The sequence below is a fragment of the Ipomoea nil genome, unplaced genomic scaffold (genome assembly GCF_001879475.1).
Source record: "Ipomoea nil cultivar Tokyo-kokei standard unplaced genomic scaffold, Asagao_1.1 scaffold0684, whole genome shotgun sequence".
Classification (NCBI taxonomy): Eukaryota; Viridiplantae; Streptophyta; class Magnoliopsida; order Solanales; family Convolvulaceae; genus Ipomoea; species Ipomoea nil.
Window position 1 is genome coordinate 1,280,821 of NW_017617112.1, and position 129,333 is coordinate 1,410,153.

Sequence of the window (129,333 nt, forward strand, 5' to 3'; positions counted from 1 at the left end):
AAATAAAATGAGAAAATTGCAATTTACATCCATAAGTTAAAGGTAATTGTATAATTTGTCCCTATTTGTTAGTCGTGTTCACTCTTCGTTCTTAAGCTAAAACAAACATTACAAGTTTCATCCTTTTTTCTAACAAACATTATGAACGAATTTGCAACGTCAGTTATAACTTAGGGACGATAAGTGAGCACGTCCGATTAGAAAAATGACAAAATTTACAACGATAATTATAGTTTAGGGACGATAAGTGAGCACGACCAACAAATAGTAACGATTAAATCCTAAAATTATCATATAACTTAGGAACGAAAAATGCAATTTTTTCAAATAAAATTTAAAAACACCATGCAAAACTAGTCGCATCAGGGAAAAAAAAACTTGTGTTATTTTTGTAGGAGTAGAAATATCATTAAAATCCTATATATAAAGAGGGAGGGATGGGTTATATCTTTAAGCATTTGATCCTTAAAGAAAAAAAAAAAAAAGAAAAGAAAAAAAAACTAAGCATTTGACCCCGAAATCCTTCCTTTATGATCAAACTGAATCTCCACAAACTTACCAAATCGATTGCAATTTTAAACTTTTGTTTTAAAAAATAAATTTATAATTACTCAAAAAAATGTAGAAGGAATGACAGCTAGAAAGTGCTATAAGAACGCAATACATGAAAATTTTAAATAATTCATTCTATTTAGTGTTTTTTTTTTTTAAATTGTCAAATGCTTAGTAGGATAATAATAATAATAAAAGTAAAATTAAAATATACACATGGCATCCTAATAAGCAAAAACTTGTTGGTAACCTACTAAAAATGCTAATTGCACTTTTTTTCTCTAAGTTCATGAATCAATTTGGAGCTTATTCGAGTTCGATCGATGGTTTAATTGCTATTCTCCAAATAGTTCAATGGCCTATTTGTACATTTTCCCTACTTTTTAATCCAAATTGCTTGTATATTATACTTTATTATGTAAGGCCCGACCGCATGAGAACAAACATTCATGTGAGAAGTGTGAATAAATGCTAATTATCGATCTAGTAGATATAACAATTGAAAAATAAATACAAATAAGAAAAAAAAATCGGGTCAATTTAATAAATATTACACACTTTCAGAGTTTGTAATATTTATGAAATTGATCCCGTTTTCTAGCTATTGATTAGCCTAAATGGACGGATCAAAATAGTTAACATTTTTCACACGAAGCCTAATTTTCATTTCATCCTAATTGTGTGGTGTGTATAGATACACACACTTTGCCTTGGATTGAATGGTCTGTGTGGGTAAATGTTGCAAGCTTCTAGTGCATTCATTTATAACCTTTGTAATCATGCTATGAATGCCAAGTTGATGCAATTTAGGTTCAAGTTGGTCCAACTAGCTTAATTATTATTACTCCCCAGTCCCGGGCCTATGTCATTTATTTTTCCTTATCTTTGTGGCACTGACATTAGTCTGTCCCATTTCAATAATAGTTAATGATAAATTCATCTTTTATCATTTTCTTTACATGATTCGAATGACACCAGAATAATTAAACGTACAAACGAGGTAATTGAATTTTAATTCAATAATAAGGTGTAAAACTCATTAACGTGCATATTAGTCTTCTTAATTTGAATTAGTGTGCATATTAGTCTTCTTGATTTGAATCAATCAGCTATAAGCAACCTAGTCTGATTTACGTCTTTGTGATCTTTTAGTAAATATGGTCATAGTGTGAGTTTACCTAATGCACACCTTCAAATAGTATTGTGAGTTTTCTCTCGTTACTTAAAAAAAAAAAAAAAAAAAAAAAACTCATTATTAACTAACGTAACCAAATACCCCTTAGTTTTATTGAATCAGTACCATTCAAATGCGATGACACCAGACTAACATTGATGAATATAGTGGAGCTCTTCAAGCCGCAGGGTGGGATTCGAACTTTAACATAGACAATCTGGAGATGAGCTCCACCTATTTGGTCTAGGATTGGTTGCATTTCTTGTGCATAGAAGGGTACAATTTGGTGTGGGGTTTAAAATTAGATATGCTTGATTGACGTCTTTATAGGCTTGTGAATGAATTCATCATAAGGTCTAAAATATAGTCGGATGAAGTTAGAAACCTGCATTAAAAAAAAAAGTGGAGCATATCTTTATAGAGAATATTTTGAAGGTACAAGTTAGAGTGTATCCAAAATCAGCGATGAGAGGTAACAAAATCCATCCTCTATTATGGTCATTGGTAGGCAGCCGCCAATGTTGAAATTTGAAGCCTCTCATGCTACCTCTACATCTTCAATTATTCACTTCGGCCAAGGAACTTACCTCCTTCCACTACAATCAATACTCATTTGAGTAGCTCGGGGCTTAGCGTAGTTAATCTGTCGCTTGATTTAAAAGATTATGACTGGAAATGATAGTGTGGGATTCAAATTCCATTGGAAGTATATATGGAAAAAATTCTAATAATAATAGAAAGTTTGAATTTGATCTCTTGTGCACACATGAAGACGGTAAATTATTCTGTGGACCCGAATCCACCTTGTACCGGGTCCAAAAATACACAATTTACATACTGAATATTTACAATTTATATTGTGAACATTCAGTATGTAAATTGTGTATTTTGGACCGGTGGATTGATTACGCGACTCACAATATATATATGAAGTGGCTTTGATCTAGAGGGCAAATTATGCTGTGCATCCGTATGCACCATGCATGGTGTGCATACGGATGCAAAAACGACGTCGTTTTGTTAAAAACGCGCGTCTCCCTTTAAAAAAAAAAATCAGGTTTGATGCCCAGCAACAACATATGAACTAAAATTCCAAAATCGATGAACTATAATTCCATAATCGGTGAACTATAATTCCATAATCGATGAACTATAATTCCATAATCTATGAACTAAAATTCCAGAATCTAATCTATAAACTAAAAATTTCAGAATGAATGAACTAAAATTCTAGAATCTATGAACTACAATTCCAGAATCGATGAACTACAATTCCAGAATTGATTAACTACAATTCCAGAATCGATGAACTATAATTCCAGAATGAATGAACAACATAATGTTGTTGCTGGGAATCGAACTTGAATTTTATTTTTTAAGGAAAAACGCGCATTTTTAATAAAACGACGTCGTTTTTGCATCCGTATGCACCATGCATGGTGCATACGGATGCACAGCATAACTACTCGATCTAGAGCAGGGTCCTGTGGGGCTGTGGGCTTAGTATCATTAAGTTTTTTTTTTTTTTTTTTTTTTTTTTTTAAATACTGATTTTGAGTATTACTATTCCTACACGGCAATGCAAGTGCTTTCCTAGCGTGAAGTATGGTAGTTGGTTGTTTAATTAACAATTCTCGTAATTTAAGAATTAATCAATTATTGACTAGGTAAAAGTATGGTAAGCTGCTACTTAGTTTAGTAATATTTGTTTCAACTTTGTTAAATGTTCTAAGCATAGTGTTGTCCACACTCTTGTTAGAATGGTAGTTTTTTTATTCGTATGAAGTGACATGTCACTTCTCTTCATTTTATTATTGAATGTTTGACTGTTATTACTTAATGAAAATTTTGTTTTTCTTTAAAAAAATATATAATAAACAGTCATATTATGTGGAATTTTATCATCGAGGATAATATTATTATTATTTTTTTATTTATTTACAAGAGTCATATTATATTATAAGTACTTGTACGATTTTTTGATGATTATTTAACCGTTTAATTAAAGAATTTTGTAATTTAAAAATTATTTTTTAAAGCAACACTTTAAATGAAAGGACAATTAACCTCTCTAAATGTAATTAGCAATTTTTGTTTTTTTTTTTTTTGTTTTTTTGTTTTTTTTTTGAGTACTATTGACTCTATTACAAGGTAGTATCTGTTCTATATATTTTCTCTATTTAATAGAGCTCAAAAAGTCAATATCCCATCACCGGAGTTCGATCGTGTGACCTTCCTTCAAGGGGAGCCACATAGGTGTCATGTGAGCATAAGATGCTTGTCAATTAGCAATTGAACCTAAGATTTTAGATTTGTTATATGCTACACATTAATTAAGGTGACACTGCTCCCGTGACATGCTCAGTTTGAAGACCACATCAATACAACATTCTTGCTTTCAGCGGCAGTATAAGAATTTTACTCTCATTGGGAACCTGAGGCTCAATGGAGGAGCTAACCAATCAGTAATTATTATTTATAAGTAATTATATTTTATTTAAAAGTAATTATTATTTATAATATAAATATATTTTATTTAAAATTATAGACACACTTTGCCTGGGACTGAAAGGTTTGTGTGGGTTAATAAATGAAAATAACTAATGTAAAACTCAAATCGCGTACATATTATGATTTTATTTGTCAAAATAAAATAATAACTAACTTTTAAAAATGAATAAGAATATATCTGTTAGACTAAATATATCACATGCATCATATAATATGTGATAACAGAACTGACTAACCTCCCGCCATAGTTCTTGAGACGGTTGAGCGGTCCGGACTGCTGCAGAAATAACGAGTATTTTGTCTCTCCCTTTACTCAGCTCTCTCTGTGTATGAGGTATGTAATGTGAGCAGTGAGAGGACTAGTGACCTTATATAATCACTGGCCAATGGCCATCATTGTGGTTGTATGTCTTTAGGTCTCTTAAACCCTAACCAGACTCCTAATCATAATGGTAGTCTAGTTATTAGGTTATTAGTGTTGCACCACATATCAAATACTGAATATTATCATAACTTATCCTAATGTTATAATAATAGTAACGGATAAAACGTTACAGTATCATGTTAACTAAAAAAAAAAAAAAGGTTTAGTCGGAGTAACTTAAATGATCGACCAATCAATGTTTAGTCTTGTCAATGAAGACTTTGACCAATCAGGAGTGATGAAAATCACTTTATGCATTGTCTTAAAAAAAACCTCTTTATGCATAAAAGTATATAGATAGGAAAGTAATATGAAATTACTTAAGTAACTTGAAATTTATAATAATTTAGTAAAATTGAAAAACCTATGTTAGGATATCCACACCTTTACAATTTTCTCTCACCTTCAAAATGTCATATCATTAAATTTGTACAATATTATATTCATTAAATATCTTCACATGGCACTCAAAAGTCAAAATATGTCAGTTTTCACATTGTGGATGCTTTGCACAGGACATAAAAATGATTGGACCATTAGTACAATGAAATTGGGTGCAATCAGTTTTCGTCTATACATACAATAAATGTAGCCCATAAAAAATTTTTGCTTGCTCGAAGCTTTAGCATTATTGGGGGAAGAAGTTGTCAAAGTTGGATAAGATCTACTCAGAAGCAGGATAAGGGCATCCACATTATATAGGATAAGGGCATCTACATTATAAGCTCTGCACACTTGGCAGTTGGCAAGTCACCACCACCACCCTTATATAGAAGGTATATATATATATATATATATATATATATATATATATATATATATATATATATATATATATATGATTTAATAGAATTGGATAATATATTATTATTATATAGAATTAATTTTATTTATTGTCATAAATTTTATAGGTATTATTTTGCTTTTATATTAGTTTTTTTTTTCATAACACTCTTTTTTGGTTCTAGTATTATTGTAATATGGTCATTTTTGGTATTCCGTCAACACTTGTTTAAATGACGTTAAAACGATGACATTTCGATCGTTTTTAATACAAAGTGGGTTAACCCGTTATATATATATAAAAGCGCTCATATGTGGTCATGTCATTAGGTGTGGGAAGGGTATGCGCCGAGGAAATGGGCGAGAACGGGCACTAAACCGGCAGGCCGCTTTCGGTGTAGTCGTATCTGTGTCGTTGAATTAGTTTAATCTAACGGCAGTGGCTAATTCTGAGAATTTGAAGATTTTCGCGTGTTTTGGTAAGTGGGGGTGTTATGGTAATTACAATGGCCATTTATAGCGGCTGAGTTCCAGAATACACCAACAATGTTGACAACATGCGCCAATAGTGTAATAAAACACACTAATAATGTATTTCCGAACACTGTAAGGTGTATTTATTCATATCTAATGGTGCGTTTTTGGTGATGCATACATAATTTGTGTATGTTTTTTGCTGTGCATTTCATAACATGGATGGTGTATATTTTTGTATAACAATTGGTGCGGCCGCACTGACCACACGGGAAGGCGTTGCCGCACCTGAACTTGGCACCAATGGGAATCTACAAATACATCAGGGTAAGACTAATAATGCACCAATTACACAAATAAAACACACAACAATGTGATTTCCCCTATTCCGGTGCCCTATGACGAGTTTACCCTTGCAGTTTGCTGGGTAGGAGAACGTGCGCGAAAATACTGGAAGAATCTTGATTAATGTGATTCATTGGATCTATCTAATCTAATGGCCTATATTGACCATATGACCACACCTAACAACATGGCTGCACTTGATATATATATATATATATATATATATATATATATATATATATATATATATATATATATATATATATATATATATATATATATATATATATATATATATATATATATATATATATAAATATATAAAGGGGTTCCTGTGCGGGTGAGGGTGCTAGGTGCGGTTGTGCGGTGAAAGAAGAACCATTGATTTTGCTTAAATCAACGTTTAGATTACCAAAATTAAATAAAAAATGCGGTGGTATTTTTGTAATTTTTGCATCTAGGTAAATTTAAGGTGTTTGGGTTTGAACTTAATGTGCGTGAGTTTTGTGGTTAATATGCGTGTGATTTGTGCTTAAGGTGCGTGTGGTTTGTGTTTAAGGTGCGTGAGGGTTGTGCATAAAGTGCGTGAGGTTAGTGATTAATGTCAATAGTTGTTGAAACTTAAGGTGCGTGAGGTTTGTGCTTAAGGTGCATGTGGTTTGTGCTTAAGGTGCGTGGGGTTAGTGATTAATGTCAGTAGTTGTTGAAACTTAAGGTGTGTGAGTTTTATATACATAATAAGCGTGAGTTTTGCGGTTAAGGTGCGTCTGTTGTGTGCTTAAAGTGCTTGAGTTCTGTGCTTAATGTGCGTGAGTTTGTACTTAATGTGAATCATTTTAAAATCTTAGGTGCGTGTGTTTTGTGTTTAATGTGCTTTGTTCTGTGCTTAAAATGCGTGGTTTATGTGCTTAAGGTGAGTGATTTGTGTTCTTAAGGTGCTTTGTTTGTGTGCTTAAGATGCGTGGTGATTTGTGTATTTAAAGTGCGCCATGTTAATGCTTAAGGTGCGTCCAACCGCACAACCGCACGGGAAGCATCACACGCACCTGAACCCTTCCATATATATATATATATATATATATATATATATATATATATATATATATATATATATATATATATATATATATATATATATATAGAGAGAGAGAGAGAGAGAGAGAGAGGAGTGATCACATGTGGTCATGTTGTTAGGTGCGGTCATATGGTCAATTATAGGCCATTAGATTAGATAGATCCAATGAATCATATTAATCAAGATTTTTTCAGTATTTTCGCGCACATTCTCTTACCCAGCGAACTGCAAGGGTAAACTCGTCATAAAACACCAGAATAGGGGAAATCACATGTTTGTGTGTTTTATTACACTATTGGTGCATGTTGTCAACACTGTTGGTGTATTCTGGAAGCCGGCCGCTATAAATGGCCATTGTAATTACCATAACAGGGGAATACACCATTGGTGTGTTTCACTGTGGTGTGTTTTATTACACTATTGGTGTAAGTTGTCAACACTGTTGGTGTATTCTGGAACCCGCCCGCTATAAATGGCCACTGTAATTACCATAACACCCCCACTTACCAAAATGCGCGAAAATTCTCAGAATTACCACTGTCGTTAGATTAAACTGATTCAACGACACAGATACGACCACACGACCACACCTAATGACATGACCACATATGAGCGTTTATATATATATATATATATATATATATATATATATATATATATATATATATATATATATATATATATATATATATATAATTGCACTCAGGTGTGAATGCTTCGCCCAGGAGCGAAATAGGAATAGATTCTGTCCGTCCACGTGTCCAGATCTAATGGATGAGAAACACTGATTTTTTAAAAAAGCGCGATGGCATTTTCGTAAATAAATGAACATCGAAATGCAAGTAAAATGTATTACAAGTGCATGTAAAATGTATTATAGGTGCAAGTAAAAATTTACACTGAGCATCAATACTAAGTACACATATAGTTATAAGTAGTTGCACCTATAGTTCTAAGTAGTTGAACACATAGTTATAAGTAGTTGCACCTAGGTGCATAAATGTTTGCGGGTGGTTTTCAGGGGTATTACTACACGCTGAACTCAGATCAATGAATGTTAACAAGGCAAAATTACATGCACTTATAGCTGAAAGTAGGTGCACCTATAGTTATAAGTAGTTGCACACATAGTTATAAATAGTTGCACATATAGTTATAAACACACCCAGGTGCATGAATGTTTGCGGGAAGTGAATGCTAACAAGGCAAAATTACATGCACTTATAGGTGAAAGTATGTGCACTTGTAAGTGATTTTACTTGCACTTCAATGTTCAATTATTTACGAAAATGTCACCGCGTTTTTTTAAGCTATTAGATCTGGACACGTGTCGCGCGCTGATTCGTTCGCATATTCCTTCCTGGACACTTATTCGCACCTGAGTGCATCCCTATATATATATATATATATATATATATATATATATATATATATATATATATATATATATATTCTACGACTATGAGATTAAAAAAAAAACAATTATATATATACTACTTTAAAAAAAAAAATTTCAATATAACTAAGATTATAACATTGAATATTAATATTAGATATCTATTGTTACGCATCCGAATAAAAAAGAGTATTATATGTGTGTTTGAGAGAGAGAAACTTGAAAAATGAGAGTAAATTTTTTAAAATTTTTTTCCTTCTTCATTTCCATTTCAAAAAAAAAAAAAAAAAGAGTAAAATTTCATAAGAGAATGACTTTTTTAATACCTTTATGATTTGAATCGCAATCCAAGACATAAAAATAAGAGTTAATAACAAAAATGGTCCCTTGACTATGTTTTAATTACTAATTTGGTACTTGACTATCATTCTTATCCAATTAAGTCTTTAACTATGTAATTTTTACCCAATTTAGTCTTTTGTTAATTTGATTGTTTGTTGACTATCAAAAGTGGAGGATAAAATTGTAATTTTACAAGCTTTCTCTTTACTCCCCATTTAGCAGTGCCAAACCATGCAGCAAATACGCTTCGATCGGCTTCCGACCGTCAAAACATCATTGGAAATCAAATCCTTGGGCTCTCCAATGCACAACCACTGCTTCGACACTGATAGGTTTGGAAGCCGATCGAAACTTATTGTTGCATGGTTTGGTGCTGCTAAATGAGGAGGAAGGAGAAAGCTTGTCAAATTACAACTTTATCCCCACTTTTGACAGTCAACAAACAGTCAAATTAACAGAGGACTAAATTGGATAATTACGGCATAGTCAAGGGATCATTTTGGTTATTAACTCTAAAAATAGTGAAACAAGCTTGATAAATGAATTTAAATCTAATGAGATGTTTGGTTGGCATGAATTGTAATTCAATTACAATGAAATTCAGTAGAGGTGGAAACTATAGTGTATGGTTGGAACCGAATTGCAATTCCCTCAATTCAACGTAACGAATTGCAATTCAGCATGTAAAGGAAAGGAAAAAAAAAGACTAAAAAGACCTTTTTGCCCTTGATACTACTACTACTAAGATTAAAATGACCTAGTTCACTATTTGGGCTATATCTTGTACTCTGTATTATTTATTATTTGGGTCGTCGTTTTGGACTAGTATCTCGGACTTTGTATGTATTATTTTAGGCCTAGAGCTTTGAACAATAATAATGTCTGATCCTGACAAAATCATCAATTATTATTATTATTATTATTATTATTATTATTATTATTAAACAATGGTATTTACCAAAGTACCAAACACTTTCTATGGGCTAAACATGCGCTTGCACAAGTTCGTGGGACGACGATGATTGACCAACCAGTGGATGATGGGTGGTGGGTCGGGAGCTAAGTTGTTCGGATACTTGTAAAATATATATAGTTGTAATGAGTAGTTTTGTAACAAAGGAACCAAATTAAATATATTAAAAATAATTTCAAAGATAAAAATAGCGAGTTTGGGCCCAGAGTTATAATGGTAGTGACGACTCAGTCCCTGAGTTATGACTGTATCCATTTTTAGTCCTTCAGTTATGAGTGAAGTGACGCATTTGGTCCCTGACCGTTAAAACTGGTGGAAAAATTAAAAATATTTAAAATTTGAAGGGTAAAGTAGAAAATTCACATTTCATTCATTTTCTTATATTGAAACCACTTACTAGCATTCTATTTCAAGGTTCTTCAATTCCAAAAGTAATTCAATAATCTTCGTATGACTTGTTAGTAACCTAAGTCTCGTATAAGGAACCTGTGACTCAGTACAAACAAGAGAACATTTGATCATTATCTTCAAGCATGTAAAACACACCGTCCTAAAAGTTTCTGATTTCCCTTACTAAACATAATGGTAATAAAACCATAACTTTTGAAATACAAGAAGATATCAAATTTCTCAGTTATTTTTATGACAAATTCACGGAAGTAACTTGAGATTTTTAGTACGTAAAATTCTTTTGTAAGCTCTGTAGTAACTTAATCAAGAATCGTATATCTTGACAGTATATGAAAATTATATTTATATATATATATATATATATATATATATATATATATATATATATATATATATATATATATATATCCATCACCTCCTCTGTCTTCTTAAAAACTAGAGTAATGGATGAGGAACCTAAGACTCAGTTATGAAAATTATATTCTAAAAACGTTTGTAACTTCTAAAAACGATTATTGACTGTTGCATATGAAGAATTTTTACATACTAAAAATCTCAAGTTATTCCGTTGGTGAATTTATCATAAAAGCAACCTGAGAAATTTGATATCATTTTGTATCTCAAAAGTTCTAGTTTGATTATCTTTGTTGCTTAGTAAAGAAAATTGAAAATTGATAGGATAGTGTGTTTCACACGTCTGAAGATAATGATAAAGTGTTTCTTTGTTTGTGCTAAGTCTTAAGTTTGTTATACGAGAGCCAGGTTCCTAACAAGTCATACTAAAGTTATTGAAATGATTTTAGAATTGAAAAATCTTGAAATAAGAGGCTGAGAAGTGAAAAATAATGTTGTGGAAGTGATTTTGATATAAGAATGAGAATAAAATGTGAATTTTCTACTTTACCCCTTAAATTTTAAATATTTTTAAATTTTTTCGTCAGTTTTAACAGTCGGGAACCAAATACGCTACTTCGTTCATAACCGAGGGACTAAAAATGGATACGATTATAACTCAGAAACTAAGTCAGAACTTGAATATAACTCAGGGACTAAAGATACAATTTTCCCTATAATATAAGAACTGAACTAATGTATTATCAAAAATAAATCTGAACAAAGTATCGGAGTATTAATTTATGCTAAATATTTCTCATTAAATTCTGGACCCACAATTCATCCATTTGTACATTTAATTGTTATACAATGGATCAAGGTTGATATCGTATTGTGAATCCTGGTCCAAAAATTATGTGTCTGTAGTTAACACATTCTGTATCTGTAATTAACAATTCTTGTACCTATAAACAAGTTGAAGACACATAACATGGTAATTACATACACATAACATACATGATAATTACAAACACATAAACTGTTCCCTGGTACAAAATATGTTAACTATAGATACATAATATGTTGGTTAATTAAGATGTGTCTACTTGATATTAATGAACATGGTCACATTGTCAATGCACGTGCCCACAATTAATTTTAGCGTCCTTTTCATATAATGCAACAAGTTTACTTAAAAATGACATGTAACGTGGCAATTTGGATATGAACTCCCAAGTCCAAGTAGCAATTTTAATTTTGGAGATCATTTATCAGACAATAGTATTCCAGAAGATTTATCATTTGACTAAATGCATTTTTTTTAATAAATTCAACGGAAAATAATAAATGTGAATTTTATATTTTATTATTTATTTGGTGACTTGGTAAAAATAAATTAATAGAACTAATTAATATAACAATTCAAATGTTCCCCACACAATAAAAATATGTAAGAATAATATTATCTTAAAATAAACTCAAAAAGTTTGAATTGGTGTGCACCTGCTACCAATGCTTAATATATATGTTAAGCAAAATGTAAATGTGAGTGTCGCGTCTTGAATTAATTTTTAAAATAGTTTGTATTAAAATTTCCTACAGACCATTGTACAATAAGAATCTCTCAGAGTCTACTCTGTTTGGTAGATCTTATTTTAGGGTTTAGAGCTTATTTTAAGGTATACATATAAGTTATAATCTCTGTTTGGTAAACTATGAGGAGCTTAAAATAATAGCTTATTTTGAAACATTAACCCATATTGTATTTCAAATTAAGCTTATGACTTTTTAATTTTTTTTCTTTATTAATTTACAAAAATGACATCATTTACTTTTTATGTCTTTAACACTTATAAGTTAATTCAACAATTAATTTTACCAAAGAGTTAATTCCAGCAATGGTCCTCCGACTATATTGATTTTCCAAAATTAGTCCTTGACTTTTAATTTGGACACTTTAGGTCCCTTGACTTTTAATTTCTTTCCAATTGAGGTCCTTTCGTCAGAATATGGTTAATTGAATTTTAAATGAAGGGGTAAACTCGTCATTTCACATGCCTATGTATTATTCTTAGTATTTCTCCATTGTATACGCGATATATATGAAGATAATCTTAGTCGAAACTCTAAAATGTTCCTCGTCGTTCCCCATTTGCTGACTACTTGCGTGTGCGTTCCTTTATTATTGAGATGCTTACAAGGTATAACAGCGAAATACGAAGGGAGAAATACGAAGAATAATACATAAGCAGGTGAAAGGACGAGTTTACCCCTTCATTTAAAGTCTAATAAACCGTATTCTAACGAAAGGACCTCAATTGGAAAGAAATTGAAAGTCAAGGGACCTAAAGTGTCCAAATTAAAAGTCGAGGACTAATTTTGGAAAATCACTATAGTCGGAGGACCATTGTTGGAATTAACTCTTTTACCAAACATTCTAATTTTAAGTAGTTAACCTATTAACTACTAGCTTTCAGCTAAGCATGCCAAACATCACTACCGACTCGATCCCGTGTGCCACTTAGATTGCATGAATTTCATTTTTGTGGCATGGACGTAACAAATTTCTTTTTTATGTTATAATATTCTCTAATATCTTCAAAATGTGTTTAGTGTTTTTAGTGATATGATTGATGATTGATGACAACTCAAGGGCAAAAGTTCATTAACAAGATAAGCTAGCTAGACGAACTGTCCATGAGAAAATAGTAAGAGAGTGTTTGACAAGTAATTGATGTGTTAACTATTTTGAGAGAACAATTTATCACTTGGTAGAACAATTTTTGCCTTAATTACTCCTAGATCAAATATGTATAATAATTTTTATTATATTAATAATAAAATATATAATTATAATATTTTAATTTATGATCTTATGATTTATAAATTATAATAATTTAATTTAAAAATCACTGTTACTTTTATTATCATAATTTATTGTGCAGGGCATATTGATCTTTATAATTTTTATTTTTCTTACAATTTTAAACCAACAAAACAATGGGATCAATACTTCTAGTAATTTCAATTCTACCAACCAAACAATAGAATCAATCTTCCAAGTAATTTCTTTACATGAAAATTCCCTTCCTCAAATATTTTTTTGGTTTTTCGCGAACCAAATCGGATGTTAGTTGAGTATATGTAAAATGACATAGGCTATGGCTATGTTTGGCAAACCTAGCTGAAAAGGTAGCTGAAAGCTTAAAAGGAGTTGAAAGCCGAAAAGCTATAAACTAGGAGATGAAAATTGAAGAGCTGTTAAGCTAGCTGTAATGCTTGAAAGTATTTGGTAAAATTAGTTTTTTGATAAGCTGATAAATGTAAAAAGACAAAAAAAAAAAAAACATCTTCATAAAATTTAAATTAGTTTGTTTACATATTAAAATTTAACATTTTGACTTAAAAAAATATTAACATTTTGAAATAAAATTATTAGCATAAGCATGATCTAGCATCACATAATGAAGTAGCAATAGTGTTGCGAATCTCCTTCATCTCATAATAATAATAATAATAATAATAATAATAATAATAATAATAATAATAATAATAATAATAATAATAATAATAATAATAATAATAACAATAACAATAACAATAACAATAACAATAACAATAACAATAACAATAACAATAACAATAACAATAATTATAATAATAATAATAATAATAATAATAATAATAATTGCGATAAAAGTTGCGAATAAAGGAGAAAATAAAAAAAAAATTAATTAGGAAGGGTAAAGGATGTCATTTCTTTAAAATAATAAGGACAAAGATGGAAATAAAGTTAGGAAGCTCCTAGATAGCTTATTTTGAAACGCTACCTAAATTAGCGTTCCAAAATAAGCTCTTATTTTAAGCTACGAGCTTATTTTGGGAAAATTATCAAACTGAACTTATAGCTTATTAGTAGCTTAAAATAAGCTATAAGCTCCTAAATAAGCTCTGCTAAACAAAGTCTATAGGCTCTGTTTGGCAAACCTAGCTGAAAAGCTATAAGCTAGGAGCTGAAAACTGAAAAGGAGTTGAAAGCTGAAAAGCTATAAGCTCGGAGCTGAAAACTGAAGAGCTGTTATGCTTGAAAGTGTTCGGTAAAATTAACTTTTTAATAAGCTGATAAATGTAAAAAGACTAAAAAGAACATCTTCATAAAATTTAAATTAGTTTGTTTACATATTAAAATTTAACATTTTGTCTTTAAAAAAAATTAACATTTTGAAATAAAATATTAGCATAATCATGATCTAGCATCTCATAATGAAGTAGCAATATTGTTGCAAATCTCATAATAATAATAATAATAATAATAATAATAATAATAATAATAATAATAATAATAATAATAATAATAATAATAATAATAATAATAATAATTATTATTATTATTATTATTATTATCATTATTATTATTATTATTATTATTATGGTGAAAGTGAGAAAAAGGTTTTAATTGGGAATGGTAAATTATGTCATTTCTTTAAAATAATAAGGATAAAGATGGAAAAAAAAGTTAGGAAGGTGGAAAAAAAACTAGTAGCTTAAAATAAGCTATAGGCTCTGTTTGGCAACGCTAAGCTAGGAGCTTATAGCTTATTTTAAGCTACTAATAAGCTATAAGCTCTGTTTGGTAATGTTCCCAAAATAAGCTCCTTGCTTAAAATAAGAGCTTATTTTGGAACGCTACTTTAGGTAGCGTTTCAAAATAAGCTACTAGCTTCCTAACTTTTTTTTTTTCATATTTACCGTTATTATTTTAATAAAGTAATGACATATTTTAACCTTATGAATTAAAACATTTTCTCTTCCCCTATCCCAACTTTTACATCAATCCCTTCATCTTTAGCTTCTTATTATTATTATTATTATTATTATTATTATTATTATTATTATTATTATTATTATTATTATTATTATTATTATTATTATTATTATTATTATTATTATTATTATTATTATTATTATTATTATTATTATTTTATTATTATTATTATTATTATTATTATTATTATTATTATTATTATTATTATTATTATTATTATTATTATTATTATTATTATTATTATTATTATTATTATTATTATTATTATTATTATTATTATTATTATTATTATTATTATTATTATTATTATTATTATTATTATTATTATTATTATTATTATTATTATTATTATTATTATTATTATTATTATTATTATTATTATTATTATTATTATTATTATATTATTATTATTATTATTATTATTATTATTATTATTATTATTATTATTATTATTTTATTATTATTATTATTATTATTATTATTATTATTATTATTATTATTATTATTATTATTATTATTATTATTATTATTATTATTATTATTATTATTATTATTATTATTATTATTATTATTATTATTATTATTATTATTATTATTATTTATTATTATTATTATTATTATTATTATTATTATTATTATTATTATTATTATTATTATTATTATTATTAGTAATATGGCTTCAACCAATGACAATATTGCTACTTCATTATGGGATGCTAGATCATGATCATGCTAATAGTTTTATTTTAAAAAATGTTTACTTTTTTTTGGAAGATGAACTGTTAAATTTTAATATGTAAACAAACTAATTTAAATTTTATGAAGATGTCTTTTTTAGTCTTTTTACATTTATCAGCTTATCAAAAAGCTAATTTTACCAAACACTTTCAATCATAACAGCTAGCTTAACAGCTCTTCAATTTTCAGCTCCGAGCTTATAGCTTTTCAGCTTTCAGCTCCTTTTCAGCTATCAGCTCCTAGCTTATAGCTTTTCAGCTAGGTTTACCAAACAGAGCCATAAGCTCCTAAATTATGTTTAGCAAACCTAGCTGAAAGCTGAAAAGTAGCTGGAAGTTAAAAATTGAAGAGCGGTTAAGTTAGCTGATTATTCTTAAGTATCATCGTTGTTGTTGTTGTTTAATTTTTAACTATTTTTTTTATTTTATTATTAATAATTTTATAATTATAATAAAATACTCCATAGTTATAATAATTTAATATTCAAAATATAAATTCAAATAAAAATAGAATAAACATAAGCTGTTAATAATAATTCAACATAACGACTAACAAAATTATATAAAAGAAAGTATCTTAGGCCGAGAGTTAATTAATATGTTGGACTGTATGCCAGTTTTGATCATATTAAAAATATGAATTTTAATAAAATTGAATAAATATAAATATTACAATGTGAGTGTTTTGAAAATGGTTATCAGCCAAAGTCCAGCTTGTTTGACCATTTTTAGATGTTTGACTGGTCAAACAACTAATATGAATGTTTAGTAAACAACTTTTTGACTTAGCTTATTGGTCCCAACAAACTTAAAATGAAAAAAATTATTTTAAGTAGCTTATTGATATTAACTTAGTGCATTTACGTTTTAAATGTCTAATTTACACTTAATAGTCTTTGGTTATTGTAGTGTTTATATTTATTTAATTTTTATTCAAATTTACATTTTAATATCAGCAAAACCACCTAAAGCCTGACATATAAACATATACATACATACATATTTTTAAGTTGGAATATTTCTTTATAATTATAATATTATTATTAATAAAACAAAAAACAGTAGTTAAAATATAAATAATAATAACACAACGATGACAATAAATTGTAAAAGTATTGTAAGAGTTAAGTAAATAGTAAAATATACGTATGACATAATTATTGTCAATAACTTATGTTTATTATATTTTTATTTGAAATTATATTTTTAATATTGAATTATTATTGGCTAATGACTATTGTTAAAAAAAATTACAGCATTATTAAATATTCGCAATAGAAAATTTTGTTGCCATTTTTCGTCGCCATTGCTCGCGACGGATTATTTCCGTCGCGAAATGAAATACGACAAGTCCGGAGGCTACAGAATGAATTCTGTCGCAAAACACGATTTGCAACGGAATTTCACGTTTTCGCGACAGTTTTTTTTTTTTTTTTTTTTTTTTTTTTTTTTTTGTCGTGAATCGCGATTTTTCTTGTAGTGATATAACATTAACCTCGCAGTCATCAGACGATGCTAATTCTGCAAAGATGCAAGATGAGATTGAGAATTTGAAGGCTTTTGTGGTTCTTATGCAGCAAAGATTATGCTATTGAGAGTGAGAGAGCTGGTACTTCATCATCACCGTCATCACAACCAAATTCACGTTGATATTGATTTTTCTTTTATGAATTACTATATTGTTATTTAGACATGAATTTGGTATTAAGTACAACATTCAATTTTTTTGTATCCATAAAGTAGTATTACTTTTATATTACAAATTATATAGTATTTTAGTTTGCATATTAACATTTTAAATACAAATATTAGAACTTTAACAAAATATTAAAACAAAAATTTAGCAAAATCACGATGAAAATATGATTTTAGGAATAGAATATTCATTAGAATTATGACGACGAAATTGGTGACGGAAAGATTTCCGTTGCCCAAAACACGACGGAATCACGACAATGATTAGTTCCGTAATTTTTTACGATGAAATTTTGTGACTGAAAACAAACTTTGCGATGGAATATCTAGCGATGGAATTACTACGAAATTTGTTCCTTCGTTTTTTACGATGAAATTATCTAACGGAAGACGAAATTTGTAATGAAATCACGACCACAATTTGTTCCATCATTTTTGTTTAAGCTAAACAGAATTTTGTGACAGAATACAAAATTTGTAACGGAAAAGTTAGCGACGGAATCACAACAATAATTATTTCCGTCGTTATATTTCACAACAGAAATATGCAACGAAATATTAGTTTCGCGACGAAATGTTCTTTCACGCGATGGCGGCAGAAAGAAACATTTCGATTGCCAAAACCGCGACTAAATGATTTCTTTCGCCTACTTTGCGATGGAAAATTCCATCACCATTTTCCGTCGCCACCGCTCGCAACTGATTATTTCCATCGCGAAATGGGATATGACAACCCATGACACTACAGAATGGGTTTCGTCGTGAAAATGTAAAATTTCGTCGCAAAACGTGATTCACGGCAGAATTTCACGTTTTGATGATGAAATTTTTCCATCGCGATTTTCTTGTAGTGAATAAAAAAACAAACAATAGTTGCGATGATAATATATTGTAAAAGTGTTTTAAGAGTTAAGTAAATTTCGTAAAATATTTATGTCCTTATTATAGGTCATTTTATATGTAATAAGCTATCAACTAACAACTAATTTTACAAGCACAATTTACAACCCGCAAATATTATTAATTGATCAAACCAATTAACCTGATCAGTTAACAATTACCGGCTATATATATATATATATATATATATATATATATATATATATATATATATATATATATATATATATATATATATATATATGTATATATATATATATAGGGAAGGGATCAGGTGCATTTGTTGCTTTCCGTGCGGTTGTGCGGTGGATTAATGTGCGTGAGGTTTATACTTAATGTGCGTGAGTGTTATGCTCAATATGCTTGAGATTTGTACTTAATGTGCGTCATGTTAATATGCGTGAGTTTTGTACTTAATGTGCCAGATATTGTGCTTAATATGCATGAGATTTGTGCTTAATGTGCGTGAGTAATAAGAGAATTTTCAACAATCTGGAAACATTAATCCGAGGAACCTCTTGCAGACCAATCACCAGTAGATCAAAATTCTCTGTTTTTTTCCACTAGTTTTTCTATGTCCTCCATACTCACCTTCACCATAGCAGAATAAATCAATTAATAAATAAATAAATAAACAAATTGGAATTGAAGCAAACAACAAGTTCCAGATTCTCGCACCAAGATCGGTCTGCATAGACCATTAATAAGGATAGAATTTGTGTATTCACTTTGGGAAGTTTTTATTTCATTGTAAACATCAGTAAAGCAGAGCAACACACTATTCACTTTGGGAAGCAGTGCTGGGATGGGGAAGAAGCTGATAACCATATTTTCTGCTGCATTTTACACATTCACGCACATTAAGTACAAATCTCAGGCACATTAGACACAACACTCACGCACATTGAGTACAAATCTCACGCACATTAATAACCGCACAACCGCACGGGAACCTTTCAATATATATATATATATATATATATATATATATATATATATATATATATATATATATATATATATATATATATATATATATCAGCTAACATGTATTTGCCAAACACCACAATAACTAACAACTATTAAGAGTAATAAATTAGACTTTTAAACGCAAAAAATGTAATAAGCTAATATCAATAAACTATTTAAAATAACTTTTTCATTTTTAGATTATTGACATCAATAAGCCAAGTCAAAAAATTATTTACCAAATAATCATTTTAACTATTTGACTAGGTTAAAGAACTAAAATTGGTCCGTGCAAGTTTTTAACAATATTATATTAGAAGAAAATTGATGTTCAGCTCAATTAAATTTAAAGGGCGCGACAGTAAATTTTCCGTCATTAAAAGTCTTTTATGATGGTTTATAATTTTTTAGCAATAATTTTACTTCTCACGAATGAACAATTTTGTTGTAGCGTAGGTTCTTTTTTTCATTATGATTACTATTTCTTGTAGTGTATGTTCTTTTTTTTTTTTTTTTTTTTTTTTTTTTTTTTTTCATTATGATTACTCTTATTATTGTTATTGTTATTATTATTATTAAACTTCATTCACGTCTAATCTCTATTTTTTAGTTTTTAATTTATTTTTCTCTATTACATTATAGTATCTGTTAATCTATACTTTCTCAATCTGTTGAAGCACAATGAGTCAACACCATTTTTACTAAAACTCGATCTCATGACCTCCTATATGGAAGAATCACTACATGCCATCTCTTTCTATTAGTTTTTCTTTCTATACTTTCTACTGTTGATACTTCAGTGCGGAGGCTTCGTCAAAATCAACTCTCTATTTTTCGACCAAATTGAAAATAATTCCAATTTTTTCTCAAACTTCAAAATATTTTTGAAACATTATATTCTCTAATATTCAATTCTCTCCGAGATGTTTACCCTAACCAAATTATCTTTTATTAATTTCACTAGCAAGTAGCAACTGAACGCGCAGTGTGTGAAATCTAATACCAATACTAAAAAAGTTGTACCTTAAAATTATTTGAATTGTATTTTTAAAAACTAGTTTTTTTTTTTTTTTTTTTTAATACGCGCAATGGGAGGATAATGCCCCATATTTAAGTATATTAAAGCAAGATTATGTTGGAGTTGTTCATGCATAGATAATTGAATGGTGAATTTACGTATTTAAATAGGTAATTCTAAGTTTACAAATGCAAGATAATATAATCAAGATTGATTATAATTGTTAATAAAATAATTGTATGAGTATGGTTGAATCCAAATACGGGACAACAAATAAAGATTATGGCATAAGATATTAAATATATACTAATATAGTTTGAGAGGATTGTGACAGAAGGTTGAGTTTGAGGGGGTGCTGGCAATCTGGCATATTGCATCAACAATTTGTTTATTTACCTGCAGAATTCCCAGTTGATGTTGTGCCTGATCATCAGACTAAGTCTTAACACATAATTCTCCATTGATGTTATGTTGCATAATAATTTAGGTTTGTAATGAGAACCCCCAGCAAACCACATAACCATGCACCTTCAAATATCTATTCCTCCAAGAGAGAACCTTCAAGGTTCCCATCTCTTATTATGTTAAGGTGAATATCAATTAATAGATCCTATATTTCATTAGATTGTACCTTAAAAACCATTGTAAACTGTTTCTTCAACTTGCCAATTCATAGCTTTTTGGTCGCCTTCGTTTCATTTGGTGGAATAGCAATATTCGGGTTCTTAATGTTCGGCGAAGTTACAAAATCACAGTTCACTTTGAACCTACCAGAGGCACATTTAGCTTCAAAAATTGCAAAATTGACGGTGGTACATACACATACTGCCATCTCTATTTCTTTATTCAATTCTTCGTTCTCTTTCTTTTTGCGTGGTGTAGTTATAATTCTATATTAGAATTAGACTAATGGTGAGTTATAATTCTATAAGGATTTGTGGGTTAGAGTTCTATTAAGATTTTAATATTATAATTCTATAAGGATTTGTGTGCTTTTCTTTTGAACGGTGAATTAATGAAAATTAACGGAGAAGATAATATTTAAGAGAAAAGTTAATGGATAATCATATAATTAAAAATAAATTAAGAAATCTCAAGAAAAAATTAAAATTTGAACAATCTGAACCATTCATTTGATTTAATAATTTGACGGTCATTTTTCCTATTCATTATATGCTTAACTTTCTTTGGCTCTTATTAATATATACTAGTATTTTATATGCGCCATGCGCAAAAAAATATGCCCAATATTAAAAATAAATATTAAAATCTTAGTTATATTATTTTTTTTAAAATAATAGTGTGTGTGTGTGTGTGTGTATATATATATATATATATATATATATATATATATATATAATTGTATAATTCGTATTAATATTTTTGAGCTAAAAATTATAGAATGATAAATTACTATATATAACTATGGTAACATTTTAATTAAAACCTAAATGAATTAAAACTTACCATTGAAGGATGTAAGAAAAAATTATTGTGTATGCACACATAGTAATAATAGTGTGGAAAGATAACAGAAGTTATAACGGCAGGGATATTTTTGTCCAAAAAATTATGTAGTACAACTTTTATAGCATAAGGTACAAAAAAATTTAACAGAAAAAAGGGACAAAAATCAAGAGTATAACCTGGATTGAAACTTATTATATATATATATATATATATATATATATATATATATATATATATACACTGTAGTAGATGGTAGATTTGAATTAAGTCTAATAATTTCTCATAGTATAATGTTTTAAACAAAATATCAGATGCATTAAATAAAAGGAACATAATTAATAAATTAATGAAGAAGGGGATAGATTATGAGCAATCGTTACACTACCGTGGACTAGGGTCTGACGCAGTTTTGAACTTTAATTTTAACAGCGTTCGTTTGTTGTTCAGTTCGTGTTACAGAAGTTTTTTTCTTTTAATTTTTTTTTTAATAAAGTATGTGTATGTATCTCGTGTTATGTGTTTTTGTACATCATGTTATGCAATTCTGTACATTAAGCATATTTTGAAATTGATTAGTAGTTGTATAACACAAAACATATTGTGTCTCTTATTTTACGAATTTATGTCTTGTATTATGAAATTATATGTCTATAGGACATAAATTATTTACATAAATCAAAGAGTTAATGAACGATTTGGTCCTTCAATTATTAGCGAACTGTCAATGTAGTCCCTTAATTTCTTATTCATCGATTTGGTCCCCGAAAATAATTATTTTTAGTCGATTTAGTCCCTCAGGCCGTCTTCCGTCGACGGCCAGAGGGACTAAATCAACTAAAAATAATTGTTTTCGAGGACCAAATCGACGACCGGAGGGACTAAATCGACTTAAAATAATTATTTTCGGGGACCAAATCGATTAATAAGCAATTGAGTGAATACATTGACAGTTCACTAATAATTGAGGGACCAAATTGTTGATTAACTCTAAATCAGATATGAGCATAAGTAAAATAGAAAACATGTGTATGTATCTCGTAGTAAAATTGAAATCATGTGTATGTATCTCGTGTTATGCGTTTCTGTACATCATTTTATGCAATTTTGTACATTATGCAAGGATTCTGTACCTGAAGTTGATTAGTAGTTGTATAACACAACATATTGTGTCTTATTTTGCAAATTTATGTCTTGTATTATGAAATTATGTGCATATATGACATAAATTATTTACACAAATCAGATTTGAGAATAAGTAAAATAGAAAACATATGCATTTTCAAAAAAAAAAAAAAATAGAAAACATATGCATATATCTTGTTATGTGTTTCTGTACATCATGTTATACAATTCTATACATTAAGCGTAAGGCAAGGTGGACCTGGTCCATGGTATAACAACTCCACTTTCTCCCACATTTTATGTATAGTTAGATATTATTATAAGTAGAATTTCCATTATTCCCGTCCTAGATATATTTTTTGCCAAACAAGGACTCCACATGAATAGGAAATATTATACGGAGTACAATTTTTTTTCTTCTTAATTTCCCGCACGTCCTATAAATACACTCGTGAGTTCTTCATTTTTCTTCATCCTTCAACTATCAATCTTACATAGTAAAAAACATAAAATGAGTTCAAAGGTTGTTGTTCTCCTCGGCCTTTCTTTGGTCGTGTCTCTCATGATCGCTTCCGAGGTTACGGCCAGGGAAATGGCCGAGACGACTACTACTTCATTTAATCGTAAGTTTAACATAATTCACATACGCTACAAGCTAGTCTACAACTTAAATTTCTTTTTTTTTTTTTTTTTTTTTTTTTTTTTCTTCTTTTTAGCTTCGAGTAGCAATCTCAAACATTTTAGTATCCAAAATCTAAGATCAGAATGCAATTCATTTTAATTTTTCAACACTCATACTATAAAAATGACATTCGAACTTCTAGTTGGCTTTTGCGTGCGTCGGTGACTAGGTGTTGGTGTTTTATATATTATTTTTATATTGGCCATATTTGATAACATAGTTAACTTATCTGTCAATTTTTGTTTATTTGACTATAATTAACTGTTTGACTTAATTAAATAGTCAATGTAAGTGTTTGATTAATTAGTTTTTATGTAATTGCGTATTACTCCAAAATGTTACAATTAAAAAAGTTAATCAAATCAGCTTTTTGAAAAAGTTACATTGTATGTAATCTATCCGCTAACAACTAATTTACCAAAGATCTTTCTACAATCAGCTAATGCTATCAACTAGTCAAACTCACTAACCCAATCAGCTAACAACTATTTACTAAACACTCAAATTGTAAAAATTAGCTAAAATAACATTTTTTTTGAATCACTTAAATTAGCTAAAATGATATTTAAGTGACTATTTGGATGTATAATTATAAGTGGCGGGGGTCTATTTTTGATTTACAAGGTAGTAAATAAATGTTCTATATTTATCCTACCACTGGGGTTTGATCGAACTTGTGGCTAGCCATTTAGAATGGTAACAGATGTGACATCACATTACATATATAGTAGTTGGATGTATTTATATTAGTATAAAACCCCGTATGTGGAACATATATGAATCATGAGCCTTTAAAAAAAAAAAAAAAAAAGACTTTCCCTTAATTCTATGGGAATATACAATTTTTGAACCTTAATTTTATGAAATTTGATTAACTAATTATACCCATCTATATGTTGGCGGTGCAGCAACAAAAGCTGAGAAAGCAAATGGGGTTGTCGGAGATGACAAGCACCACCACGGCGGTGGAGGGTGCGAACACGGTTGCTGCGGCCATGGCCACCACCACGGCGGCTGCAGTATGTGCTGCTCATACAAGGGGCAGGCCATGGAAGCAGCCAAGCCTTAAGCTAAGCCTCACCGCTAATGCGTGAGGAGTACGGTGTGGTGTACCTCTACTATATTGCCATCCGTACCTGCGTGTGAAATCTCTTAGAAATTGTCGCAATCTGTAAAATAGTATAATGCATGTAGTGAAGTGTATCACCTACGCATTATCTTTATCATAAATAAAACATCAGGTTGCCATACACTTATTTCCGTTTCTTTAACCTTTGCGTTCACTTCATATATAACCCAATTGAAAGTTGGTCTTTAGTGTGAGTTTTAGTGAGTGTCGTTCTCTAGGAATGACTATAAGGAAATTGAGTAGAGAGGGGTTAAACATAAGATTATTGAGTGTTTAAAGCTAATACTACTGGAAATTATGAAATTTCCGACCACCTGAAAGTGATCTTAAATCAAGTTGAAAGCCTTGTTCCGATCACTTTTGGTATCCGGAAAAACCTTTGTTGCTATTTCCGACCACTTTTTGGTATCAACTTGATTTAAGATCACTTCAGGTGGTCGGAAATTCCATAATTTCCAGTAGTTAATTGCTATTTTATGCTAAAAATTCTAACAATTTATTCGCCTTCTCATATGGGGGGTTTGAAATGTATTAATTCTCCGCCTATACTGCTTGCGCTCATCTTGTTCTATGTTCTATGAGAAATTTATTTATCCCAATTTGAATTTTTTTCTACTGTAGTAAACTAAAAAGAAATATTTATTCGCATAGAGAACAAGTTTAAGATAAAGAAATGAATCAAGTAAAAGACAATATTGAAAGAAAGGATTTAGATAAAACCACTTTGCATAAATGAGAATAATGTCCTAAGTTTCTAAGTCAAGCAAAGATCAAGAATGAAAGTGAGGGAGCTTAGCAAGTACCAATGTCATTCTCATGGTCATTGGGTTATCACCTAAATTCTAATCACATTATCATGGCAACTAGACTAGGTGAGGCAATTAAACAAATACCTTGTGTGCTCTTTCCTTTCCAACTCCCCTTTCTCAAGAGTGAGTTAGAAATGTGATATGTTTGGCTATGGTGAATCCCTACTCACATAAGTGAGACACCAAATCCAAAATCCTCATGCAAAGTTGGGCCCTAACCATACAAGAGTCAAAACAATTCACCAAATTTATAATCAAATTCATTCTAAAGATATTGCAAGCCCTATGTTTTCCAATTTAATTCATATTGACATTCATACAAAGCAATTCAATCTAAATCCCTAATTAGTTTCATTACTCATAATGGAATTTACAAACTAAAAGCAATTGAAATAATCCAAAATGAATTCAAACTACAAATTATGTGAAATGGAAAAGTAAGAATTGAGAACTTAACTTGATAGAACTTGTACGTAGTATGTAATTTAAAATTGAAGTAGAAATTGTGATTACAAATGATAAACTTCATCTAAATCTTCCAAATGTTGATGGATTACAATGGATTCTACCCTAAGATGGTTTGCGGTGAAAGAAAATGTAGAGGGAGACTTTTTAAATTGAAAAGATAACTTAAAAATAAAGCCTAATCCTATTTATACTACTGCTCTTGCACCAAATAAACCGCTTATTCTAGAATGCCTAGTCACGATGGCGGTCACGGCGTGAACCCCAACTTCAGAAATGATGTCTGCTCGTCACGATTGGGGTCATGCCGTGAACCCCATCGTGACGGGCAGAACAACAAACATCGGTGTCACGTTTTTTTTTTTTTTTTTTTTTTTTTTTTTTTTGCTTCTCCTTCGCTTTGATGCTCCGTTGATCATTGCTATGATTTTGCCCTTCCATTTTTTTGAACCACTTTGCCTTAATATCATCTTGATTTTTCCTCATTTTAAGCTCCTGCATGCCCAAGTCTACATTTCCTTTCCTCAACCTATAAACACCTAAAATAAGCTTCATTCTTGCACAATCACCTAGCATTCACTCAAAAATTTGTACAAACGGAGCATAATTATGAGCTAATTCAAGACTTATCACCAATCTAAGATGGTTCCAATGAGAAGCAGCTAGACTTTTTGGATTTCACCCGGCCTCCTTTTATATATATATATATATATATATATATATATATATATATATATATATATATATATATATATAACCTTCGCATTCACATCTTCTAAACAATTTTTGTTCCTTGAAGTTCTAAAATACGTTTTACCATCTTCTTAAAATTGATAGATATATTGGGAATGAGTTCGACGCAAATCAACCCGAGGAGACAAGTCAAAGGAACTTGAGCCAATCTCTAGGTTGGCCCCGAGGCCCACCCCAGCGGTCGCGGCCCCGTGTATCGAAGGCTGACCATTGTAACCGGCCTTTTGGCCCCAAAATAGGGGCCCAAGGCCGGCTCAACGCTTGTCTTGGAGTGGCCAAGGCCAAGCTCGGTGTTTGGCCTAAAATGGCCAAGGCTGCTCAGCCTTGAGCGGTCAAGGCCGCGGTGTTTGACCTCAAGCGGCTAAGACCTGGGTGGGCGTGGACGAGATGGGCATGCTTGGTCAAAGGGCTCTAATCACCCACACTTTTCTCGGGGCGGTTACGGGTTAAAAATAACACACACACACACACACACACACACATATATATATATATATATATATATATATATATATATATATATATATATATATATATATATATATATATATATATACATATATATATATATATACATATATATATATATACATATATATATATATATATATATATATATATATATATATATATATATATATATATATATATATATATTTCCCCTTTGCCTTTGTTAGGACAACACAATTCACATTGAAATATACAAAACTTTGGTCCCTTAAGCTCATCAATACTTTTATCTTTATTCCATTAATAATTGGTTTTAATCAATTTAGGCTACACGGGTTAATTAATTCCACCATTGGTGCTTTCATTGAGAGCTTGACATACAACCCTTGCGAGGCCAAGGTTCAATTCTTGCAACCCTTGCGATTTTCTCAACACCTATGTCACCAAGAGCGGAAATGGCCTCAACAGGGCTGTAACTCGCTAAACACTCATCGTGAGGTTGGTACGAGACTTGAGGAGCTCGAGTTGATAGGGAGGTCAACTCGCCCTGACTGTTAGATAGGCGAGGAGGAGGTGGTACTACTCTGAAGGAATAATGTTCTCCCGAAGAGCCTAGACCACGCCGAAGGGCCTCATTCACTCCGGATGGTCAACCTCAATTCCATGAGAAGGGAGACGGGCTCGAGTTAGCATTAATTTGGCTCATACCCGACCTCAATTTGATTGAACCCTACTTTTGTCGAGCACACATTGAGGGACTCGTCTTGTACCGAGTGGACATGCTCATGATTTTCTGAGCTCACGCCGAAGGGCTCGTCCTTCTCCCGTCTTCCAAGAAGCCAAGCTTGTGTTGAAGAACATTCCTTGCCTTGCGAAGTTGAGGTCATGATTTGTTGAACCCATGCGAATGCCTCGTTTCGGGAAGTCGGGCTCGTGACTTATCGAGCTCATGGTGAAGGATTTAACTCACTCCGAGATGCCAAGCTCATGGCTTGCCGAACTCATCGAGTGACTCCCATTCTCCTAAGCCGCTGAGCGCACACCTAAGGACTCGACCTATAACGGATGGCCAACCTCATGAGATCACATTGAAAAGCTCGTCTTGCCCCTGAGCGGTCAAGATCATGATTTGTCAAGTCCCACTGAAGCGTTATATAGCTCAAAGGGGGCCCGATCCTATATGTCGACCTCGGAGCCCGACCAAGAATGATTTTGGGATCAATTTGCCTAGTGCGATCCCATATGTCGACCTCAATCCCTCGAGAGAGGAGAGAGGTCCTAGCTCACCCCACTAAGCTCATGGTTCTATGGTGACGAGCTCACCTTACCTTAGCTTGTGGCTAAGCTCAACTTGTGCCCGACTCAAGATGGTTGGGGTCGGGTCTAAGAACTAGTCTCTATCCACAAATCCAAGGTCATGACTTTTCGACCTCATGCCGAAAGGATTACCTTACTCTAAGAGGTTCAAGTTGCGATTTTATGACGAAGAGCTCACATTTCTTTGACTTGTGGCCAAGCTCGACTTACTTGCGACGAAATTGAGGTCATGGTTTTATGATCTCATGCTAAATGGCTTGGCCCATTCTAAGAAACCGAAGTCATGAGTTACCAAACTCGCACTAAGGGATTCATCTTGTGGGGCCCGAGCTCAAGCCGAATAGCCAAGCCGACGTCGAGGTTAATTAGATCAAGGTCAGCCAACCCCAAAGTCATTCTCTAGGCATATTGGACCGCGACGAGGAAGGTTATAGGGGAACCCCTTCTCACTATGCTAGGGGTTTGAGGCACGAGCACCAAGCGAGGTGGTTATACCCTCTAGGAGAATCAAAGAATACAATCCCGACTACAACACGGAGAGATTGCCATAGTCCGAGCTGAGAACTACCAACACCAAACCAAGGCTCATCATGAAAAAAGGGTTTGACCTCGTTACTCCAAGGTTCACGACTACTGGAGGCGTGAGGCAAGCCAACCCCTAGCCAGGGGTAAGTTCGCCTAGAATTGGAAAGGTTCATACATCGTGGCAGCCATGGTCTGACCCGACAGCTAAAGTTCAAGACCATGAAGGGGAAGTTGGTAGATAAGTTTTGGAACCGCGAGCATCAACTCAAATTCTCCCAGCGATACATTTTGTAAGGTGGTCCAACCACGGTAAATATAGCAAAATTTCGTCGTGGCACTCATTTTACTACATGAAAGGGGGAGGCGGGGGAGGACGCCGACCTCTAAGGTTCCCTAAGAAACCCTTAACCAACCTTACTGTCTCACACTAACACCCTAGGGGCAGTATTGAGTTCGACCTCGCCTATCACTAAATAGAAGACCCACTTTGGTTGAGCTCAAGCCTCGACCAAGATAACTAATGCCCTAGGGGTGATATGAGGCTCGGCTTCACCTATCACCAAGCGGAAGAGCCATTTTGTTCAAGCTTTCCTTGGCCAATATGACTAGTGACCTAGGGGTGATACGAGATCCCCGACCTCGCCTATTGCCGAACGGAAGAGCTGTTTTAGCCGCGCGAGCTCAAGCCTACGCCAAGATGACTAATGCACTAAGGGCTATACGAGGCTTGACCCCGCCTATCGTCGAACGAAAGAGCTATTTTGGGTCGACCTCACACCTTGCCCAAAATGATTGACGCCCTAGGGGTGATACAAGGCCTGACCTTGCCTATCACCGAACAGAAGAGCCTTCTGGTCGAGTTCACACCTTGGCCAAAAAGACTAACCTAAAAACACAAATCATAAATGAGTCCATGACACAATCACATACTTTAGAAGCAACCCGACCTCAATGTCAAAGGTGGAACCAAGGTCTTGTATTTCGGAGAAAATGGCCTCAAAAAAGTGTTACACCGGGCCAAGCAATAGCTCAGCAATCTAAATGGCCCAAAGTCCAAACCCGGGGGGCTGAAGGTTGAGCCACAGGCCCCATAGAGAGCTCGTAACCAAGCTCGAAAAAGCTAAGGTCGAGCCCCAAGCCGACCTCGAGGTCGATCGCTGTTACGAAGAAAATGAATGAAATTTAAGCAGGAACGAATGGGGCCTCGACAAGGCGATGAGGCACCACAGAGCCCGTGTAGGCAAGAGAGGCATCGACCTCAATCCATGAGGCACCCCAAAGTCAAGAGAAATGATCAAAGAGGTGAGAATCAACCAAGACCTCGAGTCTCGAGGACGGGCTGAGCACCATGACCACAAGGCATGAAGCCAAGCCGAGCAACAGTCGACCCCAACAAGGTTCAAGGCCGACCCCGAGGTCGGTCAAGGAGGAAAATCGAGAGCTTAGCATATGGGTCACCTTCGAGTTGCGCCCAAGAGGAGAACCGTGTGACGATTCGATGAGCTAAGTCCAAAAAAAACGCCTTGGCGGTGCTCGAAATAGCACTCAAGCCGACCATCGAGAGAGTAAGAAACACCAATGAGCATGAACAAAGGGGAAAACATAAAGGCAAAGGATAGGAGGGTAATTAATCAATCAAGTGGGATGTTATTCAAGTTCAGCTAACGACCTAACAACATAAAGCAAAAGATCAAGTCTACACCTCTGGGATGTCGATCGTGGGCGAGCACCTTGTTACCGTGACTGTCAGAGCAAGGTCACAATGGATCGTAACTCAGGAAGTTACTCTCTCTCTCTCTCTCTCTCTCTCTCTCTCTCTCTCTCTCTCTCTCTCTCGCTGGCAATTTCTCACAACTCAAAGAGTGTGGGGCTGATGATGGATATATTGTGAACAAGTTCGAGGCAAACCAACCCAAAGAGACAAGTCAAAGAAACCCGAGCCAATGCCCGAGATTAGGACCAAGGCTGACCTAAGCGGTCGCATCCTCATGCACCAAAGGCTGATCCTCGAGGCTCTGAAGTTGCGCTCGGCCTAAATGTTAAAAGCTGAGCTTAGCACTCGACCTGGAGTGGCCAAGGCCGAGCTCAGCACTCTACCTCGAGCGGCCAAGGCCGAGCTCGGTGCTCAGCCTCGAGCGGCCAAAGCCAAGCTCAGTGCTCGTCCTAGAGCATCCATGGCCGAGCTCGGTGCTCGAGTACAGGCAAGATGAGCAAGCTTGGTTAAATGGCTCTAACTGTCCACCCACTTCTTGGGGTCGGTCACGGTTTAAGTAGCATATATATATTTTCGTTTTGTCTTTTGGCCAAGTACTCATATCGAAAAAACATTGCATGACATTTCTAAACTTTATTAAAAAGAAAAACTAAGTTAAAAAATTGATACTCATTTTTTTTTTTGAATTAACCAGAACATATCATATTAATAGAAAATAAAAGTGTAATTTATACTATTAATAAAAACAAAATCCTACTTTTACAACTTTCTGCCTAAACTACCTCTCGAGCTAGTACTATATATCTATCTATACTACTAATAAAACCAAAATCCTACTTTTTAACTTCCAGCCAAAACTACCTCACAAACTATTACTATATAAAATCTAATAATTATTATGGTAATTGCTATTACTATATGAAATCTAATAATTATTATGGCAATTAAGCTAATAATTATATGAATATTAGTATAATTGACTAATAATTATTGTGTTAATTAAGCTAATAATTACCATAATAATAATAATAATAATAATAATAATAATAATAATAATAATAATAATAATAATAATAATAATAATAATATAATTACAATTAAATATGAGTTCTTGATTTTTTTAATAATTATTACGTTAATAATTACCGTATTAATAATAATAATAATAATAATAATAATAATAATAATAATAATAATAATAATTAATAATAATAATAATAATAATAATAATAATAATAATAATAATATAATTACAATTAAATATGAGTTCTTGAATTTTTTTTTATAATTATTATAATTAATTTTTGAATGTGTGCGTGTGTTCTCTGAAGGTATAAAAGTATAATTGCACAATATTAGTATAATTACCTAATAATTATATATTATGATAATTAAAGAATTAATTACACAAATATTAGTTTTATTGACTAATAATTATTATATTAATGTAATTAAGGAATTAATTATTATGTTAATTAAATTAAAATTACATGGATATTAGTATAATTACAATTAAACATTGGTTGTTGATATTTTTAATTATTAATTACAATTAGTATATGATGAAAAGTATAATTGCACAGATATTAGTATAATTATCTAATAATAATTGACTAATAATTATTATGGTAATTAAACTAAACTTAAGGTATAAAATTATAATTGCACAAATATTAGTATAATTACCTAATAATAATTGACTAATAATTATAATGGCAATTAAGCTAAACATGGGTCGTTGAATTTCTACTATACTAATAAGAGCCCAAGAGAGTTAGGCCTATAATGGGTAGAAAAAATGGCGGTCAAATTTTTTAATCAAATGAATGGCTCAGATTAATCAGATTTTAATTTTTCCTTAAGATTTCCTAATTTATCTTTAATGAATATGATTATCCATTAACTTTTCTGTTAAATATTATCTTTTCCGTTAATTCCGGTTAGTTCACCGTTAACTTACTCATTGATTCCAATAAGAAAGGTCTTAGGTTCGAACCTCATCCCAATCAAAGTTGGTATAAATAATAATTTAGTAGCTACAACAAAAAATAATATATATGCATTTTTTTAATTTAGAATTATGTGTCTACAATGTCTTTATTCAAAAAAATTATTAGTATATATTTAATATTTTATGCCCCGATTTTTATTTGCTCTCTCTTATGTCCCGTATTTGGTTCCCACCATACCTATACAATTATTTTATTGATAATTATAATCAATTTTGACTATATTATCTTGCATTTGTAAACTTAGAATTACCTATTTAAATACGCAAATTCAACATTCAATTATCTATGCATGAACAATTTCAATATAATCTTGCCTTTATATATATATATTTTTTTTGAAAATAATCTTGCCTTTATATACTTTAAAGTACTTATTAAAAAAACATTGGGCATTATCCCAATCGCGCAATGCGCGTAAAAAACTAGTATTTTTATAATAATTACAATTAAATTATTTCTCCTTGTTTTTCATATTTATTTTAGTAATAATATAATTACATAAATCATATTATATATCAATATTTAAGATAGTTGCAGGCAAATGAGTCATATATTATTCAATTAATTGAGTAATACTTTTGCACTAATCTTATAATCAAATAAATGTACACTTTCAAATATTAGAATTGTTTATAATTTATATTTAATTTTATTATCTAAATATATAATACTATTTTTATCCATATCCATCCTTAACCAAAGATCAAGGGTTCGATCTTTGACTTTGGGTATGTAACATCCTTAAATCTACAGGCCAGTTGTCCCACCCAAAAGAGGTGATTACAATTTAGCTAGGGAATTAGTCACTTTGTCTAACGGCGAAAATCCTGGGTACACCAAAAAAAAAAAAAAAAAAAAAAAATATTTGCGCATTGCACATGTAATTAGGCAATTATTTGCTCGAATTCAAGTAAAGATAACATCAGAAAACATAATCGGTCCAGTCCGTTTCATCAATTATTACACTATATAATATCTGTTGTTATAATTTATATAATTGTATATTGGTTTAAATAATTTTAAAATATTATAACAAATTTATTTCGGGAAATGCACGGATGAAACTAGTAGTATAATATAAAAGTAGAATAGTACCGCTCAATATCAAATGAGTATATATTAAAAAAAGGAATATACAGTTCATAGAAATGTTTATTTTAATGGTTGGTTTGTTCTAGATTTTACGTACGTAGATTAATCAATTTACTGTAATATAAATAAATTTTTTTAAAGAGTCGTAAATATGACATGACAAGAAGAGGAAACCCCATTATATTATGGATGAGATTAGACTAAATCAAAAGTTTAAAAAAATTAATTAATTAAAATGTTAGGTCACGGAGCTGGTGAAATCTCAGAATCTTAGTGGCTGAGTGTATGCTTCAATAGTGTCGATTGTGCATTGTCTGAGTCGGTCGAGTTCAGTCTATGTTTAATTCGTAATTTGATATTGTGATTAAATTGTATGTTTATTTATGATTACTTTATTTTAAGAAGGATATGACAATTAAATAACTAAAGAATTCCGTGATAACATTTTGACTTATTATAAGGTGAGTGATTTACTAGGAAGTAAGTGAACAAAGTTTCAGAGTGATATGACTTACGGAAATTATTTTGTGTAGAATATTCTTTAGAACAACAACAATAACAACAACAACAACAACAACAACAACAACAACAATAATAATAATAATAATAATAATAATAATAATAATAATAATGCATGTAGTGAAATATTACCAACGTACATATATGCGTACTTCTCTGCATTATATATATTTGGAATAAGGGTCAAATTAGTCATCGAATGAAACGTGAAAATGTAATTAAACCACTCAACTTTAAAAAAAAAAAGTGTAATTGAACCATTCAACATGATAAAATCATGCAATTTGTCCCAAGTGACCTGTAGTAGCAGGTTACCAACAAGTAATTAAATAAAATTAAAAAATAAATAAAAAGAAGATTAAAAAAAATGTCTCCGATGGGAGACTGACGGTCTTCCCCATCGGAGACCAACAGATAATTATGAAATTGCACCGTAACACTTGAAATATAAAAGCTATGTGTTTTTACTTGTTAATTAGTTATGCACCAATTTAGTTAATTAATTAAACTTGTTTGTGCAAGTATAAATAATAACTGCAGAAAGCAAAAAGTAAATTAAAAACACAAAGAAATTGTTACGCAGTTCGGAGCTCCTTCTCCTACGTCTGCGGGGCAACCCACGTCTGCCCAATCCACTATAGATGTTCACCAAAAGGAGTATTACAAGAGGTAAATGAAGACGGCCTCCAGCCTTTACCACTACCACTCTTTCTAACACCTATCCAGGACTGACACACGAATACCCGAACAATCTTCACAAGTTGCTTCAGCAGTACCACGTACTGATCATGTAGTACAATTTAAATACTCTTAAGAATTAAATCATAAATCACATTAAAACATAAAATAGCTTTGTAAATTCAGGATAGCTCTCGCAATGTGTAAGAATCAAATTGGCAACGTCTTCATTCGAGCAGTGTGCTTTTATAGTGCTTCATGAGCATTTTGTTTTGATCCTCAATTGTAGCCTCTTCCTTAGCCTTCCACTGTTCGAATAAGCCACAACCACTCATTTTGTTCTTTGAAAGCTTCACCGTAGACTCAAATAAACAATCCATTCTGGCCACTAATTATGTATTCACATGGTCCATAAAAGAATTAACACTAACAATACTATTTTAATTTAAATCTAGTAAAGCCAATAAAATAGCCAATAGTGTAAATTTATTTTACACTTACAATCTCCCCCTTTGACATTTTATTTGGAAAACTTGAGTATCAAATACTTTGGGCAAAAATCAATTTAAATTTTATTTATAGCCCTTAGTATAGGTACTTAACATATCATAGACATTTAGAAAACAATTAACAAATTAAATTCTTTTGGACCACTTGTGAATAGAGAATCTAATTGAAAAAATCTTCAATTCTTGAATCACACACAGAAGCATTGAAATCATAGCATACCATATCACCGATTAACTTGTGCATGCGAGATACCAAACCAAAAATATCCATACAGATTGTTAGGAGCATAAACACTACTATTACTCCCCCTAACTAATATAAGTCCATTATTACCATACTGACTAGCAATAACACTTCCAAAAATAGCCCTTCCAAAATAGCCAATAAAACCATACCATAGTAAAAAAAAAAGTAGAATACTCAGAATACTCCCCCTTACTCCTTACTCCTTACTTCCCCTTTTACCAAATAAATGACAAAGGAAGGTGAACATCAAATAGTGGATTAGATTTACCGTGCAAACGGGGTGCCCGAGTCTGAATCATTTTCTTCATCTTCAGAGTCAGAATCCGAGGAAGCAGCTCCAGTGTCAGCTAAAACCCGAGCGTGAATAGCTTCCATGCGAGCGATTTCTTCGAGCTGTGCATCACGAAGCTTTGCAAGGCCAGAGATGGTTGCTTGTTGAGAGGTGACCGATTGTTTTGGGCAATAGAGGCCTCAAGAGTGAGCACAATCTGCCTGCGATCAACCAATGTTGGGGGTTCTTTGGGAACCAGTCTTGAGCCTGGACAAGAAGCTGACGCAGTGTCAGTAGATGAGGCTGGCGCAGAAACCAGTGGCGCTGGAGGTGGAATAGCAGGAAGCTGATCAAGTGAAGCTCGATCATCATAATGACCCCGTTGTGTAAGTCGATCATAAAAAATGTAAGCATTGTCAGGAGTTGTAATCACTTCTTCCTTATAGGGCTTAAAACCATGGTCTTGAATCACCCCATAAATCAAACACGGAAAAGGGAGATGGACTTTGGCTTCTTTCTTCTGCAAAAAAGACATTAAGTGAGAGAAAATAACCATGCCGAGATTGAACGGAAGACGGTTCCTGATTTTGTATATAAGGCCAACTAGATGTTCTGGTACTTGATGGCGACGGACTGCCGAGACCCAATTCGCCGATGCAAGGCGAAGAAACACGGAGTAGACAGTTGTGAGCTTCAAGCTTGAAATTCCATCACTCGGCCATGAAACCATTTTATTATGAGTGAGTGCAGTTGCCAACAAGTGAGGACTAGGATTCGGAGAAGCAGGATGATTTGGTGAGCCCAAATATGCATTAATCTCAGTAGGCCCGAAAGGATACCAAGTGCCACGAATGAAAAATTGATGCAATCGTGCTGAGCCTTCAGTGAATGTGTCCAAGGTCAAATTTGTGTAAAATTCTACTGTCAACCATGTAGAGTAGGGACCAATATGGCGTAGAGAGGCAAGCAAATTTTGATCACGTAACAACGGGATAATATTGCACTTGGCAGCCAAATCCTCTTCATTGATGGATTTTTCGGCGATGAAAACTCGGTTGTCATGAGTTTTCCAAACAACAAATAAATCGAGAGACAGAAGATGCGGTTTGTAGACCTTGCTTGATCCTTTCGATTTGGAGCCAGATGGCGTAGGAACAGCATGTGTGTCAACTTGGGCTCTTGACCGAGTGGTTCTGGGTGGCAATGTGGAACTCCTCCGTTGAAGTTTACGGTCAATTTGAGTTTCAACATCATCCAACTGTGATAATCCTCTCTTTTCTGCAGTACCTGAAACAGAGATTTTATCCTTTCCCTTTCGGGAAGATTTAGCAATAGGAACAGAGATAATGGGAACCGATTCTTGCGTAGATGTAACAGGAATGGGTACAGGATCAGAGTGACTTTTAGACGTAGCAATAGTAATGGGGATAGAAAAGGCCGAACAAGACACGGTTGGAACAGACACATGTTGGGCAACATTTCGAATGGAAAACGCAGATGGCAAGGAATTTACTAAGTCAGATAAAGCAACTAAATTAACATTTTCCCTAGGTAAATTGTGAGACAAAGGATCATAAGGATCACCAGGTACAGGCAGAGTTTGAACATCAAAAACATCATGAGATATGGGAGACACAAATTGATCAGGCAGAGATACATAAAAATCAATTTTTCTAGGTGTGTTTAAGGGCGAAGAAAGGGCAGGGAGTACCACTGTCTGAGATGAGGCAAGAGACGCTGGACCGGGAAGAGTGGAATCTGGGACAGCGGCTGACACAGGTGGAAACGGCCAAGGTGTGGCTGAGATATGGAGAGCTAGAGCAAGCATTTGCCTCTGTTCTTTGTCCGTGAGCCCTTCCAGTAGAAACCCATCTGATTTAATTGTTGCAAGAACCTTATCGGTAGCTTCAGGAGTTAAGGGAAACTCGACATCAATGATTTTTCGAAATAGGTTGGCTCTTTCGGATCAAGTTATGTAGGTGAGAAAAGGATTTTTTATGGGTGTAGATTGTAGTGAGCAACAATAGTGGAAGGTGAAGAGATGAAGATGATGGTGGTGATCTCGGGTTAGAGGGGAAGACCAAGAGAGACAAAAAGTAATGGGTTGATTTGATGTCTAACTTGAAAAGGCGTGAGAGAGTTGATGGCTAGGATAGATATAATGATATACATGGGTTTGTAGATGAGTGGAAAAAGGAGAGTTTGTTGGTGTTTGACTAGAATTAGTCTTCTAGATGCAAGCATGAGACATCCGAAAAAAAAAAAAAAAAAGAGTAAAACACCCCAAGGAAAAAAATAGTAATTCATAAATAGATAAGGAAGACCGGAAATATTAAATTAATCCCAAAAAAATTCGTATTCCTTTGTCCCTGGTAACAGAAACACGCACGTAAAACAATTAATCAGTTAGTTCAAAATAAAATAAAAAATTAAATTAAAAAATACCTGCTGGAGAATTCAGACATTAATCGTACAAACTCCAAGGGCTGCATGAAGTAGTTCAAACCTGGATTTGTCTAATGGTTTCGTAAATAAATCTGCAAGATTTTTGTCAGTAGGAATGTATTCTAACTTAATTTCTTTTTCTTCAACTAGTTCACGGATGAAATGATGACGGATGTCTATGTGCTTCGTCCGGGAGTGTTGGACCGGATTTTTAGATATATTGATCGCACTCGTGTTGTCGCAGAAGAGGACCATATTTTTCTGATCAAACCCGTAATCGGACAGCATTTGACGCATCCAAAGCAGTTGTGTACAACAACTGCCTGCAGCTATGTACTCAGCTTCTGCAGTGCTAAGCGATATTGAATTTTGCTTCTTACTCAGCCAGGCAAACAGATTTTTCCCAATAAAGAAACATCCTCCAGACGTGCTTTTTCTATCATCGGTGTTACCAGCCCAGTCAGCATCACTAAAACCTGTAAGACTAAGATTAGTGTCAGTGGAATACCAAATACCATAATTAATTGTACCTTTAACGTATTTTATAATACGTTTGACTGCCTTCAAGTGCGATTCCTTTGGATCTGCTTGATAGCGTGCACACATACCAACACTTACCATGATGTCAGGTCTACTAGCCGTTAGGTACAATAGACTACCAATCATGCTCCTGTACAATGTGGAGTCAACGGAAGTTCCTTGATTGTCTTTAGATAATTTTGTAGTTGTTGAGACGGGTGTCCTGGCATCTTTCGCAGATTCAAGACCGAATTTTGATATGAGATTTTTCGCATATTTCGCTTGAGAAATAAAGATCCCTTCTTTTGACTGATTGACCTGTGATCCTACAAAATAAGTTAGCTCTTCGATCATACTCATTTCGAACTCTTGTTGCATAACTTTGACCAGTTTGTCCGTTTCACCAGTTTGTGTGGACCCAAACACAATATCATCAACGTAAACTTGAGCAATGGTTATGTGTTTACCTGATCGTTTTATGAACAAGGTTTTGTCCGAACCTCCTCGTTTGTAATTATTCTGAAGTAAATATTGGGCAAGTCTTTCGTACCAGGCCCTTGGAGCTTGTTTTAGCCCGTATAGAGCTTTTTGAAGCTTGTATACATAATCTGGATGTTGCGGGTCTTCAAACCCTTTTGGTTGTGCAACATATATATCCTCTGTGAGATAGCCATTTAGAAAGGCTGTTTTAACATCCATCTGAAAGAGCTTGATCTTTAAAGCACAGGCAATGGAGAGTAGCAATCGGATGGATTCCAGGCGAGCCACTGGAGCAAACGTTTCGTCGTAGTCAATTCCCTCAATTTGGGAATACCCTTGAGCGACTAGTCTTGCTTTATTGCGAGCTATATTGCCAGTTGCGTCAGTCTTGTTTCGAAAAATCCACTTTGTACCTACAACATTTACGTTATTCGGTTTAGGAATTAGAGTCCATACCTTGTTCCTTTCGAATTGCCCCAATTCTTCTTGCATGGCCTTGATCCAGTGTTCGTCGGTTAAGGCTTCTTTGATATTCTTTGGTTCAAACTGCGACGTGTAGCACGAGTATCCAGCTAGTTCAAGATAGTCACGCTTTGGTTTACCTCTAGTTTTTATACCTGAACTGGGATCTCCAATTACATTTTGGATTGGATGATTTTTCTGGATACGAGTTGGAATATCAATGTCATCATGATCATTTTCTGATTCTGTCTCAGGTTCATATTCAGGTTGATTATCTATGGGCAATGAAGTAGGTGACTCATGGTCTGGTTCTGGAGTACCAGCGTCAGGAGTTTTAGGTCGGTCAGTTTCAGGTTCTGTCACTGGGTCGGATTGGATAGGTTCAGTAATTTCACTGGGTTGATCATCAATGATGACATTTGTGGACTCCATGATGGTTTTGGTCGCTTTATTGTATACTCGATAGGCTCTGCTGTTGGTGGAATATCCGAGAAAAATTCCTTCATCGCTTTTTGGTTCAAATTTAGAAGTAGGATTCCTATCTTTCAAAATAAAACAGCGTGAGCCGAAAATGTGAAAATAAGTAATGTTCGGTTTCTTACCTTTCCAAAGCTCGTACGGAGTTTGTATTGTACCCAGACGTAGGTAAACTCTGTTGATGATGTGACACGCGGTGTTTACAGCTTCTGCCCAGAATTTTTGTGGTAGTCCTTTGGCGTTGAGCAATACTCTACCCATCTCCTGGATAGTGTGATTTTTCCTTTCCACAACTCCGTTTTGTTGTGGAGTTTTTGGGGCTGAATACTCGTGTAATCCCTTGTTGATTACAAAAGTCGTCGAACAGCTTGTTCTCGAATTCTCTGTCGTGATCGCTTCGGATTCTACTGATGGATTCATTTCTTTCTTTTTGAAGTTTTAATCCCAGTGTCTTGAATGCCTCAAGTGCCTCGGATTTTTCCCTGAGAAACATAACCCAAGAAAAATGAGAAAAATCATCAACGCATACTAGTATATATTTTTTACCTCCAAAACTTTCTGTCTGAGTTGGTCCAACGAGGTCCATGTGAATCAATTCCAGGCACCGACTTGTGTTTATGGTGTGTTGAGCAGGGTGAGCTGATCTGATTTGTTTCCCAGCTTAGCAGGCACCACAGATAGGTGACTCTACTTTCATCTTTGGTAGCCCACGAACACCTTCTATTTTTACAAGTTTATCGAGAAGTCTATAACTAAGATGACCCATTTTTTGATGCCATAGCTCAGCTTCATTCATGCTGGTCATGCAACTAGCACATTATTTGTTAGGATATAGCAATTATCAGTTGATCGTTTACCTTCCATGACACATTGATTTGTGTTGTCCATCACACTGCAGCTATTTTTAGTAAAACACACTTTCCAGTTTTGGTCGCACAATTGACTTATGCTAATAAGATTAGCGTGAAGTCCACGGACAAGTAACACTTTGTCCAGTTTTGGCAAACCAGTTACATTTAAAGTGCCTACGCCAGTCACTTAACCTTTGACACCGTCACCAAAAGTAACTTCATCGTTACTGGTATTGACGTTGTTCAGGAATTTTACATTCCCTGTCATGTGACGGGAACACCCGCTGTCAAAATACCATTTCTCTTCTCGTTCTGCACTTTTAGTATGAAATGAAACAAAAGATATATAATCAGCCTTTTTGATCCAAATCTGTTTTGTGAACGGGTGAATGTTCTTGTGCCTGAACTTCTCAATCCTTTGATCGTTGTAGAAGTAGTAACATTCAGGTCTGGTATGTCCGCGTAACCTGCAATAGTGGCAAACAGGATTATATAGCTTATAACTCATCTTATGTACGTTTACTTTACCATAGGAGCGTTTCACAGTGCTGCATTCAGGGATGTCGTCTGGATCAGGTCCAGATGCTTTGACAAATACAGTCTTATCTTTGGAGTTACTGCCAGTGAAGCCCAACCAAATTTTCCAGAAGTTTTCCTGCCGGAATCAAGAATCTTATCGAGTGTTGAAGTGGTATCCATCATTTGGATTTGTCGTTTGTAGGTGCTGAGCTCCTGTTTCAAATTCTGAACTTCTTGTTGGAGTTTTACTTCTCGGTCAGCTGCTTCCTTAAGAAGTACCTTTCCGTTTCGTACTTCGTGTTGTAGTCTTTCTTCTCGACCTGCTGCTTCTTTAAGCAAAACATTCCTATCAGCTACTTGATTTTGATATACTTTATTTGCATTCGTTACAATCTCTATTTCACTAGCTAGTTTGCAGTTCATTTTTCTTAATGCTTCCCATTTGGGATACAACTTATTAAATTCACCACCTTCTGAGTCTTCAACAGGTTCTGAACTGTCAGTAAATCGTGCTGTGAATGCAACAAAATTACCCGAAATTTCTTCGACATCTAACCAAGTTAGTTCAACGTCGGGCTCGTCATCGCTCCAGGTAATGGCTGACATAGACTTTTTTGCGTCGAAGATAGGTGGCGCATTCAGCTTGTACATGCCCAAATCCCTCGCATTCATAACACTTGATGCCTTTGTTGTTGGATCTTTCTTTGGACTGTCCTGGACGTGAGACAGATTGCTTGGCGTTTGACGCCCCTGTCCTAGGTGCAGTTTTGAACGACGTTGCTCCCTTTTGTGAATTTCTGTTGCGAGTGTTTTTGGATACCTGTTTCAAAATTTTAGAAAACTGTTTAGTTAAGAACGCAACTGTATCATCACTAATTTCATCTGTATCGGATACAACATTATTTTCTTCATGGCAAAAGCAATATTTTTTTGTTTTTTTGTGTGATCAGTTAAAATCTCCATTTCATATGTTTTAAGATTTCCCATTAGCTGAGTAACAGATTTTTTCTCCCAGCCATCATGCTCTTGGATGGCTGTGACTTTCATTCGAAACCTGGGCGGTAAAGATCTCAGTATCTTCTTAACAAGTTTTTCTTGCGAGAATGGTTCACCAAGGACCATTGCGCGATTCGCCAGTTCCTGTACGCGTGTATGAAAGTTGATGATTGTCTCATCCTCGTTCATGCGCAGTTCTTCGAATTCTGACTGGACCAGTTGCAGCTTTGACTATTTTACCGATGTAGTTCCTTCGTATGTAGACTCAAGAGCCTCCCAAGCACCTTTAGCCGAAGGAATACCTGCAACAATTGAAAACTGGCTTTCATGCATAAGAGAATAAATTGTGTCTAAGGCTTTGTCATTATTTCCTGCATTGGTTATTTCTGTTTGAGTCCACTCAGTCTCTGGTTTAGTGACTTCTGTTCCATCAGCACTGGAACTGGGTTTAGTGGGATGTGTCCATCCTGACACCACAGACCGCCATACAGCTTCCCCTTGAGCCTTTAGATGCGTACGGGTGCGCGCCTTCCGATATGCGTAGTTGTCGCCAGTCAACTGGGGAATGGCTTTAGTTCGATCCATTCTGCAAAACTCAATACCCTGAGATCAAACAAATAAGCAATAAACTTAAAAATAAAAAGAGTCGCTGAAGAGATAAATTCAAGATGCACGGATTCGCCAGATCGATAGACTAATAGATCAAGTCTACAGGCTTTGATACCAATTGAAATTGCACCGAAACACTTGAAATATAAAAGCTATGTGTTTTTACTTGTTAATTAGTTATGCACCAATTTAGTGATCGTCAGGATGACTTGCACCCACAACATCATCCTAGGGAGGCCAGGGTTGACAAACATAGGGGGAATCCTGTCAAGGGAACACTTGTGCCAAAAATTCCACACCCAAGCAGGATCGGGGTAGTTTACGGGGACTAACAGTTAGGTCATGAATGTCACGGGAAAGCCTGCCAGAAACTAGGGGAAGGGCAATCACCCGTGATCACCGTAGATAAAGGATATGAAAAAAGAGCCATTGAGGAAAGGCTCGGAACCCGCCGTAGAGCTAGAAGAGATATGGGTGGGTGTGTGTATGTGGTGTGTAATTGATAGACATATAGGTACAAACCAAACAAGATAATTAATTTGATAAATTAATTGGACAACCATCTTAGCTCAGTGGTAGAGCGCGTGGCTTTTAACCATGTGGTCGTGGGTTTAATCCCCACAGATGGTGAATGAAAGCAATGTTTGGACACTTATGTCAAATTTGTATATTTTGTAATTGGTCAGAATTTTAATTTTCTCTCATAAACACTTGGTTAAATACTTTTCCTTTACATTATCATATAATATTGGCTAAAGTGTCATCCCGCACCATGAACTATACCCGATTATTCATGCCGCACCATAAACTATACCCGATTATTCATGCCACACCCTGAACTTTCATAACATATATTTTGAACCACAAACCAGTAATTTTTTTCCACCTAGAACTTTTAGCAGATTTTCTACAGGTTACCGGTAATATATTGACATAGATTATTTATTATTATTATTATTATTATTATTATTATTATTTGTAAATAGATGCTCATTAGAATGGGTTCGCAATCTCTTTGGTGTGTGGAGACCAACTATGTTCCATGGTCATTATTAGACGCACGATAAATGCCCCGCCAGCTGGAGAAGAAATTGGAACTGATTTGGTCGCCGGAAACTCTGGGTTTGATAGACAGGTGACTGAGAATGGGATGCCGCCAGTGTTTTCTAGTTCACAAGCGGTTGGGGATAACGGGGAAAAATCTCAGCATTGTTGTTCTGGCCAGAATAGTTGCCTGGATCCTATGGTTTCACGTACGCTTGGTTCGGAGGATACTCATTCTGTGGATGAGGAGAATAAAGGTGATGAAGTTGTACAAGGAATAAGATCCTACCTGTAGAAGATGGCCTTTGTACTGTAAAAGATTTTTTTTAAGCACAAACCAGACTGTGAGGCACTCACTTACAAAATTTTCATCTCAAAGTTACACTTTAAAATCAATGCAATCATCAGCCAATCATCCAAGAACACATAGATTATTGTTATATGGTTTTATACCTAGCTGACAATGGACACACAAAAGAACAACAACTATATTCTCCCATCAAGCTGCAGACTGAAACATTTGAACCATTTTTTCCATTTCTTGATTATTTTGTGTAGAATATTCTTTAGAACAACAACAATAACAACAACAACAACAACAACAACAACAATAATAATAATAATAATAATAATAATAATAATAATAATAATAATAATAATAATAATAATAATAATAATAATAATGTATGTAGTGAAATATTACCAACGTACATATATGCGTACTTCTCTGCATTATATATATTTGGAATAAGGGTCAAATTAGTCATCGAACGAAACGTGAAAATGTAATTAAACCACTCAACTTTTAAAAAAAAGTGTAATTGAACCATTCAACATGATAAAATCATGCAATTTGTCCCAAGTGACCTGTAGTAGCAGGTTACCAATAAGTAATTAAATAAAATTAAAAAATAAATAAAAAGAAGATTAAAAAAAATGTCTCCGATGGGAGACTGACGGTCTTCCCCATCGGAGACCAACAGATAATTATGAAATTGCACCGTAACACTTGAAATATAAAAGTTATGTGTTTTTACTTGTTAATTAGTTATGCACCAATTTAGTTAATTAATTAAACTTGTTTGTGCAAGTATAAATAATAACTGCAGAAAGCAAAAAGTAAATTAAAAACACAAAGAAATTGTTACGCAGTTCGGAGCTCCTTCTCCTACGTCTGCGGGGCAACCCACGTCTGCCCAATCCACTATAGATGTTCACCAAAAGGAGTATTACAAGAGGTAAATGAAGACGACCTCCAGCCTTTACCACTATCACTCTTTCTAACACCTATCCAGGACTGACACACGAATACCCGAACAATCTTCACAAGTTGCTTCAGCAGTACCACGTACTGATCATGTAGTACAATTTAAATACTCTTAAGAATTAAATCATAAATCACATTAAAACATAAAATAGCTTTGTAAATTCAGGATAGCTCTCGAAATGTGTAAGAATCAAATTGGCAATGTATTCATTCGAGCAGTGTGCTTTTATAGTGCTTCATGAGCCTTTTGTTTTGATCCTCAATTGTAGCCTCTTCCTTAGCCTTCCACTGTTCGAATAAGCCACAACCACTCATTTTGCTCTTTGAATGCTTCACCGTAGACTCAAATAAACAATCCATGCTGGCCACTAATTATGTACTCACATGGTCCATAAAAGAATTAACACTAACAACACTGTTTAAATTTAAATCTAGTAAAGCCAATAAAATAGCCAATAGTATAAATTTATTTTACACTTACAAATTAGATTAAAAAGAAGAAGAAGAAGAAGAAGAAGCTCGGTCTCATAGACCAACTACAGGTCTCCATGGTTTTGGAGACAAAATAAGGGAAGAGGGCAGCCATGGTGGCTGCTTTCTTCCCTTCAAAACTTTGAAAAAAAATTATGAAGGGATGAAGGCAGCCACTATGGCTGCCTAGTGGCTGCCTTCATCACCTCCGTTTCCAAATCCATGGAGACGAAGGTTTCATCTCCATGGATTTGGACTTCTCCATCCTTCAATTATTTTTAAAGGTTTAAATTGAAGGATGAAGGTAGCCGCCTTTCAATTCCTTGGTCTCCAGAAATATGTGGAGACGGTCTTGTCCCCATGAATTTCTGGAGATCCTTCTTCTCCAGATCTATGGAGTTCCATGGATCTGTTGGTCTCTGATGGACCGCCAGTCTCCCATCGGAGACCTTTTTTTTTTTTTTTTTTTTTAATCTTTTTTTTATTTATTTTTAAATTTTATTTAATTACCTGTTGGTAACCTGCTACTTCAGGTCACTTGGGACAAATTGCATGATTTTACAAGGTTGGATGGTTCAATTGCACTTTTTTTTTTAAAAAAATTGAATGACTTAATTGTATTTTTACATTTCGTTCGATGGTTAATTTGACATTTATTCTTATATATTTTATCATATAAATAAAAAATCAGGTTGCCATACACTTATTCCCGTTTCTTTAATCTTTACGTTCACTTCTTCTAAGTAATTTTTGTTCCATACGTTTCGTCATCTTCTTCCAAAACTTTTTAAGAGTGACTCTTCTGTGAGACTTTCTCACGAATCTTTATCGTAAGACATGTTATGTTATAATAGAAATATAATACTTATATTGGAAAATGTAATACTAATCATGAATAAATGATTTGTTACTTATAAGGAAATGTGTAAGGAAAAATGTAATACCTTCAAATCAAAAATTTATATTTAGGGTTGAATATTTATGAAAAAGAAAATATTAATCATGGATAGATTGTTGAATGGTTACTTATGAGCAATGTTGCAAAACACATTAGGCGCCAAGGGGGCGCCGATTTGTTATTTATTTATTTATTTACTTTTATTTATTTTTTATTTTTTTAAATTAAAAAAAAAATAAAAAATAAAAAATATCAAAATTTACTAATAAAACATAAGGTTCCCATAGTTATTTCTTAGAAACTATTTACGTAAGTGGTTATAAATTTTTTCAAAAGATTGTTTAAACTATCTAAATACATAAAAAAAAACTAAAATTAAGAGCAAAAGAAGCATTTTTTAAAGAAATTAGTTGGTCAAACCGCCTACGGAGTTTGCGGTGGATAGATCTCGAAAAAATACGATATTTGAAAAAAAAAATTTGTCCAAAACGGACAACCGAGTCAAAAGTTATGCCTTCCCGAACTTTTCCAACTTTACAACGCGAAAAAAAAAAAAAACCGGCGGTTTGGTCGGCCGGTCGCGGAGGAGGCCAATTCGGCCTTCCTCGCCGCGGCCGGGAGCCGGCTAGCGCCTAGGCGCGATTTTGCAACACTGCTTATGAGAGAAAGTGTAATACTTATTACAAAAAAAAAATGATTGTTTTGATGAAAATGTATACTTTTTGAAGGTAAAAATATAATATTTATAAATTAAAATGTAATATTAAGAGTTGAAGTGTTACTTATAATAAAAGTTGTAGTATTTATGTAGAAAAATGTAATATTTATGAAAAAAAAAAAATCAACCCTTCTTACAGATGAGAATTCGTGAAATGGTTTCATAAGATCATAATTTGTCTATTATTATTATTATTATTTGGAAAATACGCTTCCCTATACACTATATATATATATATATATATATATATATATATATATATATATATAGGGAAGGGATCACGTGCATTTGTGGCTTCCCGTGCGGTTGTGCAGTAGATTAATGTGCGTGAGTTATATACTTAATGTGCGTGAGTCGCGTGCTTAATGTGCCTGAGATTTATACTTAATGTGCATGAGTGTGTAATGTTAATGTGCGTGAGTTTTGTACTTAATGTGGCTGAGTATTGTGCTTAATGTGCGTGACTTGAGTTCAAAATTACAAGAAGCAGAACAGAAAGAGAAGGTGGGTGAAGCTTTTCTGATTGTGTGTGGATTGATGGATATATGTAAACGCACATATGATTGTTCTGATTTTATGTTAAAAACAAGACAAAATCCATTCATCCACCACTTCGAAACGAAAAAACAAAAAGAAAATGCAGCAGTGGATGCGCATAATTTTTACAGCACTGGATGAAGAACACAGTCACGCACACTAAGCACACAACTCACGCATCTTAGGCACAAGACTCATACACCTTAAGTACAAAACTCACGCACATTAATCAATCGCACAACCGCACGGGAAGCATTCAACTGCACGAGAACCTTACTCTCTCTCTCTCTCTCTCTCTCTTTATATATATATATATATATATATATATATATATATATATATATATATATATATATATAATTATTTTCAAATACAAAACTCTCTTAAAATACAAACTGTGTGCATGTAAGTATGTTAATGTGTGCACGAGCTAATCCCAGATATTATTGTGACAGTGTACCCAGTGTGCATGTAAGTATGTTAATGTGTGCACGAGCTTTGATGGATGGTTGTGATTTTTTCCTTCTACGCGATGTGTGCATGTAAATATGTTAATGTGTGCACGAGCTTTGATAGATGGTTGTGAATTTTCCTCCAACACGTGTGTGCATGTAGGTATGTTAATGTGTGCACGAGCTATTCTCAGAAATTGTTGACAATGCGCCCTGTGTGCATGTAAGTATGTTAATGTGTACACGAGCTCAAGTTTGTATTTTAAGGGTGGTTTGTATTTTAAGAGAGTTTGTATTTGAATGCAACCCTCTCTCTCTCTCTCTATATATATATATATATATATATATATATATATATATATATATATTTGTTGTTGAAAACATAGTTCAATTCAAATTCAAATTTTGCTTATACATCTTTGTGTCTTGTAGTGAATATTGTTGTCTTGCAGTGCACTTCTTTTTGTAGATTAGAAGTGTAGAATTTTATTTAAAGAGCAGTTGATCTTGACTAAATTAATGATTGAGATTTATGTGCATTTTTCACTTGGGAACTCCTTCGTTTTTATTATAAATATTATAGATTCGTTTTACGAATAAGGATCTATGAGACGATCTGTCAAGAGAGTCACCCATATTAGTTTTATATATCTAGGTCGATATAATTTGCCTTGTATTATCCAGTTTAAATTTGAACTAAATTTTATCACGGTAACGTTTTCTACTGAAAATATATTTTCACTAACTAGCAATCCAAAATCAATTTGATCACCGCCACTTAAAATAAATTAAAAAAAAAATGAATTATATAACAAGAAATCTATGAAAATATTAGTACAGAATTATTGCTGTAACCATACGACCAAGTCAATGTAGTAAAGATATATGTGTAGATTTGAAAACCATAAACTCAACCACCAGCAAGACAGTGGTCCCAACACTATTAATGAGCTGTGTCTCTACGTACTAACATGAACACCTTCATCCTCCTATAAATACACACATCATTTCTCCAGTTTTCTTCATCCCTCAACTATCAATCTTACATAGTAAAGAGTTTTAAAATATGGGTTCAAAGGTTGTTGTTCTCCTCGGCCTTTCTTTGGCTGTGTTTCTCTTGATCGCTTCCGAGGTTACGGCCAGGGAAATGGCCGAGACTACTACTACTTCAGTTCAGCGTAAGTTAAACTGTCCTGTTTGGTAACATAGTTAGCTTATTAGTCAGTTTTGGCTTGTTTTAACACTATTAGCTTTGATTAAACAGCCAATGGATATGGGCACGGGGGACATGGCGGCGGTGGTGGGTATGGGCACGGTGGACACGGCGGTGGCGGCTATGGGCACGGTGGACACGGCGGTGGGCACGGAGGCGGATGCCATCACGGTTGCTGTGCCAGCTACCACGGAGGCTGCAACAGGTGCTGCTCATACAAGGGGGAGCCCGTGGATACAGAGCCATAAGCCTCACCGATATATATGGACTCCGTAAATGCATATGAAAATAGTGTGTATTGGCAATCTGTAATATAATAATGCATGTAGTGAAGTAACACTTACAGTTACTTCTCTGCAATATCCTTATCATAAATAAATGAACAGGTTGCCATACAATTGTTTCCATCTGTTTCCTTCTTTATTTTCCTTAAGGTACAGACCACGAGGGTATGCTCTCTCAAAGAGTTCAAATTTAAAATTTTATGATTACTAAACTAACTATTTGATTGAATATAATTACCATTCAATTTAGCATATAGAATTTTTTTCTGGCTATAGTAACATTATCAGGATTGACTCACGACTTTCAAACTTTGTCATCTCGGTCCACGACTTTTGTTTTTTTTTTTACAAAAATGGTCCTTCTGGCCTATTTTTCGTCAATTTTTCGGCCCGTTTTGGTTGGAAATGGTTCTTACTCCGGTGAGAAATTGACGAAAAATAGGCCAGAAAGACTATTTTTGCAAAAAAACAATAGTCGTGGATTGAGATTATTGCAAAATTTGAAAGTCTTGGATCAATCCTAATAGTGTCACTATAGTCGTAGGACCAAAAGTGCGAAAAACTCTTAGCATATATATTCTTATGTTCCAGATAAGATATGATGGTGTTTCAATTGAGTTGGCTAGTCAAACAGTTAGTAGTGGTCAAACAAATCAAAATTGACTGATAAGTTAAGTATGTTACCAAACAGGGCGTCTGCAACAATAAATTATTATGGTGACACAATGCATGTATTAAAAATATAGTGGATAATTTGAGTAATAATTATGTTATTATTAATAGTTGTTAAAGTAAAAATTTTAGATACGATAAATGGTTAAATATAATTTTGGAAACGTTTAATATATACTAGGAAGTTTAACCAAGTAGATAATTTTATATGACAAGAATGATAATATAATATTTGTAGCAGAATGTATAACTCATTAAACATACAAATATTAATGATCCATTTTTTGACGCCAGAGGTGGAGGAACCCTTAACAACATCATATCATTTTTGAGTGAAAATCTTGGATTTAGAATGGTTGGAATGTCAAGTGCTGCCACATTTTGCGCGAACAAAATTAAGTGGGGAATTGGCTGGTGAAGAACCATGGTCGTGGCCTGATTTGACCTTGCTTTATTTTTTTCCGAATGTCGACCTCGCGGCGTGCGTTCATAAGGATTGTATCGGGGCTCCCCATGTCGGCGGCGACTGATTTTTGCTTTTTTTTCACTGGGGCTTCGCGCTTCCCTTCCTGTAAAAAAAACACATACAAATATAGACATATATAAATCATGAATAATAACATTGGTCCACTTTCATAAGTCTTTTTTTTTTTAATTTGAGATATTTATATAATAATAATTGTTGGTTTTCGGACTTTTGGGAGCCCACCGACGGTCCAACACAACCGGGTTTAGTTGGTGAATCATCGGAAAATAGGGAGAAATGATATATAAAAAATAGATATGAAAAGAATGAATGCAATAATTTTTACATGGAAACCGAAAGGTGAAAACCACGAGTCTTTTTGGGCGGTGCCAAGTCAAGAATTGCACTATTTTATAGGTATTTGTACATGTTTGTATATATGGCTATTTTTGTACATAGAGATGGAATCTTCTTCTTGAGAGAATGATGCCTTCCTTGTAAGAAATGAGTCTTCCCGTGGTGATGAGGAAGAGTGATATGGAAAGAGTGATGGAATGGATGGTCCCTTCATATAAGAGTGGAAGAATGATGAGGAAGAGTCATCTCATGTGAAGAAGAAAAAATGTGGGCCCCTTTCTTTTTTTACATAGCCTTTTACAGCACGTTTGGTTCACAAAATGAATTTTGGGGTAATAGGATGTTATTCCATAAGGAATGGAATAGACAAAGAATAGAATAAGAATTGTATTTTATTGTTTGGTTCACGGAAGGAATAGACTTTAGGAATTATATTACAATGTTTGATTGGTTTAAGGAATAGAAGTGAAATATGTTTTAAAAGACATAAATACCCATATAAAAATATGTGGTGGTGGAAATGGTGGTGGTGGTGGTAGTGGTGGTGGCGGCGATGGTGGTGGTAGTGGTGGCGACGATGGTGGTGGTGGTGGTGGTGGAAATGCTGGTGGTGGCGACGGTGGTGAAATAAGAAATAAATTTAATTGGGGGTTAAAATAGGAAATAGAACTTTAGACTATTCCTGAGAACTCAAGAATAACCTAATACCAAGGGGCCCACATGAATCTCTATTCACCTTGCAAGGGGAATAGGTCAATCCCCAGGAATATTGTTCCTAAGAATAGATGTTTTTACCAAACAATGGAATATGTCTGTTACTGGAAATACTATTTCATTCTAGGTCTATTTCGCAAACCAAACGTGCTATTATAGTAGTAGGATTAAGGATTATAAACGTTGGATCATTAGTAGAGAATTCATTAGGATATATGGATAATTATGGGTAATAAATCAGTGGTTTTTAGTGGGGCAATTAATAGCTAATTTACTGAGGCATAAAGGAGGTGGGAGGTTGTAAAGAAGCCAACGGCTAATTTGTTTTGTGGGTAAGGCCGTAAAGGGGAATAATAATGAGGTAATTATTGGGAGTTAAAGGGGTATTTATTTGGGGAATTCTATTTGCACCACCCTAATTGCTATTTGCACCACCTATTTAATAGGTGTGATAACTTTTAGGTGGTGTAAATGAAAAATTGCTATTTGCACCACCTTCATTAATTTTAGTCAAACATTATTTTTTTAACAAATATTTATTATAAATGACACTTTTTCCCCTTAGGTATATGCTTTTAACACTTTTTCCCTCTTAGTTATTCATGTATCCACATTTGCCTCCTAGTTATATTAAAAGTGGCATGTTTTCTTCCTTTTATGTTTGATAGACATTTTTACCATTAAAACTAAATATTTCATTTATTTTTTCTTCTCCAACAAATTATTGTTTATATGTACGGATGGTCACGGTTCAGTTCAAACAATTTTTTTTTTATTTATTATTGTCAGTTCAAAATTTATTTATTGATTATAAATTTTATTTCTTATTTAAAAAATTAATAATTATTTTTTTGTATTTTATTTTTTCGGTTCTGAATCGTAAGCAAAGCCAAAGGGAGTTTGTTTTAATTTGCAATCACACGTGTTATATATTACTCTTCTGAACTTCATTCCAATTAAAAAGGGGGGGGGGGGGGGGAGGGGGGGATATTGATTTCTTAGGCTTTCGCAGTCATATTGAAGTTGACAATCCATTACGTTCCAATGGCATTTTGGAGTGTGATTTTATATCTAAGATTATATTTGATTTCTCTCTTTTTGAGGAATGCACACCTTCATTAAAGGACATATATACTAGTAATCTACAATTACTTTGATTTAACAGCAATTGTTTTTTATATGATTATCTTAATCTTAATTATAATAAAGTCATATGGTCTTGTGAAAATTAAATGTTGATATTAATGGTTAAATGTTGGTATTAACAACATGTAATTTTCATAAGACCATATGGTATGTGTGTGTGTATATATATATATATATATATATATATATATATATATATATATATATATATATATATATATATATATATATATATATATATCTAAAAACATAATAAGTCTCAATCAAAGTTATATCCCTCATTTATGTCCATGTTTTCAATGCTAACCATTTTGTACATTGTGCTTTTAGAGTTGTACTATATAATTTTTTTAACAAAAATACCCTTACCGTTATAACTTCCGTTATCTTTTCCATTACTTTTACCATACACATGCATCCATCATATCTTTTCTTATATTTTTTAGTGATAACAATATTTGTAAAACATTATATATTCATTATATATTGGATTAATATAATAAATAAATTTTATTTCACTTAGATTTTAATTAGTAAATATCTATTAGTTATTTTTAAAATTATAAATATTGGGCATATGTTTTTGCGCATCGCGCATAAAAAAGACTAGTATATAATATATATATATATATATATATATATATATATATATATATATATATATATATATATGAATATGAATTGCAACTATGTTGATATTAGGTTATGTATTTTTTAATAAATAATATTATTATAATGTTGTCCAATATTCATTCCGTGCATCGCATGGGTAGCATACTAGGAGTAAACATACTCAAGATTAAATATGTATACCGCTAGTTGCGATTAATAATATATAGTAACTTTTTCATACTATTTTCAATTATTAAATTAAATATTGTAAATACAATATCATAATTATTTTGTCATATACTTAATAAAAATGTAATTTTAAACAATTAAATTGTGGTTCATGTTTTCTTCTTCTGTACTTCAAATACCATTATTAAAAACATTTTTTTACCTATTCTAACATTACAAACAAATTTTTAATATTTAGTCCATGCATCGCACGGGACAATACTAATTATATATAATATGATTAAGCCAACTATCATGTAATATGATGACATTTCAATTACCATTTCAAATAAATGGTCATAGGTCCGAACCTTGGGAGTGAAGCTTAGATTCTTAGGGTTAAAAATGTTTAAGAAAATATAGAACAAATCTAACTAATTGTGAAGGCACAACACAACTTTATTTTCTTATACTTACGATTCAGAACCGAAAAAATGAAATAAAATAAAATAAAATAATTATTGAATTTATATTATTTTAAAAATAAGAAATAGAATTTATAATAAATAAATAAATAAATAAATTTTGAATTGGCAATAAAATAAAAAATTGTTTCGAACCATAATCATCCGTACATATTAACAATAATTTGTTGGAGAAGAAAAAATAAATGAAATATTTAGTTTTAAGGGTAAAAATGTTCACCTAACATAAAATGTAGAAAATCTGCCACTTTTAATATAATTGAGGGAGCAAATGTGGATGAACAAATAACTGAGAGAAAAAAAATTGATATAATCATATAACTCAGAGGAAAAAAGTGTACAATTTTCCCTTAACCGGAAACTTTTAATTCGATTGCTATAGTGTCCGGTTCAGTTAGAACCGAACCGTGGTCATCCCTACGTATACGCAATAATTTGTTAGAGAAGAAAAATAAATAAAATATTTACTTTAACGGTAAAAATGACAATTTAATATATCGAAGGAGGGGAGGGGGGGGGGGGGGGGGGGGGGGGGGAATCGTCACTTTTAGAATAGTTGAGGGGTTAATATGCTAACATGAATAATTCAGGGGTAAAAAGTACTATAAGTATATAACTTAGGGGAAAAAGGTATCATTTTCTCTTAATTTAATTTTGAATTAAAAAATTATTAATTACACCTCATAAATGAGGTTTGACCAAGGTGGTGTAAATAGCAAAATGAATCCCCATTTGGCTATTTACACCACATATGTAATTATTGAAAATTTTCACATTTTTACAATTTCAAGATACTTTATACCTACTTTTGACCAAAGGGTGGTGCAAATAGCAACACCCATTTATTTTGAGTTTTATGGAGGGGTTTAAATGGTTCGATCGGGTATATGTGATCCAACCAGGTTCCGATACTCGGTATCCAATAATAATAATAATAATATAAAAATTATTTTTATAAATTTGATAATTATATTTTAAAAAATAACTAACTAACCCTTATTAATTACACTCAATGAAATTAAGGGTCCGTTTGGTAAAAAATATCTTATTAAATTTTTAGAAGGTTGACAATTTCTAAATTCTTTATTTATTTATTTTTTTGTCTCTCTTCTTTCTCATTGCTCTTCATGTTAGTTTCTGAATTATTATTCTCAGCACCAACACCACACCACACCACACCACTAATTATTATTATTATTATTATTATTATTATAAATAATATATTCATTTTTTTTTAAAAAAATGAGCCTAAAAAAAAAACATGTAGTAAAGTAACACTTACAGTCTTACAGTTACTTCTCTGCAATATCCTTATCATAAATAAATGAACTGGTTGGCAACTTGGCATACGATTGTTTCGATCAGTTTCTTTCTCTATTTTCCTTCTTTTTTTGTTTTTGTTTTTGTTTTTATTTTTTGTTTTTGTTTGTTTTTTTTTTTTTTTTTTTTTTTTTTTTGAGTGAAGAGGAGACGGGAGACCAATATTCAAAATTTGACAATGTCTGTGTGAAGATTATGCTTAAAGTAGATAGATCCATTATGACACTAACATTTAGCCTTATTTGCTGAATCACTGAATTACCATAATTTACATCTTCTTACTCGGACTAGGATGTGAGCGGCTATTAAGTCAACTTTTGGGGGAAGAAGATAAGACATAGTCTGCAACAATAAATTACTATGGTTATATAATGATGATCAACATAAATATTATTAATTATTAGTTAGGTGGAGACCATTGATACACTTCAACGTAACGTACGCGTATCAGTTTAAAATGTCCGAGAATATATCATTGAAAGATAAATATGTATTCAAGATTGGCCAATGACTTTGTAGTCCAATGATACTAAGTTGCTCCCTCATAAGAGAGGTTGTGAGATTGATCTGTAGTTATATACAGACACTACATTGTAATAAATTAATTTTTCTCTTACAGATAATAAATAAGCAAACGTTTTAATTATTTTGATTTCAAATTTCCATTACAGGTGGAATAAAAAAAAAAAAAAGTATGATATAGTGGCCGAGAGAGATTATTTATAGAGAGATTTTAGATTTTCTCGTATATAATAATACTAGTTTTACATGCATATTGTGTGACTGATTTAATGTCACATGTTTGTATTTAAATAAATAATTCAAGTATATCAATAAAAGATTATATAGAAGAAGTTCATTATATTTGACATTAAAATTAATGTTTAATTTGCACTTTTTTTAAAAAAATAATTATCTAAATACTTATTACAGTTTGTATGGTATTAGGTAATAGATACTATTTTTTGTTGGAATTACTTTAAGTTTTGTTAATTCGCTTTTGGATATGTTTGTCATTGTCTTCGGTTTCATTGATTTCTCGCTTTTTTATTTTTGGTAGTGTTTCATGTGCAATTAGGTTACTGATGCTAGTTTGTAAAAAGAGCATATTTGGTCTAATTAGTTTTGTTACATTAAAGAAATAAAAACAAAAGAAATTTAACATTACCTTTGGTCAATTAATACCATAATGACCTAAATCATTTCCAATAATGCAAAAACATAATTAAAATATTGACTCTTGTTTTAAATAATCTAAAGAAGGTTAATTAAACAAAAAAAAAAAAAAACAAAAAAAAAACATAACCTAGATTTGTTTTTAAAAATGCAAAAAATGATTTTCAAGGCTCTTTATTTGTAATATTTGATGTTCAACTTTGAATGCTATGTATATAGTGTTTGGCTAATTAATTGACAAAAGTTCATACAAAATTTTATATTGCATTTTTTAATATGTCATATTCATATTATATATGTTCAACAATTATCAACTCTAATTGGTCTGGGGTTTGAACGTAAGAGTTTTCTTATGGAAATCAATGAGTAACTTAATAATAAAAAATAGTTAACGAAATATTCCGTTACTAACACTGACAAAATGCGCTATAAATTGTGTATTTTTATTATTGGAATTGTGAACTTCTAAAATATGAATTGTGTTTCTAAGTCAAAACACATAACAGCTGTAGAAAGAAATTTGTGAATACAATACAGAGTCATCAAATCATAATATGTTGTGTGAGTGCAGTATTTCAAAGGAATTTAATTTGTGAATACAAAACAAGATAATCAATTACATATGTATTAACATTGTGTGTTTGTAATATACAAATTGTGAACTATTTAAAAAGTAAATTGTGAATATTTAGTAGGTAAATTGTGAACATTTGAATGTAGACCCGGTTTCACAAAATAATTTGCGGGGAGTGTGAGCAAATTATGCCGTGGAACTGTGTCCACCTTGCAAGGTAGACACGGTTCCAAAATTGTCATAATTGTGAAGAGTAAATTACACTTTTGGTCCTATAACTATTGGGGTCTTGTTAATTTCAATATACAACTTTAAAAACTAACAATTTAGTACTGTGACTATGCAATTTTTAACACATTTGGTCCACCCGTCCAAATTACCGGCCAAATGTCACCCGAAAGTTGTAAATCATTATAATTTGTTTAATCCGAGGGCAATATGGTCATTTCATATTCTTCCTTCTTCTTCCTTCTCATCCCTAATACTTCGTTCTTCTTACTTCATAGAGAGTTGCAGTGAATGAAAGGCACCCTACATTCCTCCATTTTAGCAGCCAATGAAAGGCAGGACATAGATAATTACTTGATTGCGCAATCTTTTTTACCCTATAATTTATTCATTATAACATTAATCAACAATCTCATTCAATAGAAACCAGTAAAATGTCAAATCTCAAGGATAAAAATGAAACCTTGACTTACATCTATGGATCTTCTTGACAGAAATCGATCAAGATATGTTACTGATAAGTTTGTTGTATGTATACTGAACTCAAATAACCCTCAATGGGAAATACCCGCAATTCGAACAAGAAATAATATATCCATTCAGACCATTCCAATTAGGACAACCGTGCATATTGTTCACCACAGCGTGGGCATGGCAGCACAAAGAAAAAGCGAAATCTGAAGATTGTAATAAGTCCATGCAAATGTACAGTACTCCATTTTGGGCAAATGTTCAAATGCCGCAGCAATGCCGTCGGGATCATTCGCATCACTCACAGGCGGTTGGTGCGACGTTGTTGGCAGCGGAGGCGGTGGTCAACTTTTTTTTTTTTTTTTTTTTTTTTTTTTTTTTTTTTTAAAGAAAAAAACATAAAATGACCATTTTGCTCCCATTATTATATAATTTAAAATGATTTATAACTTTCCGGTGACATTTGGCCGGTAATTTGGCCGGCATGGACCAAATGTGTTAAAAATTGCAGTCACAATATTAAATTGTTAGTTTTTAAAGTCGTGTACTGAAATTAACAAGACCCCAATAGTTATAGGACCAAAAGTGTAATTTTCTCTAATTGTGAATATAGAATTCAAAATTATGAACATATATAGAGTTTTATAATTATGAACATAGAGTTCTATAATTGTGAATATAGAGTTTACTAATTGTGAATATGATGTTCAAAAATTATGAACATAGAATTTTATAATTATGAACATAGAGTCAGTAATTATGAACATAGAGTTTTGTAATTGTAATATAGAGTTCAATAATATAATTGTGAATATGAAGTTTAAAAATTATGAATATAGAGTTTTATAATTATAAATATAGAGTTCAGTAATTTATGAACATAGAACCGTGTAAGGTGGACACAGTTCTACCGTATAACAATTGGGGAGTGTGGGTCTGGGCCATTCGGATCAATCATTATTGTGTGGATCATGGTGCACACAAGTTGTGTGTACCATATTTTGTCTACTGTAAAATAATGTACATTTAGTACAAAAATAATGTATATTTAGTATAAAAATAATGTACATTGTGTATTCAGAGGATGTACATTATTTTTGTTCTGAGTGTACATTATATTGTATAATATACATTCAGTACAAAAATAGTGTACATTTAATATATTAAAAATGTATTTTTTGTTATGGTCCACATAACATTGTGTGGACCATGGTCCACACAATAATTTGTCCATTCGGATAGGCAAATTATGTCGTGCATCCGTATGCACCATGCATGGTGCATACGGATGCAAAAACGACGTCGTTTTATTAAAAACGCGCGTCCCACTTAGAAAAAAAAAGATTCAGTTTCGATTCCCAGCAACATCTTTATATTGTGCATAATTTGAACTATATATCCAGAATCAATGAACTAAAAATCCAAAACCAATGAACTAAAAATCCAGAATCTATGAACTAAAATTACAGAATGAATGAACTAAAAATCCATAATGAATGAACTAAATATCCATAATGAATGAACTAAATATCTAGCATGAATGAAAAAAAAATCAGTTTCGATTTACGTCTAAATATCCAGAATCAATGAACGAACTAAAAATCCAGAATCATTGAACTAAAAATCCAGAATCTATGAACAACATAATGCTGTTGAAGGGAATCGAAACTGAATTTTTTTTTAAAGTGGAACGCGCGTTTTTAATAAAACGACATCGTTTCGTATCCGTATGCACCATGTATGGTGCACACGGATGCACAGCATAACGAGCCAGACTTGGTCTTTTATTTTTTAAAATCAACTTTGGACCTGTTTCTTAGTTTTGGGCCTTTCTCCAATAATATTTTAAAAATATTTCATTTAGCCCTTTAAAAAATAATAATTTCTTTTTAATCATTATTTAAATACTATTCAACTTTGGACTTTTCTTAAGCATTAAGTTTGTTGGATTGGGTTTTAATTTTATACTTTGAATACTCATATTAAATTGTTTTAAGTTATGTAATTTATTAGGAAAATGAGTTTATTGTTTAATTTTATGTATGTGTTGTTTGTTCATAGCATATTATATTGTTTTAATTATGTAATTTTATTATGCTATTTGAAATGCGTTATTTAGGAATGAATTTAGTTCCTTGGTAAGTTACACTTTATGTATAAAATTTATTGCTATAGTGCTGGACTTTAATTAAGCATGTTTAGACAGTTCAAATTTAGTTCACCATGTTTAAAACCTTATTCACAAGTGAATCGAGTAGCTACAACACCTTCAATTATTGTAACTTAATAACTTTCAATCACATAAAGTATAGACAAGGACATTGTGATTTTTTTCTTTTGAGTACTATTGACTCTATCACAAGGTAGTATATGTTGGAATTTTTAGCTAAAAATGACATTTTGAGTGATTATTTTGTGGTACAAATATACGTGGGGTCCACTTCCGATTTGGGTCGGGTTAAAGTGGATTCGGGTTCTTCGTAGTGAAACGAAGAATTTGATATAATGTACGCTCAAAATGGATAATAGGTGAATGAGAAATTGATTCTCAAAGTGAACCTATTTGAGAGAAGTCAACAACTTAAACCTATTGTTTAGTGACTAATTAAGATTAGCACTAATCTTGATGCTAATTAGTTAGCATTCACGAAAGAATGCTTGTAATTTAGCTTTGGAAAAGGTTAAGTTGCAACATGGTAATTAAGCTTTTGAAAGCTTGATTAGTGAATTGGGAGTGTACTTTCGTGCTATGCTTTCATGCATGGACGAAAGATGCTGCACGAAACTTGAAAGTTTAATTTTAAGCTTTGGTTTGTGGTGCCTTGATTTTTATTAATCTTTGGCTTAGGCACCTTTCGTGCTATGGATTCGGTGAGCATGAGTCAATGCTATATGCATTGATTCGTGCTGCACCGTTTCGGTGCTTGCGGACCACTCGGATGTGGTTTCCGGTCCCAATTCGTTAAACCTTCGGGTTTGTACGGACTTCTCGGTCACTCAGATATTTTGAAACGGGTCGATATGGTCGGTACGAATTAATCGCGTATTAAGTTCGTGACCGTTGATATTATTTTGATAATAAGTACGACCGTTTCGAACGTTATAATTCAATTATAAAATTGAATTTATGTTGGATTAATGTGCCATTATAAGCTTTTAACTCCACTCTTCCCTACAAATACATGATGTTGGCAGATTGTTGTTTTCATTCTGTTTGAGAAATCAAAAAGCCTTCTTTTCACTTCTCTCTATGCTCATCCTTTGTTTCAAAGAGAAAAGTTTCTGCCAACATCTTCCGTAAAACATCGGAGTGCTCAACTTGTGTTCTAGTTCGCCGGGCTTTGGATTGGAGTGCTCGAACACCAAAGTCGTAGTCCGTTTTATCCTGGGAGACTGATGCCACAACCATCCTAGCACCCTCGGGAGGTGGCGAATCGGTTTTAAGGAGAGTGTGTGTACACACGACTCGGGCTTCCTCTGCTTCTTCTTGTTCCTTCTCGTTGGGTTAAAACCTCAGGTTAGAAACCCGTATCTAGTTTATTTTTTTTGTTCTTGGTTTCGGACTGTTAGTATTATTATTATTATTATTATTATTATTATTATTATTATTATTATTATTATTATTATTATTATTATTATTATTATTATTATTATTGATTAATAATATGATTGTAATTATATGGTGTTAGTTATTGTTGACTTAGTATAGCCTAGTTGTCAGGAGTAGTTTTAGATTATTTCAGATATACTTTTGTAATCGCTATTCGATTGGAATTGAATGATTTGAATTCTCCAATCTGGTATCAGTCAGGATACGATTCTCTCTCCTCCGCATAGCACAATTCTCCCCCACCCCCCTTCCCGTTAACCTCTCCAGCCAAAATATTCCCCCTCCGACCGTGCGCCATGTCGTCCAGTTCCTCCGACCGAACTGCCTCCGCCTCCGGCAACCCGACTCCGGCAGGTGGTAATGGTCTCTCTGGCGCTCACCATTTTGTGAGCATGAAACTAACGCACAGGAATTTCCTGTTTTGGCGCACTCAAATAATACCATTCCTCCGCGATCAAGATTTTCTAGGATTAGTGGACGGGTGTAATCCGTGTCTGCCGGCCACAATTACCGCACCTTCGACAGGGACCTCCGATGATGCGACTGCGTCTGTTATCCCCAATCCGGCGTTCAAAGCCTGGGAGAAGCAGGATCAGTCCATCCTTTCATTATTGGTGTCCTCCATGGCGGATGAAGTCCTCCATCTTGCCGTCGGGAAGGAGACCTCTGCTGCGGTTTGGGCCTCCATTACTTCCGCCCTCGGGTCGTCGAGCCAAGCCAGGTGTCTTAGCCTGTTGGGGAAATTCCAGGTTCTCCGGCAAGGGCACTCCTCCACCGCCGAGTATCTCGGCGTGCGTAGCTGCTCGTGGAGGCCTTGGCTCAGGCCGGCCGGCCGTTGTCCCTTATGGAGCAGAACCTCTACGTCTTTCGGGGGCTGCGTCCGGAACTGAAAGCTATGGCCACGTCCTTGACGGCGACGGGATCTCCAGTCACGCTGGCGCATCTCTCCAATCACCTCCAGGCCCACGAGTTTATACTCGTGGACGATTTTCCAATGGCCGACGACTCCTCCGGAAGCCTCACTACAATGTATGCTAGTTCGGGTAATTCCCAGGGCCGCGGACAGCAAGGTGGAAACAGACACGCAAATAATTCCCAGGGCCGTGGTGGACGCAGTAATCGCGGCGGGCAAAATCGGGGTGGCCGTGGATCTCCAAGATGTCAAATCTGCTGGTCTCACGGTCACACGGCGGTGTACTGCTTCAAACGGTACAACACACAACCGCCGCAAGCCAATGTTGCAATTTCTGGTGATGCACCGTCAACAGCTGCACTATCTGAGGCCTGGTATCCGGATACTGGGGCAACTGCACATGCGACTCCGGATGCGGGCATGATGAGTCAGTCGGACGAATATAACGGATCTGATGTCTTGCGTGTCGGTAATGGTGCAGGTTTGGGGATCTCACGCGTTGGACATGCATCTCTTCCATCTAATTATAAACCTTTGTCCTTATCTAATATATTACACGTACCATCTTTGTCAGTTCCGTTATTACCTGTGCAAAAATTCACCTCAGAAAATAATGTTTTTGTTGAATTTCATGCTACTTGTTTTTTTGTGAAGGATTCCACAACCAAGGCAATTCTTCTTAAGGGTTCCACCACTGGCGGATTATATAAACTCCCGGTGTCTCGGTGTCATGTAGCGTTCGTCAGTTCCAGGGCTACTCCCACGCTGTGGCATCGTCGTCTTGGTCACCCGCATAAACAGCTACTCAATAAAGTGTTGTCCAATTGCCCGGTCATTCCAAATAAAAGTGAATCCGTGGAGTCCTGTGTCGCGTGTCACCTTGGCAAAGCATCGAGATTTAAGTTAGATAAAGTTCCCAATATTAGCATTCAAAAAAAAAAAAAAAGTTCCCAATATTAGTGAAAATGTACTAGATTTAGTATATACAGATATATGGGGACCGTCACCTGTAATGTCTACAAATGGTTTTCGCTACTTTGTACTATTTGTAGACGATTTTTCACGTTTCTATTGGTTTTATCCATTACGTTTTTCAAGTTTGGGTGGAGTTGATTGAAAATTATTTTGATTATTACCCCAATAAAAATTAGGATAGTTTGGCTGAAAATCATTTTGATTATTATCCCAAGAGGGTGGAGGAAGTGCATTTATGGTTGTAGTTGTTTCTTGCGGTTCAAAAATTGGGTTTTCAAAAAGTAATATTTCTTGCGGTTCAAAAATTGGATTTTCGAAAAGTAATATTTCTTTCTTTTTCCTATCAATATGATCGTCTAAAGGCGACTTAGGATATAAAGAACGACGACCCTCCATCAAATAAATAAACAAAATAGCAAAAATAAATATATAAACAACGGAAATAGGGAAAGCAAAAACAAATAGTAAGCTGTTTTTAAATAGACTAATGACTTGAATAAATAGCAATATTAAAAAGGATAATCAAACGACAATAATAATAAAGTGATAGAATTAAAGAATCAAGCACTTAAGGAATGGGAAAAATAAAGAGAATAGTGAAAGTAAAAACAAGTAAAGCAATTTTTAAATGGACAAATGAATTAAATAAAATGCAAGATTAAAAATAAAAGAGAAGACAGTAATGAAGGGATACGCAAAAAAAAAAAAAAATTTAAAAATCAAGCAATTAAAGAAAGAAAAAGAATAGAAGATTAAATTGTAAGTTAAACAATTCCCCGGCAACGGCGCCAAAATTGATGGACAATTTTAAATAGTCCTCGCAAGCGCACGAGTCAGTTGTAGTTTTAGCGTGCTTTTAGCAAGGGTCGATCCCACAGGGAATTGTACGATGCAATTTAATAAATTTAAACAAATAATTAACTTGATAATTGAAAATGCTCTAAACCAATCAACAATCAAAATTGATAAATTGCAGGTAAAAAAACGAGGCAGAAAAGACAATAAAATAACAAAGTGGATAAAAACTAGGTACTCATACGATAATCAACACAATAAAGGAACTGCAATTTATACTCAAATGCACTAATCACTCGGTTTATGTAAAGAATATTAAAAACCATATTTCATATACTAATTACTTGAGCATCAAGCACCGTAACTAAACATAACTATCATCCACAAATACAAAACTTGCATAATGGGAATTGAATAATTTCTAAGAACAAGCATGGAGAATAAATACCAAAATACGAAGCAAGGGAACAAGCTGATGCCGAATGAACAATTCAAAATGCTGCTAATTGATGGGATTGAACTAACTTCACACTAAACTAATACAGATAAGTAATTTAAGAAAGAAAGGGGAAAAAAACCAGAGGGTTCACTGCTGCCCAGAAATTCAGAACGACTGTCCAAAATTGTCCCAGAATTGCCGACCGGAATTACGCGAACCACCGGAAATCTCCGGGGTGAATTCATGATCCTTCCCTCGAACTTGCCTGAATTTTATACTGCTTGAACTGCAACAATTATCCCCCAAGTTCTGCGCTGCTCAATCGGATCTCCCTATTGAATCGGACCTTGCCGAATAATTGCCGCGTCTACGCTGAAGCAGTCTCTCGTTCATCGTCCATCGTTCGATCTATTATTTGGGAATTGGGATCGGCTATCCTATTTCAATAACTAAACAAACATAATAATAATAATAATAATAATAATAATAATAATAATAATAATAATAATAATAATAATAATAATAATAATAATAATAATAATAATAATATTAGAGACCATATATAACTAACCTACATTTATTAAAGTCCTATTGAACATGTACTACTAAAATTATTATTAAACTGAGTTAAGAAATTATTGGACAGGCAAATTTTAATAACAAAATTAATTTAATAACAAAAATAACCCAAAAAGTTAACAATATTTATAAAACTACTTATAGAGATAATAAATGAAAATAGATAAAATCAATTATTACAAATTAACTATAAAAAGATTATTTAAAAATAACACTAAAAATAATGTTTATCAAATTTCCCCACACTTATTTATTTGCTTGTCCTCAAGCAAAGACATTATTAACCTAAAAAGAAATTAAAATAAATTCAAGTATTAGATCAAGCTTTACCCAAATAGACTTTCAAATTTATTGCCACCAATGCAAAGTTAGTGCCAACTCAAAGAATGTAAAAAACATTTGACTAGAAATTAAAAACTTTAACAACTAATATAAATATAAAACGTGTGCTCGTGTGCTGACACCTCTTATATGAGCTATACAAAATCTCAATAAACAAATATGAAAATTTCACCATATTCAACCTAAACCAAATTCAGAAATATTCTATCACTGTGCAGGTGCAAAACATGAAGGAAATAAGGATCAAGACATTTATTAAAATTGAAATGCAATTGCTCATTTCTTCCAAAATTCACTCATTATTTTTCTATTTTGACTTTTTTCAAAGAGAACTTCCCCAAAAACCTCGCCATTTTACGCCAGACTTGTTTGGGTTTTCAATTTTGTGTGTACTCATAAACCAGACCACGACACTTATTTATTTATGGTACATGTGTATAGGTGACTGATTCAGCGGAGTAGAATCTTTTACTTTATTGCAAACAAAATAAATAAATAAATAATACACTCAGTTTTATTTTTTTCATGTTTTTCAAATCTTTTTTTTTTTCACCTCACTTATGCCATAAATATGATCCTTGAACCAACACACTACACCACAATTTATAGCACTCAAAAATAGTTTAAGAATTTGAAAAAGGTAATATAAAGTGAAACCAACATATAAACTATCAAAGAAAATGCATAAAACATATAAGGGTATTTGTGATTTTGCAAATTCTAATTATGCTATCTTTTTGTTTTTGTCTATTTTTGATTTTTTTGGTTTTTTGTTTTTTTTTTTTTTTTTGTTTTTTGACAAAGATATAAAATTAAAGAAATTAACAACTAGTCAAAAGCAATATACACACTTAAGAGTTGACAAAAACATGCATCATTTCTATCAACGAATATTTAAAAGACTTATGGATAAAGCTCAACTAATGCTAGAATTTTAAAATAAGTCGGTTTAAGAAAATAAACATAAGAAAATTAAAAAGTTTGAAATTTTTGATTTTTTTCTGATTTGTGGGTAAAATCCCTTCCCCACACTTATTTTCAACATTGTCCTCAATGTTGTGAGATGAAAGAAAAAAAGACAAAGAGAGTCCTCCTTTAATAGATTTTTTATTTGTAGAATTTCCATTTAACCCTGCAATTTTAGAATAACAGGAAGAAATCGATTTATCAACGCCATTCAAAAGATTTTCTTTTTGGAGTTTTTCAAACCTCAACTTACCATCCTTTGCACAATCCAACCCCTTAACTGCAAAAACTTGGTTAGATTTATCAGAGAAATGCATAGATGTAACAATTGGAAACTCAACAGTTTCATCAAACACATTTTTGATCAATTTATCTGCTTGAGCATCAATAGGTATTGGGAGTAGTTCTTTTTGTAACTCTGCACCTACCTTTTCAGGCACACAACTTTTGAGCCTATTTGGAAACGGAATTGGGGGCACACAAGGCTCGGGTGCTACATAGGGCTCCTCCTCCTCAAAATCTTCATTTTGTACAAGGTTGGTGTTTTCAAAACTTTCATCAACAGGGACTGGGGGCACATAAAGCTCGAGAGGCTCATAACTATTATCAGATTTATGCAATTGAGGCTCATCTTTTTCAACAACAATATCATCAGCATCATTATTCAATTTTTCAATTATTTCAGTTTGTTGACAAATGATATTATCTTTTAACTTGTTTTCATTATTCAGAGCATCCCCAGGTTGATTAGGTAACTTACCTGGCATATGCCCTTGCACAAATTTAGCAATTTGCTCTAAATGTGCTTACAATCTTTTAAAGCAAGCCTCATTTTGTTGCAATCGTTGTTCATCTTCTTCTTGTTGCAATTGGTGCTCATAAGCTTCTTGTTGTAACTGGTGCTCATAAGCTTCTTGTTGCATTTGGTGCTCATAAGCTTCTTGTTGCATCTGGTGCATCTGGAACCATTGATCATGTGCTTCTGATCGCCTATTACACGCCTGTATATAATCATTCAAGGAGTCCTCCAAAGATGGTTTTTCAAGTTTGGGTGGAGTTGATTGAAAATTATTTTGATTATTACCCCAATAAAAATTAGGATAGTTTGGCTGAAAATCATTTTGATTATTATCCCAAGAGGGTGGAGGAAGTGCATTTATGGTTGTAGTTGTTTCTTGCGGTTCAAAAATTGGGTTTTCAAAAAGTAATATTTCTTGCGGTTCAAAAATTGGATTTTCGAAAAGTAATATTTCTTTCTTTTTCCTATCAATATGATCGTCTAAAGGCGACTTAGGATATAAAGAACGACGACCCTCCATCAAATAAATAAACAAAATAGCAAAAATAAATAAATAAACAACGGAAATAGGGAAAGCAAAAACAAATAGTAAGCTGTTTTTAAATAGACTAATGACTTGAATAAATAGCAATATTAAAAAGGATAATCAAACGACAATAATAATAAAGTGATAGAATTAAAGAATCAAGCACTTAAGGAATGGGAAAAATAAAGAGAATAGTGAAAGTAAAAACAAGTAAAGCAATTTTTAAATGGACAAATGAATTAAATAAAATGCAAGATTAAAAATAAAAGAGAAGACAGTAATGAAGGGATACGCAAAAAAAAAAAAAAATTAAAAATCAAGCAATTAAAGAAAGAAAAAGAATAGAAGATTAAATTGCAAGTTAAACAATTCCCCGGCAACGGCGCCAAAATTGATGGACAATTTTAAATAGTCCTCGCAAGCGCACGAGTCAGTTGTAGTTTTAGCGTGCTTTTAGCAAGGGTCGATCCCACAGGGAATTGTACGATGCAATTTAATAAATTTAAACAAATAATTAACTTGATAATTGAAAATGCTCTAAACCAATCAACAATCAAAATTGATAAATTGCAGGTAAAAAAACGAGGCAGAAAAGACAATAAAATAACAAAGTGGATAAAAACTAGGTACTCATACGATAATCAACACAATAAAGGAACTGCAATTTATACTCAAATGCACTAATCACTCGGTTTATGTAAAGAATATTAAAAACCATATTTCATATACTAATTACTTGAGCATCAAGCACCGTAACTAAACATAACTACCATCCACAAATACAAAACTTGCATAATGGGAATTGAATAATTTCTAAGAACAAGCATGGAGAATAAATACCAAAATACGAAGCAAGGGAACAAGCTGATGACGAATGAACAATTCAAAATGCTGCTAATTGATGGGATTGAACTAACTTCACACTAAACTAATACAGATAAGTAATTTAAGAAAGAAAGGGGAAAAAAACCAGAGGGTTCACTGCTGCCCAGAAATTCAGAACGACCGTCCAAAATTGTCCCAGAATTGCCGACCGGAATTACGCGAACCACCGGAAATCTCCGGGGTGAATTCATGATCCTTCCCTCGAACTTGCCTGAATTTTATACTGCTTGAACTGCAACAATTATCCCCCAAGTTCTGCGCTGCTCAATCGGATCTCCCTATTAAATCGGACCTTGCCGAATAATCGCCGCGTCTACGCTGAAGCAGTCTCTCGTTCATCGTCCATCGTTCGATCTATTATTTGGGAATTGGGATCGGCTATCCTATTTCAATAACTAAACAAACATAATAATAATAATAATAATAATAATAATAATAATAATAATAATAATAATAATAATAATAATAATAATATTAGAGACCATATATAACTAACCTACATTTATTAAAGTCCTATTGAACATGTACTACTAAAATTATTATTAAACTGAGTTAAGAAATTATTGGACAGGCAAATTTTAATAACAAAATTAATTTAATAACAAAAATAACCCAAAAAGTTAACAATATTTATAAAACTACTTATAGAGATAATAAATGAAAATAGATATAAATTAATCTATTATTACAAATTAACTATAAAAAGATTATTTAAAAATAACACTAAAAATAATGTTTATCACTGATCTCCTGAGCCGAGCTGGAATGGTTGACTGCAAACCCCTTGCCACACCAGCAGCCGTCACGAAGTCAGTAACACCATCTGAAGAGCCGTTTGACAATCCGACTCAGTACCGGCGTGTGGTTGGCGCCTTACAATACCTAACCATCACACGACCTGACCTCGCATACTCGGTCAATCGGCTGTGTCAATTCATGCATTCTCCGACAACCTAGCACTGGGGGCTCGTCAAACGCGTCTTACGTTACATAAAGGGGACTATGTCGCTAGGGTTACAGTTTTCACCATCATCTACTACTCACATACAGGCCTACTCAGACTCTGATTGGGCAGGCTGCCCTATTGATCGAAAAAGTACAAGTGGTTTTGCTGTCTATCTAGGCTCTAATCTCATTTCCTGGTTATCCAAGAAACAATGCACCGTGGCTCGGTCTTCCACAGAAGCTGAATATAAAGCCCTGGCCGATGTATCCGCCGAAGTTACTTGGGTTGTTTCCTTGCTGCGAGAATTAGGGCTGCATTCCGGCGAACCTGCTTCTTTGTGGTGCGACAATCTAGGAGCAACTTATCTTTGTGCCAACCCGGTTTTTCATGCCCGCACCAAACACGTCGAGATTGACTACCATTTTGTTCGAGACAAGGTGGCATCCGGGGACTTCATAGTTAACTACATCTCTACTACTGATCAACTAGCTGACATTTTCACCAAGCCTCTTCCAGCTCCACGCTTTGCTACTCTACGGGACAAGCTCAATATTGTGCTTCACCAACCATGAGCTTGAGGGGGTGTGTTATTATTATTATTATTATTATTATTATTATTATTATTATTATTATTATTATTATTATTATTATTATTATTATTATTGATTAATAATATGATTGTAATTATATGGTGTTAGTTATTGTTGACTTAGTATAGCCTAGTTGTCAGGAGTAGTTTTAGATTATTTCAGATATACTTTTGTAATCGCTATTCGATTGGAATTGAATGATTTGAATTCTCTAATCCGGACCAAGTGGTGGGTTTAATCTCGGATAGATTAAATCCTTGTACTAGTTTCGTACTAGTTGTGGTGGGATTAATTTCGTGAAAATTAAGTCCCATGTACTAGTTTCGTACTAGTTGTGGTGGGATTATTTTGATAAAATAAATCCCTATTTGGTTAATATATATATTGTATATATATGTAATTTTGGTTTCGTACCAAAATTGGTTGAAATTAATTTTCTATAAATTAAATTCCATTTTTTGGGACAAATATATATTATATATATATTTTGTGTATCGATTTATTCACCATTTCCAACAATCTTAAAACCGACTAATTTTTGGTGATTATAGTCGATGGATTCCATGAGTGGTGGAACCGTGAATGTTGCTCGTGGTGCACATTCAATTGGTCGGATCGGCAACGTAGTTGCACAATCCGAAATCCCGGTGAACTTTGGTTCGGAGACTGGTGGTGGCATCAAAGGGTATATCCCTACGATGAAGGCACATGGGACGGTACCTTGTGGTTTGGTCGAAAGACCATGGAAATTCAAGATGTTGAATTTCGAAGGGTTGCAACTTAAAATGTTGTACAACCTAATGATTCTCGGCATGTCATGGTTCTTGACCGAGATGGTTCCTAGTGGAAAGGAACATGAGTCTAACGCTCAAACCGTTAGCATAGTGAGGATTTGGAAATATTTGGTTTTCCTATACCTAAACTATGTTTTGAATGGTTTGTGTGACTCGTTGTGGGAATCTTTGGACCTAAAGTATAATAGTGATGACGCTAAGGCAAAAATGTTTGTCGTTAGCCAATTACTTGAATACAAGATGGTGGATTCCGGGATCGTCCTAAGTCGAGTTGACGAAGGAACAATCGTGAGTGAAGCCTTTCAAGTGGAACCTAGTATCCATTTGTTGCCTTTGGGCAGAAAGGACTTCAAGAAGCAATTCTACAGAAAATGCTTCAATTGTGGCATTATGGGTCACAAGTGGACTGATTGTAAAGCACTTAAGAGGAAGAATGATTATTCAGAATCTAACATGGTGCGGCTCAATCAGAATGAGTCCAAAATCATCCTCTCGACAATGGTGACCGAGGTAAACCTGGTTGGTTCGAACCAAACGGAATGGTTCATTGATACGGGTGCGACCCGACATATGTATTCCAACCGTAAGTTGTTTACTACCTTTGAGACGACTAATTGTGGGAAGGTATGGATGTGAAACTCTGCTCAGTCTACTGTGGTAGGCATGGACAAAGTAATTCTCAGAATGACCTCTGGGAAAGAGCTGACTCTGAATAACGTCTTGTACGTACCAGAGCTACGAAAGAACTTAGTTTCTGGTTCATTGTTGAACAAGAATGGCTTCCTGTTAGTGTTTGAGTCAGATAAAGTTGTTTTGTCGAAATCAGGAATGTACGTAGGCAAGGGTTATGTGCTAGATGGGCTTTTTAAGCTTGATGCAATAACCGCGATTAATAAAAGTGTTATTAATTCAACCTACTTACTTGAGTCTTCGTGTTTGTGGCACGGTAGACTGGGTCATGTTAATTTTAATTCTATATGTAGATTAATTAACTTGGACCATATTCCTGCATTTCAAGTTGATAAGCACACATGTGAGATTTGTGTTGAGGCAAAACAAACGAAAATTCCTTTTAAATCGATTGAAAGGAAAACGGAACCACTTGAGTTGGTTCATAGCGATGTATGTGATTTTAGATCAATACAATCGCGCAGTGGTAATAAATATTTTCACGTTTATCGATGATAGCACGCGATACTGCTATGTGTATTTGCTTAAGAGCAAAGACGAGGCCGTCGATAAATTCATTCTTTATAAGAATGAAGTGAAAAACCAACTTAATCGGAGGATTAAGAAGGTTAGAAGCAATCGAGGTGGTGAGTACGAAGCACCTATTGGTGACTTCTGTGCAAGTGTAGGTATCATACACGAGCGTACGACACCTTACACACCTCAATCGAACGGTGTCGCCGAACGGAAAAATTGCACATTGAAAGAGATAATGAATGCGATGTTGATAAGTTCGGGCCTACCTCAAAGTATGTGGGGTGAGGCGATTTTGACAAGTAACTACCTTTTAAATAAGGTTTCCCACAAGAAGCTCGATAAGACTCCTTATGAGCTGTGGAACGGTAGGAAACCTTCCTACCAGTACCTGAAAGTGTGGGGGTGTCTTACCAAAGTTTTGGTGCCAACACCTAAGAAAATAAAGATAGGTCCTAAGACGGTGGACTGTATCTTTATTGGTTATGCACATAACAGTAGTGCGTATCAGTTCTTAGTACACGAGTCCCATAATCCGGACGTACATAAGAACACGATAATTGAATCAAGGAATGCATCGTTCTTTGAAGATGTATTTCCGTGTAGGTCCAGTGAGGGACCTAGTACGTCAAAACGAACATTCGACGAGGCTGTGGATAACGGCAGTGGAGGGTCTGAAATAGAACCCGAGCTCGAAGCTAGTCGTAGCAAGCGAGTGAGGATTGAAAAATCTTTTGGTCCAGATTTTCTGACGTACATGTTAGAATGTGATAAGCATATTCTAACTTGTTTACTCGAAAATGGACCTGATTTTCTGACATGTTTGTTAGAAAACGAGCCTCAAACGTATGTAGAAGCTGTGACTTCTACGGAATGACCAATGTGGAAAGAGGCTATAAAGAGTGAAGTGGATTCTATCCTACAGAATCACACTTGGGAACTGGTTGATCTTCCTCCGGGTAGTAAGCCCTTGGGATCCAAGTGGGTCTTTAGACGGAAGCTGAAACCTGATGGTTCCATTGAGAAGTATAAGGCTAGACTTGTAATTAAGGGTTACAGGCAACGCGAGGGCCTTGATTAATTCGACACGTATTCTCCCGTAACGAGAATAAATTCCATAAGGATGATACTTGCCATAGCCGCACTGTGGAATTTGGAAGTACATCAAATGGATGTGAAAACAGCTTTCTTGAATGGCGAGTTAGATGAAGAAATCTATATGGAACAAGCTAAGGGTTTTGCGGTTCCGGGCCAAGAAAAGAAAGTCTGTAAATTGGTTAAATCGTTATATGGTTTAAAACAAGCGCTTAAGCAATGGCACGAGAAGTTTGACCATGCGATGTTAACCAATGGGTTTAATATAAACGAAAGTGACAAGTGTGTCTACGTTAAGGAAACGATATACGGTTATGTCATTCTTTGTTTATATGTGGATGATATACTCATCGTGGGTAGTAACGATCGAATGATCAAATCTACCAAGGACATGTTAAATTCGAGATTTGACATGAAGGATATGGGTTTGGCTGATTTAATCCTTGGGATTAGAATCGTGAGAAGACCTGATGGTCTCGTGTTAAGCCAATCTCATTATGTTGATAAAATCCTTGCAAAGTTTAACAAGGATGATTATCAAGTGGCTAGGACTCCATTAGATACTGACGTTCATCTGTCCAAAAATCGCGGAAAGTGTATCTCTCAAGTAGAATACACTAGGATTATTGGAAGTTTGATGTATCTAATGAGCTGTACCATGCCTGATATTGCCTTTACGGTTAGCAAACTCAGTAGATATATGAGTAACCCCAGTGATGCGCACTGGAAGGCAATAGTGAGAGTTATGAGATACTTGAGGTATACTCGAGACTGGGGACTGCACTATACACGATATCCTGCTGTACTGGAATGGTATAGCGACGCTAACTGGATATCGAATATGAAGGACTCTAAGTCCACGAGTGGCTACGTGTTTACGTTAGCCGGTGCAGCCGTTTCTTGGAAATCCTCGAAACAAACCTTGATAGCTAGATCCACGATGGATCTGAGCTGATAGCCTTAGACAAATGTTGCGAAGAGGCTAAATGGCTATGTCATTTTGTGGAGGATATTCCTTGTTGGGATAGACCTGTACGTCCAATTAGTGTGCATTGTGATAATCAAGCAACAATTGGGAGAGTGCAAAGTCATATGTATAATGGTAAGTCTAGACATATACGTCGAAGACATAATACCATTAAACAACTACTCACAACGGGTGTTGTCTCTGTTGACTATGTGAAGTCAAAGGACAATATAGCGGATCTGCTAACCAAAGGGTTGAGCAAAGATGTTGAGAAGTTGGCACGAGGAATGGGTTTGAAGCCCTTGGAATAAAAGTTCTATAGTGGACACCCAACCTAGCTGGCACCTAGGTTCAGTGGGACAACTAAATTATGGAACGAAGCGTGTCACTGTGGGGGTCTCATACTCCCTACCATTCCTCGTTAGAACAGTGACTCCCGCACGAGGCTGGCATGTTGATGCTTTAATGATTCGAATGTCGGTTGACATGTGTGAGTATGCGGGATACTCGATAAAGAATCACCTATGTTAGAGAGAAGTGGGGTCGCTTCAAAGGAGAATTGATGGGCTCAATTCTTTAGAAACTCTCGCAGAACCAGGAAAGTGACCCATGACCAAAACGGGCACACCCATGAGAACAGAACAAAGGTTGGAAGGTTCCTGTGTGTGATATGTCATCGTCTACACAAACGGCAGTTGGCTCAAAGACATCAAGTTCTACCATACAGCCAGTAGAGTAAACATATTTTCACAAGGTAAGGTTCAAAGGGTAACACCTACCTATGCTATGCAGGGATCGACCGTTGAGCACGTTCGTGTCGTTTTTTTTCCTCCTCCCGAAAATAATTTTTCATTCATGTGGGGGATTGTTGGAATTTTTAGCTAAAAATGGCATTTTGAGTGATTATTTTGTGGTACAAATATATGTGGGGTCCACTTCCGATTTGGATCGGGTTAAAGTGGATTCGGGTTCTTCGTAGTGAGACGAAAAATTTGATATAATGTACGCTCAAAATGGATAATAGGTGATTGAGAAATTGATTCTCAAAGTGAACCTATTTGAGAGAAGTCAACAACTTAAACCTATTATTTAGTGGCTAATTAAGATTAGCACTAATCTTGATGCTAATTACTTAGCATTCACGAAAGAATGCTTGTAATTTAGCTTTGGAAAAGGTTAAGTTGCAACATGGTAATTAAGCTTTTGAAAGCTTGATTAGTGAATTGGGAGTGTACTTTCGTGCTATGCTTTCATGCATAGACGAAAGATGCTGCACGAAACTTGAAAGTTTAATTTTAAGCTTTGGTTTGTGGTGCCTTGATTTTTATTAATCTTTGGCTTAGGCACCTTTCGTGATATGGATTCGGTGAGCATGAGTCAATGCTATATGCATTGATTCGTGCTGCACCGTTTCGGTGCTTGCGGACCACTCGGGTGTGGTTTCCGGTCCCAATTCGTTAAACCTTCGAGTTTGTACGGACTTCTCGGTCACTCAGATATTTTGAAACGGGTCGATATGATCGGTACGAATTAATCGCGTATTAAGTTCGTGACCGTTGATATTATTTCGATAATAAGTACGACCGTTTCGAACGTTATAATTCAATTATAAAATTGAATTTATGTTGGATTAATGTGCCATTATAAGCTTTTAACTCCACTCTTCCCTACAAATACATGATGTTGGCAGATTGTTGTTTTCACTCCGTTTGAGAAATAAAAAAGCCTTCTTTTCACTTCTCTCTATGCTCATCCTTTGTTTCAAAGAGAAAATTTTCTGCCAACATCTTCCGTAAAACATCGGAGTGCTCAACTTGTGTTCTAGTTCGCCGGGCTTTGGGTTGGAGTGCTCGAACGCCAAAGTCGTAGTCCGTTTTATCCTGGGAGAGTGACGCCACAACCATCCTAGCACCCTCGGGAGGTGGCGAATCAGTTTTAAGGAGAGTGTGTGTACACACGACTCGGGCTTCCTCTGCTTCTTCTTGTTCCTTCTCGTTGGGTTAAAACCTCAGGTTAGAAACCCGTATCTAGTTTATTTTTTTTGTTCTTGGTTTCAGACCAAGTGGTGGGTTTAATCTCGAATAGATTAAATCCTTGTACTAGTTTCGTACTAGTTGTGGTGGTTTTCGTGGAAATTAAGTCCAGTGTACTAGTTTCGTACTAGTTGTGGTGGGATTATTTTGATAAAATAAATCCCTATTTGGTTAATATATATATTTTATATATATGTAATTTTGGGTTCGTACCAAAATTGGTTGGAATTAATTTTCTATAAATTAAATTCTATTTTTTGGGACAAATATTATATATATATATATATATATATATATATATATATATATATATATATATATATATATATATATATATATATATATATATATATATATATATATATATATATTTGTGTATCGATTTATTCACCATTTCCAACAGTATATATTCTATACTTTATTTATTTATTGTAGTCCAAAGAGTCAATAGACCACCATCGAGGTTCAATCCTGTGACCTTCCCTCAAGAGGAGCCACAGAGGTGCTATCTGAGCACAAGGTGCTTGACAAGAACATTGTGATTAATTGTACTTATTATAATGAAGTTCAGCCCACATACAATTTTGTTATATTTGTAGGATTAATTAGGATGAAATACTAGGCTATTATAGTTTAGCCCACATGCAATTATATATGTATCGGAATATAGTCTGATAATTATATCATTATGGACAGAAAAATCAAGTTGTTTACTCTATGGTTATTTGTAAATAACTAGTATTTGCACCCGTGCGATGCACGAAATGGATTTGTTATAATATATTAAGAATATATGAATCGATATATAATTATTTAAATTAGAACATCAAATATTATATAGTGTAATTAAATATATGGTTTGGATCGTTTATATATTTTGATGTTATCATTGCTTGAATTTGTGCAAATAATTGCTCAAATTAATACCTAATGTCTAGATGTACACATGCAGTGCTATAAGCCTATAATAACTTTGAAGATTTTATTTATCATTGTTTAGTATTTTCATGAATTAGGCAAATGTGCTTGTTCTCTAACAACTCAGTTATAGAAATGAATTGATATCCATCTTTCCAAACTTCACATCTATGACCAGTTGAGCTGCCCATGCGGGCAATGAATTGCTATCCTTATTCATTTGTATGGAATATACATTTTTTTTTGTCTAGATATATAGCAATTTTTTTCATTTAAAAAAAAACTTAATATTACCGATTATATTTACACATTATTGAAACCTCTTTGTAGAAGACATTGCTAGTGATAACACAATCTTATTCATCTTCGTCTAGAGCTAACACCTTCAATCCATCAGAACAGGTTACTTGGGTGAAAATATGTAATGGTAGAATATCACTCAATTAGTTATCCTTTTATATTTTCAGTTAATTAGTAATATCAGATTCATTTTCACCAATTATGATTAGTATAGTGCATAAGTGTATGTATGTATGTATTTAACATTTTTTATAAATGTTTATATTTTGTTAATTTTATAATTTCATTTCATTAATTATACTTCATATTTTAGTAATTATAATTTAATGAAATTGCCACAAATATTTTCACGAAAGAAATTTTATATTTCTCAATTTCATTAATTATATTTACGAAATATTGTGACAATTACCATAATAATTTCTTTAATTATAATATTTGTTCTCTTTCAATATTTAAATACATTACCATAGTAATTACACGAAAGAAGGCAAGAAAAACTATTAGAATAATTACCATTAATAAAAATTATGAAATTATATTACAAATTAATTATATATTAAGGTAATAATAATTTAGTTTGTGCCAATAATATTATATATTAAGTATAAAAATATATAAGTATATAGATTACCATAATAATTACACCGAAAAGGGTAACAATACATAATTATTAGGCAATAATATTAATAATTAATTATTAAGGCAAGTATAATTTATTTTGCACTAATAATATTATACATTAACTATATTATTATACATTAACTATATACACACACAGATTAAGTTTATATTATATTAATTATAATATTTGTACATTTTGTACTAATAATATTATACATTATTTTGTACTAATAATATTATACATTATTTGTTAGTTTAGATCCGTGACTTAGTCCTCGATCTCTATCCTTAACTTCTGTGTTTTTAGTGTTGAAACCAGGGTTCTGTTTCGTTTTTCCTATACATCTTGTAATTATCTCAGAGGTATAAAGAGAGAAAAAAAAAAAAGAATCACTTCCCGGTTCAGCAAAGCACTTCGTTGCCTGCGAGGAGAAGAAGAGTTTGATTTCTGATAAGAAAAACACTGGCCCTTCCTTGCTGTCGAAAAATTAAAAGATCAACTTTGTAGTCAATGTTACCAGGGTCTCCAGTAACGCCCAATCCGTTGCATCCAGCGGCACTAAAAACGTTTCAAGCTACAATTGCAAAATAATAATAATAATAATAATAATAATAATAATAATAATAATAATAATAATAATAATAATCATCATCATCATCATCTTGAAAAGTGTGAAAAAAGTACTTACATTTTCATGAGTGCAACACCAAGATATGATTCCACATAGAGAACAGGAAGAAGAGGAAAACCGTGCAAAATAAAAAATTATGATTTCCAAACTCACCAATCTATTGTATTTATAGGTAAAAATATATGAGAATTATAAACTTGTATAATTTTTTAAAAAGAAAAAGTGTAATTATGTAATATTATTAATTAATAAATTTTAATTCATTTCCATTTTACATTTGCTTACCAAATAATAATATTTTTGCTAACTAATAATATGTAAAATATTTTTTATTCATAAAATATTATGGACGTGATATACCAAATTGATATAGCAAATTGATTTTTATATGTACGTGATTTCTTTCTTTAATTAATTGCTTTCTTTAATTAATAATTTATTGCTTTCTTTAATTAATTGAATTTGGATATTACTGAAATGTTCCTAAGTTTTGGGGGGAAAACTTGGCTAGAGGATTTTATATATATATATATATATATATATATATATATATATATATATATATATATATATATATATATACAGATACAGATTAGGCAAATGTGCTCATTCTATAACAACTCAGTTATAGCAATGAATTGCTATCTTAATTCATTTGTATATATGGAAGATATATTTTTTTTGTCTAGATATATAGTAATTTTGTTATTTAAAAAAAAACATAATATCACCGATTGTATTTGCACATTATTGAAACCTCTTTGTAGACGACATTGGTAGTGCCAACAGAATTTTGTCCATCCTCGTCTAGAGCTAACACCTTCCGTCCATCAGGACAGGTTACTGAGGTGAAAATATATAATGGTAGAATATCACTCAATTAGTGATCCTTTTATATTTTTAGTCAATTAGTAATATCATATTCATTTTCAGCCAATTTTTCTTTTTTATTTTCAGTCAATTAGAATATCAGATTCATTTTCAGCCAATTATTCTTTTTTATTTGCAGTCAATTAGAATATCAAATGCAGCGATATTTTTACTGAATTTTCGTTCCATTTTTAATTGATGATGTAGATATTATTATTGAAATATTTCCGTTCCATTTTTAATTTACCTTTACTATAGTGTCAAAGTATCACTCAATTAATTAAATAATATATGACTCGTTTGTCTGCAATTATCTTTAAAAAATCAATATATAATATGACTTATGTAATTATATTATTATTAAAATAAATATGGGAAAATGAGAAATAAATTAATTGTACTAAATATACTTTTATACCATGTTTAATTGTAATTATACTAATACTCATATAATTATTAGCTTAATAAGCATAATTTTTTGGAAGAAAGCTTAATATGCATAATAGTTATTAGATTTTATATAGTAATAGTTTTATAATTTATAATAATATTTATGTAATTTATAATTGCATTTTATACTGAAGAAAATAGGTGCGTATAGTAGGGTATTGGAAATGAAATTCACTCACTATTCAATCTTTGATTAACTGGATAAAATGTTGAAGAACCAACAGTTGATTGTAATACCGACTCATTTTCAAAAAAAATATATATATCAATGTTTAAATGATTCTCATAGAGTGACTTGTACTTTAAAGACACAACTATGAATGCATCTCGTAATATAAATTAAATTTTATATATTACTTAGCCCATTTTTATTCATTCGGTCCAATTCCAGCTTTACGCCCACCGATCCCCTCTATCAGCCTTCCAAAATTGTCTAACAAAAGCATTTTCATTTCTATCTAGCCCTCAGTAGGGGTGTAATCAGTTAACCGAAACATTTGAACTGAAGTTTTTAAAGTTTTAACCGTTAACTGAAGCGAAATTTGTATTACCGCTCGGTAAACGGATTAATCGATGATTTTTAAATTAAAGTTTTAAAATTTTAAAATAATAAATATAATAATAAATTCAATTAAAGTAATACCTATAATAATAAGTCCATAACAAAAAATGCAAACACAATACCATATCAAAATTATAAACATAAAACAAAAATTATAAAATCCAAACACACACACACACACAGATATATATATATATATATATATATATATATATATATATATATATATATATATATATATATATATATATATATATATATATATATATATATATAATCGCACTCAGGTGCGAATGCTTCGCCCAGGCGCGAAATAGGAATGAATTCTGTTCGTCCACGTGTCCAGATCTAATGGATGAGAAACACTGATTTTTTAAAAAAACGCGGTGACATTTTCGTAAATAATTGAACATCGAAGTGCAATTAAAATGTATTACAAGTGCATGTAAAATGTATTATAGGTGCAAAAAAAATTTACACTGAGCATCAATACTTAGTTGCACCTATAGTTCTAAGTAGTTGCACCTATAGTTCTAAGTAGTTGCACATATAGTTATAAGTAGTTGCACCTAGGTGGATGAATGTTTGCGAGTGGTTTTCAGGGGTATTACTACCCGCTGAACTCAGATCAATGAATGTTAACAAGGCAAAATTACATGCACTTATAGGTGAAAGTAGGTGTACCTATAGTTATAAGTAGTTGCACCTATAGTTGTAAATAGTTGCACATATAGTTATAAGCACACCCAGGTGCATGAATCGGTGCATGAATGTTTGCGGAAAGTGAATGCTAACAAGGCAAAATTACATGCACTTATAGGTGAAAGTAGGTGCACCTATAGTTATAAGTAGTTGCACCTATAGTTATAAATAGTTGCACACATAGTTATAAGCACACCCAGGTGCATGAATGTTTGCGGAAAGTGAATGCTAACAAGGCAAAATTACATGCACTTATAGGTGAAAGTAGGTGCACTTGTAAGTGATTTTACTTGCACTTCGATGTTCAATTATTTACGAAAATGCCACCGCATTTTTTTTTTTAAGTTATTAGATCTGGACACGTGTTGCGCGCTGATTCGTTCGCATTTCCCTCCTGAGCACTTATTCGCACCTGGGTGCATCCCTATATATATATATATATATATATATATATATATATATATATATGTATGTATGTATGTATGTATGTATATATGTATGTATGTATGTATGTATGTATGTATGTATGTATGTATGTATGTATGTATGTATGTATGTATGTATGTATCATTATTTATATAGATCATTTAAATTTTGGTTAATCGTTTCGTTAATTCGGTTAACCGATAGTTTCGAACTAAATTAACCGTTAACTGAAATTTTACAAATTCTTTAACCATTAATTAAATCGAAGTTTTTCGGTTAAAGAACGGTTAACCGAAATGTTTTGGTTCGACCAGTTAGCCGAACTTTCATTGAAGTTTGCACACCCCTAAATCTCATTGTCTCAAAAGTAGTCATCCCAAAACTACGTCGTATTTGTATTTACAGTAACATACATATACAAATTTTTCTTTATATTTTCAGTAAGTTTACATTTTATAAAATATATAACCGAGATTAATATTCTTTCCATCTCGGCTAAACCTTATAATTACACAATCCTTATATTCTTAGTATAAAATAACATTTGGTGTAAAAATTATTAATTTTCATCTCGATTAATATTCTTTCCATCTCGGCTAAACCTTATCTTTCCATCTCGTATTGCAAAACCTTTTCCATCTTAATTACACAATTTTCCTTATAAATTGTGGATATTAAACAATTGTATTCAATTTTTTCATTTTTAAATATATATATCTTTACATAACTATATTTTCAATAATATATATATACAGATTTTTTTATATATATTTACAGTAACTTTACATTTTATAGGTTAAAGTGTCATCCCGCACCATGAACCATTACTGATTATTCATGCCGTACCATGAACCATTACTGATTATTCATGCCGCACCATGATTTTTAATAAGTGATATTTAGATCCATAAACTATTATTTTTTGTTCGCCTAGAACTTTTTATAGGTTTTTGGTACATGTAAACATTTTTAATTTATAAAAAGAAATTCTTAACGGCAACCCGTCTGTCCTCTCCCACCACCCCGCGATGCTGCCCCCTACTGCATGCCACGCGTGGACAGTCGGCCATTGGAGCTACCACCGTCAGACAGGAAGCAACCATAGCCGCTGGAGAAGGAAGCAGTCCAGTCAGTTCAAGAGGCAGAACTCAAGAAGGCAACCAACAATTTCAAGGTGGAGCTAGGGAGAGGAGGCTCGGGTACAGTTTACAAAGGCGGTTTGGAAGATGGAAGGGCGGTGGCAGTGAAGAGAGAGAAGAATAATTCTGGGTGTAAGTATTTTCCCTAAATACAATATATTATAATATATTGTATTATTGGGTGGTTGTGGTGCAAGTGGAAGATTAAGTCAGTTAGTGACTTAGTCTGTTAGGCAAGTCAGGATATTCAGTCTACATTGATGGCATGTAGGCTTCTAAGCAAAACAGTCCTCCCACAGCTCCCGTGTTCAGCATACACGCACCATCGAGTATACGGGAGAGAAGTGGTAGACAAAACACTTTCTACAGGTTTACCATTCCAGAGGCAATTTCCACAACTATGGCTAGGGATGTTCAAAGGTCCTAAAGCTTCCGTTGTAATGAGTCAGGTTACTCATTTATTTCAGTTTATGTTAGCTTTATTATTATCTAACACTGGGCAGAGATAACCACAATTGGAAAGATCAACCATATGTATCTGGTGAGAATGTGGGGGTTTTGTGCAGAAGAGAAACACCGCATTTTGGTCAATGAATATGTACAAAATGGCGTGGTGATCCTGGAGATGGTGAAGGGTAGTATGCTCTTAAGTTGGGTGGTGGAAGAAATTAAAATCGGTTCCAACAGGAAGCAGATATAAAGAAATTTTTCTGGGGAATGAAGAGGAAAGTTGAATTAAAAGAAGAGAGGTGGGTGGATGAAATGGTGGATAAAAGACTGGAAGGGAAGTTTAGCAGGAAGCAGGCTAAGACACTAATTAATCAAGGATGGGCTTCCATGCATGGAGGAAGACATGAAAATGAGGTTTACAATGGCTTCTGTGGTTCAAATGTTGCTGGAATGTGAAGATTAAATAACAAATGTGAGATGCAGAGTCCAGAGATTCCTTCAGCACTCTTGGTGCAATTCTCCATCTTGCACCTCTTGCCACCACCGTGCCGAATGCACAAGCTAGACTTCCCCCTCGCAACTGATACAAATTTGCAGGAAATGGAAACCAAAAACAGAGAGTCACATGTCTAAATAAATGTTCGCTGATTCCAGTTTCATCATCAACGTCCCCAACATCGAACCTCCATCTTCTTCCACGCCATAGCTTCGTCACCAACAACATACATCATCTTCATCAAAGATCTCTCTCTCTTCTTTACCAGTTCCAAGCAAAAAGAGAACGACAAAAGTCAAGGTGGTGGAGGGTGAGTGTTGCGTTCGGAAGAAAGAAAAAAAATAATTAAAGCTGGGCTTTTTTGTTATTGGTTTGCTGCGGACGTGAGGTAGAGAAGACGATGGTACAGTATCGTTGGTCAGTGAAGATGGCTGGCGGCTGTGTCGCGGTGGTGCGTCTCTGCTGCTATCCTGGCAGTGACGAACTGCTCAGAGTGCATGGGATGAGTGAGCCATTGGGCACGGTGATTTCTCAGATTCTTGAGCTGGTTTGGCTTCATGCAGATAGCCGGAAAAGGAAGCCGTCGTGGAGCTCCCAAGTTCCAAGGACGAAAATATACAGGGAGAAGTGTCAAATAGGCCTATGTACTATAGTTAAGTGCTCAATTCCCAGCATGAACTAAATTAAAGGCTAATTAACCACACTTACCTACTAAATTTGTTCAATTAGCATTGAATTGGTAACCTGTAAAAAAAGGTCAATTACCTGCTAAAAATGCTAATTGAACAAATTTAGTAGGTAAGTGTGGTTAATTGGCCTTTAATTTAGTTCATAGTGGGAATTGAGCACTTGCCAATAGTACATGGGTCTATTTGACACTTCTCCCACGAAAAAATAATAAATTCCATGTCAGCATGAGATTACCTGTAACCTGTAGGAAACTTGTAAAAAGTTCTAGGCCAAAGAAAAATGATGGTTTATGGATCTAAATATCACTTATTAAAGATTATGGTGCGGCATGAATAATCAGGTATGGTTCATGGTGCGGGGTGGTTCATGGTCCATGTACTAAGTCAGTTTGGTAGCATTTTACATTTTCAGTTAATTATTAATAGTTATTTCCTATTTCAGTTGACCTAAATTACGTGTCATTTACCAGGACTATGTGGTCCAATGGTATCCGGGTTGGACTTTCATTTGGAAGATTATAAGTTCGAGCCTCAGTGGAGGCGTTATTGGTTCTTTGTGTTTCAGTAGGTTGAGAAAGTATATGAACAGATACTACAATATAATAGAGCCAGTAACTTGGTTCTTTGTGTTTCAGTAGGTTGAGAAAGTATATGAACAGATACTACAATATAATAGAGCCAGTAACTTTCAAAAAAAAAAAAAAAAAATTACGTGTCATTTTTATTTTCAAGAAATTATTATAATTTTAATAAATATTAATAACATATATATTTTTTATATTTTCAGCAACTTTACATTTTATAAAATATATAACCAAGATTAATATTCTTTCCATCTCGGCTAAACATTGAAATGTAAACTTCATTTTAGATTTTTATTAATACATTTTATAGCTGTAATTTTTATATTTTCAGTAACTTATTAATATTCAAGTAATATTCATTTTCTTTTCTAATTGGCTTAATTTCTTTGAAATTTTTATGTTTCTAGTAACTTATTATTATTATTTTTTTTGAAAAGTCCAGTAACTTATTAATATTCATTTCATTTTAAATTTTTAATAAAGTATTAATATTCATTTAATTCATTGCTATTAGATGTGAATAAGAGAATACATAGACAGAAATAGGTTGGAACCTTACAACTTTACAATTTTTTTTTAGGCAAAAGTGAAAGAAATTTAAAAAGTAAACTTATTCTTTTACCTTGACATTAAGTACATCTAAAGTCAGGTTGAAATCGACATTATAAGGTGAATTGATTTGATATTAAACAGGTTAAGTAGAGATATTAAATAAATATTCCTAAAGAAAGTACATGTTAAGAAGAACAATCAAACCTTATGTTCATATAACCACCATACAATAAAGGATTCTTAGATTACGTACTTTATCTTTTTAGTGTTTGAGGACACAAATCAATTGATAGATAGATGATGTTTGTGTGATCATATTTCCTTCATTAACTTGCACAAATAATTTTTTTTTTTAAAAAAAAAATCAATCGTTATAATGATTAGAGAACAATATTATTCCATGTACCTAAAACTATGCAAGTTCTGAAGATCCATTATTGTTAAATTAATCTTGCAATCACCTACATCTTGCAATCACCTACATTTAAAATAATAGATGATTGAAAAGCCCAATCTTAAAAATTAAAAATTCAGAACAATAATGAAATTTCAAATAAAAATTAAAATGCCATACAGGCACAATTGTCTTGGAACAACAAACAATCACCACAAAACCACAAAATGTCTTAATGACATTACTCATTATCATTAGTCAATTTTTAATATTTCACAACACATTCGGCTTTACGTTTGTAAAGTCCTTCCCACTAACACAATTGCTTGCTAAGCCACCACTCCAACAATTGCTTGGAGCCACAACTCCAACATGGCACTCAACCCAGCTTCATCACTTGACACAAAGCCCTAAAAGTCAATAAAAAATAAAAGTAAATGTCAAATTGACCAAAGATTAACTAAAACCCCATGATTAGCTAGATGAGAAACTTATACCTCATAAAAAATATCCTCATCTTTGAGATATTCCAGATTTGAACTCAGGTTTTTTTCATGACGTAACTATCTAACCGTTCTAAGAATGAATCTCTATTAATTTTCAATTGTGCACCAAACTCCTATTACAAACCACATACGGTAAAAAAGCATAGCATTACAACAATTGTGTTCCCAACTCCTATTACAATCCCCATACGGTAAAAAAACACATCATTATAACAAAAATAAGTAGAATAGAACTGATTTAAATTGCCTTTACTTGTGAATACATGAAGTAGATTATTTGTCTATTTAAATATAATTGAATTATAATATTATATCTTTTTAATATGTTATGCACTCTGAAACACTTCACAAATGATGATGTTAACATCTAATGGTATATATTTTGTGGTACACAGATTTAGAAGAGTAATATAGATGCATCCCTAAGTAGTTGATAGATTTGTGAAATGGTACACAGATTTCATACGAAGGACTATCATCAAAAAATCATAGAAAAAATAATTTGAAAAACTAATAAATCAACATACCTCTTAAAAATTGACCTTGGAAAATTACTACTTCACAGTTGATGGCTTCACTCCCCCTTTTCGTTGTGGGATCTCGTATGTACAAATAACACGTACCTTTTCGTTGTGGGATCTCGTATGTACAAATAACACGTACCTTGATTGCATTTTTGGTATTCAACAGAGATGTAACCGCCAACAATGCATAGGATATACATTACTACTGTAATGTGTATTTTGAAGTCTGTTCTGAGGTTGTATTCAAATCAAACTGATATGATGTATTATTATAGTCGTAGTGTTTGTATGTGAAACAAAGTCATGTATTTATAAGTAGGTTTAGCCATTTAGGGATTACTTGTATATGAATCACTAAGACTTATATATTACCAATTATATTATATATCATATATAATATTATCAATTATGTAATATTATCAATTAATATATTGTAATTAATTTCCATTTTACATTAGCTTACCAAATAAGATTTATTAATTATTTTTTTTTTGAAAACCAAGATTTATTAATTATTTGATCAATAAAATTAAGAATTATATATTACCAATTATATTATATATCATATATAATATTACCAATTATGCAATATTATCAATTAATAGATTTTCATTAATTTCCATTTTACATTTGCTTACCAAATAAGATTTATTAATTATTTGATCAATAAAATATTTAATTAATTGACTACAAAAATTTGGGCGGGAAAATGAGATAGAATGATTTTACTTTTATATAGATAGATATATATATATATATATATATATATATATATATATATATATATATATATATATATATATATATATATATATATATATATATATATATATATAGAGTTAGAGTAAATACCCAAAATGGTCCCTCGACTATAGCTAAATTCACAAATTGGTCCTCGACTTTCAATTTCAACCAATTAAGTCCTTAACTTTGCAATTTTGACACGATTTGATCCTCCATCTATTTGACCATTTGTTGACCGCGATCTTTGAGGATATATATGTAGTTTCACGTGCAAACCTCAAGAGAACGCTCTTGGAGGTGACATCGTTGTTTCGGAGGGGGAAGTGCTTCTGCGCTTGCTGCTTGGGGATCCCGAGCCGGTTCAGCTTGCATACATCGCTTGGAGTCACGACTTTCTCGAAGAGCCACTCTAGGGACTTCGGCGATCTATCTATCAAAAGTTATAATCTCTCCGGCATGGGGTGCAGCGCCGGCAGTGGATTCAAATGTAACAGTGTGGTCTAGAAATGCAACCGGAACCTTAAAAAACTGACGATGGACCATGAAATTACATATATATCCTAAAAAAGCACAGTCAACAAACGGTCAAATAGACAAAGGACCAAATTGTGTTAAAATTGCAAAGTTAAGGACTTAATTGGTTGAAATTAAAAGTCGAGGATCAATTTGTGAATTTAGCTATAGTCGAGGGACCATTTTGGATATTAACTCATATAGATATATAGATTTGTTTTCTATCATAAAGGTTTTTTTTTTTTTCTTTTTTTAATGATCTAAACATTGGACCGTATTTCTTATTTTATCCATAGAGTTTAAGAAAATGAACATGATTTCTTAAATTTTATCATAATTGTTACAATTGAATCGTATTAAATTAAGACTTTGGCCTATAAGCAAATTTTATGTCACTTCATTCTTCAACTCATTCGATAGTTGTTTTGTCATAAAATTTCAGTTGGATCAAATTGATTTAAAATTTAGCTCACAGACAAGTTTTATGTCAATAGGGTCTTCTATTTATTTGATAATCAAGATAAACTATTTTCGTAAGGGTTTAATTGGATTTAATAAGAGTAAAACTTCAGTCCACAATGTCAATAAATTTCTCAACCCATTATATTTATCACAAATTCCTAGAATTTATAAATTTAACACAATTATAATTCTAAAAGGCATTTGTCAAAACATTTATTTAGTCGTTGATTCCCCAAAATTTAGTAACATTAGATAATTGATGCACACAGCTTACTTAATTGGTTACTTGGACTAATTAACTATTGACTCGTTGGGCTTCACTAGGTTGAGAAAGTATATATGAACAGATACTATATGTAACAAGGTTAATAGTACTCAAAAAAAAAAAAGTTAGAGTTTAGCTCAAAGAGTACATTTCTATTTTTGGAATCCAACTTAGTGTTTGAAATTGCGGAGTAATTTTTAGCTTGTACATTGTTTTTAGTGTGTCCAACTATGGTGAAGAATTATATCATCGTTATTATAGTTGGTCAAATTGATTATTAATGTCTATATTATCAAATTCTCTATAGGATAACTCAATCAGTGAGAGTGACCATTTTGAAAAAGTTCATTAAGATGCTCCACTTTAGAGATGATGGATTGTAATTGTTTTCATACATCTTGAGTTGGATACTATGTTGAACAATAAGTCCACAGGTTTCACGAATGGTTAGCCTTGGTTTTGTTCTTCTAAATTCCTTCTTAATTCAATTTATTGAACATTTGGTCGTGCAATATATTTATGAAAATGTTATGACAATATTAAGAAGTTTATTAGAACAAATGCATTGAACTTGTACATAAACCACTATTATCAAAACAAATTCTATATCAAACAATAGATTATGTATTTTCATCATCAAAATTGATCATAGGTGGTTTTGATTTGAAAGACTTATGATAGCAATTACTTGCACTTAGCACCAAATGCTTTGCTACATTCACATGGATGGGGTTTATACCTTCAATCTCATACTTAAAGGACGAGGTGTTGAACCACTACACCAATCATGTTGGTTAATACATTAAAGATAATACTTTCAAGAGTAGATGACATATTGCAATGATTTTTATGTTTCATTCCTTTGTAAGGATAGTGCTAGTACTTGCATCAAGCAAAAGAAGGTAAGATTTTCTTGTATATATATATATATATATATATATATATATATATATATATATATATATATATATATATATATATATATATATATATATATTGTTGGAAAAATAGCATTAAAATGGCATTTAAGTGACTATTTTGTGGTACAATTATCAGTGGGGTCCACTTCCGATTTGGGTCGGGACAAAGTGGATTCGGGTTCTTCGTAGTGAGACGAAGAGATCGATATATTGTACGCTCAAAACGGATAATGGGTGAATGAGATATTGATTCTCAAAGTAGACCCATTTGAGTTGGGAAAATGAAGGGGAAAAGTGAGCTTTTGTCCCACATTGGTTTGGAAAGAGGATTTGACCCCCCCTTTTATACAAGAGCTTTTTTAGAGCTTGTAGAATTGTATAGTATAGAGGCTCTCTCGCGCGGGGCGGAGGGGGGGGGGGGGTGCAAATCAAATTCCAACTAGAGATGAGTTCGAAAAGGCTTGATTCAAGCCCGAGCTCGTGTGCGCCGGCACGAATGTCGTCCGGAAATTGGCTGGCCTTACGGGCTAAGTTATGCCAACTTACGGTATCTTTTCCAACACAATAGCCACTTGGGTTCGGCCAAGACCGAGTTATGCCAACTTACGGTATCTTTTCCAACACAATAGCCACTTGGGTTCGGCCAAGACCGTGGGCAATGTTCGGCAGGGCCGAAAGTTAGCATCAATGTTTCGGCCTGGGGCCGAGACTAAGCCAGTCCAGTTTCGGCCTAGGGCCGAAACTTTGACAGTGCATCCGTAGCTGAAGGCCAACGGACAAAAGTGGGAATAAATTCTCAATTAATTCCAAGTTTAATTTTGAATTTAAATCCCATGAAATGGCTTGCTATTTCAGATGTTACAAAGCCAAGTTTTAATGACTTGCTTAATGCTATTTAGTACACCACTCCCTATATAAGAAGGGAGTAGGACAGCAGAATTTTTGCAATGGAGTGAACAAGCACACAACACACGAAATTTTGTCTTTCAAGCTTCAAAACTCTGCTTCTACTCCTTTCTTTGCCGAAACTGTGCTCATAGCTTTGCTCTAGTTCGCCGGGTTCGCTCGTTTGGGTGCTCAAACGTCGAACCGTTGTACGTTTTATCCTGGGAAACCTAGGCCACAACGCTCCTAGCACTTTTAATTTGGGAGGTGGCAAATAAAGTTTTAAGATTGTTGGTGATAATGAACCAAAAAATCGATTTAATATCGTAAAATAATATTTATATATACACACACGAAGTATATAAAATATTATTCGATATATATATATATATATATATATATATCCGAAATATATATATATTTACACACAAATATATATATAGATCAGACCAGCAAGGTTATATGCATGAATATCTACATAAAAGATATACACATATCAACCAAATGGAATTTATAATACACAGATTATAATTCCAACCAAACTGTAACATAAAAGGAGGATTTTTGCTTAGAAGCATAATCCAAAACCGAAAGAGGGAAAGAGTGGCTTTTGGGAGGTGGCAAATAAAGTTTTAAGGAAAGAAAAGCACCTTGCCTAACTCGTATATTCCTTTCTTCCTTCTCCTTCTTTCTTGTTTTGGATTATGCTCTAAGCAAAAATCCGTTCTTTCTTGTTGTTTTGGAATTATAATCTAAGGATTATATTTTCTTTTTGGTTGATATATATTGGTATATCTTTTTCGTAGATATACATGTATATATAACCGTTGGGTTCGTTTGATATATATTTCTGTGTATATATATATATATTTCGGATATATATCCTATAATATTTCATATATATTTCGTGTGTATATATATAAATATTATTTTACGGATATTAAATCAATTGTGGTTCATTATCACCAACATATATATATATATATATATATATATATATATATATATATATATATATATATATGTATGTATGTATTTATATGCTTTAATTAATTGGTGCAAGTTTAACTAGGCTTATTGAGTTTTGGTCGAACTAAATGACTAGAGGTTGTTGGTTTACCAAATATTAAGTCTATATTGATAGGGATATAGCATATATAGTTTATTGGTACTCTCATTGCTTAGTTAAGACAAAATACGATATTTAAAGTTTTGAGTGAAGTGCGCAACAAATGTATAATCTTTTCTTTGAAGTTCTTCCCGATCGACAAGACAAACAATAACAGGGTGTTTGTTTGGTTGGAATGAGGGAATTACGTGGAAAATGAATTACAATATAATTTTATGGGAGATGAATTATTGGAAATAAAGTGGGAATTTAAATTCCAGTGTTTGGTATACGGGAATAGAATTACTGGAAATTTTAATTCCAATGTTTAGTATACATGGGAATTGATAGGGAATAAGAGTATAAAGTCTAAAATGCCAATTATTGTTGTGGTATTAATTTTAGGTTAAAAAAAGGAGGGATAATTTTGTCTCATCACTAATTTTTTTTCTTCCTAAAATCCCAGGAATTAAAATACCACGGGGGACATGAGATTTTAATTCTATGAAAATGGGGGAATTGCAATTCCATGGAATTACAATTCCTTCCAACCAAACTAAGAAATTTTATGACCTTTGGAATTAAGTGAAAAGAGAATTTAAAATCTCTCCAACCAAACGTCCTGTAAGATATCAACTATTGCAGAGGTATTTCAATCTCTTATTACTTTTGCTGCTACGTGGTTAAATTTCTCAGAATTTAAATTTTATTACATTTATGTTAGATTATATTTAAACGGATAAACTCCCTTTTATAATTTGTTGAGTGGATTTGAATGGCAGGTTTGGACTTTGGAGAGGCATGAATTATATTGTAGTGGTTGACTGGCAGTTTGTTTTGTCAAATGAGCTGTATTGTCATCCTTTCCTTTTTAGGGTCTGATTGTTGATGTATTTGTCATCGAATTGTTGTTGTATCTTTTTCAATTAAATTGAGATTTTAATCAACTTAATTGACGTAAATAATTGTGCATTCTAATATCTTAAAAGAGATTCATGAGAATGTGAAATACTCTTCCTATCATATTTGTCTGCAATTTTATAAATAACTTAAAAATTTGAAAACATAACTTTCTAAAGCGGCGGGATTAATGGATTATGGATAGATGCTAACAATTATAATGAGTTAATGCCAGTTTTGGTCTAGACTTATTGGGGCATTGGCACTTTTCATTCTCCATAATAAAAATTGCCACTTAGTAGCGACTGTTATTGATCGTTGGACAGTTTTGATCCTCCGTCAATGACGCCGTTTGTTGACCGTGACTTAGAAGGGTTTTTCTGTCTTTTTATGTTCTAATCCTTGTATTTCTCCATCCATTGGTCACTGCTACATCCATTTCTTCAAACTGATGATATCCGCTTCAGTCCTTTCTGACATTAAGAAACCATCTTCACCCAACTAACAATCACGAATTTTACATTTGACATCAATCTCAAGATAATGGAAACAAGTGCAGTTGGAATAGAAAGGGCGTTAGTCCATGTCTGTGGAAATTTTGTCGAGCATACAACATAACTAGCAAAGTCAGGAATAATATCACCCCCCCCCCCCCCCCCCCCCCCTCTTTACCTTTCTGCATCAACTGTAATAGGTATGCCCCTACTCTTTGCCTCCTGCACTACAATCAAAGCAGTCTCATGCAGCCTTCCATCTAAGTAGACAATATTTACTCCAAGCGCTGAAGACAATTTTGATTTGGGTATGTAGACCCTCAGATATCATGGGTGGATATCCTGGAGTGAAAATGCACGTGAGAGTTTTTTTTTTTTTTGGTTGTCAACAATGACATATGTGAATGGTGAGTTTCCTCCTTTGGACACCACCATAAAAGATGTATCAACACCATCCCTTTCAAGCTCATCAAGTATTCTTTCGACATGCGAGTCATCAGCAACCTTAGATATGATCCTTGGATTAAGACCAAGACGAATTTTATCATCCGGGTTTTATCAAAGCATTGCCAGTGTTACCACCTCCTTGAACCTCAAAGCTGGTGCTCCGAATTTTATCATCCGGGTTGGGGAATGAAGCTACAGCAGCCAGGAAGTCAACACCGGTCATTCCAACACCTCAGACAATGCGATTTTTGGGGAGCGGCGGATGCCACATTTTCAGCTTGAAACTTCAATTAATTTCAGGTAGAATAACAGAGTTTTTGAGGTTGTGCACCAAGTAGTTGTGGTCAGAGAGAGAGAGAGAGAGAGATGGGAAGGATATTTGTGGTCAATATGGAAGGGAGGACTTACAGGTGCAAATTCTACATCACGCCATCTACACCTACAACTGCTATTTACCATAGGAGGGTTCGCCGACCTGCTGCCCTCTCTGCTTCGCCGGAACCAAAAACCACCGGTGAAGGCCACAACCTCGCCGGATCTGTTGCTGCACCGCCAGATCTGCCTTACTGGTCCGTCGCCGGAAGGAGTTACTGCCTCGTATGCTCGCCACCGTACCCACAACTCGCCGGAGAAGAACCTCGCTGCTAGTCACTACCGACGGTTACTACTTAGCCGCCAAGTCTCACCATCTCGCCTCACAGGAGTCACAGTAGCGCTGGTCTAAACAAGATTAGAAGAATAAGACATAAAAAGGCAGAAAAGCACTTCTAATTCACGGTCAACAAACGGCTTCATTGACGGAGGATCAAAACTGTCCAAACGACCAATAACAGTGTCTACAAAGTGACAATTTTTATTATGGAGGATGAAAAGTGTCAATGCCTCAATAAGTCTAGGACCAAAAATGGCATTAACTCCCATTATAATCAAGTGCACAATAATGATATCTTTGGTTTATGAATTTACTAATGAGAATTAAAATCATAATTATTGTTTGATTGAAACAAAATTATGAGATTTAATTCCCATTTAATTAAAAACCCCATTCTTAATTAAAAACAGGTATCACTTCATTTGATCCTCATCATCTGTCACCTCCCGATTTGTCGCACTCTCACTATATCCCTTAGATTTTTGTTTTGATTTTTTGTCATATTGGTGCTTTGAATGTCTTTATATTAAGATCAATTGCGTTGATTTTTGTTTTAGTATTTTTAAAACATTTATTCCCATTATAAGATCATACATAACCAAACATCAATATTACTAATCATTCTAATTCCACCCTACTTCCAAACATGCAAAATACTTTCACCAAAACCCATTACATAACCAAGTGTTTGATTCCCATTCCAATTCCTATTCTCATGTATGAACCAAACACACCCTAAATAATAAGCTGGATATAATTAGATCGATGATGATTCAGGAAAACAAGCTACGGTGTCATCAAAATGTTGCAGTGAAAGGGTGCGCAGTGGTCCCTGAGCACCCTCGCCTAAAAATGACTACGAAAAGGTAAACCACCTTAAATTATTTATAACTACTAGTTTTTGCCCCGTGCGATGCACGGCATAAAATTTAAGTAACTTTATTATTGATAATATCTTAAAAACAATAAAATAAAATATTAATCATGAAATTAAAACTTATTCTGAAATGTATTTTTCTTTAACAATACTAAATTGGTTGTTATATCGAACATCACATATTGTTAGCATATATTATAAAGAATTGTGTTATAACATACCACATGAGATTTAAAAAGTGTACATTAAAATAATATATATATATATATATATATATATATATATATATATATATATATATATATATATATATATATATATATATATATATTTATACACACACACACACACACATTTTTATAAAAAAAAAAATTTAAAAATTAGGAAATCAAACAATATACAATAAAAAAATTATGAAATTAAATTTTCTTATATATAAAAACATTTATTAATATGATTTGCAATTAAAGCCTATAGTACATATACTTGACAATATATAAATAAAAAATACAGTATCATCATCCTACATTGAAACTAACTAAGAAAATCTTTTCTTAAACATTGCTTAATAATAATAATTATATACGTACAACATATATAAATCTAAACTAAATATGAAATATTTCATGACATGAAAGAAAGAATAAAACCTGCAATGCTAAGCCTAATAAACATTTAATTATCTATCCATATAACCTAGTTACGTTGCATTTCAGCCCAATACCCGAGCCCATTAACCCAATTACAAAACCTCATTACCAAATCCTAATCCATATTTTTTGACGATTGTGCTTCCGTCTACTCTGTTGCGTTCGTCATTCTATCTAAAATGTTCACTGACTTACGCGAACCTTCTCTGTTTCCAGCATCTTGACACACTCGATTTTAAATCATCGCACGTCCAAGTAATCCACTGCTAAAAAACTTTTCAGATAATCTGACCGTAGCTTTTGGCCGTTGTGGAATTGCTTTCTTCCCCAAATGCCGATCTGAAAAATCGGGTGACCGGAGCAAATCTAAAACAAACTAATAAATACAGTATCATCTTCAAGTAAAACTTATTGTTTAAAACGAAATTAAGAAATACATCATATTTTCTAATTACTTAATACCAGTTCAATAATTATTTGTTTAAACTTATTCGTCTCTCCAATATTATTGTTCATGCAACTGATTTAAATTTTAATAAACTTTTTTTTTTTTCAATTTAGTAACTGATTTAGTAACTTTTAAAAAAAAAAAAAAAAAATTCCCTCTCAAAACTATATTAGAATGAACAATTAAATTGTTGTCGATCAACAAAATTGTAAGAATAAAAAAACAGGTTAATCTTATTTTTTAAAATTGGATACTCTAATTTTTTTTTTTCCAATAAACAATAAATTAATTTATATAATAAAATGTTAACTTAAAAATACTGGAATGTATTACCTGCTTCATCATTAAATAACAATAATTGTAGATTAACATGTATTGAAAATAGATAAGTATGATGCATTATATACCTTAAAATGATGTAATTTTATTTAATTGGTATTTAATACCTTAAAATGATGCAATTTCATTTAGGCGGGAAATTGATTGACAAAAAACATTTTGCTATTATATAGAGTAAGATTTGGTTCAAACGAACTGAGAAGGCTACGAAATTATTGCGGTTGTCGTAAAAAAATTATAAATTAAAGCTCTTTTTACATTTGAAACAATCATCATATCAAGGACTGTGGTTCACCTTATAAGATGAATATACTGAATATTCATTTTTAACACATTCAATAATGTTAATTTTTTCAATGTTCATTTTATGTATATTGAACTATATCACCAAAAAATAAACAGTTTTAATATAGGGAAAATGGCACTTTTTCCCCCTGAGTTATATACTTATAGTACTTTTTCCCCTTGAATTATTTAAGTGACTCTTTTTCCCCCTAAAATGTTAAATGGACATATTTACCCTTAAAATACATATTTAAAATAAATAATTCATTTATTTTTCTTCTCCAACAAATTATTACTATAATTTGGTTCAAACCAAACAGATACTATAGCAACCAAACCAAAATATTCCAATTACAATTTATAATCAAAACGCGATATTTAGAGTTTATTAAAATCGCGAACCGGAATGGCCGGTTCATGTTCCGAACTGAAAAAATAAAATACATTTATTGTTGAATTTAGACTATTTTAAAATAAAAAATAAAATTTTAAAATAAAGACAGTTCAAAATTGCGAATCGGATCCGGAACCGCCGGTTCATGGTTCATGTCAATTTAATATATTAGGGGGAAAAACCACCACTTTTAAAATAATTGAGGGGGCTAATGTGCTTACATAAATAATTGAGGGGGAAAAAGTGCTATAAATATATAACTTAGGTGGGAAAAGTGCCATTTTCCCTTTAATATATTAAAAATAAATATTTAAGTGGACCATGATGTATAAGTATAATTTGCCCATTTGAAAACCATAAACTCAACAACCAGCAACACCGTGGCCTAAACACTACTAGTGAGCTCTGTCTCTTCGTACTATTGTGAACACCTTCAATCCTCCTATAAATACACACATGATTTCTTCAGTTTTATTCATCATTCAATTATCAATCTTACATAGTAAAGAGTTTTAAAAAATGGGTTCAAAAGTTGTTGTGATCGGCCTCTCTTTGGCCGTGTTTCTCATGATAGCTTCTGAGGCTATGGCGAAGGAATTGAACGAGACTACTGCTGGTGCAGCGACGAAAGCTGAGAAAACAAATGGGGATGCCGGAGATGACAACAACTACGGTGGAGGAAGAGATGGCTACAGAGGCCGCGATGGTGACAGATATGATCATGGAAGACGTGGAGATGACAAAAATGACCACAAAGGTCGTGATGGTAACAAATATGACCATAGAAGACACGACGATGACAAAAATAACCACAAAGGCCATGATGGTGACAAATATGACCATGGAAGACACGACGATGACAAAAATAACCACAAAGGCCATGATGGTGACAAATATGACCATGGAAGACATGACGATGACAAAAATGACCACAAAGGCCATGATGGTGACAAATATGACCATGGAAGACGGGAAGATGACAAAAATGGCCACAAAGGTCGTGATGGTGACAAATATGACCATGGAAGACGTGAAGATGGTAAAAATGACCACAAAGGCCGTGATGGTAACAAATATGACCATGGAAGACGTGAAAATGGCAGATATGACCACGGAAAACAGGGAGGTGGACGTGACAATGGTGGGTATGGCAACAGTGGACGCGGCGATGGCAACTATGGGCAGGGTGGAGATTGCAAGAACGGCTGCTCATACAAGGGGGAGAGCGTGGATGCAACAAAGCCTTAAGCCTCAGCACTATATACCCACTCCGTACATGCATATGAATATGATCGAATTGGCAATCTGTAATAATGCATGCAGTCATGAAGTACCACTTACACTTACTTCTCTGCAATATCTTTATCATAAATAAATGAATTGGTTGCCCTACAATTGTTTCTGATATGTTTCTTTCTTTATTCTACATTTTACAATCACAACATATATACATTTTACATAGTTTAGTTCAACAAAAATCACAATTGTTTTTAAACTATAATAATAATTAATCACAATGAAAAATGGATTCAATAGTAATAGTCTCACGCGCGCTAAGTAATAACATAAATTGTAAGTTATATTAAACTAAAATTTTATCAAATCAAGCATGCATCAACAAGATACTTGAACCACACACTCTAACTTATCAATTCATGGTTGATTTGTATCGCAATCTTTCAAATTTCTGCAAGGGTCTACAAAGTTTAAATTGAGTGATATAATTATTAATAATAATTTCATTTTATATATAAGAAACCAAACTATTATTTTGTTGAATTACTTGCCTTATGCATACACTACTGAAAATTATGGAATTTCCAACCACCTGAAAATGATCTTAAATTAAGTTGATACCAAAAAGTCCAAAAAGTGGTCGGAAATAGCAACAAAGGTTTTTCCGGATACCAAAAGTGGTCGGAACAAGGCTTTCGACTTGATTTAAGATCATTTTCAGGTGGTCGAAAATTCCATAATTTCCCGTAGTGATATGCTTTTATACTTGCACCGAAATAATTTCATACATGTATTTAGTTTCATTACATAATAGTCACATTCCGGTACTTTCTAATTGTTTAGAGCACTAAAATAGAATTACAATACAATTAAGAAATAAAAACTATAAGGCATATGTAAAGCATTCTGTTCAAGTATATATGTGCGTGTATATATTATTGTTTGGAACGCTAGGCCAATAGAATATACACAATACTTAAGATAACTGTTCAAAAAATAAATAAATTATGAGCATTCTGTCCGAAGTAGTGGATTAGAAATAATAATGATGAAGTTGGGAATCGAATCCTGATGCTTCTAAGTAGAGACCAAGCACCATTAGACTAGGGAGCTGAGCTTGTAGTATTTAAACCATGATGTCTAAAATGGAGACAATGATGCCTTTTTATAGTGTAGGAGCTTCCTTCATATACTCATAGAGTGACAAGTGTGTGGACTAGGTAGCCTTCCCTCTACACCATCCATGTGTCCCCGAAGTACTTGTCACATCGTGAATATGCATAACTTGTCACGCTTTTGTACACAAGAACCAAGTAGTTTGGCTAGCTAGTAAGCAATTGTGTTGTTATCCCATAGGTTGCAGGTTTGAAGCTGTGGGTTTGAACGTGATGATTGACTTCGTTTAGTATTTTGTTCCCATATTTTGGATCAACATGCTTTCTTAGCGTCCTCCTAACCCACCAAGACTTTTATCATCTTGGGACAAAACCTCACCAATAAAAACAAATCCCCTCCCAATAAAATATCCACAGGGACCATGACCTAATAAATAAATAAATAAATAAATAAATAATAATTAATTAATTAAATATAGGGTGGCGTTCCAATGAGAACCCCTCCTCCCCAGAGAACTGCGAATATGTATATAAATGCACACAAGCGTCTACAAAAATGAACCTCAGATTCCGGTGCAGCACAATGCACACGATCTCCCCTAAAATAGTTTGTGTGCATTTATGTGGAGGAGGGGGTCTCATTTGATCATTTGAAATTAAGTCTTAAGGTGCACGACTTACCAACTTTAGGTGCATAAATTTCAAGCTTAAGGTGCATCAGTTCCCAGCTTAAGGTGAATGAATTTAACTCTTAAGGTGCACAACTTTGATTCATTAGGAATATCGACTTCCATACTCAAGGTGAATAAATTTAAAGCTTAAGGCGCATAAGTTCGAAGCTTAAGATGCATCACTTCAAAACTGTAGTTAAGGTGCATCAGTTTAATACTTAAGGTGCATAACTTTGATACTTAAGATGCATAAGTTTGAAGACTTAAGGTGCATCAGTTCGAGAGTTAAGGTGCATAAGTTTAAGACTTAATGTGCGTCAGTTCAAAACTTAAGGTGCATAAGTTTGACACTTAAGATGCATCAATTCAAGACATGCATTTAAGATCATTCACATCAATTTTGCCATGGGATGCGTTTTTTTCTTCTAAATTTTCCTTCATTTTGAGCCGTTGATCTAATCTAGATCAACGGCTCAGATCTCACTCCATTTTTTTACCTAGGGGAGACCTTTCACACGTGAACCATCCCATATATATATATATATATATATATATATATATATATATATATATATATATATATATATATATATATATATATATATATATATATATATATATATATATATATATATATATATATAGAGGGATGTATTCAAATGAGGACAAGGATATTATAGAGGACTGTGAGTACTAATATGGTGCATTGGATTGTAATAATGTGTGGTGTAGATTAAGGGAGATTATTTCATTAAATTAGGTGATTTATGCTATTTCGCTATTTTTTTTTATTCTAGGGGGTAGTACTGTAATTGAACATTTGTATTTATTGTTGTATCCCTTTTTCTTCGCTCAGTATTATACCGTATACGGCGCACCATCTCTCTCCTATTCCCCTAAATCTTTTTGTTTTACCGAGACCCTTCCGTTGCTATTCTCTCGTTCCGGTCGACGGTAGTAATGGCAGAAGTTGGTGGCTGTCGACGGTCAAAGCGGACGGCGGAGTCTCCTGCGGCGAGTACGTAGCTTGTATTTTTATTTTTTTCTCTTTTCCCTCATCCGTTTTTATTTATTTATTTATTTTTATTTTTGCTTTGAACTGCTAGGGTTTTCCGTAGGGGGGGGGGGGGGGGGTTCGTTGTTGGGGTTTTGTGCATTGTGCTGAAACGTTGGTGGGGGAGGGGGGTATGTAATTTCTATTTATTGAATTCCCTAGTATATTGCCTAATTGCATTTGTTTGGCCGAATTTTTGTATGTTGGTCGTTGTATATGCGGTTTGCATACGCTGAGTTTTTGTGTTTTTGTATGTTGGTCGTTCATCCATAGTTTTTCTTTTAATTTGTATTAATTTCGTTTTTGGGGATGATTATTGTGTTTATTCTGGATGTTAGGGATTATGTATGGTTTACTGTACTGTTGGCCATTTTTTTTCTTTTTAATCTATAAAAATTTCGTATTTGGGGGTGATTATTATGTTTATTCTAGATGGTAGGGATTGTGTACGGATTTATATTGTTAGGCCGTTTTTAGAATTGTTTTTCTATATGTGTGTGCACTATTTTGTATATTAGTATGCTATTGACCTTGGTAGTGTGTGTCCTTTAGTTATTATTATTGTTGTAATAATTGAAGTTTTGTATCCTGTTTTTTTTTTTTTTTTATTTTTTTATTTTTTTTATTTTTATAAGGTAGAAAGCTTTTGTACTCTTTCATATATTTGTTCACAATGGCCTGAATCAAGTAGGTGCAACCAGCTTTTAGTCGGTAAGCATCAATGCTGCATATACAATTAAACAAGTTAGTGGCACCTGAATCGCACTGACCAGAGTAATTAATTAACTTTACAAAGAAAGATGGACTAAATTGTTGTATAGGAACAAATATTATTGAGAAATGGATTGTTGTGTTTCACTTACCATGCAGTTTTCATAGTCAATGACACGATACTCCCTTAAAACATATATGACATATTGTTGTGTGCACTTGGCATACTCCAGGTCTGTAAAAATGTGTTTGTAGATTGTTTGACCGTTTATGTTTGTTTGGGTGATTGGTACAGGGTGTTGTGTGCACTTTTATATTTGCCTATGTTCATGAGTTCAATGTGTTGTGTCACTTGGCTTACATTTAGTTTGTTTTAGTGATTGTGTTTGTTCATGTTGTTGGTTGGCAGCTAAGGAGGCAAGGGGTACACTTTCGGAGGCTTGTTCATCCGGAGTGCGTAATGATGATGACGATTTTGTTGACCCTCCGCGCGACAGAGCTGAACTCGAGCGCTTACGGTTCCATTACATCAAGGAAATTTGCACCATAGATATCAATGCACACCATACGAGCAATGTGGCACGTGCGTTGCGCTACCGTTTGAGCGGTTCGAGTACCACCAAAGATTGTTACATTGGACTTATCGCTTGTTTTGTCTTTTTTTTTTTTTTTTTGGGTGCATTGGACTTAGTATGTTGCCATGGGCAAGATTGCTTTATCTTTTCATGTTCACTTACGGCTTTCCTTTGTTAACATTGTTTCGATCTTGGGTTTGTTGAATATCAAGCTATTTGTTTTCATCCTTTAATGGTGTACAAAGCCGTCTTCCATGCGACGTATATACATTTTGTTTATTTACTGTACAGTTGTCTTTTAATTTCACTGCCAGAATCAGTTCGTTATATGGACATTGTGTGCCCAGTTAATGTTGTATGTGTCCGCGTCTGTCTCTTTGGTGTGCCAGTGTACTAGTATTTCATGTTCTCATGGTTTGGTATAATATATGTGTTCAACGTTTTCCTTTCCTGTGCCCAACGACCATTATATATGTGCCATTGTGCTTAAAAATGTGTGCCCGTACAATTTTTTTTTTTTTTTTTTAAAAACCAATTACGTGTTTTCAGGACAAATTAAACAGTCATCCGTGTGTGCTTTGTTGTGTGCGTCGATAGTCTTCATTCTGTGCACGCTATTGTAAGTTTTGTGCATTGCGCCCACCTTCTCGTGCATTACTCATGGTTGCCATTTTCCTTCTAACCTCTGTGCGTATACTTGAATGCAGAGATATGCAATTATTCATTCATCGCAAAATGTAGTTGGTTTTTAAAATCGCATATTGTTTTTCTTCTTATGCACGAGTACGTAGTTTCAAATCTCTATTTTCTGTGTGCCCAGTATTTGTTTTTTATGTGCTTTTGTGTGTTTGTTGTGTGCCACCTAACTAATCTTGCATGTTTTCATGGCTTGTTATATATGTTGTCATCTTTTTTCATTCATGTGCCAAATGAACATTGAATCTATGCCACTATGCACTAAAATGTTTGCACTTGCGTGTTATTACTCTATTGTCTCGTCACATTTTGGAATGAATTCTTCGGTTTGTCCACGATATATTTCCTCCACGCAACCTGCATTGTTATTCATCTGTCTGATGCATTGTAATATGTTATAAAAATTAATAAGTGTACCTCAGCATTTTGGGATTTCTATAATAGCTTCTCAATGAACCTGTTATTTCTTCCTATAAACAATGGCAACTCTCTAATATTTTGTAAATTGGTATTACTACTAACACCTTCCCCAAACATAATACTTTAACCAATTGCGGCACCCTAGGTGTGCAGAGTGGCGTTGCTTGCTGTTTACACACTCGTGCACTCGACATTATATTAATATCCACACGATTTTTCTAAACACACGAGATGTTAGGATATATGTATCAATAAAAAAATATCAGTCCAGAACATATGAATTAGTGATTCCACCCTCACAGTCGAACCTATGTTCTTTTTGTTTCCAGGTTGTTCTACTGCTTGACACCATTTATATATATCATTTATCAGTTACGACCAACACTGTGTGCATGGCACACTACTTACTATCCCCGTGCACACGAAATACAAAATCATGGCACACAAGTATAGCAGGCGTTGCTCACAATCCCCTAACCCATTGCCCTACATTCCCGCACTCACGCATCGTATAATTTCTCTCACGTAAAATTTTGCATTCGCAGAGTTTAGAAGCTTACCGTTGACCATGGCGTTGGAAAAGTCTTTCACGATTTCCTCGTCAATTGTGGGTTCCAAAGTTGTCTCGTTATCGTCGTTCATTGCAGGTTCAGTACCTAGGTGCGGTTTCCTCCATTGATGTTCGCAGAAGATTCTCAGCCCCATCGCCTCTAGTGTACGCACGGCTTCTACAGTGACGTTCCTTGTTTGTGTTATATTCTCTACCACAAATTTTACTCCTTTTTAAATGCTATGTTTGTTAATTATAATCCTTCCACAATTATAAATGCTCTCAAATGTCTCATTTGCCCTCTCTTAATATTTTTTGCCGTGAATACAAGGAAAATATGGACAAGATCTCATCCATTAAATCTCTTGGTTTGGATGGATATGATTTGTCCTCATAGTCCTCTATATATTAGTGTCCTCATGTGAACTCAACCCTATATATATATATATATATATATATATATATATATATATATATATATATATATATATATATATATATATATATATATATATATATATATATATATATATATATATATATATATATATATATATAATTACATTCATGTAAAAACATGACTTAAAATACAAACGTGTGGACATTTCTGATCATTGGATTTCGGGTATCTAAGGTTGTGATTAGTTTTTATGATTTAGTGTGCTGCCCGCCTTTGTGCACTGTCGTTCATGGACGTGTGCACGTCGGTCTAAATATTGTGGATTCACACATGCATACTATATTGGATGTGTGCACTGTCGTCCACGGATGTGTGCACACCCGCATTTAGGTGTGTGCACGGTATATGTCCACATGTTTGTATTTTAAGGGTGTTTGCATGTGAATGCAACCCTATATATATATATATATATATATATATATATATATATATATATATATATATATATATATATATATATATATGGACAGAGGATCAAATGAGGTCATGTTTCCACATGATCGGATTGTGGACGGATATTGACCCTTGATTTTAGTTTGATCTATGGCTCTAGTTTTTTGGTTTATTTTAGGGATGATTTGCCGTCACTTTATGTTAGGGGTTATTTAGTCTTTGCATTTTTTCCCTTTATTTGTTTATTTATTTTTGACTGATCTGCATGTTTTTAGTTAGCTTAAATAAGGTAATTAAGGATACTATGGATTCCAATTCCCATCCCAACCAGCAAATTTAAGATTGATTTTGAGCTGAATTATTATCTTATTTGGTTTTAGCACTTCCATTTTTATTTTATTTTTTTAGAATTTCTCCCATGCGTTGTGACTACCCTCGTTGTTTGCTTTGGTATTAACATAATGAGTTTGAATTCGTCTTGTAGTATTCTTTATCCTTTTTTTCTCGTTAATTTTCCTTATTGCGCACTGTATAATCTCGTCGCGCAAACAGTATTTGGATAGTTTAACAGTCTTGCACGATGTAATACTCTATAATTGCACATCGTAGTATATATCTTACTGCACCTTCAATTTCAGAAAAACATGTCCTAGTCTACTTCACAGTTGTTAGGTTTTTAAATTTAAATTGCATTTACATAATTATTTAGGTTGCACAAATTCGTCACTCAAATTCGTTATCATTTGCACTGCTTATTAATTCCTCGTTGCACAACTTCTTAACGGTGTAATAACCATTTAGCCAATCTTTGGTCATTGTCAACTACACTTAAAATTGCATTAATATAAACCTCATCATTGCACATACCGGTTCTGAGAGGTATTTCGTATTTGCACATTATCCTCCACCAAGGTTGCACGATTCCTAAATAATGAATATTCATTTCTCGTTAACCAAGTTTAAATACTAGCAGATTTGAATTTGTATTAAGCCTCAAACATTAGCCAATAGCATGTTTGTGTGCGTAGTTTTGTCACTTTCTGTCAGTAACAATAATGCTACAACTTTTAAACTAAAACAAATTATTGCACATAAAACTGAATAAATAGAAACCACTACGTTGCACAAGCCTCTACTGAAAATTTATCCATTTATGCACATTGTACTACTTCACTGATGCATTACTTCTAAAGCATGATTAAGCATTTTGCGAATCTTTAACAAAAAATAATTACTAGCAAATTTAAATTGTCTAGTAGTATGGTACTTTACGTACTTCTTGGCACTTAAAGTTATAAAAACTAATGTATTAAGTCGCATCAAACTGCTTAACTCACTTCTATCGCACCCACGTCATCAATGCAATCCTTTTCAGCTGATACGGTAATTAAGTAGGCTAAATCTGTTGTTTGAATATTCCATGCTTGAATAGTTGTGAGCTTGTGAGGTTTTTACCATGATGCTCATTACACTCGCTAAGTAGGATGTCCTTCATGTACTTCAACCTCAATGCTTCAATTATAGATTTGTCTTCTTTGCTCATACCACACTCCCAACTCATAGCATGCTCTCCTATGAAGGCCTCATTGCAAACACCCTGACGGATATATTGGGAATCGACCCGAGGGCGCGAAGCAAGAACGGGTCCCGGGGCAGCACCACGTACCCGCCCCGGCCGAGGCCTCGCCACGTGGCCCCCGCACGGGCCACGTTGGAGGCCGGGCCTGCCTCTCCAGGAGGCCGGGCCGACCTCCACATGGGCCTGGCCTGGGCCCATGATGAGCTCGGCCTGGCCCCCGCAGCGCGGCCCGGTCGCGAGACCGGGCGCGGTCAACTCCAGATCCAACTAACCCCCCGTTTTAGGGGGAGGCGGTTGGGGGCTTGGCTTGTATAAAAGCCCCCCCTTCTTGTCCTGACAAGGGACACGCTATCTACGCTCTACATTTCCTACATACTTTGTCCTAAAATACTACTGTAATAGCCAATTCTGTGGCATTTAATACAATCTACGGTCTCAGGGCCTTTACTATATCATTCATATCATTTATTTACTATTCGTATTCTTATTCGGGTTAGTTAAGTCGGACCCCCGGTTTAATTAATTCGATCATTGGTGCTCTTGTTGAGAGCTGCTGTACAAGCTTAAGCGCTCTCCCCACTATTGTTCATCCACAGCGATGGCACGATCGAGATCCAGCTCTCGTCATACCAATTGTTCCCGCGGCACCCAGCTCGTCGCGAACGGGAACGGCCCCAACGGGGCCCCCGCCCCCAGCATCCAACTGGCCGCCTCCACCAGGTCGGGGAGGATCTGAGGGCCCAGCTCACCAACCACCGTAGCAGTGGTGCATCGCCACCACCCCCTTTCGCCCTCGCTCCGGCTCGCGTGCTCATCCAGGAGGGGGTGGCGGTCTTCGAACAAGCTTCCACGGCGCTGGCGCGCGTCGCACGGGGCCTTCGGGCAGAGGAACAAGCCGACCTAGGCGCCACCCGAGGGGCGCCGGCGTCACCTCGACCTCCTCCCACCCGGGGGCCTTGCGGTCCAAGCACCCGGCACCCCAGGCACCTATCACCCAGGAGGAGGTCAACTCACCTCGACCATCGGAGAGGCGGGGAGGAAGGGACTCCCGTCGAGGCCGCCAGCGCGGCGGCGATGGAAGGGCACCAACCCAAACCAGGCCCGCCCTGGAAAGGTTGGGCGATCACGTGTCGGCCCGGGGCAGGCTGGGTCCGAGGCCAGCCAACGGTTCCCGCGGCACCCAGCTCGTCGCGAACGGGAACGGTCCCAACGGGGCCCCCGCCCCCAGCATCCAACCGGCCGCCTCCACCAGGTCGGGGGAGGATCTGAGGGCCCAGCTCACCAACCACCGTGGCAGTGGGGCACCGTCACCACCCCCTGTCGCCCCCGCTCCGGCTCGCGCACTCATCCAGGAGGGGGTGGCGGTCTTTGAACAAGCCTCCACGGCGCTGGCGCGCGTCGCGGCGGGCCTTCGGGCAGAGGAACAAGCCGACCTAGGCTCCACCCGAGGGGCGCCGGCGTCACCTCCACCTCCTCCCACCCGGGGGCGCAGCGGTCCAAGCATCCGGCCACCCCCGGCACCTATTACCCAGGGGGAGGTCAACTCGCCTCGACCCTTGGAGAGGCGGGGAGGAGAGGACTCCCGCCGAGGCCGCCAGCGCGACGGCGATGAAAGGGCACCAACCCAAACCAGGCCCGCCCTGGATAGGTTGGGCGATCACGTGTCGGCCCGGGACAGGCTGGGTCCGAGGCCAGCAAACGGGCCACCGGCGGAGGAATCATGCTCCCGCCGCCCACTGCGACAAGAATTGGCCACTCGGAGGTCGCCGAGCCATGGGCCACGCGCCCAGCCGCGACACGAGGCAGCTTCACGTGGGTCCGCAGGGCGGGTCCCCCGACCCCACCCGCGACGTGAGCAGGCCTCCCGGGTCGGACGATCGGGTGAAACGAATGGTAGAGCTCCGAGCTCCCATCGGGTAGAGGTCGAGCAGCTGCGGAGGAGGATGGACGAGCTCTAGAAGAAGATCGATGAGAGGGACGGATCTCTAGAGCCCCAGGATATGTCGTCCTCCCCGTTCGCAAACGCCACCATGGAGGAGCCCTTACCTCGAGATTTTCGCTTTCCCACCATTAAAGCGTACTCGGGGACCACGGACCCGCGGGCACACCTGACCAGGTACAGGGCCGCCATGATGATCACCGAGGCAACAGACGCCATCCTATGTAGGGGGTTCTTCGCCACCCTGGACGGGCAAGCGCATGATTGGTTCGGATCCCTCCCGGCGGGGTCCATCTCCACCTTTGCGGACCTCACCCGGCAGTTTCTATCCCATTTCGCCACCAGCATACCGCGGAAGAAGCAAATTGCCGACCTGTGTGATTTGAAGCAGGGGAGCTCGGAGTCACTGGCCGAGTACCTCAGCAAGTGGAAGAAAGAGGCCATGGGGGTCGCCGACTTTGATGGGAAGTCGGCCATGGTGATTTTCCGAAACAACTTGAGGTCATGCGCTTTTCACCAGGACCTCATCAGGTACCCCCCCAGGACCTATACCGACCTGATGGACAAAGCAGCAAGGTACGCTGACGCCGAGGCTGCCGAGAAGAGGAAGAAGGAACAGGAGGAAGGAAGAGGTCGAAAAGACAAGGCGCCCCAAGAGGAGCGCAAGGCGCCGCGGCCACACCGACGTGAGTACGCTAAGGGGCCCAGGCTGAACCCCACACGCTATCTCACCCCGCTAACACAACCTGTGGGTACCATCTTGGCGCACGCGGAGGACCAGGGAATCGTGGTATTCCTGAAGGAGGAGTGCATGAAGATATCGGCGAGGGGGGACCCCAACAAGTACTGCAGGTTCCACCGGCAGAAGGGGCACCATACAGACGAATGCATCCTCTTAAAGAGACAAATCGAGGAGCTCATCCAAATGGGTTACCTTGGCCAATTCATTAAGAGGCCCGGCCAGGCGCAGGGCTAGAAGCAAGGCAGTGTATGGAGGAAGGGGGGTGGCCAGGCGCCATCCACCTCGGCTCCCCGTAAGAGGGACCACCACGACAACAGCTCCGAGGAGGAGGAGAAGAAAACAGAGGACTCCCAGCCCCCGAGGAAACGTACCATCTACGTCAACTTCGGGGGGCCTGAGGGAGGGGACTCGCCAGCCTAGCGGAAGAGGTGGGCGAGAAGCTTGTACGTGGGGGAGGTCACACGAACAACCCACGAGAAGAAATCAAAGAGGGAGCCCATCACGTTCACCGACGCCGACCTACCTGACGGGCCCCTCCCTCACCGGGACGCCTTGGTGGTCAAGCTGGACATCAACAACGTGGTGGTGCACCGGGTGCTCGTGGACACGGGTAGCTCGGTCAACGTCATGTACCACGACACATTCACCCTGCTGGGACTCTCAAGAGGGCAGCTGAAGCAGGTACGAACCCCCCTATCCGGGTTCACGGGGGACTCAATCGAGACAGAGGTGTCGATCACTTTGAAGGCGGAGATAGGCACCCCACCTCACACCAGGAGGTGGGAGGTCGAGTTCGTAGTCGTCAAAATCAACTGCGCCCACAACATCATTCTTGGCCGACCCGCCCTAGAGGACCTCAGGTGCGTGATTTCCATGGAGCACCTGTGCCTCAAATTTCCGACACCGACCGGGGTCGGGGTCGCCCGAGGGGACCAAAAGGTGAGCCACAGTTGCTACTTGAAGGCGTGCCGCCAAATTGGTCAAAAGGACCGCCAGGTCCACACCAGGACGGCCACGTAAGAGGAGGATCTTGGCATTGCTATTCTAGGAGGAGGACCATTCCCCTCCCCCAATAATGTCTTGGTGAACAACAATAAGCGGAATAAAGTTTCATGTCACGAAATACGTTGTGAGTAGGACCCTTGTTACGAAGTTGGTTCTCCAAAAAAAAAAAATCATAAATAAATAAAAAAAATAATAAAAAATAATAAAAATCATGAAACAAAGGGGGAACGAGTGCTCACTCATGACTTCCCCCCACGGACCCTAAGGGGGCACGAGGTCCGACCTCGCGTACCAACCCCGACGGAGGACGCACCCTAAGGGGGCACGAGGGCCGACCTCGCGTACCAACCCCGACGGAAGAGCCCGGTGGCACAGTCCGAAAGGACTTGGCTCGAGCGGCTAACGCGCACCCTAAGGGGGCACGAGGTCTAACCTCGCGTACCAACCCCGACGGAGGAGCCGGTGGCTTGGTCCGATAGGACTGGGCCCAAGCGGTTAGGCGCACCCTAAGGGGGCACGAGGTCCAACCTTGCGTACCAACCCCGACGGAAGAGCCCGGTAGCGTAGTCCGGAAGGACTTAGCTCGAGCGGCTGAAGTACCCTAAGGGGGCACGAGGCCGAACTCGCGTACCAACCCCGACGGAGGAGCCCGAGTGCCTAGGCTTGAACGAGCCAGGATGGAGCGGCTATCGCACCCTAAGGGGGCATGAGGCCGGACCTCGCGTACCAACCCCGACGGAGGAGCCCGAGTGCTTAGGCTCCCAAAAAAAAAAAAAAAAAAAAATCAGGGGCGGTTTGGAGAGGTCGAGGTCGGCCCGACCTCGGCGTGGCAGGTCGGCCAACCCCGGGGTCGGCACGGCCTCGGCGGGCGAGGTCGGTGCGACCTCGGCACCGGAGGTCGGCGCTGGAGGATGGTGCGACCCGGCAGAGGGGACGACCGTCGCCGAGGCCGACCCCGGCGTGGCTTGAGCCCGAGAGGTCGGCCGGAGGGCCACGAATGAAGGCGCGACCTGCAGGCCACCCCCGCGCCGTGACGGAGTGACATGGCAGAGACGCGGCGGTGCGTATGTGTCCTAGCAGATGAAGGAGTCATGTTCCGGATGGAGTTCTCATCGTTATCACAAGAAGTGCACTTTCAAGGCTGGGACGCGGACATCTCGGGGTCGGCCGGAGCATCTACTCTCCTTCACTGACAATTACTCGCAGCTCGGAGAGTGGGGGACTGATGACGGATATATTGGGAATCGACCCGAGGGCGCGAAGCAAGAACGGGTCCCGGGGCGGCGCCACGTACCCGCCCTGGCCAAGGCCTCGCCACGTGGCCCCCGCACGGGCCACGTTGGAGGCCGGGCCTGCCTCTCCAGGAGGCCGGGCCGTCCTCTCCAGGAGGCCTGGCCTGCCTCTCCAGGAGGCCGGGCCTGCCTCTCCGGGAAGCCAGGCCTACCTCTCCAGGAGGCCGGGCCGACCTCCACATGGGCCTGGCCTGGGCCCATGATGAGCTCGGCCTGGCCCCCGCAACGCGGCCCGGTCGCGAGACCGGGCGCGGTCAACTCCAGATCCAACTAACCCCCCGTTTTAGGGGGAGGCGGTTGGGGGCTTCGCTTGTATAAAAGCCCCCCTCCTTGTCCTGACAAGGGACACGCTATCTACGCTCTACATTTCCTACATACTTTGTCCTAAGATACTACTGTAATAGCCAATTCTGCGGCATTTAATACAATCTACGGTCTCACGGCCTTTACTATATCATTCGTATCATTTATTTACTATTCGTATTCTTATTCGGGTTAGTTAAGTCGGACCCCCGATTTAATTAATTCCATCACACCCCACTATCTAGATTTTCCTTTGTATCCCTCCATCACATTTGCATTCTTTTTGAATCCAGCATTAGAACTTTCGCTCCATTGTAAATTTACAAATTCTTTTTCCATTTAAGTTGTTGATGCTCATAATAATTTCAAATTTTATAATTCCTATTAGATCAATCATTTCTATTGTCCTTTTCATATTTTAATGTCTTTCAATTTAATAGAATCTTAAACCACTTTCGAAATCTGAAATGATGATACATTTAATTTTTTTTTCCTTATTTGGTTCAATCTATTTCCCTTGATTTATTTACTTTAATTTAACAACAAAAAAAAAGCGACTGACCAACTATCTCCATGTGATCACGAGATCAAATAACAGAATACTAAAATTTAAATACAATGCACCTAATCACTGTTGAAAATTTTTATCTCAAAAAATTACTAGAAAACTTAGGATTTGTAGGTGGTATAAATTGTATAATATTGAATTGGGTGCTTATGGAGTTATACAACAACGGCGAAAAGTAATACAATACAATCTTTTAGTTTTACTCCATTTATACCCTCCAAGTGTAATACAAACTTGTAATTGAACATTAAAATCGATCAGAAGCTAGTTTAATTAAAATGTAATTAATTAAAACGAGAAGCTTCTCTGTCAAGAACTGAAAGAAGGGATTTGATTACAACTTTGCGGTATTACACATGAATAAGCAAATGTTATCATATGGTGGCATAGAGAGAAACTGCATGCCTTATTAATTTGTTGGGTGGATTTGAATGGCAGGTTGATGGTAGCAGACTGGCAGTTTAGTGAACTTTATTTTGTCAAAATCAGCTCTACTGTCAACCATTCATTTTAATATCCCATCTACTTTGGAGAAAAGTATTTGTTCCATGAGAAATATTTGATTGATGACAATAGAACTCACTTAGGTGTGTTTGGTTCATGGGTTTAACTATATATCTCGAATGTGAATCAAAGTCATTGTTATTGTTTTGTTGATACGTTTCTAGAACATGAGATTTCATTACCTCCTTAATTAGAAAACTCATTCCCTAATAAAATAAAGATTTCATTCCCTAACAAGTACACCATTCAAACATCAGCATAAAAATTTTCTTGTGCACTATAAATGACAACCCTAAAAAAATTATATTTATCATTCTCCCATAAGCAAATTCGAAAATTCATTCCGACATTATTACCGTGATGATAAATCTGTTCTTAAAGCTTTGAATCTTGTCTTCAAAACTTTCAAGACAAGATCAATGCTCACATTAATCTAAGACTTATAGATGATTGTAAAAAAATTATGTAATACAAAAAAATAAAGAGGAAAGTGAATGAATAAAAACTGGATCATTTAATATATTTCATGTGTGTAATCATTTTTTTTATACGTCTGTAATCTAGATGAAGACTTATGAGATACGAGATGTCATTTACAAAATTCTCAGGTTGTTGCCAAGGACCTTGTGGTCCAATGACATCAAGTTATTATTTCCTTAAGTGGGAGGTTGTGGGATCAATTTAAAGAAATTCTCACGTTGTTTTGTTTAGAATTTTAAAAAGAAAAGTGACAGGGTCAATTTTATAAATTTTTTATTTATTACAAAACCTATGCAAATAAATTACACCTCAAAAAACATTAAAAAAAATTCACTACATATATTCATTGAACTAAAATCATAACACACAACATATATTCATTCGATTGTAATAAAACTATTATCAATAAATAAGTCTGCTGCAAAATTTAAAAAAGTGCAATTGAAAAAATCATAAGTCTACTTCACGGCAAACCTTAAGTCTAGTACATAAGTCTATTTCATAAAATTCATAAGACTTGTGGTTCTATTACCAAGAAAAAATGAAAATTTTGAGTGGTTAATAACACCATTTGTAATATATCACTTAAACATATTTATTGACGGAGGACAAAAAACTAGTCACTACAAGAAAAATGCACATAGACAACGGTTAATAATGATGCGCAAAGACAACGGTTTTTTAAAACCATTGTTTTTGTAGTGTTGTGTATTCAAATATGCTTAAAGACAGCATACCCAAGACAACGTTTAAATAAAACCGTTGTCTTAAACAAATAAAGAACGCGCAATGACAACGGTTATATAAAACCGTTTTCGTTTTAGTGTTGTGTATTCGAGTGCGCTTAACGACAACACACCAACGACAACGGTTAAATAAAACCGTTGTCTTTTGTTAAAAAAAAGAGCGCACAAAGACAACGGTTTTAAACAACCGTTGTCTTTCTAGTGTTGTGTATTTCAGTGCGATTAAAGACAACACACCAACGACAACAGTTAAAAAAACCGTAGTCTTATTTTAAAAAAAAAACGCACATAGACAACGGTTTTAACAAAATGCACAAAGACAACACTTATAACAACGGTTAAGTAAAAATCGTTGTCTTTGACAAAAGTGTTGCATCAAAGACAACGATTTTGGACCACACTATTGTCTTTTATACAAAAGTCAACACTTTTCTTAAAAACTGTTGTCTTTCTAGTGTTGTCTATGTGCATTTTTCTTGTAGTGAGTTATGCCAAAATAATGTTAGGACCAACATGGATGTTTAATTTTGAAAAAAAAATAGGACTAAAAGTGGAATGACTCATATAAATCTAGGTCCAAAAATGAAAAGTACTTAACACTTAGAGCTAGATACACAAAAATGTCATTGTATTTAATGTCATTTAAATGATTTTGTTAATAGAGAACAAAAAATGATCATGTCACAATAATACTAGAACTAAACGAGGATTTATTTATTTATTTTTTTTTTTTGAAAAGAGTGATTAAAAGTGGACTACACCTATAAATCTAGAATCAAAAATAAAATTTAACTTTATATATATATATATATATATATATATATATATATATATATATATATATATATATATATATTACACTTATTATTATTATTATTATTATTATTACTATTAAAATAATTAATATTTTTATTACATATAAGTTTATAATATATTTTGTTCATTTTCAGGCAAAATGGATAAAAAAAATATATAATTTCTTAATTTTTGATCAAATAAAAAAAATTATTTTTAAAAATTTATTCAAATACTAGTATTTTTTATGCGCGATGTGCAAAAAATAGGTGTCCAATATTAGTACTTTATATTAAAATTTTAAATTTATTTACATTTTAAATATTTAAATTATTGTAAATAATAATAATAATAATAATAATAATAATAATAATAATGCAAAACATTTTTATAAATTTAATATTTATATTTTAGAAAATAACTAACATATAACTCCAATATATAATGTGTATATATTATTATTCTTATTGAAGAATATAAGAAAATATATGGTGGATGCATGTGCATGGTAACAATAGTGGATGGGAAAAGATAACAAAAGTTATAATGGTAGGAGTATGTTTGTCCAAAATATTGTAAATTATAACTTTTATAGCATAATGTATAAAAAAATTTAATTGAAAAAACGGATATAAATGAATATAATAGTATAATCTTCATTCACACTTATGTTTTTAGACTAGAAAATGAAAATATTTTAAAATGAAAAAGAGTCATTTTGCAGACAATATTTTGAGGTTCAACCAAACTATTTGCTAGCTCTATCTCTACCTACTAATGTGAAAGAACTTCAGTCCTCCTATAAATACACATGATTTCTTCGGTTATCTTCATCCTTCAACTATCAATGTTACATAGTAAAGAGTTTTTAAAAATGGGTTCAAAAGTTGTCCTCTGCCTATCTTTGGCCGTGTTTCTACTGATAGCTTCTGAGGTTATGGCGAAGGAATTGAACGAGAGTACTGCTGAAACAGCGACGAAAGCTGAGAAAGAAAATGGGGTTGCCAGAGATGACAAGAACTATGGTGGAGGAAGATATGGCCGCAGAGGACTGGGAAGTAGGGGATATGGCGACGGAGGAGATGATGGTGGCAAAAATGATGATGGAAGACGTGAAGATGGCAAAAATGATGATGGAAGACGTGAAGATGGCAAAAATGACCACAAAGGTCATGATGGTGACAAAAATGACCATGGAAGACGTAAAGATGACAAAAATGACCACAAAGGCCATGATGATGATAAAAATGACCATGGAAGACGTAAAGATGGTAAAAATGACCACAAAGGCCATGATGATGACAAAAATGACCATGGAAGACGTGACGATGGCAAAAATGACCACAAAGGCCATGATGGTGACAAAAATGACCATGAAAGACGTGACGATGGCAAAAATGACCACAAAGGCCATGATGGTGACAAAAATGACCATGGAAGACGTCAAGATTGCAAAAATGACCACAAAGGTCATGATGGTTACAAAAATGACCATGGAAGACGTGAAGATGGCAAAAATGACCACAAAGGCCGTGATGGTCACAAAGATGACCAAGGAAGATGTGAAGGTAAAAATGGCCACAGAGGCCATGATGGTGACAAAAATGACCATGAAGGACGTGAAGATGGCAAAAACGACCACAAAGGCCGTGATGGTAAAAAAGATGACCAAGGAAGATGTGAAGATGGCAAAAATGGCCACAGAGGCCATGATGGTGACAAAAATGATCATGGAAGGCGTGAAGATGACAAAAATGGCCACAATGGTCATGATGGTGATAGAAATGACTATGGAAGACGTGAAAATAACAAAAATGACCACAAAGGTCGTGATGGTGACAAACATGACCACGGAAAACAGGGAAGTCGTGACGATGGCAATGATGGTGACAAAAATGACCATGAAAGACGTGACGATGGCAAAAATGACCACAAAGGCCATGATGGTGACAAAAATGACCATGGAAGACGTCAAGATTGCAAAAATGACCACAAAGGTCATGATGGTTACAAAAATGACCATGGAAGACGTGAAGATGGCAAAAATGACCACAAAGGCCGTGATGGTCACAAAGATGACCAAGGAAGATGTGAAGGTAAAAATGGCCACAGAGGCCATGATGGTGACAAAAATGACCATGAAGGACGTGAAGATGGCAAAAACGACCACAAAGGCCGTGATGGTAAAAAAGATGACCAAGGAAGATGTGAAGATGGCAAAAATGGCCACAGAGGCCATGATGGTGACAAAAATGATCATGGAAGGCGTGAAGATGACAAAAATGGCCACAATGGTCATGATGGTGATAGAAATGACTATGGAAGACGTGAAAATAACAAAAATGACCACAAAGGTCGTGATGGTGACAAACATGACCACGGAAAACAGGGAAGTCGACATGACAATGGTGGGTATAGCAACGGTGGACGCGGCGATGGCAACTATGGGCAGGGTGGAGATTGCAAGAACGGCTGCCCATACAAGGGGGAGAGCGTGGATGCAACAAAGCCTTAAGCCTCACCACTATATACCCAATCCGTACATGAATATGAATATGATCGAATTGGCAATCTGTAATAATGCATGCAGTCATGAAGTACCACTTACACTTACTTCTCTGCAATATCTTTATCATAAATAAATGAATTGGTTGCCATACAATATAATTATATTGTTTATGATATGTTTCTTTGTTTATTGTGAAATAACAACCGTCTATTATTTTATTTTATTCCTAAATAACTTTTTTTTTTTAATTGCAAAACTTGTGCAAATAAATTACACCTCACAGGCCAAGCTCCTTGTATACAGATGGCACCCAAGTTAAACTCTCATATCGGAGGTTGTGAGAGTCTCAGTGGAGGTAATAGAGTTAGTAGCATTCAAAACAAAAATTACACACCTCAGTACCTCACACAACATACAAACCATGTGCATGGCTGCATGCAATATCACAATTCACAACATATATTTATTCAACTAAAATCACAACACTCAACACATTTTACAATCACAACATATATACATTTTACATAGTGTAATTCAACAGAAATCACAATCTCTCTCTCTCTCTCTCTCTCTCTCTCTCTCTCTCTCTCTCTCTCTCTCTCTCTATATATATATATATATATATATATATATATATATATATATATATATATATATATATATATATATATTGAAAAAGTGTCGTGAATCTTGAATTCAGTTATACATTTAATGTTCTATTTGTTTTTAGAAGAGATATTACATTATCAATTAATTAGGTTATTTAATGAACATAAATAACGAAATATAAATGCATAAAAATAAAAAACAAGTACTAAGAGATTGATCACGCAGTTCGGAGTGCTTCTCCTACGTCTGCGGGGCAACCCACATCTGCCCAATCCACTATAAATGTTCACCAAGGAGTATTACAAGAAATAAGTACAAATGGCCCTCAGCCTTTACCACTACAACACCATCCTAACATCTACTCAGAATTGTACGTGCATGCTGTGACCATCTGACCAGGTACTGACTGTGCAGCTCAGATAGAAATCCTCAAGAAATGGAGATTAATACAGTAGCTTTCTAGAATGTCTTTCACTCAAAATATCAATACTCAACTCAGCAACTTTCTAAAAGAAGATGTCTTCATTTTATAGTAAAGCTCACCCCATCACATGATCCACATAAATAGCATTCCAAAGTCTTCAATTAACCACAACCACATGTTTTGTTTGAAAGCTCCATTGCATGCGCAATATCAATTCAAAACAATTCATTCCACATCTTTTCTTTAGCACATACCATTTTTCATGCAGAATTAATTACATTAACTAACTTTTTAAATTAATTAAGACCACTCCTTTATTTCTTCAAAGCTGCTTAATCTATTTGTCCAACACTGTTAGCTTCCAAATAAACTCACCTTGTAGACTGTACATATCTTCTTGACTGGAGATACGGTTCATGGTCCATAAGCAAATTCAACACACACTAATTAGATTGACAATTAAATTAGCCAATACAAATGGGTTTTTAATAATGTGTATCATTTGTACACTTATATATATATATATATATATATATATATATATATATATATATATATATATATATATATATATAGTGGCGGACCCAGAAATTTTGTTCAGTGGGGGCGAAATATTATAGTTTAAAAAACAATGAAACACTTAAAGAAATATAGTCATAAATAATTAAAGATTATTGGATGTAGGCGAAAAATAAAACACATTAAAACTTTATAAAAATACTCGTAACAAAATATGAAACATAACTAATTTGATAAAATAATTCAAATAGAAATTACATTATAAATTACACATCTCATTATTAATATAAAAAAAAGTTATATATATTTAAAAAGCCAAAACAGAAGGGATTAAAAAGAACATTATGTTAAACAATAAAGGATTCGAAACCTAGACCCTTCCTAACATAAGCACGCCTTGCCAACTCGCCCAAATCATCCATTATTCAGTTTTATCTGTTTTTTAATATTTATATCTAAACATATATATTAAAGCAAAATGATTAGGAAATGTTTTTTTCCCTCCAAAGTGTGAAAGCATTTATTGTATTCATATTACTTTATAAATTCATGTAATTTTAATTACAAATCAAATCAACATCAACATAGTTATTAAATTAGTCAACATAACATGTCTATAAATATTAAAACAAAATGATTAGGGAAAAATCTCTATCGCTATCTCTATTTTTTTTAAAAAAAATATCCTTCATTTGAGCCGTTGATGTAATCTAGATCAACGGCTCATATCTCACCTCATTTTTCACCTAGGAGACCTTTTGCACATGAACCATTATATATATGTATGTACGTATGTAAAAAACTGATCAAGTGAAATGGTTCCTTTAGATGAAAAATAGGATATAATCTCATCAATTGATTCAATCCAAATCAAGGGTCAGAATGAAGCTATTTAAAAAAAAATGCGGTAGCATTATGGTAATTTTGTATAAGTTAATTTTTTTGTATAAGTTAATTTTTTTTTCTTTCTAGCAGATCACAATGTTGGGCTTAATTTCCAAAGCACACTGATGTGCCTTTCAGAACACATTAATTTTTCCCGTGCTCATTGTTGACCTTTCAGAGCACATTGTTGAGTCTTCCAGAGCACATTGTTGAGCATCCAGAGCACATTGTTGAGCATTCGAAGTGCATATTGTTTTGCCTTAGACTACATACATTGTTGAGCCTTCCAGAGGTAGCGATTTTTTTTTAAAGATAAGTTAATCTTATCACTAATTGCTAATTTGAGTTAAATCTTGTTTGCTCGTTTATTATTTATTGTCGTTTATGATTTGAGTTGAAAATCTTATATAAATTAAAATTTAGTCTTTTTGATTATTGCTTCACATCTTTGTGTTTTTCAGTGCACATTTTTGTCTTCCAATGTACATTGTTGTGCCTTCCAGTGCACATTGGTGAAGATCATAGGTGGTGATTTTTTTTTTTTTTTTTTTTTTTTTTTTTGGAAGAAAGAACTTAATGCATTATATCTGAAAGCATACAATCAACAAGATAATAAGGAGGATGGTCGAACCACTCCCCGCAACCTGACTCAGAAACAGCTTCCCGAGCAATCAAATGGGCAGCACTCGCAGATCGCTTAGCAAAGTAGAAGTCGACACCATCCATAGTGGATGCCACTTCTTTAATATCCTCAATAATTAAACCAAAAGCAGAATTAAAAGTTTCAGAACGTAAAGCAAAATAAACTAATTGGGAGTCAGTTTCCACTTCAACATCGCCCATCCCAGTTCCCTTTATCCAACTGAGAGCTTCTCGGACGCAAATTGCCTCAGCTACTTCGACTGGAAATCTTCCCGACTTGCATATACTCTTCGCAGCTAATTAATCTAAGGCTGAAATTTATCCACATGTTTCACCTGTGACTTTATTCGCACTTGAACTAGTATATATATTTGTTTTTTCTTCTACTCAACATATTTGATGTCTTCACTCACCTATATATATATATATATATATATATATATATATATATATATATATATATATATATATATATATATATATATATATATATATATATATATATGGAAAATTGCAAAAAATGCCCCTCTATAATATGTCAATTATCAATGTCATCCGATTCCTGAATTATGAGTAGTGTAAATGTTGCCCCTCAATTATCAAAATCGTGCACATATAGCCCCTCTCGTAACGGACATGTGGTTCCCCAAAGCTATCCATCGTTGGTACTTCGAATCGAGGAAGGGAAAAAACAACTAAATTACATATTTACTCCGACTTAACTGTGTCGTACACTAACGGGGAACCACATGTCCGTTACGGGAGTGGCTATATGTGCACCATTTTGATAATTGAGGGGCAACATTTACACCACTCATAATTCAGGGGTGACATGCATTGATAATTGACATATTATAGATGGGCATTTTTTAAGATTTTTCCTATATATATATATATATATATATATATATATATATATATATATATAGATTTTGGATCCAGTGAGGTTAGCATTGGCAGGTGAGGTGGTGAGGCTCAATCTTGTACGTTTATTTTTATATTTGGACGTCCTGGATCGATTCTTTTTAATTGCCTCGTTTGATGCTTATATGGTAGATTTAGGGGCAGGATGGTCTTTTTCTTTGTATTTTAATTACACTGCAATTAATACTCCCCGATTTTGTGGATTTGTGCAGGTTAATTATGGTTAAATAAGATTTTAGGATTTTTATTTTTTATTCCCGTCTCTTCACCTTCGTGTCTTTGCGTTTTTCGTTTCGGCTTCTCGACAAACTATGCGGCTCGTGCGATCTCCTCTCCGGTGCGATTCTTCTTAGTCCGTGCTCCACAATCCATCGTCAACGCCGGCCTGCTTTCCTCGTATTGTTCGCGCAGTAGTCATGGCGGGCTCTTCCAACCGGCGGTCCAAGCGTCGGAAGGGGGTGGAGGGTGTTCTTCCGGTTGCATTCCAGGAATTCCTGTAGCCGCGGCTATGTTTATGGTCTTTCATTGCTTATTTGTTTCTTGTGCTGATGTTGCATGTCTACGGTGACTACTCCAATATCGGGGGTTTTGCTCTGTTATGTTCCGGGGTTTGGGGGTTTCGGTTTAGTCGGATATTAAGGTTTATTTGGGGGGGGGGGGGGGGGGGGTACTCCATCTGATGCATTTGTAGGTTTTTTTTTTTTCCGGTGAATGTCGTTTTCCGACCTTCAAGGTTTGTGCATGGTCGCCGTTTTGTCCGTTTTAACTGATTATACGACTATAATATTTGTCTACCGTACCACTTCTCTCTTGAATACTAGATGATTGTATTTTGTGTATAGAAATTGTTAGAGGACCATTTTACTTAGAAGCTTATGTGTCATCATTATAGTCGGATAATCAGTTAAAACGACTTGAATAATATTATATCATATGGAGAATTTTTACATAAATCTCTTGTATATGTTTGATATTCTCTGCTGCTATGTATTTTCATTCAATGATTATGATTCCAGAAGCTGAATTGATGAAAGAGCGGTTTGCTAAGCTGTTATTAGGAGAAGATATGTCTGGTGGAAGGAAGGGAGTATGCACTGCTCTCGCCATCTCCAATGCAATATAACGGTGTTGCTTATTAATGTTTAATGTACTCACTAGTCACTAATGCTCTCAAATTTTTTTGAGTTTGAAAAGCACCCCGTGATGTTTATTTTTCTCCCTTTATTATAAGTTAATCTCTAAGCTGCATTTGAAATTTTCCCTTTTTTTTTTCAATTTTGTTGATGTGGCACTCAATGAAGCAAATGTTGAATCTGGTTTTGCACTCTGCACTCATTTGGAAATATGTATTGTGCAGTCGGTGCAGCAAAGTCACATCAGCTGGTGTTTGGTTACATGCCATTTATTATTGGTGTGAGCATTTCACTGTATGGTGCGTGTGACGTAATCTATTTCGGTTTTTTTTGTCTCATTTGTGTCTTCTGTGTATTTTGGTACGGTGCAACGGTGGGTTGAAGTGTATGGCGTGGGATTTAATTGGTGCACTTCGTACGGAAATGCCATGAGTATGTTATCATGTTTGGTATTAGTTCTTTTTCGTTATAAATACAATTTTGATTTTCACTTTCCCTTTGGACATTGGGGTGCTTTTAAAAAAACATGTATATCTTTGGGGATTCTTTATTGTAGGGGTTTCTGGGTTATTGTTGGCATGTGATCTGTTAGTTTTGTGTGCATTGCACTGTTATGGTTTGTGCGTTTAATCTGTTGTTTAATTTTGTATTATTGTGGTGTTTTGTCTATGTAGTATGTCACTCTTATTTTGTTTTTGTTTTTTTGTTTTTTTTTAAAGTCTTTGGTGGTAGAGTTGTTAATTCCAAAAAAAAAAATATATATATATATAACTGCATTTGCGGGTTTTTTTTTTTTTTTTATTCTTCATGCAGGTTTTCCAGCTCATGGAATCATTTATTCAACATACTCATTAATCTTCGTCTGGTTTAATAATTAAATTTGTTTATATATAGTGTCTCGGCTAACACTGAATCATGTAAATATGTTACATTCGAAACATCGGAATACGTGCATTTGCTTTCGTTAAATTTAAGTTCCCTACTTAGCTTACTGTATGGAAATTAAAACATCGGTCATTTATTACCACTACGTCGTAACTTGCACACGCTAAGAAAATAACTTGCACCGGCTCATAACTAACTTGCACATCTGCTTAAAAGAAACTAGCACAGGATCAGCATTTAACTTGCACAAGCTCAGGAACTACCTATCACATCATTACAAACTAACTTTCACAGGCTTAAAAACGTAACTTGCACATTCTTAATAACTCCCACACACTTTAAAACTTAATTGCACAGTCTAAATACCTCACTTGCACAGGCTAAGCTCAATCATTCATGCATATTGCACAGACATAAAAATACCTTGCACAGGCTTAAAAGCGTACTTAATGTCAGGAAATTAAAACATCGGACATTTATTCCCACTACGTCGTAACTTGCACAGACTCAGAACGAACTTGCACATCCGTAAAAAAAAAAAAAAAACTACCACAGGATCAACACTTGACTTGCACAGGCTCAGGAACTACCTACCACATCCTTACAAACTAACTTGCACAGGCTTTATAACGTAACTTGCACATTCTAAAACACTAACTCGTACAGGCTTTGAAAACAACTCTCGCATGCTTTAAAACTCTATGATTACCGCATAATTGAAAATCTATGAACTAGCTTCGCACAAACATCCAAGAAAAATTTCCATTAACATTTCGTATACACACACATGTTTCGTTGCATATTTAACTTTTTGAAACTCGTGTCCCACATATTTAACGTAATGCTAATTCTACAAAACTCCATCCACATGCACTTACTAAACACCCGCCATTGACTGCACACACCATGTCTTACAACCGCATACACTCGTCATAATGTCTGCACAGACGTAAAAACATCCTACAATGCAAAACTAGTACGGTTGCACATACCTCTAGCCGAATTCGACATAAACGTGGCCGAGAGAAATAACGACTTCATTTGCTGTCTGCTATGCGAATGCTTTGCTACAGCTCTCACCCCATTATTAAGAATATTTATTACCATTATTATATAAGCTAATAAGATAATCACGTACCCCTTCACATGGAATATATTCCAATTTATTTGTAACCAAAAATAGCTCCAATATAATAATTACTAATTCACCCTTATGTCCAATCTACTATTTTAAATACATAACAAATCTCTTTCAATCTCACCCATCAATTTGTAATGATTTAATGGATGAGATGAGATCTCATGATCTCATCCATCTAAGTGACCTCATGGGATCCGGAGCCTATATATATATATATATATATATATATATATATATATATATATATATATATATATATATATATATATATATATATATATATAAATATATATATATATATATATATATATATATATATATATATATATATATATATATATATATATATATATAAAAGGAAGGGATCAGGTGCATTTGTGGCTTCCCATGCTGATGTGCAGTGGATTAATGTGCGTGAGGTTTATACTTAATGTGCGTGAGATTTGTACTCAAGGTGCCTGAGATTTGTACTTAATGTGCGTCATGTTAATATGCGTGAGTTTTGTACTTAATGTGCATGGGTATTGTGTTTAATGTGCGTGAGATTTGTGCTTAATATGCGTGAGTGTTTCATAATTACGAGCTCAGAAGGAAGCAGAACAGAAACTCACGCACATTAACGCCCAAGCTTCTTGTTACTTCTTCCTTCAATTTAGCCATGGATTCTGGATTATCAGCTACCTTCAGTGCAGTTGAATGTTTATATAGATGACGCATGTTTATATAGATGACGCACGCACAGTAAAATTTGCACAGCAGTTAAGTGTGAATTTCTGTTGTATTATTCCCATAATTCTTAACCACCATAGCCCGCCTCCGCATCATCATCATCAGGGAAGGGGCAATGGCTACTGGAATGAGGAAGAAGCTGATATGAATATTTTCTGCTGCATTTTACACATTCACGCACATTAAGTTCAAATCTCAGGAACATTAAGCACAACACTCACGCACATTGAGTACAAATCTCACGCACATTAATCCACCGTGTCGCGATCCCCACCAACAACCATGGCAACGTGCGAATGAAGATCGAAAACGAGAAGGAGAGAAGGCAACGCGATTTTCGCACCTCTTTGACGCACTCCCCACGCACGACAAGAGAAGAACGGAAGAATAGGAAAAGTCTCCACCTTGCGCGTGTGTTTGAACGCCAATCTGACAAGGACTCTCCAAACAAAAATACATTAATACCCTTCTTAAAATAAAAACACCCAAAAAAGTAGATGGATGCACGCCCAAATCTGAGCCATTCAACTGCATCATCCAACACTCAAAAATAGTCCACACGTTTTTATTTTAAGAGGGGTTTTCACATGAATCAAATTCTATATATATATATATATATATATATATATATATATATATATATATACACATGATGTAATCATTATGTTTACAAGAATTTTTAATATATGAATCTACATATTTTCAGTTATTTTCTCAATATCCTCTCATGCTTCACTTCCAAAAGAATCAAACCAAAAAATTTGACGTGAATTCAACAAATTATATAAGAGTACAGTTAATGTTATTAGAATTCAAATAAAAAATGTATTGCAGTAATCATTTTGCAATGCTAACTTATATATTGTGTTCAACATTTTTCTTTCTGTGTGTTTGTAAATTTACAAATTCTTTTCCCAATTAAGTTGTTGATGCTAATAATAATTTCAAATTTTATAATTCCTATTAGATCAATTATTTCTGTTGTCCTTTTCATATTTTAATGTCTTTCAATTTAATAGAATCTTAAACCACTACAACACCATCCTAACATCTACTCAGGATTGTACGTGCATGCTGTGACCATCTGACCAGGTACTGACTGTGCAGCTCAGATAGAAATCCTCAAGAAATAATATAAGAATAATGGAGATTAATACAGTAGCTTTCTAGAATGTCTTTCACTCAAAATATCAATACTTAACTCAGCAACTTTCTAAAAGAAGATGTCTTCATTTTATAGTAAAGCTCACCCCATCACATGATCCACATAAATAGCATTCCAAAGTCTTCAATTAACCACAACCACATGTTTTGTTTGAAAGCTCCATTGCATGCGCAATATCAAATCAAAACAATTCATTCCACATCTTTTCTTTAGCACATACCATTTTTCATGCAGAATTAATTACATTAACTAACTTTTTAAATTAATTAAGACCACTCCTTTATTTCTTCAAAGCTGCTTAATCTATTTGTCCAACACTGTTAGCTTCCAAATAAACTCACCTTGTAGACTGTACATATCTTCTTGACTGGAGATACGGTTCATGGTCCATAAGCAAATTCAACACACACTAATTAGATTGACAATTAAATTAGCCAATACAAATGGGTTTTTAATAATGTGTATCATTTGTACACTTATATATATATATATATATATATATATATATATATATATATATATATATATATATATATATATATATATATATATATATATATATATATATATATAGTGGCGGACCCAGAAATTTTGTTCAGTGGGGGCGAAATATTATAGTTTAAAAAACAATGAAACACTTAAAGAAATATAGTCATAAATAATTAAATATTATTGGATGTAGGCGAAAAATAAAACACATTAAAACTTTATAAAAATACTCGTAACAAATTATGAAACATAACTAATTTGATAAAATAATTCAAATAGAAATTACATTATAAATTACACATCTCATTATTAATATAAAAAAAAGTTATATATATTTAAAAAGCCAAAACAGAAGGGATTAAAAAGAACATTATGTTAAACAATAAGGGATTCGAAACCTAGACCCCTCCTACTAGCATAAGCACGCCTTGCCAACTCGCCCAGATCATCCATTA

General features: G+C 34.4%; 3 protein-coding genes and 1 non-coding gene across 5 annotated transcripts in view; all 4 read left to right on the plus strand.

Annotated features, from left to right (window-relative positions):
• Positions 1-24,003: 24,003 nt before the first annotated feature.
• On the plus strand, positions 24,004-100,395 carry LOC109175220 (glycine-rich protein DC7.1-like). Of its 2 annotated transcripts, none has more exons than XM_019324480.1 (2): positions 24,004-24,152; positions 99,613-100,395. In XM_019324480.1, the coding sequence occupies exons 1-2, from the start codon at positions 24,041-24,043 to the stop codon at positions 100,236-100,238; spliced, it is 738 nt and encodes a 245-aa protein (XP_019180025.1). In that variant the 5' UTR covers positions 24,004-24,040; the 3' UTR covers positions 100,239-100,395. The 2 variants fall into 2 exon arrangements, with proteins under 2 accessions (XP_019180025.1, XP_019180026.1); XM_019324481.1 differs by lacking the exons at positions 24,004-24,152; positions 99,613-100,395 and adding exons at positions 50,452-50,624; positions 50,711-51,064.
• On the plus strand, positions 44,618-44,689 carry TRNAK-UUU. Its single transcript has one exon. It is a non-coding gene; the product is annotated as a tRNA-Lys (tRNA).
• A 10,055-nt stretch (positions 100,396-110,450) lies between the features above and the next one.
• LOC109175132 lies at positions 110,451-114,764 on the plus strand. The gene is made up of 2 exons (XM_019324383.1): positions 110,451-111,179; positions 114,738-114,764. Exons 1-2 carry the CDS (start codon positions 110,451-110,453, stop codon positions 114,762-114,764), a joined length of 756 nt encoding a protein of 251 aa, XP_019179928.1.
• Positions 114,765-117,674: 2,910 nt separating this feature from the next.
• The window catches only part of LOC109175100 (uncharacterized protein DDB_G0290685-like), a 22,072-nt gene continuing 10,413 nt past the window's right edge, over positions 117,675-129,333 (plus strand). Inside the window, exon 1 of the mRNA XM_019324348.1 lies at positions 117,675-119,339. Within this exon, the coding sequence (XP_019179893.1) occupies positions 117,699-119,339 (1,641 nt within the window). The 5' untranslated portion in view covers positions 117,675-117,698. The remainder of the gene's footprint in view (positions 119,340-129,333) is intronic.

What these genes read in the sequence shown, in the direction of transcription:
- LOC109175132 (XM_019324383.1), top strand. Translation starts at nt 110,451, where the DNA reads ATGTCGTCCTCCCCGTTCGCAAACGCCACCATGGAGGAGCCCTTACCT. An exon ending in CGGAGGACCAGGGAATCGTG is followed by an intron (nt 111,180 to 114,737) that starts GTATTCCTGAAG and finishes TTTGAATGGCAG; the next exon opens with GTTGATGGTAGCAGACTGGC.
- LOC109175220 (XM_019324480.1), top strand. Translation starts at nt 24,041, where the DNA reads ATGAGTTCAAAGGTTGTTGTTCTCCTCGGCCTTTCTTTGGTCGTGTCT. An exon ending in GACTACTACTTCATTTAATC is followed by an intron (nt 24,153 to 99,612) that starts GTAAGTTTAACA and finishes CTGCTGGTGCAG; the next exon opens with CGACGAAAGCTGAGAAAACA.